The following is a 109,299-nucleotide window of genomic DNA, read 5'->3' on the forward strand; positions in this document are numbered from 1 at the left end:
CTGGTCGAGCACTGTCCAGGGCTCCTGCGAACAGGGGCGGGCCTGGGACAGGGGGACCTGGGGTGGGAGACATAGGAGAGGGGACCCCCGGGGGAGAGGGACTTGGCATCCCTTCCAGATGCAGGCCAGCAGCGGGTTCCACAGGCCCTTCGTGAAGGTGCTTTCTCTGTGGCCTGCACCCTGGGTTACCACATCAGCAGGGTCCTTGGAGCCCCAGTGCCTGCAGAAATGCCAGGGACAGCATTGACAGCGCACTGATGGACGGCACCATGTATCTACACCCCTGTAGATTGAACTGTGTCCCCCTAAAAGATGCTGGGGTCCCCCCAACCTCTGGGCATAGGGCCTTATTGAAAATAGAGTCGGGCCGGGCGCGGTGGCTCACGCTTGTAATCCCAGCACTTTGGGAGGCCGAGGCAGGCGGATCACGAGGTCAGGAGATGGAGACCACGGTGAAACCCCGTCTCTACTAAAAATACAAAAAATTAGCCGGGCGTGGTGGCGGGCGCCTGTAGTCCCAGCTACTCGGAGAGGCTGAGGCAGGAGAATGGCGTGAACCCGGGAGGCGGAGCTTGCAGTGAGCCGAGATCGCGCCACTGCACTCCAGCCTGGGTGACAGAGCGAGACTCCGTCTCAAAAAAAAAAAAAAAAAGAAAATAGAGTCTTCATAGGTGCTATCAAATCAAGGTCAGGCCATTAGGGTGGGCCCTAATCCAAGGACTGGTGCTCTGATAAAAAGAGGAAGCTTGGATTCAGAGCGCAGGGGGAGGGTGACGTGCAGGTGCAGAGGACTTGTGTGTTGACCACAGGAGCCAGCCAAGAAGCACCAGGCTGCTGCAGCCGCCCCCGGCCCCCACCCCCGCCCCATGGCACAGCCCGCCCACACCTGGGTGCTGGACTTCCTCCTGAGCTGGAGACACTTAGACTCCTGTTGTGTTCGGCACCCCAGGTTGTGGCCCCTTGATCCAGCGGCCTAGGAGACCCAGCGTCCAGACCGGGATGAGGCCACAGGCCCTGGCTTGTCCCTGATTCGAGGGGCTTGTGGAAACAGGCCACTGCCGTCCATGCAGAACACACCCCAGTCCCCACAAACCCACAGCAGGTGTACTGAGGGTTCTGAGAAAAGCACTGCATGGGTGCCACTCCCGTTTCCTGGGGCTGGCGCCACAGCCGCTCCTCTCCAGAGACTCTGGGAAGCCCACATGGCGGACTCTGCAGGGGCTGCACCGGCTCCGGGTTCAGCATGCCATCCTCCACGGGAAGAGCCCAAACCGCGGCCAAGACCAGGACTGCACGTCGGAGGGTCCGGGGGTCTTCCAGCCAGGCTTCCACCCGCCGAGGCCCGGGCTCTGAGTGGGTGCCATGTGGAGTCTCCCCTTGCCCTGCAAAAATGGATCTCCAGCCAGCCGCAGTGGCTCACGCCTGTAATCCCAGCACTTTGGGAGGCCAAGCTGGGCGGATCGCTTGACGTCAGGAGTTCAAGACCAGCCTGGCCAACGTAGCAGAACCCTGCCTCTACTAAAGATAAAAAATTAGCCAGGCATGATGGTGCGTGCCTGTAATCCCAGCTGCTTGAGAGGCTGAGGCAGGAGAATTGCTTGAACCTGGGAGACTCCTTCTCAAAAGTATCTCTACTTGTGCCCGAGAACCCACTGATAATTAGAGATGCATTCCTTAGGCTATTTTTGTCAAAATACCAAAGTGTCTTTGACATTGTGATGCCTTGGGCTGAGCGAATTTAGGCCTCTTTTTCCTAGAGTGAGTTTAGAGAGCGGAGAACCCTGGGGATATGGTTATAGAAGGAAGGGCGGCGGAGGCAGCAACACCAGAGACGGCTTTTTCAGGCCATCCATCGATGGGGCGGGGTCCTCCCAGGTGTTTTGGATCGGAGGTGGCTGACTGTAGCTGAGGGCGCCCTCCCTCCCCACGTTCCTCCTCCCTGCATCACATCCTGGGCAGTGTTAGGGGCCCCCCATGGAGGCCTCTGGGGTTTTCCAGGTGCGCTGCCAAGTAGGTGCCCCGGCTGGACCACACGGTGGAATGTCAGCCCGGTTTGCCTCTTGTTAGCAGGGGATTTGGGGCAGGTTTTCTGAATATCTCTTTTCATGTATGAAACAGGAGCAGTGGCTTCTGCCTCCTTCCCTAGGGCCTCAGGAGCCTAAAACCAGGTGGCCCCAAATTAGAGGAATCCTAAGGCACCACCCAGACACACCCAGAGGATCCTGGGAGGGTCAGGCTGCTGCGGCAGGTGTGCTGGGCCCCGGGGTAGAGGAGTTGCAGCTGGGAGGCCCCTTATTGGAGGCAGCCCCCGCCGCGCACACCTTTAGTTCTGGAAAGGCCTGGGCTGAGTCTTGCGAACCACACCCTGCTGCCGCCGCCTCGGAGTGCCCAAAATGCTGGTCGTGGCTCCTGAGATCCAGGTATAAGAATTATCCGCAGTTTCTTGGGGGCCCAGCCTGGGGCCAGGGGATCTCCATTCGCACCTGACCCCTTTCTAATGGAGAAGTTCCCTGGTCCCTGAGACCTGGACGTGCTTTCTGGGGGGCAGGGTTCATGCTCCCCATGCTGTCGCATAATGTGAAAACAAGGGCATGCTGTTGCAAGTCTGCGACGGGCCTGGACCCCGCAGGGCAGGAGCCCCAGCTCCTCCAGGGCGAGCCCTATCTGGCTTTGTGCCTCGCTGTCAGGCCCTGATGTACTCCAGGGTGGGAGGGAGACCCAGGCTTCCAGGACTCTGCCTAAGAGTGGTGGGTCCACATCCGAGCTGCTACGGCCTCTGTGGTCGGAGCGGGTGGCCCTCTGGCTCCGGCGCTGTGCACACCCCCACGCCCCAACATGAGGGGCTTCGGCCCACTTCCCTCGTGTGGCTGTAGGAGGGGACCCGGCCTCCCCACTGTCACTGGAACAGCCCCCACGGGTCTCAGGGGTGCAGACACTTGGCTCTACCTAGGGCTTTGTTAAGAAAAATGGAGCAGGGGTGTTGCTCCGTGCCTGAGGTCTTCTCCCACCATGGCAGGGTCTGCTGAGCTCTGACGGACCTGAGTTCCCCACTTTGCTGAGGTTCGTTCTGGAGTCTTCCCCTGGGCAGACCCTCCCAGACACCAGGTCACCTGAGAGGCGGCTGGGCCCGTGAGGAAAGCTGAGGCCGCACCTTCACCTGGATGCTGGCCTGTGGCTGTCAGCTCTCCTGTGGCCTCCATGAGGGGACCTGGTGGGGACATGCTTGCTCCCTCCAGAATTGTGTGCAGGGACAGAGAGTCCTGAGGAGGGGGTCTTGGGCTTCCTCTGACAGCCCTCCTGGGAGCGGCAGCAGCGGGAGGCCTGGGTTCAACCGGGAGGGGACAGGGTTCTGCCTCCTTGGCATTCGGAGCTGGCGTGGGGCTTGGGAGCGGGTCCTCGGCGTTGGGAGCTGGCTCGGGGCTTGGGAGCGGGTCCTCGGCGTTGGGAGCTGGCGCGGGGTTTGGGAACGGGTGTTCGGCGTTAGGAGTTGGCGCGGGGCTTGGGAGCGGGTGCTCAGCGGGGCTGAGAGTTTGGAGGTGGCCCAGGGTTTGGGAGCGGGGCAGGCCAAATGTGACGGGGACGGCTCCTTGTCCGGGCTCCGCTCTCTGTCCCCTGAGTCTGGGCACTGCTGGCTTGTAGGAGGTTTGTGGCTGCGGTTCAGTCAGGGAGGGAGGGCAGTTGCATCGCCTGCGGCCAGCGGGACAAGCACACAGGGACAAGCTTCTGCCCCTTTCAGAGGCCACAGTATGTTAAAACCGTTCCCATCCATAGCATGAACGTCAGTGGGCCCCCGGGGAGTCTTTCTCCTGCCTGCCCTGGACCCAGTGCCTGCCCTGGCCTTCCTGAGTCCCCAGCACAGCGGTCACAGTGCGGTGCCAAGAGGGGGCCTCAGAGCTGAGGGTGACACAGATCAGGGGGCCTCAGACCAGCCCAAGTCGGGATTCGTCCCGAGGCACCTGCCACGGAATTGGGGGCCTGGGACAGAGCAGAGCAAGGGGAGGCAGTTCCCAGCCCCAGCCCGTCCATGCCTCCCACAACATGCCGGCTCCTCTCCGTTACCCGAGGCAGCGAGGAGCCGCTCAGTGACTTGAAGGTGTTTTGCCATCCCCAGGTGAGGCATAGAGACTTAGGCATCACCTCTCTGAGGGCTGCTGTTGAGGCCACAGCCTGCCCAGACAGGGCCCAGAGCTGTCTTCAGCCTTCCTGGGCACCCGGGGTCATGCCCTTGTGACGGCTCCGTGTCACCCTCCGGTCAGCTGTGGAGGCCTGGACATGGAGAGCTGCCCCCGTCACTGCTCCTGCTGGGAGGTGGGTGGTGGGTAGGCTGCCCAAGGGGTGAGACAGGCTTGGCCAGTGGCCAGGTGGTGAACACATGGCCGGGACTGTCGGCCTCACTGGGCACCAGTCAGAGCCCACATGGCTCCAGGGGATACTGTGTCTCGAGCTTCCTTCTGGAAGGCCACAGGGAAGGGCAGGCTGGCAGGTGGCTCTGCTATTCCCTGGAGTTTGGTGCTGCCTGGTGAGGGCCTCCCAGACACAGGACCATGTCATCAGGGGTCAGAGTAGTGGGAAGGGGAGGTGGGGACTCCATTGGCCCTTGGCTAGGGCAATTGGAAATCAGCCCTGCTCCCTAGGGGGTAAGTGTCTCCCTTCAAGTGACAGCTGGTGGAGGCTCCTGTGTGTCCGGCCCAAGCTGTGGCCTTCAGGGTCAGGACAGTCACCTCCCCTGCGAGTAAGGAATCCAGAACAGAGGCTGGAAACACTCCTTAACTGACAGGGGGAGGGAGGAGGCAGGAAACAGTGACTGATCTGTCACGGCCAGCTGCCCTGGGGTTGGTTGGCGAGCAGGTGACTCTTGTTGGCCTGAGGCCCTTGGAGACTGGAGAACAGGGGATCCGATGGCCCTGATGGTGACCCCTGGGAGAACTACAGGCAGTTGGCCTAACACTCAGTATGCTCAGAAACCAATCCAGGAGTTGCTGAGGTGGCGCACACCTGTAGTCCCAGTGACACAGGAGGTCAAGGCGAGTGGACCACTTGAGCCCAGGAGATCGAGGCTGTGGTGAGCTATGACTGCACTCCAGCCTGGGCAGCAGAGGGAGATCCCACCTCTAAGAAAACGCAAGCAGCCTAGGAGTCCGAAGCCCAGTAGCCCTGTGGGTGTGGGAACAGGGTGGTCCTCTCAGAGGGAGGAGGGCCCAGTGCCAAGGTCTAGATGGCTCTGTGGGACCCTCCATGGCTAAGTGAGGCTCGGGACCAGCCTGCACCCCCAGCATGAGCTGCCTGGGGAGGAGACGGCCGACCTCCAACACAGACAGCAGGTGGCGATTCCACACTGCAGAGCATAAAACCCAGTCGAGGCTGCTAGAGATGCTCTGAGACATTTTATTTAAACTTTTTTTTTTTTTTTTTTCAAAAAAGACAGCAATAATTAATGCCAAGAACAGAAAAGAATGTTGACATGTTGCCTGGCCCACCAAGTGGGCCCTGCCCAGGCCCCCAAGCTCTGCCACCACTGGGGTGCCGTCCCCTCCCACAGCGGGGCACAGTCAGCTTTGAAAGTGACCGAGGGCCAAGGCCAGGACTCTGGGTGGAGGTGGCCCCTGCTCTGCCGGCCCCGCCTCTGCTGGGAGCAGCCACAGCCTGTGGCTGGAGTGCTGGGATTTCTTCCTAGTCATCAAACAGAAACGTACAAACCTCAAGGACCCAGACAGACAGTGGGTGGCCCGGGGCAGACCCCACGGCAGACCCCACGGCTCCTTCCCTCCTTGCCCCAATCCCCCAATGCTTGTTTTGACTGTTTTTTTAAAAAATAGAATTTTGTAAATGTTCCATAAAAATACTATTATTCCTAGTCAAACACAGATATTGCAATATGAAGAGTAACTGCTCTCTCTCTGCTCTATAAAACGTGAAAAGATTATCACACTGGATAATATAGAAAAGATGCCAGGTTCCTAAGTATCACAAAAGCCAGTACCAAATGCGCAAGGCAGAAGCGGGGCCGGGGCCGGGTCAGGCTGGGCAGGGCGGCAGCCTGGGTTCCTCCCGGCTTGACTGCAGAGTGCGACTTGCGCACCGTTGGTCCCTTCTTCCCATGAGGGGGCATCATGGCTTTGAAGAGACGGCGGCGGCTCCAGGTCCCAGTGGCCAGCCCTGCCCAAGGAGGCCGCCTGCTCGGCCAGAAGCACCGAAGAACCCAGCGACGCCGGTGGGACCAGGCGGCCCTGCTCTGGCGGCCTCGGCGGCTGGCCCGTGTTCAGGCTCGGAGGCTCGGCCCCGGCTCCCCTCCTGCGCGGGTGCAGCTCCTCCTGGTCTGGTGAGGTGGGCTCCCGAGCAGGTGCCAGGTGCGACACAGGAGCTTGGCCCTGTCCCTCGAGCGGGGACATCCGTGACCCCAGACGCAGGCGGGTGGCTGCGCTTCCCTTCAGTTCTCAGAGAGAGACAGGGCCAGAGCGGCCTGGAAGGCGGCCTCCTCGTCAATACTGTAGTCCTGGAGACACGAAGGAGAGACGCACCGGGCTAGAGGCAGACAGGAAGGAGAGGTCCCCTCTGCCCATCACCCACACAGGCGTGTCCGCCCTTCCTGCCTCCCTCCAGCAGGACACAGGAAGGACCCAGCTCCGCTGTCCCCACAGGCTCAGGGCCTGCACGGTCCTCTGGGGGGTGAGAAGGTGCCGACCTGAAGGTGTGACCGTCACCCGCTGGGTACGGAGGCACTCAGAATGGATGGCTGTGGGTTCAGCTTGGACTCTAAGCCCCGGGGTTTTCGAGGTGAGCAGGCCGGCCAAAGCTCCCTGACCTCTAACAATTTTTTTTTTTTTTTTTTTTGAGATGGAGTCTCCCTCTGTCGCCCAGGCTGGAGTGCAGTGGCGTGATCTCGGCTCACTGCAAGCTCCGCTTCCCGGGTTCACACCATTCTCCTGCCTCAGCCTCCCGATTAGCTGGGACTACAAGCGCCCACCACGACGCCCGGCTAATTTTTTTGTATTTTTAGTACAGATGGGGTTTCACCGTGTTAGCCAGGATGGTCTCGATCTTCTAACCTCATGATCCACCCGCCTCGGCCTCCCCAAGTGCTGGGATTACAGGCGTGAGCCACCGCGCCCAGCCTAACCTCTAACAATTTCTATCCTGAGGCAGGCGGAGCATGGGTCCCAGACGACTGGCAGGGGGAGTGACAGCCGTCACCAGGACTGTTAGCCAGGGCCAGGAATGAACAGGGCTGGGCAGGGAGGGGCCGCACCAGGAGTGAAGAGTTTGTGCGAGGTACATGCCTGACGCGCGGCGGGTGGGAAAAGGAGACAGGGCTGGAGTGTTCGATGTTGATGAAAGCCCTTCCAGCTCTCTCCAGAAAGCTTCCAGAAGGAAGCCTGGCTCACCCTCGAGGGGTTCTGTGGGGTGGGCAGTCAGGGACCTGCCCTGTATGGTCCATGGCCCCGAGAGGCCTGGGCACCCTCTAGTGGCCACTCAAACTCAGCTGCCATCACTCCCCACCTGCAGGCAGCCCTCACAGAACCTAGGGGTATGTGGCCACCTGAAGCGAGGCTTCTGTTCCTGGCTTCCTCTGAACCCTGCGGACCCTGAGGCTGGCGAGGGGCCAGGAGGAGGGTGGATGAGGAGGGTGGGGAGGAGGGTGCTGCCGGGATGCCTACCACAAAGGTGTCGTAGGAGAACTTGTGTCGGTGAAGCAGGTGCTGCAGGAAGTTGGCGCTCTTGTAGCTGGGGTCCCCCCAGGGCATTGCCGAGCAGATGGGGCACACCTGGAAGAGGCAGTCGGGTCAAGCCGAGCTGGGCTGTGGAGAGGCGCGGTAGCCGCAGTAGGACTGGGGGCCCTCCACTGAGCCCCGTCAGTGCTGCCTCAGCCTGGGAAGGCACCCCAGACCTGGAGGCGGGTGCCCCGGTGACAAGCGAGTTGTTCAGTGGGTGTCACCCTGAAGGACTTACGGACACTCCCCGGTTTCTGCCAGGTGCTGCTCGGGCAGCCAAGTCCCCACCCTGGGACCCAGGAGGCCTCTGTGGCCTGGGCACCCCCAGACTCGCCGGGAGCAGGCTCATGGGCCTTGCACTGTCCCCCACAGGCCTCCCCTAGTGCAGGTGTCGCTTGGGGCAGGCACTGCTCACCACGCGGTTGGGGTCGCTGCGGTGGCTTTCCACACAGTGCTTCACCAGCTCCTGCTGGTCCAGGTTGCGGGCGCCACAGTAGGGGCAGGCGAAGGTGGACCTGTTGGGGATGTTGCTGGCGGGGCGGCGGTACAGTGAGTGGCACGGCTAGGCGTCTGGGGGCCCTGCCTCCCCACTTCTCTCAAACACAGGCGTGGCCCCAGGCCTGCCCTCGGTAGGCTGCAAGAGCGTGGCAGTGGCTGGGTGTCCCCTGTGCCTCTGCACGCCGTGGCCTCCTGAGGACACACCCAGGACCCTCATCCACCCCACACAACTAGGCCAAACGGCAGAGACTCTGCAGAGACACTGCCCTGGGAGGCGCCGTCTCTCGGCCCATCCACCTGCTGGGAGGTGATATGTGGGCCTGGCCTGTGCCCTCCTCCTGCTCCCCACACCTGAGCTGTCCCTGTCCCTACCCCAGGGGGCCTGGTGGGTATGCCAGGGAGGGCAGCACAGGAGCTTTCCTGCACAGTGGCAAGGAAGGTCCACTTCCCCAGAGTGGACCCGGCCCCGGGTGACTCCCTCAGCCTCTCTGGGACGGGGCAACTGTGCTTGCTCCCAGAACGAGGAAACTGCTGAGGACAGTTCCTCTCCCCTGCCCGGCAGGGCGCCTACCTGGGGATAGGCTGGGATGTGGGCACCACAGGGACGAACTTGGGGCAGTTGGCCATCTGCTCCTGGACCTTCAGGCAGGACGAAATGTGCACTCTCATCTTTGCCAGGGTCACCTAGGAGACAGGGCAGTGAGGGCAGGGGTCACCTAGGAGACAGGGCAGGGAGGGCAGGGCAGTCCTGAGAATCTGGAAGGGCTGTCCTGGGGAGGCCGAGACCTCAGGTGTCCAGGACCAGAGAACTGTAAGCAAGCGTCTGTGTTGCCAGCAGCAGGAGGACCTGGTCTCTTCTGCTGCTAAAACAATCACAGGCACTAAGCAGCTACTACCCCATGGCCAAAAGCAAGTCACTGCAGGACGATGTGGCCAAGGGCAGAAACCTGGCTGGAGAAGGGTGGCGGGAAACAGGTAAGGAGATCTCTGGCGCCTGCGGGAGTTCAAATACTTGCTCCAGAAAAAGGAAGAGGCCAAGTGGAGGCCACTCAGAAACGCCCCAGGCTGGGGACAGATACTCCGTGCAACTGAGGGGCAAGCTGGGGATGCTTCCGTGAAGCCGAGCGCCATCCTCCACCCACAGCACACCCACTGTCCAGGGCAATAGGCCACAAGACCTCAGGTGTCTGAGGTCCTCCTGGACACAAGCTTGGCACCCAGCTCTGCCCGAGGGCTGCTGGACTCCGAGGGACGCGCCACATCCCAGCAAGGTGCCGGGAGACACAGCCGCATCTGAAGACTCAGAGTAGAGAACGAGCTGCTGTGGTATGGGGGAGGCCACTCTGCATGTGTCCCATTCTGATCCTTTCTGGCTGCCCAGGAGAGAGGAACTCTGAGCAGGGGACAGACGGGAGGTGCCCAAGCACCCGAGGCCACAGCCTGCTCAGCTGCACCACTCTGGAGTCCAGGGCAGCCCCTAGACATCTGGACCTTTGACCTCGAGGACAAACCACCGAGGGGCCATGTACTAGTGTGAGCGCTTCATAGAACTTATTAACCTGAGATGCGACAATGTAGGGAAATGCAAATGCAAAATCAATCGTAGCTGCTCAGTCCTCTGGAAGCCACTGAAAGAAAGGGGCACTGGCTGGGGCCTCTCCACCTGGACGTGGATGCCACGGAGGGCCATGGGGCGTGGGCCAGGCACCAGGACAGGATGAAGATGGGGCCAACGAGGCCCATGACAAGCTGCAGGCCCTTAGGCTGCTCTGACATGGGTGTGGCAGCGCCATCAGCCCGGCTCTGGCACTCCTGGCAGCGCCCATCAGCCCGGCTCTGGCACTCATGGCAGCACCCATCAGCCCGGCTCTGGCACTCCTGGCAGCGCCCATCAGCCCAGCTCTGGCACTCCTGGCAGCGCCCATCAGCCCAGCTCTGGCACTCCTGGCAGCACCCATCAGCCTGGCTCTGGCACTCCTGGCAGCTGGAGGGTGCTCAGCCCTTTGATGTCCTTGACTCTGCCCATGGCCCTTGTGACCTTGGAGCCCCCAGTGCTGTCCCTGGTATCAGCTGGCAGGGGAAGGCCGCACTGGGAAGGTTTCAGCTCAGCCTCCGCTCCCTACACTGGCCACAACCCACGTGGGTTTCCCTGGCCCGGGCTAGGCGGCTCTGACAGTGCTACCCTCACCGGGCTGGCCCCCCGGCCCTGTCAGCTGTCACCACAGGAAGTGAGAGATGAAGACGGGAGGCGCCGGGGCTGGCTTCCTGGTGCAGGAGCAGAGACCGCGATTACTCAACAGGAAAGAGAGACGGCCCCGGCCCCCGCCCTCTGCAGAACCCATGGGCTGAGGCTGGCCATGGAGTGACCCCTGGCTCCAGGGTGGCCCGAGCAGAAGGGTACCTTTTTGTTGCAGCCTCGACAGGGCGCTTTGTAGGACGAGAGCTGCTTCTCCACGTGGGTGGCCTTGTCCACTTTCTTGGGGTCGAAGGGCAGGCGGCAGAGTGGGCACAGCGGGGACGGCACCTGCAGGCAGGGCTGGAGGCACTCCCCACAGAACCTGCAGGGCACAGGGGCCTGAGTGCCAGCCCGCCACTCTGGTCTCCCAAACCGCAGGCCTCGCTCGGGGCCCTTCTTAGGACCCAGCATTTGTGGGGCCCACAGGGGCAGCTCCTCCTACCGCTGTCTCTGGAGATGGTCACACCTATGTCCAGGGCCCACCAGCTGGATGGGCCCCATCTGGCTAAAGGGTGGCCCCGGTCCCTGCCGACAGTAGGGCCCCTGTGGTTTTCTGGCTAGGGGCAGAACCGTCGCTATGGCTGTCCCCACGTGTGGCCCAGAGGAGCTCCCATAGGCAGGAGCCCCCCGCTCGGCCTACCAGGTTCACCCTCACATGGCGACAACACCTGGGTGGGCTGTGGGGCACAGGGACATCCCAGGGACTCTGGAAACTCTCCCAGCTCCACACTCTGGGGCATAAAACCTCAATCGTGGGAAAGGAAACGGCCAGGCCCTAGGGGCTCCAGACGCACTGGACAGGGAAGGGCCAAAGCCAGCCAAGTGGCAGCACATGCTGAGGCTGGGTGGCAGTCCCCAGGCTTGGGACAGCTTCGCAGGCAGGAGGGGGTCCTGCTCCATCTAGGCAGAGGCTCGGGTTCTGGGCACCGTTGGGGACCTGAGGCTCTCATGGGACCTGGCTCTTGGCACTGCCCCTGGGGACACCACATTGTGAGGACAGACTGAGCATCCCGCAGCCCCGTGCTCACTCCGGGCTCCAGCAGCAGGGGCTTCCTTGGGCTCACACACCCCCCTGCTGGTATCTACAACCGCCTCCCGCTCTGCAGACGCACACACCCCTTGGAGGGGTGCACCACCAGCCAGTGGGAGCGCCAGGCGAGAGAGCCCGCAGTGCAAACACAGAGAAGGAGCTTAATACCGGGGCAGCCACATCCAGCCTCGTGAGGAGCACTGTGGGGACAGCTGAGCTGCAGCGAGGAGCTGGAACTGAGGCGGAGCCCCTCAGCCGCAGGAAGGCTACAGGACGCAGGGGTTTAGCTCCCTTTCTCCCTGGCAGGACCACAGGGCTGGTACAGGAGTCCCACTGGACAGAGGGGCTCCTGAGCAGGCCCTGGGTTCACAAACAACTCAGCTGAATTCAGGGCCAGAATCCTCTGTGCTGTCAAGAGATTTCCACATCGCTCAAGAAAAGGCCATTTCGCAAGGAGGAAGGCTGAGGGCCTCAGGCAAAGGCGGCCAAGCGGGCATCTTAAGTCCCTCCTGCTGTCCCCCGGGCCCTCTTTCCTACCACTGGATTCCCACAGAGCCACCACCTGGCTGGTGGCTCCCACATGAAACTTCGTGTGAGAGAAAGTGGGACTCAGCTTGAGACCCGTCAGAAAGTGAACAGGCCTCTTCCTGCGGAGTAAAGAGGTCACTCACTTTACCCACCTCACCCGAGGTCTCACCAGGTGCCCCAGCACGTATTTCCAGGGTCATCCCTGGCACTGACCCCTGGATTCGAGCCAGGGGGGCCGCCTACTTCACCCGATCATGGGAGGAAGGCGCTGACAAGATGGTCCACGTGGGAAGGCCTCAGGGAGACCCCCATACTCAGGCACTCATGGCAGGAGAAGTGGAAACAGCTCAGGTGCCCGTTGGTAAACGGATGAAGAAACAAAGCGTGGCGTGCACACCCCTGGAAAGGGCGTTCGGCCGGGAAGAGGCGTGCAGCCCCACCACGCACCGGAAGGCCTGGAAAACAGTGCAGGGTAGACAGCAAGCATGGCCCACCCGTGTCATGGGAGTCCAGTCAGACTCAACGTCCAGCAGAGACAAACCCAGTGACCAGAAAGCAGACGAGTGGTTGCCAGGCAAGCGGGGGGCTGGGTTTCTTTCTGGAGTGGTAAGAAGCTTGTAGAATTGCATCGATTGTTGCATAATTGCAGACACACCGGAAACAAGTGGATGGTGCATCTCCCGAGTGAACCCTGAGCTGCCAGAGACTAGGCGGGGACTCAGCTGCACAGCACGGCCACGGGCTGAGGGGAAGGAAAAGGGTCCCGGGCAGAGCTTGGGAAGGAGGAAAGGTGCCCAGAGGTTGGCTGGGAGGAAGACAGCCTTGTCCTCCCCGGAAGGACTCAGGGAAGACACAAGAGGGAACCCAGCCCGACCGGCAGGGCAGCTGGGCCCGAGGAGCAGGAGGCAGAATGAGGCACCCACAGGGTGGGTGTACTATCAGCCTAGTTTCCAGTGACTGCCAGCCTGGTGTTCAGGGAGCCAGCAGCCGGGAGCAGTGCCCGCTTCCCCCACAGGAAGTTCCTGTCTGTGCCCACCCAGGGGCTGGTGCTGAGCAGCTTCTCAGCTGAAGGAAGTGGCCGAGGGCGATGGGTGTGGGGGCGTCGACAGCCTTGCAAAGGGAGGGGCGATCGCGCACTGGCCCTCACAGCAGGCACCCGGGACTGCTGATGTGTCTCCCACACCGGCCCTCCCAGCAGGCACCAGGGACTGCCGATTTCTCTCCCATACTGGCCGCTGCACAAGCGGAGAAGCTGGGCCGGCCCATGCTTCAGGGATCTGCCTGGCTGGCAGGCCAGCACCCTCAGCAAGCCCCACAGCTGTCCTGCACGGGTGGAGGCTGCTCACACAGCCCTTCCAGGCAGGTTCGTGATCATGCGTGTCCTGGCCCACACGCTTCTGGTTACAGAGGTGGCTCACTGCTCGGACTGTCTCCTGGGTGAGAACAGCTCCTGCTGGGCCCCCAAGGGGCCTCCTGCCCGAGGGCTAGAGCAAGGTGCATGCCCCCACACTGGGATACTCTTGCCATGAGAGATCTACCCTGGAGGAGGAAGCTGCTCTGGTTGGGGAACTTGTCGAGGGGACAGAATAAGACCAGCAACAAACTTCCGAAGGGAACCTGAAGAGCCTTTAAACTTTCTGTGGTCATCTGCATGCGTGCCTTAGCAACACCAACAAGAAACAAAGTTAGAAGCAGAGAGAGAACAGCCAGAAAACAAAAGCCAGCAGGAAAAGTCAGGGAGAAAAATCTCTGAAAGGCAAAGGCTCTGTGAAAAGCTCTTGCAGGACCCGCAGTGAGACTAGGATGGTTGTCAAGTTCTACCAAGAAAAGCATGGCGGAGGGGAGTTCATAGGAAAGATGCTCCACAATGCCATGTGGTTCTGGATTCTGTGTTATGGAAACTACATTTTGGGAAAAGAGGTATCTGTGCAGGTTAGGAAAGTGGAGATGCCGTGGCCAACCACGTGGTGAAGGTGTTGGCACCCAAAGCCTACGGGAGACTTTTCTAAAACAAGGCCTAAGTCAAGCCTCACAACGCTCAGTAACAGATGAGAAGGTGCAGAACGCACCTTCAAACACCCGCTACTACCTGCTCACAAGAAGGAAGTCCTGCCAGGTGCGGTGGCTCACGCCTGTCATCCCAGCACTTTGGGAGGCCGAGGCGGGCAGGTCACCGGAGGTCAGGAGTTCGAGACCAGCCTGGCCAACATGGTGAAACCCCGTGCCTACTAAAAATACAGCAATTAGCAGGGCGTGGTGGCGGGTGCCTGTAATCCCAGCTACTCTGGAGACTGAGGCAGGAGGATCACTTGAACCCAGGAGATGGAGGCTGCAGTGAGCCGAGATGGTGCCACTGCACTCCAGCCTGGGTGACGAGCAAGACTGTCTCAAAAAAAAAAAAAAGTTCCCGTTCAGAGGTTGCCCCCCACCTCAAACGTCACAGCTAAGTGAGATGGAGGAGCAGGGGCAGAGCCTTTAGCAGCCTCACAAGAGAAGTAGGCAAAGCTGTCTCAGCGTGGGCAGGCACCTGTGTTGCCTGACACAGGTAATGAAGGCAGCTCTGCATCCTGACACTGGCCCTGCCACCTCCGTGGGGGACCAGCACACACCCCCAGCAGTCCCAGCTCCCTCTGCACCAGGAGACCCTGAAGTCAGCTGCCTTTGCTTGCAAAATGTTCTAGAGCCTCCTACCAGCCTGGGTGCACCGCCCTCCACTCCACCACCTCAGCAGCTTGGATGTCTGCGGGGAAGCCCTCCTGCTCTCTCTCTCTACCCTGCCACTGCTAATTTTGCTCAAGAGCTGTATTATTCAGCACTTAGGAGAGAGGAGACACTGATCTCGGCTTCCTCCCAACGGGGCTGGCAGCTCCAGAATACTTGAGCAGAGCTCCCCGCCAGGAGAGCCACGTCCTCGAGTTTCTGTTCCTCAAACACCCTGGAGGAGCCGGCTGTGAGCCCTGGTGCAGCTGGAAACCTCAGCAGGGTGGTCAGTGTCTGCTCCTCTGTGGACCAGCCTGCCTGGCTACTCAGTGGTCGGTGTGACCCAAGTTCTCCCTCAAACAAAACATAAGAACATCAGAGTCCAAACAAGCCCCTCTAAACTTTAGGGAACTCCTTTCCTTTTTGGTTAAAACAGGCAGACAGCGGGTCCGAACAAGAGTTGATAGCAAAAACCACAAGTCATTTATTTACAACTGCCCATTCCAGCCCCACAAGCCCAAATCCACCACCTCTGGCGGAGCGGTGGCACCTGCTGCCCTCTGAGTACCCGAGTGCCCGCCGCAGCCGCCGGAGACCCCGAGCTTGGGCAGGGCCGCAGGTCGCCCCGTGAACCGAAGAAGCAGTCGGACCGGGCGCCTGCGGCTGGCACGAAGGAGGGTGGGCGGAGGATGAAAGCGCCCAGAGGGCAGAGGCGGCGCGGCGCAGGGAAACCCGGACCCCACGCGCCCCGAGGCCCCGGCGCCCCGAGTCCCCGCGCGCCCAGTCCGGGGCTGCACCGGGGCGGCCGCCGGTCTCGCGACCCCTCCCGCGGCGGGGCACGGCCCCCTCCCCGCGGTCCCCGGGCGGGCGCGCTCACGTGTGGCCGCAGCTGCCGATGGCCACGGGCCGGTGATAGACCTCCAGGCAGATGGGGCAGGTGTACTGCGCCTCCAGGCCGCTGTCGCCGCCCGCCGGCCCGGCCGGCGGCTGCCGCTGCTGAGCCGAGGCAACCAGGCTGCGGAACATCGCCATCCCGGGGCCAGGCCCGCGCCGCCCGCCGCCCGCCGCCTGCTGTCCTGGCCCGGCCCGGCCGGCTAGTCACAGCCGCTACTGCGCCGCGCTGACGTCATTGTAGGGCGCCGCCCCCAGCCGCGCTTTGCGGCCGTGACGGCGCCACTCTGACGTCATCAGGACGCGCCCTCGCGCTGTCGCCACCACAGTCTGCGACGGGACCCGGCGTGCCCATGTGTCAGGTGGGCGAGGACTACGGGGAGTCGGCGCCTGGGGAGCCGCCCCCGGCGCCGCGGCCCAGGTAAGAGCTGGCGGCCGGACCCGCCAGGTCGCCCCTCGCCTTCCCGCCGCACTCCTGCCCCGAAGGGTCCCGGCCGGGCTTTGCCGTTGCTCCGGGAAGCCCCGCGTGGAGGGCGGTACCTCGCCCCCTAGCACTCGGGGACTGCCTGTCAAGCGGTGACGAGCACCTAGCAGGGGGCTTACTCCACTGGCTCGTACCTCTCATCCTAGCAGCCACTGGGGACGGCTCTGCCGCTGATGGCGCTGTCCTTATTCGGAGAGAATTGGTTCCGTGAAGCTGTCTCTCCTCCCCGTGTCAGCCTTGGGAGACTGAAAAGCGGCCTTTATGTGCCCCCTGAGCCGGCTTTTCTAGGGTAAACATTCTCATAGAGCCTTTGTTTTTCTTGAAGTTTGGACAAAACACAAGCCTGGGTTTTTGTGTGTACCGAGGTGCCTTCTTCTGACCCAACTCAGGGTGAGAAACAGGAGCTGTCTCCCCAAAGCGCACTAGGGGTGGGGAAGATGTGATCTGTGTTCCTCTCTCCTCCTCTCTCTCATCTCCAAAGCCGTGAGCAGAAGTGTGTGAAGTGCAAGGACGCCCAGCCCGTTGTGGTGATACGAGCCGGAGATGCCTTTTGCAGGTGAGGCCTGGAGGTGGCTGAGACACTGGCAAACGTGGCCTCGCTGAGCAGACGGGATAGCCCCAACTTGTGATGCTTTATTAATTCATTTTAAAAACATGTATTTACTTTATTCCTGCTTTTGGTGTGGCCCCTGGTGCCCCTGGTGTTGAAGTGGAGGCGAAAGCGTTGCTTTCCTGCTTGGGATACAGTTTCCCATGAGCTAGCCACAGATCCGCTGATGAGGTTTCTGATGGAGCTTATGGGGACTGTTGGAAGTGGGCCCGTGGTGTCCAGATTGCGATAAGGCGTAGGAGGACCGGGCGTTTGGGGGCAGCTGGAATACGTCTAGGGGCGGATGGTCTGGGTGAAAGTTTTTAATCTCATGTGAGATGCTTGTTTCATCTGTGGCAGGATAGAGGCTTGGAAGATCTCCAGCTTTCCCCCAGGCGCTTGTCGTGTCCTTGGCTTGTAGGGGTTGTATTCTTCAATTGTTTCCACTAGATTCAGCTCCCTGCAGGGAGGAACAGGTCTCTCTCCTTTTAGTCCTCTTAATTCCCAGTGGTGGTACGTGGTTTTTTTGTTGTTGTTTGTTTTTTTGAGATGGAGTCTCGCTCTGTCACCCAGGCTGGAGTGCAACAGCTGGAGTGCTTGATCCCAGCTCACCGCAATCTCCGCCTCCTGGGTTCAAGTGATTCTCCTGCCTCAGCCTCCTGAGTAGCTGGGATTACAGGCGCCTGCCACCATGCCTGGCTAATTGTTTTTTGTATTTTTAGTAGAGACAGGGTTTCATCATGTTGGCCAGGCTGGTTTCGAACTCCTGACCTCAAGTGATCCACCTGCTTCGGCCTCCCGAAGTGCTGGGATTACAGGCATGAGCCACCACACCTGCCCAAGGCAGGTACTTCTTTAAGCACCCAGGAGCATCTGCAACTGCCAAGCACACCAGGCGGCCGGCAGAACTCACTGGCGAGAGGCTGACTGTGGCTGCACGCGAGGCCCCTGTGGCCAGAAGGGCTGCTGAGGACAGAGCTTTTGCTCTGCTGTGCTTGCTGGTCCCAAGGAACAGTGGGTAGCCAGCTCTCGGGGGAGGCCTTAGGAGTCTGCGTCGAGCTGGGCTCCTCAGGGGTCATTCACATCAGCATGTGGGAGAATCCGTGGCCTTCCCTGACACACAGGGGATAGTGTGGTTTCAGGAGCCCAGACGCAGCATGTCCACGTGGACCCACCACGCTTGAATCCCAGCTGGTGGTGTAGGGTGCGCAGGCTCTCGTGGTCCACGGTGCGGAGGTGAAGCCCAGTACCCGTGTGTCCTTGTGTGAGACTCCCCACGCCCAAAGCTGGGTCCTGGGGGTCACTTCCCATGTCCCAGCCTTGACACTTGCCAGTTATCTGCAGTTCCTCACCTGGCATCTTGCTGTTAAACACAGACTTGCTTTATTGTCTGTAAAAGAACCACAGGGGGGTCGTTCGGCCTCTTGTACGTGGTATCCATTCAACGTAGGGAGGGATTGCTGTGGACATCAAGTGTGTCTGACGGGAAGGAAGAGACGTGGAGCCCCAGGTGCTGGGTGACCCTTGCAGTGGCATTGTCCGCTCTGTACCGGGTGCTGCTCTTCACCCTGCCTGCCAGGATTGCAGGAGAGCTTTAAAATGCAGATTCCTAGGCCTCACCCCTAGACAATTTGACTTAACTGGTTTGTGCGATTCTAACATACAGCTAGGGCCAAGAAGCTCTGGACTAGTGAGCCCGAGTCAGACGGCTGGAAAGTTTCTTGTGAACAAAGACCACAGCTCGGCACAGTGGCTCACACCTGTAATCTCAGCACTCTGGGAGGCCCAGGCAGGACGATCACTTAAGGCCGGGAGTTCGAGACCAGTCTGGGCAACATAGCGAGACCTTGTCTCTGCAAAAAATACAACAATTAGCCAGGCATGGTGGCACATACCTGTGACCTGTAGTCCTATCTATCCGGGTGGCCAAGGCAGAAGGATCACGTGAATCCAGGAGTTTGAGGTTGCAGTGAGCTATAACTGTGCCACTGCACTCTAGTCTGGGTGACAGATTGAGACCCTGTCTCTTAAAAATGCAGTTCCCAGGCCTGGAAGTTCTGATTCTGTGGGGTTACGGGAGGAGCCCAGGCCACTCTGTGAGTGAGCCTCAGCCATTCCTGGCCCAGTTGAGCCCAGCACACTAAAGATGCCAGCTCTGGGGCCCCAGGATACTGAGCCCTCACTATGGCCCACCCTATTTCTGCACTTCACCTCAAAGACGTGGTGTCTGTATGTGGTGGGTCGTTTTTATGGGGTCTGGGTTGGCCTTGCCCTGTACGTGCCTAAGTCCGTCCACTCCACCAGCTGGGCCCTTCTGAGTGCCTGTGGGGAAGGGATGCCCGGGCTGTGGCCCCTCATTTGTTGGATGCGGCCTCTTTGGCTGTGCAGTTCGTACCTGGTGGGGTTGTGGGAGGGACCAGTGAGCCTCATGTTCACCCTGAGGAAGCCACCGCCAGAGGGGCCCCGCAACCCCGCCCCTTTCACCAGTTTCTGGGCACAGCCTGGATGTGAAGATGCTGCTTTTAAAGATGGAAGTCGGTAAAGGACATCGTCACTTGGCAGCGCCTCAGGACACTGCCCACCGTGCAGGTAGCAAGCGGCTCCCTCATCTCAGGTTTGTGTTGCAGGGACTGTTTCAAGACCTTCTACGTCCACAAGTTCAGAGCCATGCTGGGGAAGAACCGGCTCATCTTTCCAGGCGAGAAGGTAACGTCTGGGTCCTGGGGGTCTGACTGAGCAGACTGGTCCCTCAAGGTCCCCGCTTGTCCCTCCCACAGGCAGCCTGGCCTGCTGCAGCCCGCCAGCTCCTCCCTGGCCTTTGAGGGCAGACTGGATGTCCTGGATGTCCATGAGGTGGGGTGTCTGCCCGTGTTGGAGATGCGGTGCCCTGAGTGATGTTTTTTCTCCCCCAGGTGCTCTTGGCGTGGTCTGGGGGGCCTTCATCCAGCTCCATGGTCTCGCAGGTCCTTGAGGTGCGTGTTGACCACCCCCTGGGCCCAAGCTGCTGGGCTGAGCTTCGGGCTGGGGGCCTCCCTTCTCAGCCTGCTGAGGGGCTGTTGGCTGGGGCTAGAGAGCAGCCCACCCCACAGCCTGGACACCTGGAGGGTTCTCAGATGTGTTTACAGTAGGTGCACCAATCAGAAGCTGGGTCCACAGTGCGTGTGTGCTGCCCGCTTGACTTCTGTCCATTTGCTCAACTTGCATAGTAACACAGTGGAAAGATGCATTTTGGCGCAGCCGTGTGTGACCTGAGGGAAGATTGGGAAAGGGGAGAGGGTTTGCCAGGAGAAGGAAAAGGAGCAGCGTTTGAGGTGGAGGGGACGGCACGCGCAGGAGGCAGGGGCCGGCTCAGGCTGCACACAGGGCTCGGCTGGGCGTGGTGGGGCTGTGCCCATGGTGTGTCAAGGGCCAGCTCAGGAAGTCCAAGGCAGGTCGGGATATGCTTGGTTTCTCCGCATTCCCAGTGAGAGGTGCAGACCGGAGGAGGCTGTTTCTGTGGGGTGGGTGGTTGAGAGGAGAGGGGTCGGCTCTGCCGGGGTGAGGGGTGGGCTGTTGGTCTCAGGATGGGCGCACTGCACGGCACTGCTGAAATTAGTTTTCTGAGGTCCCCTGAACCTGCTAGGAGGGTGTTGTGAGGGAACTGGCCCAGCCCTCTGTGTAACACTGGTGCTGCCCTACCTGTGCCCAGTGGCACCCCTGCCTCTCGCAGGCTGTTGCTTTCTGCTTGTGAGAGCAAGTGCTTCCTTAGTGGTCAGAAGTGTGTGGGATGGTGGCACAGAGGCCCCGTAACCCCAGCCCCGTCTCCTGGGGCGTTGTTGGGACATCCAGGACCAGCTGGGGAGGGGCATGTTTTACCAGGGGGATGAAGACCTCCAGGCTACCCTTTAAAATAAGTCAGGCGTGCAGCCTCGCCTACTGGGCCTGCCTGGCACCTGTGTCTGAATGGCTTTGTCCAATAAACGCAATGGCAGGGGAAGGCCACTTCACCTTCCAAGACGGCGTTAAATGCGGATGAAGAATGTTCTGAGCTGGAAAAGTGTCCTGTGGCTTATGGCTGGGGGCTGAGTCCTTGCTGCTTCTCTCTCCAGGGCCTGAGCCAAGATTCTGCCAAAAGACTGCGCTTTGTGGCGGGAGTCATCTTTGTTGACGGTATGTGGGGCCATTGCTCCTCCTAATCCCTGGCCGCTTGGGGTATGCCCTGCGGATCCTCCCTCTGGTGTGGACCCTCTCTCTGGTGTGGACCCTCCCTCTGGTGTGGACCCTCCCTCTGGTGTGGACCCTCCCTCTGGTGTGGAGCCTCCCTCTGGTGTGGACCCTCCCTCTGGTGTGGAGCCTCCCTCTGGTGTGGACCCTCCCTCTGGTGTGGAGCCTCCCTCTGGTGTGGACCCTCCCTCTGGTGTGGAGCCTCCCTCTGGTGTGGACCCTCCCTCTGGTGTGGAGCCTCCCTCTGGGGGGACCCTCCCTCTGGTGTGGAGCCTCCCTGTGGTGTGGACCCTCCCTCTGGTGTGGAGCCTCCCTCTGGGGGGACCCTCCCTCTGGTGTGCATCCTCCCTCTGGTGTGGACCCTCCCTCTGGTGTGGAGCCTCCCTCTGGTGTGGAGCCTCCCTGTGGGGGGACCCTCCCTCTGGGGGGACATGTTGAGCTGCTGGTGCCGCCCGTGCACTGAGGCCCTGGTGGGGACATTTCCATGAAGGAGGCAGCGGATGTGTCCATCGTTAGGTGGCATCACTGTTGCTGGAGTCTAAGAACTTCCTTAGAAAATAGGAGGGTGGGAGCAGGAGCGGCGGCTGCCCAGTCCCTATCATGGGGTCTGGGGACAGAGAAGGGCGAGTTAAGTGCTGATGGTGAGGGGGGCCCAGGGGTCGACTCCCCGACCCTTGCTTCTGCAGAACAAACTCCTGGGGTGTTCACTGTAGTGCTGAGGTTAGCCACAAGGGAGAAAGCCCTGTCCAAAGGAAAATGGCTGACACCTCACCGCCCCGCCAGGAAGCACCGCCCTGCAGATCGAGGCCTCAAAGGGTTTCCCCAGGTGGAGGTGGCCCCGCTTCCTGCCCTGCCTGGCTCCTCTCTGAGCCTTGACTCTTTCTGCCTGGGTTTTTCAGAGGGAGCAGCCTGTGGGCAGAGCCTAGAGGAGAGATCAAAGACCCTGGCCGAAGTGAAGCCCATTCTGCAAGCAACTGGGTTCCCATGGCACGTGGTGGCCTTAGAGGAGGTGGGAGGGCTGTCCCTGGAAAGGGGTCCTGGAGGTGACCTCTGGGGGGCACCTGCCTGTGTCCCAGCCTCACTGCCGTCTCCCGCATCCTGGAAGGTGGGGCTGTCTGTGGGGGGCACCTGCCCTTGTCCCCGGCCTCACTGGCCTCTCCCTCATCCTGGAAGGTGTTCAGCCTGCCACCGTCGGTGCTTTGGTGCTCTGCCCAGGAGCCGGTGGGATCCGAGGGGGCCTACAAGGCGGCTGTGGACAGCTTCCTCCAGCAGCAGCATGTGCTGGGGGCCGGGGGTGGTCCTGGCCTGATACAAGGGGAGGAACAGCCACCCCCACCCACACGGGACCCCCAGAGCCTGGCAAGACCGCCTGCCACTGCCCAGACTGAGGCTCTTTCCCAACTGTTCTGCTCAGTGAGGACACTGACGGCCAAGGAGGAGCTTCTGCAGACCCTGCGGTGAGGCCCTGAGAGCCCCCCTTCCCCGGGCCCTGACTCCCTCAGACCCCTGAGGGCCCCCCTTCCCTGGGTCCTGACCCTCGCAGACCCCTGAGAGCCCCCCTTCCCTGGGTCCTGATCCCCCAGACCCCTGAGAGCCCCCCTTCCCCAGGTCCTGATCTCCCAGATCCCTGAGAGCCCCCCTTCCCTGGGTCCCGATCCCCCAGACCCCTGAGAGCCCCCCTTCCCCGGGTCCTGACCCACCAGACCCCTGAGAGCCCCCCTTCCCCAGGCCGACCCCCCAGACCCCTGAGAGCCCCCCTTCCCCAGGCCGACCCCCCAGACCCCTGAGAGCCCCCCTTCCCCAGGCCCTGACCCCCCAGACCTCTGTGGGCCCCCCTTCCCCAGGCCCTGACCCCCCAGACCCCTGAGAGCCCCCCTTCCCCAGGCCCTGAACCCCCCAGACCCCTGAGGGCCCCCCTTCCCCGGGTCCTGCACCCCCCAGACCCCTGAGAGCCCCCCTTCCCCAGGCCCTGCACCCCCCAGACCCCTGAGGGCCCCCCTTCCCCGGGTCCTGCACCCCCCAGACCCCTGAGAGCCCCCCTTCCCCGGGTCCTGCACCCCCCAGACCCCTGCGAGCCCCCCTTCCCCAGGTCCTGATCTCCCAGATCCCTGAGAGCCCCCCTTCCCTGGGTCCCGATCCCCCAGACCCCTGAGAGCCCCCCTTCCCCAGGTCCTGATCTCCCAGATCCCTGAGAGCCCCCCTTCCCTGGGTCCCGATCCCCCAGACCCCTGAGAGCCCCCCTTCCCCAGGTCCTGATCTCCCAGATCCCTGAGAGCCCCCCTTCCCTGGGTCCTGATCCCCCAGACCCCTGAGAGCCCCCCTTCCCCAGGTCCTGATCTCCCAGATCCCTGAGAGCCCCCCTTCCCCGGGTCCTGACCCACCAGACCCCTGAGAGCCCCTCTTCCCCAGGCCGACCCCCCAGACCCCTGAGAGCCCTCCTTCCCCAGGCCGACCCCCCAGACCCCTGAGAGCCCCCCTTCCCCAGGCCCTGACCCCCCAGACCTCTGTGGGCCCCCCTTCCCCAGGCCCTGACCCCCTAGACCCCTGAGAGCCCCCCTTCCCCGGGTCCTGCACCCCCCAGACCCCTGAGAGCCCCCCTTCCCCAGGCCCTGCACCCCCCAGACCCCTGAGGGCCCCCCTTCCCCGGGTCCTGCACCCCCCAGACCCCTGAGGGCCCCCCTTCCCCGGGTCCTGCACCCCCCAGACCCCTGAGGGCCCCCCTTCCCCGGGTCCTGCACCCCCCAGACCCCTGAGGGCCCCCCTTCCCCGGGTCCTGCACCCCCCAGACCCCTGAGGGCCCCCCTTCCCCGGGTCCTGCACCCCCCAGGCTCCTGAGATGCTCTGTGCTTTAGGACCCACTTGATCGTGCACACGGCCCGAGCCCACGGCTACTCCAAGGTCATGACTGGGGATAGCTGCACACGCTTGGCCATCAAGCTCATGACCAACCTGGCACTGGGTCGAGGGGCCTTTCTGGCCTGGGATACGGTAGGCAGGGGTCTGGGTGTTCAGGAGGCCCATCCCCACCTTCACCCCTTTGGCCACCTTCACTGGAGAGTAGCCTCTTGCGTATCAGTCCTGCGGCCTCTTGGATGGTGGTAGGGGTCTGTGACCTTCCCTACCTGGCAGGGGAGGAGGGGCGAGCACATTCGGGCCTTGACCTGGACCACACCGCCCCTGCCTCCCCCAGGGCTTCTCGGATGAGCGGCACGGGGATGTGGTGGTGGTGCGGCCCATGCGGGACCACACCCTGAAGGAGGTCGCTTTCTACAATCGCCTGTTCTCCGTCCCTTCTGTCTTCACACCAGCCGTCGACACCAAGGTGGGCCGTGTGGGCTGGGCAGCCTCTCACAGGCTCAGGTCACCAGCACAGCTTCAGTGACTCCTGCTGTGGCCCCCAGCAGTGCCGCATCCTCTGAGCCCACCCTGTGCCCTGAGGGTGTGGGGGTGACAGGAGGACCCCCAGTGGGTGCACTGCTGAAGCCAGTTCTCTGGCTGCCTTGAACAGTTGCAGCAAAGCCAGACCCATGTGGGCCAGCAGTGTGGAACCCACGGTACTTGCCCTGGGGACTCTGCCCCAGCCTGGGGCTGCCCTTTGGGGTTTCCCGTAGCCCCCAATCTGATTGTCCCTAGGCCCCTGAAAAGGCCAGCATCCACCGGCTGATGGAGGCCTTCATCATCAGGCTGCAGACCCAGTTCCCCTCCACTGTCAGCACTGTGTACAGGTGTGTGTACGGGTGTGTGCGGGGGTGTGCGTGGGTGTGTGTGGGTGCTGAGCTCACCACTCATGCTCAGGCCAGGGCTTAGGGTGGAGCCGCAGCCCGTGTGATTCACCTGCTCCTCCCACACCCCGGCCACAGGACAAGTGAGAAGCTGGTGAAGGCCCCCCGGGACGGCCCTGCTGCTGGCGACTCCAGCCCCCGCTGCCTCCTCTGCATGTGTGCCCTGGACGTCGATGCTGCTGGTCTGTTTCATGCTCTTGGGGTGATGGGGGGAGGGAGCCAGGGAGTGGGCATGGGGTCTCAGCAGCCCCAGGCTCCCTCAGCCCCTGGCTCCCTCAGCTCCTCTCTGCTTGCAGACAGTGCCACAGCTTTTGGGGCTCAGACCTCCTCATGCCTCTCCCAGAGGCAGTCGCCCACGCCCCTGACTGAGACCCGGACACCCCCGGGGCCATGCTGTTCTCCAGGGGTGGGCCAGGCCCAGGGGGCCTGCAGGAGGTGAGTCCCTGTCCCTGCCACTCATGGCCAGCTGCATGGGGGGAGGGGGATCTGCCCTTACCCACACTGCATGGCACTGAGGTGCCAAGGTGGGCATACAGCCAGCTCTGCTCCCGCAGGGAGGACCCCCAAGCCTGCATTGAGGAGCACCTGTGCTACAGCTGCCGTGTGAACATGAAGGACTTGGTGAGTACGTGCCCACCTGTCCCGGGCCAGGCTTGGGGACGCGGGAAGGCCGTCCCCTCATGGGTGGCTTGAGGGGGTGCTGGCAGGTTTCGTGGCCCCTCGACACCGGCCTCTGTTGCAGCCCTCACTGGACCCCCTGCCGCCGTACATCCTGGCCGAGGCCCAGCTCCGCACACAGAGGTACTAGGGCCCACACTGCCGTGGCGCGTGGGGCAGGTGCCTCAGGGCTGGTGCCCACTGCAGCTTTCTCTCTAGGGCCTGGGTCTTGCAGGAGATCCAGGACTGTCTGATTGAGGACAGTGACGACGAGGCGGGCCAGAGCTGAGCATGAGGACATGTATGTTTCCCGAGAAAGCAGGCGGTGGCCACCTGGTCCACCACAGTGGAGCCAGAAAGCAAGGACGGGGGACTGGCCTTTGATTGTCTATTTGTATAAATAAAACAAACATTTTTAATTAAACTCTACAGTACGCGTGGGGGACGGCAGCGCCACGCAGGCCGTGGGACAGTGTCCTTCTCTGACAGCAGCATCAGGGTTCAGGCAGGCCGGAAGCATGCATCACAGCTGGCGGCCTTGGATGGGGCAGCGGCTCCCCCGGCCTGAGGAGTGCCGCCCCCTGTGGTCACGCTGCCCAGCAGGCCGGCTCCTTCCCTCGGGCGCAGCAGCAGCTCCTACTCCTTCTCCCGAGTCCACTTGATCATGGTCTCTGGTGAGCGGTAGAGGAAGATGAGCTTGGCGTACAACTCCTCCTCCAGCTCCAGCTCCCGAGTCTCCCGCACCAGGAAGATGTCCTGGCAGAGCTTGAGGATGCGGTCCACGCATGGCAGCTCCTCGAACATAATGGAGTGCGAGATCTCGCTGAAGAATCCACGCACGAACTTGCCGATGACCAGCACGATGGACACGTACAGCCCCATGATCCTGCGGGGGAAGCTGGTGAGTCCTGGGGCCGCCCGGAGCCCCCCAAGTTGTGAGGTGCCCCCCAGCCACTCACTCACCCGTAGCCAGCCAGGAAGCCGAGGCTCGGTGGGCTGACCTTGTCGCTGAAGATGACCATGGGCAGCAGGTTGCAGTCGGTCTGGCACTCCTGCAGCTCGATGACCCACCATTCGAGGAAGCCGGTGGCTCCCGCCCCCTGCTCCCTCCGCAGCTGGATACGCACGCCAAGATAGTCAGCCTCCTCATCTGGGGCAGAGCGAGAAGATGGTTGGGGCCGTAGGTCACCCCTATCTAGCCTCCCCCAACCCCCACGCCCACACTCACTGGGCTGCAGCTGCTTCACAGGGTTGGCTTCGGGCCCGTTGGGGGCACGGATGTACTTGGGGAAGAGATTGGGGATGACCCTGCAGGAAGGTGCTGGCAGGTCAGGCCTGGCCCAGCCAACCTGGCACAGCCCTCCTGCCCACCACCCGGGCCCCTTCACTCACACAGACTGGTCCGAGGTGCCCTCGAGCAGGCTGGCCAGCTGCCGCCGTGCAGTGCTGTTGGGGGCCAGGGCCAGCATGTGCTTCTCGTTGGCATACTCCACGGTGCCTCCCTTGGCCAGGTCCCTGGGGGTGGCAACACAGCGTGACCCACTGGGGCGGGTCCATCCACCCAGGCCCTGCCCCCCGTCCAGGACCCACCTCTGGAAGTTCCAGGTGACAGGCCCTGCCCCCCGTCCAGGACCCACCTCTGGAAGTTCCAGGTGACAGGCCCTGCCCCCCGTCCAGGACCCACCTCTGGAAGTTCCAGGTGAAGCGCAGGGTGATGTCGGCTGTGCCATTGTAGAGCTCCCGCTTCATCTGGGCACGGCTTGGTGGGCTGATGCGCCACAGCGCCCCGGAGCTGCCCTCAATCTGTGCCGTGACGATGTCCTCAGGGCTGTACTGGCTGATGAACTGCATGGCCAGCTGGGTACAAGTGACACCCTCAGTGACTGCAGCCACCCCCCCCGCAGGCTGTCACAGGACAGAGGCCACTTACCGGCTGGGGGTCAAACTGCCGGGACAGCTCCTCATAGGCCTGGGCCGTGAAGGGGATGATGGACGGCTGCTGGGCGCTCATGGTGAACAGCGGCTGGGGTGGGTACGGGGACACAGGGCCACAAAGATGAGTGTGGAGGAGCAGCTGGGGGTGCTGCACCGCCTTGGCCAGAACCGCCGGGGATGGGAATGGACAGGCGGACCCACGCATGCTCACCTCATAGCCGCCGAGCTTGAGGGTGACGGTGACATCGATGGGCTGGTTGATGACCCCGACCACGGAGCGCACCAGCGACATGAAGAGCAGTGGGAACCAGATGATGGCGATGAGGAAGAGGATGATGAGGCCCCCCATGCCGTACTTGACGATCTTCTTCTTCTTCTGCCCTTTGGGCTGCGGGTATTTCTGGAGGGGAACGACACAGGTCATACGCTCAGCTCTGCCCTTCCTGTGGGTCACATGACCTCTTTCTCCAGCTCACCCAGCAGCCCACAAAAGCCCCAGCCTGACCTCAGCATGGCATAGCAGTAGTAACGGTGGGCAGACGCAGGCCAGTGGAGTAGAACTAGAGTCCAGCTGGAACCCTCCTGTTCAGGGGCCACTGATCTCAGACAAGGGAGCTGTGACCATTCACTGGGAACGGACAACCTTTTCAACACGGTGCAGGCACCGCCCCAGGCAGGAGAATGAAATGCAACTCCTACCTTATACCATGTGCCAAAATTGACCTGAAAGTGGGTCAAAGAGCTAAACTTCTTCAGAGCTAAAACTATAGAACTTTTAGAAGAAAATGGGCAAATCTTCATGAACCTGGATTTGGCAAAGGAAACGAAGTAAACCAGATATTACCAAAATAAATACTCTGTGCTACCAAAGACACCATCAAGAAAGTTTGAGACGGTCCATAGAATTGGAGAAATGTTCTGCAAATTGTATTGGTAAGGTTCTAGCAACCAGAGAATACAGAGAATTCTTCCAACTCAGTCACTTCTAGCCAATGTCATCTACAGAAAAACAATGTCATCAACAGATTAAACAACCCAACTGCTGGGCGTGGCGGCTCACGCCTGTCATCCCAGCACTTTGAGATCTGGGGTTCGAGACCAACCTGGCCAAAAATACAAAAACTAGCCAGGCCTGGTTGTGCTTACCTGTAGTCCCAGCTACTCAGGAGGTGAGGTGGGAGAACCGATTGAACCTGGGAGGCAGAGGCTGCAGTGAGCCAAGATCACGCCACTGCACTTCAGCCTGAGTGACAGAGCAAGATCCTGTCTCAATAAGCCCAACTAAAATACAGAGAAAGGATTTGAATAGACATTTCCCCAAAGAAGATACACAAATGGCCAAGCACATGAAAAGACGCTCAACGTCGGTCAACAGGGAACTGAGAAAAGCCCGTTCAGCAGGAATGGCCAGAACAAAAAAGACATGGTAACAGGTTTTTGAGGATGTGGAGAAACTGGAACCTCATGTTGCTGATGGGAACCTAAGATGGTGGAGCTGCTGTGGACAACCAGCGGCTCATGATGGAAACCAGCACTTCCAGCCCTGGCGTGCAGCCACAGAACCGGGGGCGTGGGCACACAGACGTGTACACCGGCATGCCTGGCAGCGTCACGGACAACAGCCCATCAACAGATGAGCATGTTGTGGTCCATCCATGCCACAGAATATCATTTGCCCATAAACAGGAAGGCCGTACTGCCACGTGGGTGGACCTCAGAGACACCATGCTAGTGAGGAAAGCTGGTTACAAAAGGACAAATGCTGTCTGAGCCTGTTTTCATGAAACATCCACCATACGCAAATCCCATAGAACCAGGACCTAGACAAGGAGTTACTAGGGGCCAGGGGAGGGGGAAGTGGAATGACAGCCAATGGGCACTGGGTTTCTTTTTACTTTTTTAGAGACATGGCCTCACTCTGTGGCCCAAGCTGGAGTACAGTGATGTGATCAGGCTTAATGCAGCCCTGACCTCCTGGCCTCAAGCCATCCTCCCATCTCAGCCTCCAGCAGATCGGGGAGCACAAGTGTGCACCATCACACCCAGCTAACGTTTATTTTTTTTGTAGAGAAAGTCTCACTATGTTGCCCAGGCTGGTCTTAAACTCCTGGCCTCAACTGATCCTCCTCCTTTGGCCTCCCAAAGTGCTGGGACCCTAGGCATGAGCTGCCACTGCCGGCTAATTTTTTTATTTTTACATTTGCTGCGGCAGGGTCTCACTGTGTTGCCCAGGCAGATCTTAAAGTGCTGGGATGACAGGTGTGAGCCGCTGTGCCCGGCCCGGGGTTTCTTTTTGAAGTGGTGAAAAGGCAGATGCTCAACTGTGCATCTACTAAAAACCCCTGAATTGTACTTTTAAAATGGTGAGTGGTCTGATGCATGAATTCTCTCAAAAAAGCCGTTAAACAAGAACACAGGGAACAGTGTCTGTCTGGTCTCCCCTGCACCAGGCCCTGCTCTGCTGCCAGCCTGCCTGGAACAGGACCAACTCCACTGCCCACTTCTGCCCCCGGCACTTACTCGCAGCTGCCAAGATCACTGGCCTCGTGATAGCTAGTGGGTGGGCTGGCCTCATGTGCCCATGCGCTCCGAGCCCTGGGAGGGCCTCCAGAACCACGGGTTCTCGTGGCAGCAGTGCCTCTGTCTTAGGGAGAGGGCACGTCCCTGGCCCTTGTCCAGGCCCCCGCCCCGGGCCCAGGCACCTTCTCTGTCTCTCGGCTGCATTTGATGATGAAGATGTTGGCATAGATGTCCTCCACGCACATCCAGCTGGACAGGGACAGCGTGGTGTCCGTCCACACCCAGTCCATCACTGCCCGCAGCTCCACTAGGAACGGCACTAGCCGGAACCTGCCCACAGCCAGGGTTCCCGTCAGGTGGGCGCCCTCCTGCCCGGGCCGGGACCCCCACCCCAGCAGACCTGCACTCACCCCTGGAAGAGGAAGAGGTTGAGATGATTGTACTTCTTGGTGAGGAAGTTGCCGAGGATGCGGGTGGGGTAGCCGCAGCGGATCTGGTAGGCGGACAGGGCGAAGTAGATGCATTTCACGAAGTACCACAGCTGGGCCACCACATTCTGGCTGAACATCCTGGGGCGGGATGGCCAAGTCAAGGACCCCATCAGAAACAGCCGCGCAGGGCCCCCAGCCCACACTGCCCTGCCCCTGGAGACTGAGCGCCCCCACGTGTGGGCCCACCTCTCAGTGACGGCGGGCAGGACGAAGAACATCCAGAGGTGGATGGCCAGCACCAGCGCCACCTGGAAGGCCAGCTTGCCCAGCACGGTCTTGCGCAGGTAGAGGGCACGGTCGACCACCATGGTACTGAACTGGATCAACAGCATGACCAGGAAGGCCTCAGGTACCTGGTCGTCTGAGAGGGAGGACGTGATGTCCGTGGCCGCCGAGTGCTTCTGTGGCCAGGAGAGCATAGGTCAAGGGGAGCCAGACCCGGGGGATGTGGGGGGCTGCTGAGCTCTGCGTACAGTGGGGGGGTCCCGGGCCTGGCTCACCCCAAAGGCCCAGAAGCCAAAAATGATGATGATGAAGTCGACAACATCAGCCAGGAACATGAGGGCATAGACGTCGGTGGCTGCGCGGTACTTGGTGTGCAAGATGTCGTGGAAGAAGCGCTGTAGCGGCCGGTATGTGCCCTGGGCCCTGCGGAAAGGGGTGCTCAGCCTGGTGCCAGTACCCGCCTCCCCACCCCCACTGCCCAGCTGCCCCCAGCCGCCGTCACTCACAGGGACAGGCAGAAGCCCTGCAGCCGCCGCCCGGCCGCCCTTACTCTTCCTCCAGAGCGGCTTGGCCTCTTCTCTCTCCCCGTAGGGGCCTCTTTCTCTTCCTCCCCCTCTTCTTCCTCCCTGTCCTCAGCTTCTGTAGAGGAAAAGCTGACTTCTGCCTGGGCCCCCTAGGGACTGGGCCTGGGTCATAGCTCCTGACCACCCTAAGAGGCTGGCATTCTCCCTGTTTGACAGACAAGCAGACGGAGCCCAGGAAGCTCCCAGTGTCACTGGCAAGGAGACAGCTGGGGCTGTGTCCTCTAGGGCACCTGTGAGGGGCCAGCCCAGGCCAACGGTTGCCGTACGTGTGGGGGACATCCCTGGGGGCAGCAGCCAGGGACGGCTCTGCAGGCAGAGCCGGGAGCTGTGGCTCAGAAGTGGCGCCTTCCTCGGATCCAGGTGGGCCTCGCACTGGGCTTGGCCGTCTCATCTGAGAAAGACCCTCCCTGCAGTAGCCCCACTCAGAGAACTGGGTAGGCAGGAGGTTGTCGGGCCGGGCGCTTATACCGATGGCTGCTGGTCCTTTCCGTGCTGGATCCTCCTCCTTCTTCCTTCTTCTAAAACGTAGACTGATGCGCTTCGTGTCAGGGGGCCTGATCTCCACTTGGGGTTCTGGGGTCCTGTCTGTAGGTCCGACCCTCGCTTCCACCTGAACGTGGTCCTTGGTGGTGGCCCCAAGCACCCCTGGCCCCTCCTCGGCTCCCTGCTCCTTCTCACTGCTCTTGTCATGCTCCTTGGATGGTGAGTCGTCCTCGTGGTCCCAGAGGCCATAGCACTGAGGGGTGGGAGGGTGTGGTGAGGGGGCCTTGCCTCCCCGGTGGAGACCACAGGTGCCCAGAGGGCCTGCCCAGCCCTGCACTGCCAGCCAGGCCTCACACTCACCAGCAGCTGGGAGCGGTGGAAGAAGAGGGCCATGAGCTGCACCAGGTCGTACTTGATGTAGCCGTCAGTCTTCTCCAGGCCCAGGATGCGGGGCGGGAAGTAGGGCTTGTTCTCATAGCGCCGCAGCACCACGTGGCTGTTCCAGGGGAAGAACCCAAACTGGAACAGGTACTTGACAACCACTGTGACCTGTGGGGGAGGGGGCTCAGCACGCAGGGAGGGTCACGGCATGGTGGGCCGGGCGCCCGCTCCCCCGCGGCCTCGGCCCACCTCGGTGAAGACGATGGCCGTCATCCAGAAGCGCTTGCTGGGCCGCGGGATGGACAGCATGGCCCACAGGAAGACAAGCACGGGCAGCACCAGGGAGCCGGCGGAGGCCGTGACCATGTGGTTGACGATGATGATGAAGTAGCAGAGCAGCTCCGAGTGGGCGGCCACGCACTGGTACACGGCCCACAGCAGCCGCAGGGCCCGGCCCCGCCCCTCCACAAACAGCTCTGCCTCCTCCAGCTCTGAGATGTGCAGGCGCCTGCAGGGAGACCCGCGAGTTTGGGGGAACCTAGGACTGCCCGAAGGCACAACGGCCCGATCTGCTGCCGGTCACAGACAGGCTCCTGCCCCTGTTCGGCTGCTCCCCAAGGGCCATGGTGAGGCTGGTGGTGTGCGCGTCCCGCCCCCACCTGTCCAGGAGCAGCTCGCTGGCCGTCCGCGTCCGTCGCTGGTACAGAGAGGCGCCAGCCTCGCGCTCCTCAGGGTCGGTGACTGCCTCCTCACTGCCACTGCGCGTGTGGTAGCCGGTGCTCAGGGGGCTGCCCGTGTCGTCTGTCATGCTGCTGAGTGGCTCCTCTGCGCCCAGCCCACTGGGGAGGGAAGCCGGGTCACAGAGAATCCTGCTCTATGGCCTGACCGCAGGCTGCAGGGAGGGTCAGGGTGGAAAGTGCCCACGGTCCTTTGGTGGACAAGGAAATGGCGAGGGTCGGGGATGGCTGGGCATTGCCTACTCTTCAGGGGCAGCAGCTGGGGCTCGGGTCACCCCAGCACCTACCTGGACACGGTGCTTGCTGCGTTGGGGGCCTCGGTGGGGCCTGGCAGTGTGGCCTCGGCCTGGCTTGCGTACAGCTGATCCAAGATGCCCCGGCGCACTTCGCCACCCTGCAGGGCACAGGAGGGGGCTCAGGGCTGCCTGGGCTGTGTCCAGCTCTTGTCCCCACACGGGGTTTCATGCAGAGTGGGCGTGGGACCAGGCTGTTAAGCAGGCAGGGGAGTGGTCAGGCAGAGCAGGGATGAGCGTGGTGCGTGGGAGGGCTCACCTGCAGGAGCTCCTGCGTGAGGAGGTAGCGCTCTGCCCGCAGCACGTCGCTCATGGTGCTATGGTGCCGGGTGAACTCCTGCAGCCATTGCGTCAGCCCGTCCACCAGCGCCTGCCCCAGCACCCACAGGAACTGCGCCATGCTCAACACCCTCTGCACCATGTGGCTCCGGCCTGCGGGAGGGCGGGAGGGGGCGCTGGAGGGGCAGCCTGTGGGGCCAAGAGACACCTCCCACTCCCCAGCCCCAGGGCCCACGCACCTGCCGCTGCCTCCTCGGGGCCCTCTGCTGGCTCCACCTCCTGCGTGGGGCCACCTCCTGGGCACAGGATGCTGGTCAGCGACTGGCAGTCCCGCGGCTTCCCCTCAGAGTCCCCACACCTCCCAGCTCACCTGTGGGTAGCTGTCCTGCCTGCTCCTGCCTTGCCTGCTCCTGCTCCTGCTCCCGCCGCCTCAGTACCGTCTGGGCGTTGGTCACCCACGCCTGGTACGCCATCTGTGGGTCAGCCCCCGGGTTAGGACCTGGCCTCCCGAGCCATCGGACCCAGGCAGCAAGAGGAGGAATAGCTGGGGTTGGGCAAGCCGGGCGCCAGATCCAGATCCCTGCTCTGTGTCTCCTAGGGACCTCCGTGTCCTTGACCCCTCCCGCATGGGGACCCTAAGGGGCCGTGGGTGAAGACCCCCACCCGGGCAGCCCACCCAACTCCTGGTCTAACGCCGAGAGCCAGGGCCCAAAGATGGACCCGGGACAGCCAGGCAGCCAGCACAAAGGCGTTGGGCCTGTCTCACAGGTCAGGCCACATGCAGCCACCAGAACCTGGGTGGTCAGAGCCAAGACTGTGGGGCAGGAGGCTACACATGACCCATGTCCCTGTAGCCTGGTTTTCCCATGGGACTTGGGAGGCCTGGATGGGGCTGGGTGGGCTAACTGGAGGTGGAGGAGCTGGGCTCCCAGGCCCTGGGGGCATCTGGCGCCCCCTACGCTGCCCTGGTCCAGGGCCACAAGCTCTGTGGTTGGAGTGGGGCCGTCGGGGCTCTCCCACCTCACCTGGAAGGCGCTCTGTGCCGACGGCCTAGGGTCTTCAGGGGCAGCCTCCTCTTCTTCCTCGCTGTCGGACTCAAACAGGAAGTAGTCCCCGGAATGGATGACTGTGGGCAGGCAGCGCTGAGAGCCAGCCTTCCATGCCGGGAGACTCCCAGCCAGACCCCCTCCACCTGCATGGGCCAAGGCCCGAGAGCCACCCTTCCCATGCGGAGCAGCCGGGAGCGGTGCAGGCACAGGACATAGGCCAGCGCGGTAGGACAACACAGAGGTGGGCAGGGCAGCTGAGGAGCAGAGCCAGCACGGGCTGGGGTGCGGAGTGGGCCGAATGCAGAGGACCAGGGAAAACCCAGGAGGATGTGTAAGAGTTAGAAAAACAGAACAGGCTGGGCGCGGTGGCTGACACCTGTAATCCCAGCACTGTGGGAGGCCGATGCGGGCCGATCACCTGAGGTCAGAGGTTTGAGACCAGCCTGGCCAATGTGGTGAAACCCCATTCTACTAAAAATACGAAAATTAGCTGGGCGTGGTGGTAGACACCTATAATCCCAGCTACTTGGGAGGCTGAGGCAGGAGATTCCTTTGAACCTGGGAGGTGGGGGTTGCAGTGAGCTGAGATCACGCCATTGCACTGTAGCCTGGGCGACAGGGCAAGACTCCGTCTCCAAAAACGAAAAAAAAAAAAATTGACCTGGAGTGGGGCACATGCTTGTAACCTTAGCTACTTGGGAGGCTGAGGCAGGAGGATCACTTGAACCCAGGAGGTGGAGGTTGCAGTGAGCTGAGATCATGCCACTACACTCCAGCCTGAGGTGACAGTGAGACTCCATCTCAGAAACAAAAAACATAGAACAACGCAATGCTGCTGGGCCCCAGGGGAGATCGCTGCTCAGCCACCATGTATGACCGGGGCAAGCTCCGAGACTCCCACCGTTGGAAGGGCGGGGGCATAGCCGGGAGAGGACACATTCAGCCCAGGGCTCTGCAGTGGGTGAGGCACCCTCTGACCCAGGAGGCCTGAGCACGTCCTGACGCTCGGGACCTGGGGGTGGGGGGAAGGGAGGGGAAGATAGCAGCCCAGGCAGAGGACAGGTGGGGGCACAGAGTGCCTGAGAGGGTGGCCACAGGCGGGCTAATTGGGGGTACCTGTGGCGTGGTCCAGCCAGGGCCGCCACCACTGCCTCTGTGGCGGGGAGGAGCCCCCTGGACTGTCGGGCCCTGTGGAGGGGTGGGGTGAGCGTGAGGCAGCAGTCAAGGCACCAGGAGGGGTCGGGGCTGTGAGTGCCCCCGTCTTGGGGTCAGGATGGGTGGAGACAAACACGGACACCCAAAGTGATTGGGGCCATGGGGCTCAGAGCCCATGTGTGTGGACGGACAGTCACGGGGCGGCCGTGGGGCCTGCCAGACAGAGGGTGATCATGCAGACACGACAGGTGGGCTGGGAGCCCTGTGGGGTGTCACACGGGCACAGACGCAGCACACGCCAGCAGGCACAGACATGCTGGACACGAGGCCTTGGGTGCCGGACTCCAGCTGCACTCACCTGGCTCCGGGCCGGGGTCCTTGGGGCCCAGAGTGTCCTGGGGGCGACTGCGGTCCGCCCGGCCCTGCCTGTGCTTCTCCTGCTTGGCACGGATACGCTCCATCCTGCGGTGGCGGCGGGGGGGTTATGCTGAGCACCGTGTGGAGAAGCCAGGGAGGCCCCGCCCCAGAGGCACTTACTGTCTTTTCAGCTGGGCCAGGGACTTCTCCTCTATCCTGCGGTGGAAGTCGATGCTCTTGAGGTTGGCAGCATTGTAGAGGGCGAAGCCCCTGTGGGGAGGGGGGGATGGGGTGTGAGCACCAGGCGCTCGGCCCCAGCAGCAGGGCCAGCTGCCGCTCCCCGCTCAGCCTGCTCCTCTCTGCTCACGCTGGGTGAGAGGCACCGATGGGGGAGGCATCTGCTGCCCCCACCCTCCATGCTGTCTGTGGTGAGAACAAGCCCTTCTGCTGTACAGATGCAGGGGCGTCTGGTGGCACCCAGCCCACCAGAGCTGCAAGGAAACAGGCAAAGCTGGCCCCAAGCCAGAACCCCTCCCTGGAGCATTCGTGACACCACACGGTGGCCCTCCCCCTGGTGGAGACACTTAGCCCTTAGCAGGAAAGTTGGCCGGGGATAAGACGACAGCCGCCGTCAGAACTGCAGCCTGTGGCCTCTGACAGACCCAGCACTGCGGCAGAGTGTGATGGTGCCGGGGGTCTGCTGTCCTTCATTCTCCCTCTAGATGACACGCCCATGTCACAGAGTGGCGGAGCCTGCTCTCCACGGGCCGGGGCCTGAGACAGCAAGGTGCCTCCCCTTGCCCCCTCCCAGCCCCAAGACGGCAGCTCTGGGCTGTGTCGGGGCCAGAGCTTGCCTGGAGGCCAGGAGGGCGGTGGCCTGGAGGTCGGCCCTGACGTGCAAGTAGTAATAGCTAAGGAAGACGCGGCGCTGCAGCAGCAGGAAGAAGAAGCAGACGCTGTCCCAGATGATGCCAGCCTCCTCCACGGGCAGCAGGCAGTCTTGGTCTCTGCCCATCATCTCCTTGGCTGCAAGGCAGGCACTGGCAAGGGTCAGGCCCAGGGTCCAGGAGCGGGGGGCTTCCCCCCACCCTCCCCAGCCGCCGTCCTCGCCACTCACGGTCATAGTAACCCTTGACGGTGCACACCAGGCTGAAGAGCTGGATGACCCAGCAGAAGCCAGTCTGCATCTGCTCCACGAAAACGCAGGCCAGGAGCTGGGGGAGAACGGGGTCAGCGGGGTCAGCGGGGCCCCGGGGCAGGGCGGGCGGGCGGGTGGGGCCGGGGGCAGGGCTCACCGACAGCATGTTCTTGGAGATGATGACGGTGACGTTGTACAGAATGAGGCAGTCCCACAGCACGAGGCGGGCCCGCGTGTCCCTCTGCAGCAGGGCCGTGCCGAAGAGCAGCAGGTAAAAGCAGGCCAGCAGGTAGCCCAGCCCAAAGATGCTGATGCGGGTGGCCCCCGTGACAAACACCACCACCAGCACCAGCCAGAACAGGTACCGGAAGACAGCCACCTTCAGCATGTCGAGGTAGGACCTGCCAGGCAGCAGCGTCATGGCGGGTGCCCCGGCCACCCCTCCCAGAAGGCTCCCCGTGGACGGTGGCATGGAACCCACCTGCAGTGGATGAAGTTGGGCACGGGGTTGGGCTCCCCCCGCAGCGTCTCCAGGCGGTCGGTGTTGATGCCAGCCATGCGCTGCCACTCCTCCGTGCGCTCAGCCGAGAACACCTGCCACTGCTGGGAGGCGCAGAGCAGCAGGAGGAAGTCGCCTGCAGGACGCAGGAGCTGCTGCTGTGCCACACGGGGACCCACACGAGGTGGGCACAGCGCATACAGCCCACCTCCCACCCCAGGCCTGTTGGCGTGCAGCCGCTGGGAACGGACACACGTCTGCCTAGGTGAGTGGCCAGGTGTCCCTGGGGGAGCCCCAGTGGGGGGACGTCCGCACAAGCGCTGCAGTGCACACATGCTGAGCTCTGTGTGCGTGCATGTGAGGTCAGGGCCTGCAGGCTGCCATGTGCCTGACCGCACGTCCGCCCGTGCACGCCTGTATGCACACTTGTGAGCAAACTGGGGGATGTGAATGTACTCTGAGGGTCCTCTGTCGAGGTGAGGGTGGTGGGGGGCACTCACTGATGAGGTTGGTGGAGTTGGGGGCGCGGAAGAAATCAGGCAGGTACAGCCACTTGATGAGTGCGGAGTTCATGGGGACGGCCCGGCTCCAGCGCCACGGGTAATCTGGGGATGGGGGCGTCATGTCAGGAAGGGCCTGGTCTGCCTGGGGCCTGAGACACCCGGTCCCCACCTGTTGACCAGTGGCCTCAGAGCCTGAGACTATCACCAACTCTCAGGGTCCATGGGAATCACCTCACGCACACCTGGTGTCTTGAGAACTGACAGCTCTAGAGTCCTTTGTGTTCACACACACATTCCTTAAACTATGCACCAACCCCCCGGGGGCACAGGAACCGAGCAGGAGTCCAGAGAGCACGCGGTGGGGGCTGCTGGGCCTCCCTGAGTTGTGGCCCACACGGCGTCATATTCCATGATACGACAGCACGTGTGATACGACAGCGCATGGGATACGACAGCACGTGGGATGGAACAGCTCTGAGAACAACAGCCAGAAGCCACACAGAAGCCTGCAGCCGGGAAAGGTTCAACCCGCAGCAGCCACAGCAGGGAACGCGCAGCTCAGCACGTGGGACTGGGATCCATGGGACAGCCTGGACAGACCTCAGTGTGCTCTGACGAGTGAAAGACCCAGACCCAAAGGCCACCTGCTGCGAGTCCTGCTGACGCGGCGTCCTGAGGACCACATGCTGGGGATGGGAGGGGCAGGGGCCCGCTGGGGGAGGGAGCCGTGGCACTGCTGGGCCCCCGGCCACACTTCCTGGGAGGCATGTGAGGCACGGAGGGTCAGTCCCTAAGGACTGAGGGGGTGGATGTGACTCCACGCGTCTGCAAAACCCACAGCACCATCTGCCGCAGAGGGAACCTCATGATACAAAAACAAAGTTACCCTCGATGTTGGGGAACCCAGGACATGCTGATCTCACAGGATGGCGACTGCACAGCGCAGCCTCGTAAAAGGAGGCAGAAGAAGGGGAGCTGGCCTAGGTGACGCTTGAAAGCAGGTATTTCAACAAGGAAGAGGTGGACAGGAGAAGCGGAGCTGGCCTTGATGACGTTCGAAAACAGGTATTTCAATAAGGAAGAGCTGGAGGGCCCAGAGGCGGAGGCAGCCCTGTAGCAACAGGCACCCCTAGCGCCCAGACCCTGGGCTCTGAACCTCACGCTCCTGGAACTCGATGGGGCTCCCCGGAGCAGTGGCTGTGAGCACAGGGCTGGGCCTGGGAAGCAGAAGATGAGGCAGCAGCGCCTGGGAGCAGAAAACAAGATGGGGCCGGGCGTGGCGGCTCATGCCTGTAATCCCAGGAGGGAGGCCTGTAATTTGGGAGGCCAAGGTGGGTGGAGCACGTGAGGTCAGGAGTTCAAGACCAGCCTGGCCAACACGGTGAAACCCCGTCTCTCCTAAAAATACAAAAATTAGCTGGGCATGGTGGTGCTTGCCTGTAATCCCAGCCACTAAGGAGGCTGAGACAGGAGAATTGCTTGAACAGGGGAGGTGGAGGCTGCAGTGAGCCGAGATTGTGCCACTGCACTCCAGCTTGGGTGACGGAGCAAGACTCCATCTCAAAAAAAAAAAAAAAAGAAAAAAGGGTTCTTGCTATGTTGACCAGAGTGGTTTCAAACTCCTGGCCTCAAGGGATCCTCATGCCTCAGCCTCCCGAAGTGCTGGGATCACAGGTGTGAACCACCATGCCCAGCCAAATAAGGGGAGATGATGTAACAGTGTGTGGCCTCAGGGGCCAGGACCCACTCAGCAGAGGAGAGGCCCAGGGTCTGCAGATGACAGAATTCTCTGCAAGCAGCCAGTGATAAATGGCAGCTCTCCTTGATGGGAATCCCAGCTGACAGACACACAGACACAACAGAAAGAAAGTCTGTTTCATAAAACTACAAAGCTGACCCCACACAGCCCACCAGTGCCAACAGCCTGGGTGCCACTGTTGGGCAGGTGGGACGCCCGAGCCGGCCGCATGCACAAATGTGACTCCCCATCTCAGACCGCAGGGTACTGTGTGCCTTGAGCAGACCCTCAACACCAGGACAGCCACACAAATCCAGTCTCAGGGCGTCAGCAACACTGCCGGCCTCCCTCCGGAACTGCCCAAGAGGCAGGAGAGGCGGGGGCGGCTTAGACCCAAGACGAGCCTAGAGCAAACATCAGACCAGGTCTCGTCTGAAAAACAAACGGCCACAAAGAAGGGTGCTGAGGCTGGGGCTGTTTGAATGCAGAGGACACGTTTGACGATGGCACTGCCAGGAGATGGGACCGCGAGTGTGGGGCTGTGGGCTCAGACACCCGCCCCCAGGAGATGCATGCTCAAGGCAGCCCTTGGGTGTGAGGCATCACAGCCGACCCGCATGGGGCCCAGAGAGGACGCAGCGCTCCTTGTGTGACTCACACCTTTCCTGAAGGTTTGAAACATTTCAAGACAGAATACTGGGCAAAAAAAGAAAAGAGAACAGCAGAGGCTGGAGGGGGCCAGGCCGCCCCTGAGAGACACAGCGCCGGCGATGGAGGCTGGGTAGGATGTGGAGCAGGCAGGAGGGACTGTAGGAGGCCGAGGCGAAGTCTAGGAGGGTGGACAGGAGCCCAGGGCAGGCAGGAAACACCCCCACGGGTGTCTACAAAACTACAAAGCCCATGCCCACCCAAGCCACGTGCCCCTCACCGATGCACAGGGCCGGGGGCATCCCCAGGCACAGCAGGTACTGGTACAGCAAGAACAGCGCCAGGAAGAGGCAGTAGTTGGGCCAGAGGCGGGCGATGGCCGGGCGGTGCCTGCGGGTGAGGATGGCCACCAGCCAGCAGCCGTGCAGGGTCACCATAAAGTTCATGCGCTGCCCGATCACGTTCACGGCCATCAGGAAGCAGATCTGGGGAGGGAGACGGCGGGGCATGGGGATGCACTGAGTCTGGGGGGAGGGCGGGGCGTGGGGATGCACTTGGGGGGAGGGCGGGGCGTGGGGATGCACTTGGGGAGAGGGCAGGGTGTGGGGATGCACTGAGTCTGGGGAGAGGGCGGGGCATGGGGATGCACTGAGTCTGGGGGAAGGGCGGGGCGTGGGGATGCACTTGGGGGAGGGCGGGGCGTGGGGATGCACTTGGGGGAGGGCGGGGCATGGGGATGCACTTGGGGGGGAGGGCGGGGCGTGGGGATGCGCTTGGCGGGGGAGAGGGACTTTCTCGTCCCACCCAGCAGGCCTCAGGCTTGCAGCAGCCCAGCCTGGAGGCTGTGGGCATCAAGCAAGGACAGGGCCAGCGGCACTGTCAAGAGGGCAGGAGTGGCTGGCAGTTGCCATCATGCAGGGGAAACTGAGGCTCCAGGAGGTGGGCTGTACGGTAGAGTGGATATAACTTGGCCCCCTGCCTGTTGTCAGCACCGACACACCGCAGGAGTCCAGGGGAAGCCTTGCCGGGCCCTGGGTCCCCCACCCCTGTGGCCCAGGCAGACCCAGGTGGGGCCAGGCTTGCGGTGCCTGCACCGTGCAGCCCTCCCTCCGTCCCTCCCCACGGCCAAGCCCTGCCCCAGGGGAGGCAATGACCTCGCCTCACCTCCAGCCCGAATTTGTAGAAGAAGAAGTTGATGAAGTACTTGAGACAGCCGAGCAAATCCTGGTCCAGCTGCTGGCGGGTGCCGCTGGCGAACACGGCCTGGGCAGGCAGCGGGGCCAGCTGGTGCTGCCGGCGGTAGTGCTCCTGGCGCCGGTACACCATGGCCTCGAATACCAGCAGCAGCAGGACCTGCAGGTGGTTCTGCAGAGGGCAAGGGTCAGGGGGCAGCTGGGTACTCGCCCGCCCAGCCGCCCACCAGCCCCTCACTCACCTGGATGTAGCCCAGGTTGGGGAACCCTTTCCGCACCCCAAACCAGTTGGCAGGGTCCACGGGCCCCCGGTACAGCAGAGACTGGCTGATCTCCGTGGGCAGCAAGTTGGTGCTGTTGGGGGAGGGCTGGCGAGAGGCCGGGCATCAGTGCCCCCTCCCCGGCCACAGTGCCCCCTGGCCCTGCCTGGTGCCTGCCACAGCCACAGCTCTGAGGCAGGTCCACCGCTCCCCCAGCCAGGGACATGGGGGCTGCCAGCCTTGGAGCCATCTTCACGGGAAAGGGGACCAAGTGTTTGAGAGACAGGGAGACCACAGGCAGGGACTAGGGGAGTGAAGAGAGGTCCAGGCAGAAGGAGGGATGTGCGAGAAGGTCCCAGGCAGGGATGCCTGTCTCTCCCTGCCCAGGCCTGGGGTGGGGCCCTCCCCTCCTCACTGCAGGAGACCCTGGGACTCCGCCCCTACCGGACACCCTTGTGAGCAGGGAGTGGGCCCCTGGTCCACAGATGAGGTTGAAGGATGCTGCCTCCAGGAAGCCCCCTTGGCCCCCCCAGGGAAGGGTCCGCCTCCCCCATTGCTGGCTCCACTGCACTGAAGCAGCTGCCCCGGGAGGGTGGGGCTGCGAACACAGAGTTGCCTAGAGCTTCCTCCCGCCCCAGCCCCCGGGGGCCGGTACCTCGGTGCAGTTGCTGGAATACTCCTGGGGGTTGACAACCTTGAGCTGGTACAGCATCTTACACACAATGATGACGCAGGTCCACACGGTGGACAGGCAGGAGGCCATGGGTCGGAAGCGTGGGTAGGGCAGGGCAAAGGCCCACAGCACCACCAGCAGCAGGTTCATCACTGACACCTGAGGGCAGCGGGCATGTGGGGCCGGGCTTGGGGAGGCCAGCCAGGCAGGCCAGAGTGACCCCACGCCAGACTTGAAGCTGAGTTGCCTGCCACACTCACCTCCTTCAGGGCCACCCAGACGGTGTACAGGGCCACCAGCTTGAAGACGTGAAGCTCCAGCAGCCGCCGCAGGAACACCTGCACGCGTGACAGGACGTCCGAGAAGCCGGCTGCCAGCTCCAGCAGCCGCTCGGCCACCAGGCCCCACTTGGCTGCACCTGTGATGGTGTGAGGGTCAGTGCAGGGCAGAAACGGGGATTCCCGGGTCCCCTGTGAGGAAGAGGCTCTGGAGCTCAGAGGGGGCTCTGTCAATGCCCCCCAGCTGAGACATGGCACAGCAGACTCTGCCCTCCCGACTCACCTTCAGGCACCTGTGTGGCCTGGTGGGGAGTGGCCACGCCCAGCCCCTCGTCCCTGGGCTGCTCCTCCTCCTCCTCTTGCTGCTGCTGCTCCTGTAGTAGTGGGGTCCCGCTGACTGCATCCTGCCTGGGAGAGGGACTGAAAATGTCATCTCCCAACTGGGTTCCTGCCCCTCTCATCTCCTGGGGCTGGAAGAAGCCGTCTGCACCGCTTCCGCTGCAGCTGCCAGGTCAGGTGCACAGCTGTGTCGCAACTCATGCCCACTGTCCCTGCAACCTGCACGCTACTGCCGTCCCCTGGGTATGAGCAAATGCCCATCAGGATCTGAAGGTGGAGGATGTGGCTCCTGTCCAACTCCCACCTGGCTCCCTCCCTGGCCCAGGAGGCTACACCTCTCCAGGGCCAGACAGGGAGGGCGGGGCCGCACCTGTGAGTCCAGCACGGGAGGCGCATGCCAGGCGGGGACACGTGCTCCATGTCGGTGAGCTGCATAAAGGGCCGGTGGAAGTAGTGCAGCTGCAGGATGCAGGCCAGCAGGAAGAAGCCGGGCACCAGGATGCTGGAGAAGAGCTCGGACACGCTGAACTGCTCCAGGCCCAGGTCCCCCAGCCTGCGGAGGGGCAGCATCAGCACCGGCCCAGCCTCCGGCAGAGCCCCTGCAGCCCTGGGGAAGTGCACGGGGTGTCGGTGCCCCTGCCCCACCGCCCCAGCCTGGACTCACTGCTCATCGGTGAAGCCGGTGAGGTTGCGCCAGTAGGCAGGGAAGTCCTGGAACTGGAAGGTGTAGACGGCGATAAGGACCAGCATGGTGTAGGCCACCACGAGCCACCAGAAGGCCTTGAGGAGCTTCCGCCACAGACTGTAGTAGACCTGCCGGGTGAGGTGGGGGTGGTGAGGACCAGGGCGAGGGTCCGTGCCCCAGCCCCCACCCCGGCCCGCCAGCCACCTGGAAGAGGGTGAGGCAGAGCAGGAAGAGGAACATGTAGACGATCTTGTAGACCACGAGGCGGCCGGCGAAGCTGACCACAATGAACATGCCGGCACACACGTAGATCCAGTACTTGGCGTAGACGCCCTTCACCAGCTCCCCCAGGCTCTGCAACAGCGTCTGCGTCCGCGTGGGCTCTGTGGGCCAAGCCAGGGGCAGGCGATGGCATCAGGGCGGGCAGGCAGGAGGGCACCCCTGCCTCTGGCCCACCACTCACCTGTGTCTGCTACGGTGACCTCCGTCAGCGCAGCTGGAGACTCTGCCCACTTCAGCAGCTTCTCTTTCACAAACTGGCGCAGCAGGAGCCAGAAAGTCAGGGTGTAGAGCAACTGCAACAAGCGCGGGATGTCACAGTCAGTCGGGGGGCCCAGCACCCCTCCCACAGCCAGGGGGCCCCGCATCCTCCCACAGCCGGGGGACCCAGCACCCCTCCCACAGCTGGGGGCAAGAGCCCTCAGGGAGGCAGCTGGCACCAGCCCATCCACAGCAGCCTCCCCACAGGCACCAAACACCCTCCCGCTCACACCTACCCAGAGACACACGAACACACACTCCCACATCCCCGGATGAGTGCATGGGTTCACTCGTGCTCACACGCAATCACACATGGGTTCACTAGTTCACGTGGGCACAGATCCATGCACGCACCTGCACACGTCCACATGCTGGAGTGCGTGCTCACATATGCACACAAGCTCACAGGTACACGTGTTGGCACACACAGGCTCACAAGTCCCACAAGATGAGACACACCCACTGGCCTGCAAACAGGTGACCAGACACGATGCTGGCACCTGTCTCACATAGACACACAGGCACCCTGTGAACATGTGGCCTGCACAGCTTGTCACTGAGACCCAGGGCTGTGCATGGTGCCAATGGGCAGAGCCCACACTCACACATAGTGTCGGGGCACAGGGGTGGTGCCCGTGCCAACACAAGGTTGTCTGTTTATTCACTCAGTAAACGCTCACTGAGAAACTACTCTGGGCTGGCCCTGGGTGGGCAGGAGGGGACCCCATTGTGACAGACACGGATCTGCCTTCCTGGCGCTGCCACTCCCCCGGGCAAGTGGACATTGAACAGGACGACAACCCTGATGGGTCCGTGCACCCAGGCATCCCCGGATGTGGTGGTGCACACTCACCATGGCACCAAGGTCCAGGCAGGGGTAGCGGGTGTGCTCCAGTCCCAGCTGCCGCAGGCTGACGGGGCCCAGGGTGGTGGGCAGCTCAGGGCGCAGGTCCATGGCCCACACGTAGCGCAAGCAGCACAGCGTCATCCCGTACAGTAGGATGCAGGGTGAGCACAGCATAGCCAGTTGGTGGCGGCTGCGCACCGTCCAGATGAGGCAGGCCCAGAGCAGCAGCACGAAGGTCAGCCAGCTGTGGTAAGTGATGCTCCACACCTGCGCGGCAGAGAGGGCTGCATAGCTGCCCGGCGCACCCCACCCAGGCAATGCCCCACACCTGCACGGCACAGGGGGCTGCCCAGCCACCCTTCCCCGCCGCATACCACCCCAACCCCCACAGCCGCCTACCATCATGGCGATGAGCGCGCACACATAGCTCTGGTCCATGATGAGGTGGCCCAGGCTGTGGAGTGGGGACGCCTCCCTGGGCTCAGCCTGCTTGGGCTGCACTGCAGGTGGGGACAGAGATCAGCTCTGGCAGGGTGACCTCTAGGCCCCCCACCCTGACTGTGCCCTAAAATCTGGGCCCTGGGCAAGCACACAGCAGGAGGGACAGGCCCCTGGTGGCCATGGTGGGCTATGGGCAGAACACATGGGCTCCGGCGGTTGGGCTGACACTGTCCCCGGGCGTCAGGGATCGGCTTGGCAGCACCTGCCATTCTCTGGGCCTCAGTTTCCTTGAAAGGGTGGGGCGCACAAGGTGGCCCTGACCCCCTTTCCAGCTGTGCACACCTGAAAACTCTCAGGACCCCCACCCCAGGGCCCTGGCTTCGTTTGCTTCATTCAGAAACACATTGCAAAATGGAAAATCAAGGGTTAGGGTAAAGGAAGAAAATAGCCAGAAAGAGCCCCCAGGCCCTCCCAAGGCAACATGGCCAACACAGAGTTCCCACACCAGCCCCTGCCCTGGACGAGCGGCCTCCTGGGGCCACTGGGCCACCTGGAACAGCTCCCAGAGCTAACAGCACAAGACAGCATAGCCAAGTTCTCTGGGGAGGGGTTGGGGGACGTGGAAGCCCCCCATGGGGTCTTAGGGATCAACGACGCGACCACTCAGCTGCCCGGGGGGTCTCGGGGGTCAGTCAGTGACATGGCCACTCGGCTGCCCTGGGGGTCACGGGGGTCAGTGACACCTACCCGTGGATGTTCTGGGCGCCCGAGGGGGCGGCAGGCAGAGGTGCGGCGCGAGCATGCGAGAGCGCCAGGCGGCCACCAGGGGGCAGCACCGGCCTCCCCCCAACCCAGCCGTACCTTGGACTGTGCGGTACTTACCAGGCCGCTGCCGGAGGGGGCTCTGGCCAGTCAGCTCGTGCACGATGCAGTTATCAGCCTCGGTGTCGGGTGCTGTGGGTACCACGTGCTGTGGGCAAGCAGCAGTGAGCCATGCAGGGGCTGGCCCAGCGCCCCCCACGCTGGCGCCTCCACCCGCCTGGGTGCTCACCTGGTCAGCCTCCTGATCCTGGGGCCACTGGTCCAGCTCTGCTAGCTCCAGCTCCCGAGCCTCGTCCCCGTTTGCCGCCTCCTTCCTCTGCAGAGACCAGCGTCTTGAGCCCAGCCCCATGGCCTGGCCTCAGCCCATCCCCCATGGGTGGCAGGTGCTCACCTGGCCAGAGGGGCGGTACACGCGGAGCTTACGCAGAGAGGCCATGGCATAGCACAGCAGCAGCAGGACGCCGGGGCTGGCATACAGGGGCCAGTCCAGGCTGGTGTTGAGGACCAGCGCGTGGGGGCTGGAGCAGTTGGTGGGACCCACGAAGTCCTTGAGACCCAGCACCCTGTCCAGAGAAGACCCGTCACAGCCCACCACCCCAGGGGCAGTGGGACCACAGGGGCTAGACGGGCCAGGTGGGCAGGACCAGGGCGGAAGGAAAAAGGGGCTGTGTGGCAAGCCGTTACCTAGCCCAGATGCCGGCAGGCGGGAGCAGAGCCTGTGCCAAGGGCGTCTGGTAGCAGTAGAGGCAGATGAGATGGCCGGTGCCGAAGCACCCCACCGTGGCGCACAGTCTGCTGAAGCCCCGAGTGCTGATGGGAAAGTGGCAGGCCCACCAGGTGCAGATGGCCAGGAAGACCAGCAGGTAGACACTGGAGAGGGCTGAGGGGTGGGCGATGCCTGCGGGGTGGGGCAGGGGCACACAGGGTTGTACCTGGCCGGTGCCGTGTGTCCCGCTGTCTCCACAGTCATCAGGGAACTCCAAGACCCCTCCCAGTGTGAGTGCCAGTGCCCCCCGCCTCGCTGTGTACCTGCCAGTGCAAGCAGTGTTACGGCCAGGACCCGCCCTGCCGCCACCAGCAGCCAGTGGGCTGTGACTCGGAAACGAGCGGCCAGCCGTGACCTCCGTGTAGGGGCCAGTGTTGCTGCTTCCTGCAGCCCTGCCGGGGGGCTGGCATCCACATCCCTCTCGTCATCATCCTGCCAAGGTCACGGGCAGGGGCAAGGTCAGGTGTATTGCACTGAGGCCACCTCTCCAGCTCACACCTGCCCAGCCAGGAGAGTGGGAGGTGGCCACATCCACAGCTGCTCCTCTGAGTGCCACAGGACAGCCTCCCCGAGCACAGGCCCCAGCCGTCCCTGAGGTCTGCCTGACACCTTTGTACTTCCTCACTCGAGCTCACAGGCCCTGGAAGCTTTCCTGGTAGCAGCTCCCACCGTGGCCGAAGACCCAGGGTCTGTCCTGCCAAGCCCAGGCACGTGATGACCTTGCCAGGTATAGACAGACCGCAGGCTGTCCGTATAGCACCTCATCTCCCTGAACCATGCACCCAAGGAGCAGCGGGGCCCTGTCTATACCCTGGGGGGTCTCTAGGGACCAAGGGGGCCTGAGGGACATGGCCAGGCTCCAGGGTCTCCTGTGTACCCCTGCCAGCCTTCTGGGTGGCTGTGCCTGGAAGTTAGGGTTGGTACCCCTGCCATCCCTGAGGCTCTGGGGGGACAGAGGTGGCCAGCTGCCTAGGAGAAGTGACAGGCCGGCCTGGGGTTGCGAGAGAGAGACCTGCCAGGCCTGTGTTCCCTGGTCCTGACTAAAGATTTCCCAGAACGCAGCCATTTCCCAAACACCGGGGAAAGCCAGGGTGTGGTGGAAGGACCACGGCTGTCATCAGATGCCCTGGCTCTGGCCTGGCTGCCAGCAGCCCAGTGTCCCCATCTCTGACTCGGGGGCTCTCCTGGTGGCTGAGGCGCCAGGTGCCCAGGCTGAGAGCACAGGTTGTGGGGCTGGACGATAGGGCCCATCCCAGCTCTGACAGTCTCCACACTGTGCTGTGCAAGCCGAGGCACGTCACAGCCTCTCGGAGCCTATTCCCCTTCTGTCAAATGGGATGGGAGCTTGACGGGACAGATGAGCCAGCCCAGTCCTGTCTTCACAGGCCTCCAGGGCTGCAGGGGCTGCTGGGAGGCTCCGAGGCCAGGGGAACAGGGAGATCAGGGCAGGAGAGTCCTGGACCCTGAACCCACCCCTCTCAGAGACCACACAGCAGCTGGGGTGAGGCTGGATCAGAACACAGGGCGCCATTGCTCACCCCGCCCACAGCCTGGCCCTGGCCCTGGGAAATCTTCTGAGCAGAGCTGTGAAAAATGAGCGTTTCTGGGAGTGGAACAAACAGAGGCAGCTGCTGTGGGAGAACAGGTGTGAGGCCACCGAGGGGCAGGCCCGGCCCTGACTTGGGCCCCATGTGCCGCAGCCATGCTGCAGACGCCCCTCACTTCCTTCAGTGGCCAGCGCCCCTCGGGCTGGCTGGCACACTCCATCCCATGCCTGCACACACGTGTGTGTTGCCCGTATGTGGGAGTGACGGTTGCCCGGGGGCCCCGCCAGGCCAGGTCATGGGGCTTCTAGATCCGGGTTTCGGAACAGTCTTCTGCAGGTGCCTGGTGCCCCCACCTCACTCTGAAGTCTGTCCACTCTCGCCGCCCAGGGCGCAGCTGCACACTCACGCTCCCATCACACCAAGATGAAGATGACCAGCGTCCAGCCACCCAGCCCCTTCCCAACAGCCAAACTCCAGGAAGCTCGTACCCCATGTCCCCACCAGCATGCAGGGGCTGGTGAAAGAGGAGCGGGTCTCTTGGAGGACAGGCAGCAGCACAGTCCTCACGATGGCTGGACCCCCTCCAATGCCCGGAAAAGCCACTTGACCTCCAGGTCCCCGTTTCTGCCTCTGAAATGTGGGCACCAGCCTTGCCCCATGGGGTGGGGATAGGACAGGCAAGAGGGCAGGCCGGCTCTGCAGGCTGAGCAGGTGTACCCGACCTACTGTGTGGCTTGGGAAGACCCTTTCCCTCTCGGGACTCCTCTGGAAGTTGAGGCCCATGTGCCTGGTAAGCATCAGCTGTCTGACGAGTGGCACTGGGAGGGTGAGGTGGGAGGAGGCTGGGTGCCCGGGATAGGGAGTTCGTGGGCCAGGACACCCACGTGGCCCTAAATCCTGACTGAGCCTGGGGACGGCAAATGTGGGCCCAGGCAGGGACGAGAGGGGCTGAGCAGTCAACGTCGGGCGTCGCAGGCCCCAGCTCACTCCCTGCCCGTGGGAGGCGGCCGTAGCTCAGAGATTCCCGGGGCCGGACCTCCAAGTCTCGTAGCAGCTAAAGTTCACTCTGCCTCCCACTCCGAGGACAGAGGCCCTGCTTCAGGCCCGTCGCTCCTGGGGCAGAGGCCCCTGCTGGGGCTCTGGGCTGACAGCCTGTTTGCCTGTAAGTGCATGGGGCCTGCTGGGGCCACCCCTTCCTAGCCCGTCTGCAGCGGCTCCCCAGCCAGACCCACTGCCCAGCACTGCAGGTTTCCACCACTGCATGGCCCCAAATAATCCCCCTGTGAAGAGTTTCTAAGGGCACAGACGCCATCTCGGGGCGAGGAGGTTTCCGACTAGAGGCAGAGCCCGGGTAGAAACACATCTGAATGGATGGAACTGCAGGCTGCGCTCGGGGTGGGACCTGGAACTTCCTCCCCTCTTTAACACCAGCTTACAACTAAAACGTCTACATTTGTTTTAAAAAGATTCAAATAACCCTCAAAATGGCTGAGAGCACAACTCTCGAATGACCTCCCTGACACGCGGGTGACGCAGCTGCCCTCACCAGCTCCCGTGGACGTGGGCTCTGCCGGGTGTTCCTTGCGAGGCGCCCGCAGAGGCCGAGGCAGACAGAGGAGACCACCAAGATGCCCAGGTCAGGGGCCACCAGCCGGATGGCATTGGGGATGTCCTTCAGATCCAGCCTGTGGAGAGCAGGGAGCAGCCGCGGTCAGACCAGGAGGACAGGTGCAGGTGGGAGTGTCGATGGGTCTCCAGGCGCGGGTGAGAGCGTGGATGAGTTTCCAGATGTGGGTGGGAGTGCGGATGGGTCTCCAGGTCGGGGTGGGAGCATGGATGAGTTTCCAGGTGTGGGTGGGAGCGTGGATGAGTTTCCAGGTGTGGGTGGGAGCGTGGATGGGTCTCCAGGTGCCAGTGGGAGCGTGGATGAGTTTCCAGGTGCGGGTGAGAGTGTGGATGAGTTTCCAGGTGCGGGTGGGAGCGTGGATGGGTCTCCAGGTGCGGGTGTGAGTGTGGGTGAGTCTCCAGGTCCCCCTCTGTCCATCCTGAGTCCCCCCACTTCCTGGGGCCTGAAATCCCCAAGGGAGGCTTGCTGGTTGGGGGTTGGGGGAATGGTCTTACCTTGTGACCCCTATGTGTCGCGAGAGGGTCTCCCAGCGGCTGCCTGCAGAGAAAGACAGGGGAACCCAGGTCATCCCTGGAGCGTTTCACCTGGACCATCCAGGCCAGACATAAGTCAGGCTGAGTCAACTCCCCCAGGAGACTCGGGGTCACTGCAGGGCCCTCTCCCTGACCCCCAGGATGGCTATCCCTGCCCCGCCCCTTAGTGACTCACAGCTGGGTCCCAGGAGCTCATCCAGGTGGGGCACAGTGTGCAGGCAGATCTGGAGGGCGAGATGGGCCACCAGGAAGAGCAGGCTGAGGCCCAGCAATGCCCGCAGGAGGTGGCCTGTGTGACCTGCGGCAGAGCGGGTGGGTGAGGCTGGTCCTGGGGACAGGGAGGGGCCGCAGCCCAGGCCACTCAGCCAGACAGTAGTCCCCAGCCGGGCCAGAGCCCAGAGGCCTGAGGCTCATGCCCATCATGGAGTCAGGACCCCATCAGGCCGGCCCCACTCCCCACGCCTCCCCAGGGTCACTCTTGTGACAAGGAGCCAGGCACCCTTCTGGGGGTGGCAGCAGGATGGGCCTGGGGCCCACAGGCAGGAAAAGGCCTCCCAGGTTCAGCGGGAACCACCTGGGGTTTGCTCACGCAGCCAGCAAAGACCTGTCACCGTTCAGTTGTGGAAGCAGAGGAAATAAACACAGGGAGAGGCGAGAAGCTCCACCTCACCCCAGTGGGGGCTGCAGTTGGACGGAGACCAGGGCGTGGGGAGCGCCCCTGAGCAGCCGTGGCCGGGGCGGGAGCAGGGCCATGATGGCTCTGGAGAAAAGGCAGCTGCCTCCCTGGGGCTGAGGGGCTGCAAGGAGAAGTCGCATCCCTATGCATGGTACCCAGTCCCCATGGCCACCCTGGCATTTCAGGCACCTGCTGTGCGCCAGGTTGGGCCCCAGACCGGCATCCTCTCTCTCTGTGTGTACCCGCACCTGGCAGGAAGCGGCAGCACCATCTGGTTGCCCGGCAGCCTTTTCTTGCTCCCAGCTACCTGTGGCCCCACTGGACTCAGCCCCCCAGCAGGGAGGCCTTGGGCTGCAGGGCAGGGGCTGTGCGGGTGCAGCCTGTGGCTGGGGGCACTCAGGAGCCCTGGCTTCGCCTCTGCTCTCTGCGTACATGTGGACAGCTCACCCTCCAGCAGGGGTCTGGACCAAAGTCCTTGGCCCACCAGGTTCTGAGTCCTGACAGGGCTGTGGACAGCTCCCCTCTGTACCCTGGCACCTTCTGACAGAAGCCTCCGGGCCCTCACCCTGGGGCAGCAACTCCTGCACCACCAGCCACGCCCGGCCACAAGAAAGTGCAGAATAGCTCGGGCCCTTCTCATAACTTCCTGGAGCTCAGGGACAGGCAGCGTCTGGGTCTGGGTCCAAGGTGATGAATGTCACCACCACATCTGCCCTCTCTCAGCCTCGGGGCGCAAACTCAGGGCCTGTGTCCACTCTGTTCAGTTTTTTGGGCACAATTGGTGTTAGGTGACAGACTCGGGATTGGCCTTGGACACTCAGCCCCCTCTTTCTGGAGTAAAGACTCATGACCCACGTCCAAGTCACCCTGCACATCCTTAAACCTGTGACGGCGAGGCAGCACTCAGGGATGCCCAGGACTCCCTGTCCGCACCACAAAGCAGCTGAGGCAGGTTTGGAACAGCTTCTCACACTCACGCCTTCCTAGGGTTGCCCCAGGCCCTGACCTGCTGACCCTGAAGCTATGACCTCTGACCTGTGGAGGGTGGGAGGGGTGAGCAGGAGGGAGAGTGGGGAGGAGGAACGGAAAACAGACCAGGAAGGGAGGCCGCAGCCCCGACATGAACAGGAGCCGCCACCAGGGGGCGCTGTGCAGGGCTCCCGGAGGCCAGGACCTTCCAGGGCCTCCCTGCCCGGAACCCATAGGTGCCAGGCTTCTCACTCACAACCCCTGTGCCGGGCTCATACCTGCCGTGCCAGCCCCTCTTCAGCAGAGCACAAGTCTGGCAGCAGGACGGCACCAGGCAGGGACCCCGCGTCCCCGCCTCTGTACAGCAGGGTCACCGTGGGGTGACGTGAGAACACTGACCCGGGGAATGGGCTCCTGCCACGCCTGCCTGGGAACCTGGGCTGTGAGTCCTGCTTGCTGCACCCTCTAGCCTGACGTTGAAGTAACCTCGCCAGCGGGGCCCTCCGTGGCACTGGGCACTCAGGGAGAGCACATGGCACTGCAGAAGGTGTTCTGAGTCCTACAGAGAGGGACCCACAGGGTGCCTGCCCCATAGGCACGTGGGGCTCCTCCTGGGGCTATCGAGGACCCCCGGGCACTGAGAGGACATCTGGGCCCTTGGGCAGCCAGGCTGACGGGTTCCCTGCACACACAATCCAGCAGCCTGGGAAGGAAGTGCCTGACCAGAGACCCCTGGGCAGGGAGGGGTTCACCAGGCCACCAGCTCCCGCCCACCGCCTTGCCCTGTACAGTGACAGTGCAGGATGTCCATCTCTGGCTGCACCTCGGATGTCACTGCCTCCCCGTTCTCTTCCTCCTTCCCGGTTCAGTTCTTGGGCCGGCCAGAGCGTCCTGGTCTGGACATGTAAGAACGGCCGGGCCATGATCCCTTCCCAGGGTCGAAGGAGCCGCAGCTGGGCCTGGAGGCCGCTCCTGGCCGTGTGGCATGACCGCTCCCTGCCTGGCCTGGATCAGACTAGGGAGCTGGGAGTCCGAGGGGCACCCTGGGAAGAGACGGTGCTGGAGATGGGAGGGGGCTGGAACGTGCAGAGGGACCGAGGGCCTCCTGACCTGCACGGGGCCGGGGGGGCCGTGCACACAGAGGCCGAGGGGGCACCCTGACACCGGCCCTCTTCTCTGATGCAAACAGCATGACCTCAAGGGGTCAGGTGGCTTTCTTGTTCCTCCACCTGCAGCCCCTGTCCCCGCCCACCCCCTCACTCTCCCCCTGCAGGTCCCACCCCTAAATGCAAAGCTGGGAAAGCCAGGCTGAGCCTGGGATCAGGCCACCCCCTCAGGGACCCACTGCTGCCTCTTCCGGGAGCCAATGAGACCTACTGGGGTCTCCCGCCCCCGACTCCAACTCCCTCCCGGCAGGACACACCCAGCTCACAGTGGCCTCTCCATCCTGGGAAAGGGAGTGAGAGGAGGCTCAGGCCAGGGACCCGCCCAGCTCTGGCCGGCAGCCGCCCATCAGCCTTTGTTCCTGAACCAAGTGTGTATGCCCCAGCCCATCCGCTCCCTGCTGGAGGGAGCCCGTGGGGAACGGACTGTTCTTGCCACCCCCAACCATGGCAGGGGAGGGGTTCAGCATGGTCCTTGCCCACCTAGAAGAAGGTGCAGGGGGCCGCGTGCGGTGGCTCACACCTTTGGGAGGCCGAGCCTGGTGGATCACCTCAGGTCAGGAGTTTGAGACCAGCCTGGCCAACATGGTCAAACGCTGTTTCTATTAAAAATACAAAAATTAGCCAGGCGTGGTGATGGGCACCTGTAATCTCAGCTACTCAGGAGGCTGAGGCAGGAGAATCACTTTCACTTGAACCCAGGAGGCGGAGGTTGCAGTGAGTTGAGATCGCGCCACTGCACTCCAGCCTGGGCAACAGAACAAGACTCCGTCTCAAAAAAAAAAAAAAAAAAAAAAAAAAAAGGTGCCGGGGCTCCCCTTCCAGCTTGCAGGGCTCTCAGGAGGAAACAGGAAGGGGCGGGGAGGCTCCAGGGCATTGCAGACCGGATGGCTGACAGAGCATGGACCTCCCCCAGAGCCAGAGCCCTTGGACCCCTGCACAGCCTGCCAAGGCTCAGGGGCCCCAGCACGGCAATGTCTTGATGAGTGGTCCCTAGACGCCATGCCCACACCTGCTGGACAAGGGCTGGGCCTGATCCGTGGGGAGTGTGGAGTTGCCCTGAGTCTGATCCGTGGGGTGTGCATGGGACCAGCCAAGGGACCCAGGGTGCCTCGAGGCTAAGCCATGAGGCCCACCCAGCGACTGAGCTAGGGTTGAGCTGCGGGGTGGGGCCACGAGAGGGGGCTTTTGAGACAGAGGATGGAGACTACACAAGGCTGGCAGAGCAGGGGCACCAGTGAAGCTGGAGAGGGGGGCAGGGCCTCCCTGCAGGGGGCATGGTAAGAGGTGGGGGGTAGTCTCTTTCCAGACAGCAGGGGCAGTCTTGGAGGTGGGTTATATCCTAAGGCAGGATGGGGCTTCTGAGTCCCTAAATGGCAAGCAGGTCTCTGGGAGCCGACCCCTGTGGCTCTGCCTGTAGCCCTGCCTGGAGTACCAGGGTCTGTTCCCACTGCCCCAGCCCCTGCCCCTCTCCGCTCTGCTCAGTCTGAGCTCAAGTTCCAGCCCCCCAAGGGTCCAGCTGACGCCTACAAGGGGACCAAGGCCTGGATGGCGTCGGACCAAGGCCTGGATGGCGTCAAACCTTCCACCAGGGCCACGCCAAGCCCAGCAGCTGCACAAATCATAAAGCCCCGGGCACTCGACTCGGGCAAGCCTCACACTTTCCTCTCTCCCTCCCGGAAAACTGGGCAGCGTCTCCATCTCTGAAGGGCCTCTGAGGAGGCTCAGGCAGGGACGTCCTCCCAGGTCCTCTCCAAATCTTCCCACCCCAGCTCCTCCCCTGGCGTGGCTGGGCGCCTGCCTTCCCCCACTGCTGATTAAAGGAAAGTGTTTCCAATTGCGCCCGGGGCATGAAATATTTACGGAACAAACGGCGAAACGCCAGGGGCCTGGGAACAGACAGAACCGGCTCCACAGAGCAAAGGGGAGGCCCAGGATAGGGACCGGGAGTGGGGGTGCCCACCCACCCCAGCCATGCATTCTGGAGGGGTTTGGGCCTCGGGCCCCAGCGACTTCCAGCACTCGGCCCCTCCCCAAAATGCCTCTCTGCACCCCTGAATTCTACCCATGATCCAAGATCAGTGCCTGCGCTGGGCACAGTGACTCACACCTGTAATCTCAGCACTTTGGGAGGCTAAGGCAGGAGGATCACTTGAGCCCAGGAGGTGGAGGCTGCAGTGAGACATGATCATGCCACTGCTCTCCAGCCTGGGCAACCAAGCAAGACCCCCACTCAAAAAAAAAAAAAAAAAAAGCCAAGCACGGTAGCTCACGCCTGTAGTCCCGGCTGAGGCGGGTGGATCACCTGAGGTCAGGAGCTCAAGACCAGCCTGGCCAACGTGGTAAAACCCCTGTGTCTACAAACACACAAAAATTAGCTGGGCATGATGGTGCGTGCCTGTAATCCCAGCTACTTGGGAGGCTGAGGTGGGATAATCGCTTGAACCCGGGAGGCGGAGGTTGCAGTGAGCCCAGATCGTGCCATTGCACTCCAGCCTGGGCGACAGAGCAAGACTCCGTCTCAAAAAATAAAAATAAAAAGGACCATTGCCCACCCCAAAGCACCCTGAGCTAGGAGGGAGCCTGTGGGATGCTTCCAGCCAGGTGTCGCAAGGCTGGAGGGCAACCCTCCACCTGTAGCTGGCAGAATGGTGGACCCCAAAGATGCCAGCATCGCAGTCCCCAGAATCTGTGAATGCAGGAGCTCACATGCAGAGGGGACTTCAGGCAGCAGAGGAAATGGGGGCTGCCCAACAGCTGATCTTAAACCAGGCAGCTCGGCCTGGATTAGCCGGGGAGGCAGATGGGACGCAGCCACAGGGTTACCGCAGGGGAGAGGGAGCAGGAGAGACAAGGTGTGATCCTGACCCCACCCCACCGGCTCTGGAGATGGAGGGAGGGGCCCCAAGCCCAGGAAGGTAGGAGCCTGGAGCAGCTGGAAGAAGAAGTAGATCCTCCCCGGAGTCCCCTGGAAAAACGCAGCCCGGTGGACACCTCACAGCCACGGACAGGACCCCACGCTGCCAGCCTGCTGGGTCCAGCACCTTCCAGAAGGGCGGCGCCCGAGAGCATGTCCCTGCAGTCACGCCCCCGGGTCCTGCTTGGCCTCTTCTCCACCCTCTGCTGGGGACGGTCTCTTGCTGCTACACTTGCCCTCCCTGGGGACCTTCCTTCCTTTCAGCGGCTCTTCACCCTCCAAAACCCAAAGACCAGTGGAGGGCCCAGCCCCATCCACCTTTGGCCCATGGCCTTTGGGGACAGGTCTCTGAGTGTTTGCTCCAAAACCCGCTCTCCTAAAACGTGGGCACAAAACGGACATGGCCCCCACAGTGCAGGTAGGTGACACATCACCAGACGGAGGGCTTGCCGCCACCCTCGTCACCCAGGCTGCAGGCCTGGCACGTGGCCTCCCTGCCCTCTGTTTGGAGGATGCGGGACAGCAACACAGTCCTGGCCCAGCTCAGACCCCGAGGTGATTCCCAAGGCGGGCCCCAACTCCCCCCGCACAAGTGGGTCAAGGTCAACTGAGGTCCAACCCCACAGCGGACAGCAGGAGGGCGGTCGAGGCCGCTGGAACTTCCAGGCTGCCAGAACCTCAGCAGGCGGGAAATGTGCCTGGAGCCTGCAGGGAGCGAGCATTTGGGGCCCACCCACACCCTGTGGCCTCCAAGGGACACAGGGACTCCACCCTCATGACCCCCTCGCCACCCACAGCCCCTGCAACACGGATCAGAAAAGATTGTGAGCTCAGCTTGGGGTCTACAATGAAAATAAGAAACTTTGATGGCTGGGCGTGGTGGCTCACACCTGTAATGGCAGCTACTTGGGAGGTTGAGATGCGAGGACTACTTGAACCTGGGATTCGGAGGTTGCAGTGAGCCAAGATCGCGCCACTGCACTCCAGCCTGGAAGACAGAGCGAGACTCCGTCTCAAAAAAAAAAAAAAAAAGTCCAGGCACAGTGGCTTACGCCTGTAATCCCAGCACTTTGGGAGGCCGAGGCAGGCAGATCACAAGGTCAGGAGATCGAGACCATCCTGGTTAACATGGTGAAACCCTGTCTCTACTAAAAATACAAAAAAAAAAATTAGCCGGGCTTGGTGGTGGGCACCTGTAGTCCCAGCTACTCGGGAGGTTGAGGCAGGAGAATGGTGTGAACATGGGAGGCGGAGCTTGCAGTGAGAAGAGATCACGCCACTGCACTCCAGCCTGGGCAACAGAGCGAGACTCTGTCTCAAAAAAAAAAAAAAAAAATTTATTTTGGGACCCCCTCATCTTCCACCCCTGGCTGTTAAAGGTGAGGAAAGCTGTATGAATTTTGGCCCCAAAGGAATGCCCACCCCCTCCCACCCTGAGAGCGTGGGCGGGGTCCCCTGGCCTTACCTCGGAGGCTGTGTCGGGTGGGGCCGGGGAACCAGGGCAGCAGCAGCAAGAAGAGCAGGTAGACCAGTGAGAGTCCGCTGAAGCGGAGCAGGCAGGCTGTGGGGAGACGGGCGTTAGCTGCATCACCAACAGAGGATGGTCAGCCCCCACCCCGGAGGACAGCGCACCTGTGGCCCAGCTCATCACACCCCCGAGGCCGTGTGCTCTGTGAGTGCTGCCCTGGGCCAGAGCCATGGAAGCCGCCACACGCTTCCATACGTATCTCACACACGCCACGACACGGACACCAGCCTCCCAGCGGGGCGCTGAGGTTGTGACCCATCTTCCTAACCTTCCTTTTTTTCCTTTAAAAATGCTATTCTCGGGCTGGGTGCAGTGGTTCACACCTGCCATCCCAGCACTTTGGGAGGCCAAGGTGGGCCGATCACTTGAGGTCAGGACTTTAAGACCAGCCTGACCAGGCCGGGCGTGGTGGCTCATGCCTGTAATCCCAGCACTTTGGGAGGCCGAGGCGGGCGGATCACGAGGTCAGGAGATCGAGACCACGGTGAAACCCCGTCTCTACTAAAAATACAAAAAATTAGCCGGGCGTGGTGGCGGGCGCCTGTAGTCCCAGCTACTCGGAGAGGCTGAGGCAAGAGAATGGCGTGAATCCGGGAGGCGGAGCTTGCAGTGAGCCGAGATCGTGCCACTGCACTCCAGCCTGGGTGACAGAGCAAGACTCCGTCTCAAAAAAAAAAAAAAAAAAGCGACCAGCCTGGCCAACATGGTGAAACTCTGTCTCTACTGAAAATAGAAAAATTAGCCGGGCATGGTGGCGGGCACCGGTAATCCCAGCTACTCGGGAGGCTGAGGCAGGAGAACTGCTTGAACCTGGGAGGCGGAGGTTGCACTGAGATGGTGCCACTGCACCCCAGCCTGGCCGACAGAGCGAGACTCTGTCTCAAAAGAGAAAGAAAGAAAGAAAGAAAATGCTATTCTTGGCTGGGTGCGGTGGCTCACGCCTGTAATCCCAGCAGTTTAAGAGGCTGAGGCAGAAGGATCACCTGAGGTCAGGAGTTCAAGGCCAGCCTGGCCAATATGGTGAATCCCTGTCTTGACAAAAAATACAAAAATCAGCTGGGTGTGGTGGTGGACACCTGTAGTCCCAGTATTCGGGAGGCTGCGGCAGGAGAATCGCTTGAACCTAGGAGGCGGAGGTTGCGGTGAACTGAGATTGTGCCACTGCACTCCAGCCTGGGTGACGGAGCAAGACTCCATCTCAAAAAACAATTAAACAAAAAAATGCTATGATTCCTGCACCCTGCACGTCTGGGAGCCCTTGCACAGGTATGGGGCAGTGGGACACAGCACGCCCTCAGCCCAAACGCTCTGCGTGGCTGCACTCGCTGCAGCCCCGACACCGTGTCCCATGTCTGCCCTCCTGCCTCTCCCAGAAGGTCCCGGGGCCTGGCCTCCCACCCTCAGCCTGAGAGCCTGGCCAGTGCCTGCATCAGTCCCAATCACACAGCTCCCACCCGGGGTCTCCCCTGGCACTTGCACTGATCTGATAGGGTCTGCAGTCAGGGAGGCTGTGCCTGCCACATGCTAGCCAGGCCTGCTTCCTCCTAGGAACGTGAGGTTTGTCAGGAGATGAGGGGTGGGACCTGATGTGGTCTTCTCGCAGGGGGCCTGGGGGACAACTCAGCCTTTCCGGGGCTACCAGGGAGGACACTGGGACTGGAAAGGCACCTCTTGCTGCCTCAGGGGCACCAGCAGCCCACCCTCCAGCCTCCACCCACCACCCACCCTCCAGCCGCAGGACCCTGGTCAGCAGGCTGAGGAAGGAGGCCACAGTGAGCTCGGACCCGTGTCCAAGCGAGACCCCCGGCTGCCACTCCCACCATGACCCCAAAACCCCAGCCTCGGTGTAGCCAACAGGGTCCCTCCATAGCCTGGCTCTGTGCACAGGGGAGGCCATGCGTGCCACTGTCTTCCCCGTCCTTGGGGCCACAGGAGCCCCGGGAAGTCTTCTGGAGGGAGGCCCAGCCCAGCCCAGCTCTCACCTTGAAACCCGCCTGTCCCTTAGTCCCCAGGCCCGGAGCCTCACCCTAGACCAGGGGCACGGAAAACGCAGGGCAAGTTAGAGGAGGCGCAGGGAGAGGGAGACCCCGACCTCCACGGACAGCACAGGAGACCTGGCCTTTCAGCCTGGTGGGGCCTCCAGACCCATCTCCCCATTGGCACTGTGGGGCTGATGCTTGCAGCTCAAAGGGCCAGGGGTGCACGGCAAACTCAACAAGCACAGCCCCTCCCTTCCCACCCTCAGTGACTTCACCCTTCCACCCTCCCAGAAGCAGACACGAAAGAGCCACGCGCGGCGCTGATACGGGCTCAAGGCGGCCTCGGCTTAGCACATGCATCGCGGAGTGCAAGGCTCCAGGGGGCAGCGCCCGCCCTGCTGGACAAAGCAGCCTCCCCCAACTCCCCCAGGAGCCCTCCCTGAAGTTAAGATCCCCTCTTCCTCCCATTAACGCACCAAGCATAGCCATCGGCTCCATGCTTTTAAATCTAAAGGTTTTTGACGATTATACATTTTCATTAAAAAAAAAAAAAAATCAATAAGATCTGGCCCAAGAGGCAGGAGGCAAACGCATTCACAGCAAAGGCTTCTGAAGTTCTCTCTTGTTCTCCAGAGCTGCATTTTTCAGCCAGGTGAGTTCTGCCCCAGCTCTGTCCCCAGAGAAGGTGGCACCTCCCCTCTGCACCTGTCCAGCCAGGTGGCAGCCGTCCGTGCGTCCGTCAGAGCAGAGGAGCTCACGGTCTGACCTGCCAGGAATGTCCAATGCTGAACAAGTTCAAGTGCACCAGGGTTGGGTTCAAAGCCCGTGGCAGGGCACCCTAGTGTGGTGTGGACACCAGGCAGGGCTCCTGCAGGCAGAAGCGTAGGTCCTGGGGATGAAGGTCACCAGACCCTGAGGCTGTGGGGAGGCCAGGGAGACGGTGCTGTGGGTGCAGTTTCCTTTGGGAAAACGAAGTTCTAGAGATGGGTATCGGTGACGGCTGCACAACAACGGGAACGTGCTTACTGCTGCTGACCTGTGCCCTTAAATGTGGCTAACGTGACAAACTTTAGGCTGGGTGTGGTGGCTGGGGCCTGTAATCCCAGCACTTTGGGAGGCCAAGGCAGGCGGATCACTTGAGCCCAGGAGTTCAAGACCAGACTGGGCAACAAAGAGACCCCATCTCTACAAAAAAATACAAAAATTAGCCAGGGATGATGGCGCATGCCTGTGCTCCCGGCTACTCGGGAGGCTGGGGCAGGAGGATCACTTGAGCCCAGGAGGCTGAGGCGGCAGTGAGCCATGATCACGCTGCTTCACTCCAGCCTGAGGGACAGGGTGAAATCATCTCAGGAAACAAACTATAAAATGGCAAGTTTTATGGATGTATATTTTGCCAGAATAAAAAAAATAACCAGCCCTTGAAATCTGCAAAGGATTGTCAGAAGCCCGAGCCTGAGGCTGCAAGGGGCTGGGACTGGAGATGAGGCGGGTGCAGGGGCTGAGGATGGAGATGGGGGTGGGCTGGAGCTGGAAGCCTCCCTGACCGCCCTGCCCCTGGCCGAGCCAGAGGGGCACCTTGAGGGGCAGAGCGGAGTCAAAGGCAGAGGACGATGGAGGGCGTGGGAGACACTTTGGCAGGGGTTCCCCAGGAGGCCAACATTACCCAGCAGGGCAAGTCCCCTGCCTGAGACCAGGACCCACCACGGGCCTGCTCTGGTGAGAGCAGAGAGCCCGGCCAGCAACACGTCCCCCAGAGTTTGTTCACTCACTCATTCATTCATTCATTCAATACCCAGCAGGCCCTACCCAGCAGCAGGCTTGGTCTATGGTCTGGGGACATGGTGGACAGTTGGACAGACAGCTAAGGCTTGTCCCAGGTGGCAGCCACTCACCAACAAAACAGACAAGGAAAAGGCTCACAGAGGAAGAGGGCAACTTAGCCCAAAGCCCACCCGCTGCCCCCAGAGCACACCCGCCCCCCCAGAGCACACCCGCCCCCCCAGAGCACACCCACCCCCCCCAGAGCACACCCACCCCCCAGAACACACCCACCCCCCCCGGAGCACACCCACCCCCCCAGAGAACACCCACCCACAGAGCACACCCGCCCCCCAGAGCACACCCGCCCCCCAGAGCACACCTGCCCCCCCAGAGCACACCCGCCCCCTCAGAGCACACCCACCCACAGAGCACACCCACCCCCCAGAGCACACCCACCCCCCAGAGCACACCCACCCCCCAAGCACACCCGCCCCCCCAGAGCACACCCGCCCCCCAGAGCACACCCGCCCCCCCAGAGCACACCCACCCCCCCAGAGCTCACCCGCCCCCCAGAGCACACCCACCCCTCCAGAGCACACCCATCCCCCCAGAGCTCACCCGCCCGCTCCCAGAGCACACTTGCCCCCCAGAGCACACCCACCCACAGAGCACACCCACCCCCAGAACACACCCACCCCCACAGAGCACACCCACCCCCAGAGCACACCCACCCCCAGAGCACACCCACCCACAAAGCACACCCACCCCCAGAGCACACCCACCCCCCAGAGCACACCCACCCCCCAAGCACACCCGCCCCCCCAGAGCACACCCGCCCCTCCAGAGCACACCCACCCCCCCAGAGCACACCCACCCCCAGAGCTCACCCGCCCGCTCCCAGAGCACACTTGCCCCCCCCCCAGAGTACACCTGCCACCCCCCAGAGCACACCTGCCCCCCCGCCCCCCAGCACACCCGCTCGCCCAGGAATGGGCTGAGACAGGCAGGCCCTGGCTGGTCTCCCTGGTGCCATCTTTTCTGTCAGCCTTGCCACAGACACCAAGCAGGGGCGGCCTGACGGGTGGGATGAGAAGGGCTGAGGGTTACAGCCCAGCCCACCACCCCTCCCATTATCTGGTCTTGGGGTCCTCAGAGTAGCCGGCTGGCAGGAAAGGAACGAGGAGCAGCCAACGCTCCAATGCCCCCATTTTCAGATGGGGTGGGCTGTGAGAGGGGAGGAGCTCCCGAGAGTGGTCCCAACCCAGGTCCAGGCATCCCGGGCGCAGGGCCACAGCTTTTCGAAACACTCCTTGTATCTACCTGTGTTGTCTATGTGGCCGGCAGTGCTGTTGGTCTAAGTGTGTTGATGTAGCCTCAACTGTGACTTTGTGGGCTAAAGCCAGAGGAGGAGACATCAGAGCAGGCTGCCTGGAGGAGGCGGCATTGCTTTTGGCCTTGAAGGCTGGCTCCAACTCAGGGCAAGTCAGAAGCTTCGAGGATCAGGCTCAGGCGGTGAAGGAAGAAATTTGGCCAGAGGGGAGGTGGGGCCTGAGACAATCCAAGCAGCAGGGACAGCAGCCTGCCCTGCCCTGTGGCTCCCACGTTCCCATCAGGAGCTGCCCAGGCTGGGCCTGTGACCCTGTGGGGGTCATGCCTTTTCCTGAGTCAGCTGCAATGGGATGGGGTCAGAGAGAGCTGTGGCTCCCAATCCCCAACCTGCTCGCCCCACCGGCACACGCCTGACTCTCCGTGGCCCACATCCAGGCCCTTGGGAAGCAGAGAGCCCAGCCATCACCCATCCACAGACCCTCATCCTACAGCTGAGAGAAGCGCAGTAAGGAGGGGAGAGGCTGCCCCCATGGTAGCTGCTGGGCCCCTGGGTGTCCAAGGGCTGGGCTGGCCTCTGCTTTCAGTGGGTGCTGGCCAGGAAAGCCACAAATGCCACATGGTGGTAACCAGGACCACACACCACTCAACTGGAACATTCCACACAGAGGGCTGGACACCACCCACTCCCACTGGCCCACAGGAAGACCTGCCAGGGGATGTCAGACGCCTGAGCCCTCCTGCCAGGATGCAGTTCCCGAGATGAGACCCTTGCAGCTGACCCACACCCGGGTGGGAGACAAGAACCTGCCCAACCCTTGCTCCCTGTGGTGATGGCGGAGCAGCTGTCTGCTCCAAGCCTGGCCTCCTCTAACATGGGCTGAGCCAAGCCTGACGAGGCCTGAAGGACTGTCACAGGGAGGGCTGCCGGGTGGGGTCTCACAACCTGGACACCTCATACATGCTCCCTCCAGCAGCCACACAGAGACCCAAGGCCAGGATTTTGAGCAGGGAGGCTCCGTGAAACAGCCGGTGCGGCCTGTGTGTGGCCCCACACTGCCGGGGCCACAGGCCAGTGCTGGCCGAGCGCAGGAAGTGGTGCAGAAAGACTGCGGCCAACACAGCTGGATGACTCGGGACCCGCAGGAGCTGAGGCTGCACAGCAGAGCAGGCAGAGACGAGCTGGGGGCACCGTGTGAGCCAAGGCCCTGGCACGCCGTCCTGCTCCACACCTGCACAGGAGCTGAAAGCTGGGGCTGGAGGGGTCCCAGGCCCAGCAGCTGAACCTCCCACCCGAGGACACCCGCTGTGCCCCAGGGAGAGGAGAGGCCTAACCAGAGGGTGGGCGCACCTGAGGCCATCACATCACCACCACGGCCATCACGTCACTGCCGCGGCTACCATGTCACCACCGCCCCCAGTGCAGGCACGGAGCTGGGTGATGTGTCCTGTACAATCCTGTGGCACTAGGCGAGGCCACGACTGTCACCTCCACATTGCAGATGAGGAGATGGAGCAAGCCTGGGATGCAGCAAACAGCCGACACCCCCGCCCCCACCATGTGGCTCGGGCCTAGCTGGCTGCGGGGACAGAGTAACTTTATTTAAATGCTAATCTGCCGATTAACCCGAGGTCTGGGAATGCCTCCAAACTGTCTAGTTGATGTATCATCTTTATGCAGGAACACCTATTCCCTGGCATTCACATGCAGGAAAGAAAAAAAGAAAGAGTGCCTACTCCTCATACGTTTCTTCCTAACCAAACCTGATGCTGCAGCAGGAATCTGGCCACCCCACCCGCCGCGTTCCCAGCCACCTGCACATTCCTCCCAGGGCAAGATACGAGCCCCAGATTGGGCGTTTGGGTTCAGAGCTCTACCTGTCTCGAGGCTGCCCGAGGTCATGTTTCCGTCTGTAAGTTCCTGCCAGTAAATAGCCCAGCACCAACACACTTGCTCTGTCTGCCTCCTTTGACTCTCGGCTCCTTCGTATCTGGGGTTGCTTTGCTTATACTGCCTTTTCATGCAACAGTGGCACCTACCCTCCAAGCTCCCATCTCCAAAGGGGACAGAGTACAGAAGGCACCACGAGAGGACGGGGGCCCCCAGGCCAAGAGCTGCAGAGCGACCTCACAGCAGAGCCTCGGGCGGTGGACAGGTGGGGACGGGTGGGACCAGCAGGTCTGAGGAGACAGTAGTGGTCAGGAGTCAACCTGGCCAGCAGGTCCCCACATGAGAAACCAGGGCCAGGGGGCAGGGCCGCAATTCCTGGGTTCCCAGCACAGGGCAGAGCCTCGGGGGGGCCACCCAGGAGCCAGGACAGCAGGAGAAGGAAGGACTGGGGCCTGGAGTCCAGGTGTTGCCCAGCACTTGGGTCCAGGGTCACAGGAGTGAGCAGCCGGAGGTGTCTTCAGCCATGGAAGGTATCACACACCAGGCAGGGAAGAGGGGCTCTGCAGCCGCCATCTGGGAGCCTCGAGGGTGGTCTACGCTCTCAGGGTGACTGTCCACTCCTCACGGGCACCAGGCCACAGGGAGGGTGTGCAGGACGCCCACATCCAGCCCGATGTCCACCAGGAACTCGGTCTTAGGCATGGAGGCACCTGCCCGACCTGGGTGCCTAGAAGGATCCTCAGAAGCCCCTCCACAACCTGGAGTCAGTTGTTCTGCCCGGGACTCTGGACCCACCAACGGCCGCAGTGGCTGCTGGTGGGGCCGGGTGGGCTGATGGACCGGGAAGATCTCGTGTGACAGGTCCTCAGGAATCACATCCACCTGAGTGCTGTACAAAACTGGTGGCTAGGGCCAGGCACAGTGGCTCACGCCTGTAATTCCAGCACTTTGGGAGGCCGAGGTGGGCAGATGGCTTGAGGTCAGGAGTTCAAGACCAGCCTGGCCAACATGGTGAAACCCCATCTCTACTAAAAATACAGAATTTACCTGGGTGTGGTGGCAGGCGCCTGTAATCCCAGCTACTCGGAAGGCTGAGGCAGGAGAATCGCTTGAACGAGGGAGGTGGAGCTTGCAGTGAGCCGAGATTATGTCACTGCACTCCAGCCTGGGCAATAGAGCAAGACTCCATCTCAAAAAATAATAAAAATCAAAACAAACAGACTGGGTGCAGTGGCTCATGCCTGTAATCCCAACACTTTGGGAGGCTGAGGCGGGCAGATCACGAGGTCAGGAGATCAAGACCATCCTGGCTAATACAGTGAAACCCGTCTCTACTAAAAAAACAAAAAAGTAGCCAGGCATGGTGGCGGACACCTGTGGTCCCAGCTACTCAGGAGGCTCAGGCAGGAGAATGGCGTGAACCCAAGAGGAAGACCTTGCAGTGAGCCGAGATCGCGCCACTACACTCCAGCCTGGGCGACAGAGGGAGACTCCATCTCAAAACAAACAAAAAACGGGTGGCTGGGGAGCTGCACTGGCCCTCGGTCCCTGGGGAAGGGAAGGGCTGAGGCAGGCAGAGGGCATTCCAGGTTTAGACTCCAGCTTAGACCACCTGGAGGCTGAGCCCTCAGAGTCGGGGGCTGGAAGACGCGATGCATTGAGGTTACGAGGAGTGGCCTCAAGAGGGCTGGCAGTGCAGGAGCACCAGTGCAGGCCCCGGGTAATAGTTACCCAACCTGCCTGCTTTCCCGTGTGGTTAAAAGGTTCCAATGACAGTGCCTGAGACTGTGTGGACACTGGCAGCCTGTGAGCGCAGGGGCGGGTGGGAACAGGTCTCCCAAAGGACTGATGGTGCCTAGGAGATAGGAGAGGGACAGGTGCTTGAACAAGGGCTGGGGGCAGAGACGGGAGAAAGAGCTTCTCAAAGGAAATGGAGCCATGGGCTGGACTGAGATCCACCTTCTCCAGGGCTTCCTCACCCGAGAAGGAGAGCCCACGGGTTGAAGCTTCGTCACCTGGGAAGCAGGAGAGCCCAAGGGTTGGAGTCCACAACCTGGGGGTTCCTGGCCCTGAAGGAGCCGGGCTGCGGGGTGGAGCAGGGCCAGCTGCCATGGCTGGAGGCATCACCCTCCTTGGGTCCTCCCAACAGCCTAAGGGTGGCACCATCCCATCCCACAGGCAGGCAAACTGGGCCCAGCATGGTCCAGCAAGAGACTCAAGTCACAGGCAGACTCCCCCAGCAGCCTCGGCTCCAGCAGATGCCCCAGGAGGCAGGAAGGGTCTGGGCCATTAACACAGATTTCACAGACTCCAGCCAGCCCCAAAAGGTGCCACAGAAAGGCCTGGCTGGACACCCCTCTGCCACCCTCTGTGCCTCTACTTCTCTGCCCTGACCTAACTGGCAGAGAGGATATAGGGCTAGACCAACAGGCCCTCTGGGGTTGAGGGCAGAGCAGCCGAATCCCGGGAGGAATCCCCAGGAGCCTCCTGAGCCCTGTGGTCCCACTGTCTCAAGCCCAGGTGGGTTCCTGGCAGTAGCTGCCCAGACTCTCCTCCCACAAAGACATGGCCATCAAGGAGCAACGACCCTCTCAGCCCAAGTCCCTGTGCACTGAGACCAACTGTGTGGCCCTCAGACCAGTTCCTTGGTCTGGCATTCAAGGCTCCCACCACTTTGGGTCCCCTGGTATCAGCTGACCCTGTGGGCTTCCTGCCACTCCACTCCCCAACAGACCAACATCCTGCTGCATCCCAGCCTTGGCCCCAGCAGTGCCCTGGCCTGGGGGCAACCCTGGCTTCTGTGAGCTCTGTCCCCACCCATCGTCACTCAGCCATTCCCAGGGCTCCTCCTGCTCTGATGCCAGTCATACCTGTGGCTCACAGCAGCTCATGCACAACTGCTTCTCCCCAAGCCTGTGACAGGGGCAGTACTTGGAAATGCAAGCCCACCACCCCCACTCCACAGGCACCCATGGACCCACAAGACACAGCAGATGCAGGAACAGCCTCAGCACCCACCTGCAGAGCAGGCCGAGGAGCAGGGTGTGTGGTGGAACCCTGTGGGTCATGTCTGTATGTGCCCTGCAGAATGACACCACTGGGCTCTGGCCCTGACCTCTCACAACTGCTGAGATGACCACAGACGAGCTCAGTCTCCTCTGTCTTAGTTTGTTCGTCTATAAATCAAGAACCATAACTCCCTCCTCACAGGATTGTTGCTGAGACAACAGTGCCTGACACATAGCATGAGAGAGCAAACATGCACCAAGCTCTGCGGCACTGCTGAGTGATACAAGCCACATAGAGTCAGATGCCTACCGTTCCTTTTGTGTAAAACTGAAATTCCTCATGTCTAGGATATATAAAAAGGCCCAGGAAGATCCCCAGCAAGCTGTTGTGTTTGCCCCTGCAGAAGAGGTCCTTGGTCCCTCCTACCCACGGCATTTCCTTTCTTTACAAGGGGAATGTTTTCACGTGTTGCTGGAGTTATCAACAAGTGAACTGGCCAAAAAGGAAAAGGACTGAAGGAAACAGACAGAAGCAGGGCAGGTCGCTTGGTCCAGCCTTCCTCTCATCAAAGGGAACAGAAGCTGGAAGGACGTGAGTCGTCTCAGTCCCAGAGCTCACAGCGGCAGCTACAGGGCTAGAACCTGGGCCTCCTGGCCGGGGCAGGCACCTTGCTAGGTCTTGACTTCTTTTGCTACCAGCTGAGCATTGAAAGCTCCGAAAGGGGCCGGGTGAGGGCAGGGGAGGATCAGAGTTCGCGGATGACAGCTGCCAGGCCAGGACAGCTACAGGGAGTCGGGGTCCTGGTCCAAGCCCCAGCTGCCCTCCCCCTGGCCTGATCCAACTCCTCCAAGCGTGCTCTCTGCCTTATTTGGTTTGGAAGAGAAATTCATAAACACTCCTGTGCTAGTGGCTTATGCTGGTGGGCGGGGCCGGGCAGAGGAGAAGAGGAAGAAGAGCAGACGAGGTACAGGCAGCTCCCAGCGGCCGCTGCTCTACCCTGCCCTGCAAGGGAGCCTGGTGGGCCTTACCTGCCATGACCCCAGGCAGAGCACAAAAACCAGACCCAGACCGAGAGGGGCCATGAGGGCTCAGACGGATCCCACGTTAATGGAAGAAGAAGGCTGGCAAGGTTGGCCCAGGGGACAGGGGGAAGCCAGCCTACCCCCAGACGCCCCCCGCAGCCTTCACAGCGAGGTCTACGGTGAGGTTCACACAGGCTGCATGGCCTACCACCCCAGAATGACAGCACAGGAGCCTGGGAGAGCAGACAGAAGTGGAAGCTGTGTGGGGAGGGGACCTGGGGGGCTCCCCTAATGGAGGCCGAGCCTGCCCAGTCCCACCTTCACCAGCCACCCTGGCACCCAGGCCTGCTCCACACCAATCCCCACCTGTCCCTCAAAGGCCCCGGTGGACGTGACACCTGGCCCACCCCCCACGCCTGGCCCACCCCCCACACCTGGCCCACCCCCCATGCCTGGCCCACCCCCCACGCCTGGCCCACCCCCCACGCCTGGCCCACCCTCCACGCCTGGCCCACCCTCCACGCCTGGCCCACCCTCCACGCCTGGCCCACCCTCCACGCCTGGCCCACCCTCCACGCCTGGCCCACCCTCCACGCCTCGCCCACGCGAAACACCTAGCCCAACCTCCATGCCTGGCCCACCCTCCACAAGCAGAAGTCCCACCTCCAGCGCCCACCACCCCACAAGCCCACCCCAGATCTCGTTGGCAGAGCCTCTGTGCCCTTAGTGACCCCAGCCATGGCGACAGACGGCTGAGCCACGGGCTCCACTCCCCCGGGGCGCTGGACCGTCTCAGGCTGGGATCCTGCACAGTTCTCTGTCCATCCCACTCCACCCCGAGCTGAAGACTGAGAAAGACTGAGGACGCCCCTCTTCCTGCCTCATGGACAAAGGAGAGTTGAGAGAAACTCAAGGAAAAAGCCCCGTCTACACCCTCTGTCCAACAATGAGAGAGAAAATGGATTCTACAGCCCTTCACAAAGCTCTGAAAACCTCAGAGACCTTCGAACCAACCCCTGCCATCTCACAGGAGAACCCCAGGCCCTAGGAGAGCAGGCTTTGTCCAAAGGCAACAGTGGGACGCGGCCACAGGGCACGCAGCACCCAGGGAGCCCAGGACAGGCAGGGGCCTGAGGGGAGCCACCCGCCTTCAAGGCAGCAAGAGGTAAACGGAATGTTCCTCACCAACTTGGAGCCTGGCCAGCAGCCTGGGGCACCGACGAGCTTCTGGAGCATTTAATTAGCTCGGTGCCTGGCTTTAATTAGCTCGGTGTCCGGGTTTAATTAGCTCAGTGTCCTGGAAACTCAGTTTTATGGCTCATCTGACCTACACGGGACAGGGTCCTGCAGGCCTGGTGGCTGCTCTGGGTTGGGCACCCACCGCACCTGCCGCAGCCATCTGCTCTCAGACCTGCTGGCGTGGAGAGTCAGGCCACTCTCCCAGACACACTCAGCCCGCAGCCCTTGGAGGGGTTTGCAGGGCAGGAGGGGGGTCCGTCTGTGAACAAGGTGACTGTGCAGGAACAGAGGGTCAGCAAGCACCTGCTGCACACAGCCACGTGGGTGGGACTGGGGGAATTGTCTCTGCCCAGGGAGCGGGGCAAAGCCCACAGGATCCTGCAGGCATCAGCCCTGGGATTCTCACACAAGCCAGGGGTGACTCCACCACGCCCATTTCACAGATGAGCACGCAGAGGCTGCAGAAGGGGAGGGTTCCCCACGTGACCTGCTGGTGGGTGGAACAGTGGCACCTGCACATCTGGGCCTGAGCTCTTGTGGCACTGCCCTGCCCAGGAGGGCACCAGGCTAAGTGTGACTTGTAGGACACGATGGTGCTGACCAAAGGCCCAGAGGCACGGCCCAAGGCAGAAGCAGTCTGGTCCCAAAGCTGCCGCCTTCCGGTCCCCACACCATGGCAAGGGTTGTGCTTGCGGGGCGGGGACGGGTGAGCTGGGAGGTGCCTTTGCGTTCTCCCCGATGCTGCTCAGCATCCCATCCCCATCCTCTTGGTACTTGGGGTCAGCAGTGAATGCCGCCCAGCATGGCAGGAGACCAAGCAGAGATGAGAATGCCCCACCCCAAGCATGAGACATCCCCCACATCGGGGCCTGGGTGGCCCTTCCCCCACTTCCTCCTGACCCTCCCCACTGCCCTCCCTGCCTCCCCCTCCCTCCCAGGGCCTGTCCTTCCCGACAGACGACCAGTCGCTGCCAGGGTGTGCAGGCCTCAGTGTTTTTCTGTGCTGGGCTTCCCTGCAGGGTCAGGGATCTGGGACTCATCCCTCAACAACGGAGAAGGGGACAGATTCCTGGGCACGGGTGAGGCCCGCGTTCCACACAGGGCAATCCCCTGACTCTCTGCCCAAGTGGGTTCCTCTCCAGCCCCCGCAGCCTCTCCAGAAAGGGAGGGAACCAGGACTTATCTGGGCAGCCATCTCTGGCGCAGGGACAGGTAAATAGGTGGGGGACAGTGGGTAGAGGGTTGGGTCCCAGGAAGGACGTGGGTCCCAGAATGTCTGACGGAGCCAACCCTATGCCCCCACTGTGCCCTGGGAAGGGAGCTGGGTCAGGCAGAGCCACCTCTGTGAGCAGCAAGGCCTCCCTCCTGGCCCACCCAGAGCTCAGGGGTCTGGGCAGAGCCCAGCTGAAGAAGGGGCCCCCACTGGCCTTTGCACACAGCAGGCACTCAGAGGAGCGGTGACAAAGTAAGGCCTCCAACTCAGCTCTCCTTCCTTCCTGACCACCTGAGGTCAGTGACGGGCACAGGGCACTCTCCTGCCACCCTCGGAGGGTCCAAGCAGATCGGCCCTGCCCACTGGCCCCCATCTGAGCTGCAGGCACTGCCCTCCTGGATTCCTGCTGCTCGACAACCCTGGGGACAGCAGGACCCCCTGCAGCCTCAAGGAGAGGATGTATCTGGGGAGGAGAAGGGGCTCCCAGCTGAGCGGCCAACCCTGACTGCCAAGGATAGACCCCCAGTAGTACCACGGCTTGAGCAGTTTGCCAGGTAACCCGTGGCAGCCAAGACAAGGAAGGGGCAGCCCCTCAGGTCTCCCGGCAGCCCACAAGTGCTGCGTCGGCCCTGACCCTGAGCTCTGTGCCAGGAAGCGGCTCCTGTTGTGCCACTTGTCAGATGGGGAAACTGAGGCATGGTGCGCTTACAGGGCACTGTGTGGACAGTGTGGCCTTCCACAGCTTCAGCTGCCCTGCACACAAGCCCTGACCAGCCCTGGCTGGGAAGGATAGCCACAAGGTGGCCCCTCAACCAGCACCTATGAGTGCACAGGTCCCACGGCCTCTTTCTTGGGACCCCCAGCCCCCAACACGCCTGCACCCCACCTTACACCCAGTAGCTCCAGGCTACAGGACTACGAATTGGCAGCTCCCTAAGAACCACAGCTTTCCATGAGCAGCCGTCATGGGGGTAGCCCGTCCAGAGGGTGCAACCAAAACAGTCTGGCCCTGGGGCACCTGGACAGGGTACGGGTCCAGGGGTGGAGCCACAGACACCTGGTGTTCCAGGTCATGATTCAAGCCTGCCCAGGGGCCAGCTGTTGAGCTGGCAGCCAATGTGCTCCGGAGATAGGGATGAGACGTGGGGCCGGCTCCTGACGGCTCACGGCACTTCCTGGGGCCCAGCTCACCTAGGAGGACCCTGCTCATGGCCTCAGGCTGTGAGGAGCTCCTGTGTGAACAGGGTGGCCCAAGGCAGAGGCTGGAGGCGAGCAGAACCGGCTCCAGACCGGCAGCCAAACCCCTGCTTCTTCTCTGGGACTCTGTCTCTTCATCTAAAAAGTAGCGGTGGGCCGGGTGTGGTCACTCCTGCCCGTAATCCAGCACTTTAAGAGGCTGAGGCAGAAGGTTCACTTGACCCCAGGAGTTCGAGACCAACCTGGGCAACACAGGAAGACCTCATCCCTATTTAAAACAAAACAAAACATAACAGAACGGGAAGGCACTGACATGCCTCATCACCTGAAGCTGCCAGCCAGGGTCTGGTGTGATACAAATGTGCACAGTGAAGAGCCAGGTCAGGGCAGCCCTGGGGTAACAGCCGGTAGGTGCTCCCTGACTCTCTCCGGCTGACCCAGGGAGTGGACAGCACATTCCAGAGGCGGCATGGACCACACTGATTACATCGATTAGCATGGAAGGGCCGATGTTAAGGTCTGGGTAAACAAGGTCGCTCTGTGACCTGGAGCTGGCCCCGCCCCCAGCATTCCAGACTAATTGAGAGGGTAGGATTCCTGCAGAGACGGCCAATTCCACCTGAAATGAAGGCTTTGGAAGCTAGCAGGCAGCTCTCCGGGCTCTGTGAGGCCGTCACAGCCATCCTGCCCCAGGCACACCTGTACACCTGCACACAGGGTCGGCACGCAGGGGGTCAGGTGTGGTTGGAAGCCCATGGTTCAGAGGGGTTTCAGGAGCCCACAGCCTCCTGGGGGCCAAAGTGCACAATGAGCCACAGTTAGCACCAGATGCTGAGCTGGGTCCTCAGGGAAGGCTTCCTCGGGGGGCACCGGAGCAGGACCCAGTGGCGGGAAAGATCTGGGAACATCAGATGCGAAGGTCCTGGGGGAAACCCAGAGGTCACGAAGCTGCGGACGGCGGGGCGGGGTATGAAGTGAGACGTGCCGTGAGACACGGGGTCTCGGCCACAGGAGACGGGGTCCTCTTGAAGCCCCAGCAGCAAGCACGTGGCAACGCCCTCCCGGCGCCCAGGTTCCACATAACCCATTCTCCAGAGCTGAAGTCCACACCACCAGCGTCACTGGATCCTGAGCAGGTAGATTCTCAGGCTGAGGTTCACCCAAACACAGGCCCCATGTTCTAAAGTGTCCTCCGGGAAACACGAACGTGCTCTCCAGGCAGAGATCACGCATCGACATTCCCCTGCCAGGCTGGGCGCGGAAGCTCACACCTGTAATGCCAACACTTTGGGAAGCTGAGGCGGGTGGATCATGACGTTAGGAGTTCGTGACCAGCCTGGCCAACATGACGAGACCCCATCTCTACTAAAAATACAAAAATTAGCCGGGCATGGTGGCGTGCGCCTGTAATCCCAAGACTTTGGAGGCTGAGGCGGGTGGATCACGAGGTCAGGAGTTCAAGACCATCCTGGCCAACATGATGAAACCCCATCTCTACTAAAAATATAAAAATTAGGCCGGGCGCGGTGGCTCACGCTTGTAATCCCAGCACTTTGGGAGGCCGAGGCGGGCGGATCATGAGGTCAGGAGATCGAGACCACGGTGAAACCCCGTCTCTACTAAAACTACAAAAAAGAAATTAGCCGGGTGTGTTGGCGGGCGCCTGTAGTCCCAGCTACTCGGAGAGGCTGAGGCAGGAGAATGGCGTGAACCCGGGAGGTGGAGCTTGCAGTGAGCCGAGATTGCGCCACTGCACTCCAGCCTGGGCAACAGCGAGACTCCATCTCAAAAAAAAAAATAAAATAAAATAAAAATAAAAAATAAAAAATAAAAATTAGCCGGGCATGGTGGCGCGTACCTGTAATCCCAGCTACTCTGGAGGCTGAGGCAGGAGAATCGCTTGAACCTGGGAGGCGGAGGTTGCAGTGACCTGAGATCGCACCACTGTACTCCTGCCTGGGCGACAAGAGTGAAACTCCGTCTCAAAAAAAAAAAGAAAGAAAGAAAGAAAAAAGGAATGCCCCTGCCATGGCCTGCCTTTGACCTCCGGCATCATGCCATGACCTCCCAAAACAAGGACTCCGCCGTCGGCACCAGGGGCAGACACTAGTGACCACTCCAACCATGGCCCCAGCAATTCCCCCCAGAGAGGCAGCGAGGGCTTCCGAAGAACCTGGCCACTGAAAACCTCCCGGTAGCCGCCTCTCAGGAGCAGCACTGCCTTCCAAACACAGCTACCTGGCCCCGGCAGACCCGGCTGCCCACTGTGTCCTCAGCAGTGCTGGACCCAGGACAGAAGGTGGGCTGCTGACTCAGAGCCCTCACCCTGTCATTTACCCAGCGGCACCCAGCCCCCTGGCCTGTCCAGTCTGGCCTGTCTAGACTGCCCAAGGGCCCAGGCACAGGCTGGCCTGCTCTCTAGGGACTTCCCCGGCACTCAGGGAGGAATGCAACCTGGCCACCTCCCTCGGAGGCAGGAGCGGAGTCACCAGCCACTCGGAGGCAGCCTGGAGGGGGGGGTCAAGGGCAGGTGTCTGCTCACACCCCCTTCAGAACCTTGTTCCCCCTTCCCCCCAGGCCACTGGGGCAGGGCAGGAGAGGGAGGGGAATCTCAGGGCCGGTGTCCAGGATGGTCATACATCGTGTCTATGTACTTCTGCAGGAGACTGCGATCTGGTCCTAGCTCAGCCCTCCCCTCTCTGTGCCTTGAGTTCCCAGTAAGTGAAATGGGGACAGAATTGGGCACCTGCACCAGGACCGTCTTGCCCTCCCAGTGGATGCCGCCTTAGAAGCACTGCCCAGACACGTGGCCAGGTGAGCACCTCATACAGCTGGCAAAGGGCCGGACAGCAGCTCCTGGAGCCTGGATCTCTGGTCCCTAGAGAGCCCAAGTCGTTATCTCTAATTTTTTTTTTTTTTTTTTTTTTTTTTGAGAGAGTCTCACTCTGTTGCCCAGGCTGGAGTGCAGTGGCACAATCTCAGCGCACTACAACCTCTACCTCCTGGGTTCAAGTGATTCTCATGCCTCAGCCTCCTGAGTAGCTGGGACTACAGACACCTGCCACCACGCCCGGCTAGTTTTTCTATTTTTAGTAGAGATGGGGTTTCACCACGTTGGCCAGGCTGGTCTCGAACTCCTGACCTCAGGTGACCTGCTCACCCAGGCCTCCCAAGGTGCTGGGGTTACAGGTGTGAGCACCACGCCCGGCCGCTATCTCCTTTCTGAACAGGGCGCTGAGGTTGGAGGAGGTGTGACCAGAGGCACCACGTGCAAGTCGGCGCACGGCTGTGTTCTAGGTCGGCAGCTTGGGTGCCGTGGTCACGCCTGCGGGTGGGGTGTGAGGGGTGATTCATGTGTCAGGGCTGCTGGGCCATGCTGCCCAGTTTAGTCAAACACCAATTGCAATTTGGTGTGCAGGTGTTTTTTAAATGAGATTGATTTAAATCAGCAGACGGCTCGAGGGCCTCATCCAATCAGCAGATGGCACGAGGGCCTCATCCAATCGGCAGATGGCATGACGGCCTCATCCAATCAGCTGAAGGCGAGGGAGTGGTGCCTGAGGGCCCCTGGAATTCCCAGGACTGCCACAGAGAACCCCCGCCCCAGCGCACGGCTTGGACTCAAGACTGCAACAGCGGCTCTTGACAGCCAGCTCACCCTGCGAACTTCAGACGTGCCAGCCCCACAATCGCGTGCGGTAGCTCCTTAAAATAAATATCCATTTCACAGGTAGACACACAGACATATCAATATATAACAAGCACCAGGCTGGTGTGGCCGAGGCCTGGGGACCCCGAGTTCCTCCCGCCTGTGTGGTCCCTCCTAGCACCTGGCAGAGGCCCAAAGGGGAAGCTCAGGCACACACCCACCTACCTCCAGGGCCCTGGGCCCAGCTGACTGCGCTGAACAGCCAGCCCTGCGGCCACAGGGCTAGGGCGGGTGGGACGCCGGGGGGCCCCACACATACTCTGGAAATTCAACAAACTCATGAAGCAACCAGGGGAAAAAAATCAACATTCTGGGCTCATAACCACTAGAAGGGCAGGGCACTGCTTAGCTCTCCCCCAGGATCACCAGCCCCAGAACGGGGACCCGGCCCCAGCTGCTCTCAGAGCCACAGGGACGATCGCCTCAGGCCACGAGGGCCGGGGCCACCCCAGGCTGGAACCCTGGGCCCCAACTGGCTAGAGTGGGCCTGAGTTTCCCCTTTCCATGAACTCTCAGAGAGCATTCACTTTCCTCTTCTCCACTTCCAAATGTTTTTAAAATGCAGAGAAGCACAAAGTAACACCCAAGGTCCTCACGGTCAACCTGTGAGTGCTGCAACTGCTCTGCCCGCACGCGCATATTCTACCAGGCATGGCTTTCCCATCAGCTTCTCCGATCGATCGGCTTCCCTGATTGATTGATTAGCTTCTTCCCGGATTGAGTGCGCTCTTCACTCATCTCCCCATTCCTCTCCTTCCCCAGAAGGAAACAGTCTCATGAGTCTCGGGACATCCTTCCAGGAAGGAGCCATTTCTGAGCTCTGGAATTCCATCCAGGGCCATCTGCAAGGGCATCCCTGGCCTGTGGCTGTGCTGAGACCCCGGGCCAGGCCCTGCTCATGAGGAAGGAGCTCAGGGGGGCTCTGCTGGGAGAGCTTTGAGTCACAAAAACAGCCCCCCCGCAGCCCAGAGCCTCCCAGCCCTGATCCTCCAGAGACCAGAATGACTGAGGCCGCAGGGAAGGGGACCAGCCACAAGGTTGAAGCTTCAGTCAGCTTTGGAACTCCCCCACTGCAGGCGACTGGCTGGGGTGGGAGCCGCCAGCTTCCCTGCAAACCCCTCCTCCACTCCCATCTCTCTCAGGACCCCAAGAGCCACATACCATCATACACTCGGCCACTGAGCCACACCCCCCATTTGCAGGGGGAGCCCACGTCACCCTCAGTCACCTAGGAAGGTGGAGTCACTGCTGTCCCCAGGCTCAGAGGAACCAGGGTCCCCATAGGTCACAGGGTGAGGCCACCCAGCCAGGGAGGGGCAGAGCCAGGCCAGAACAGCTCCACTGAGCCTTCTGCCTCAGGGTGACCCCACCCTGCCCTGCCCTGCCCTGCAGCCCCAACTCAGGACTACAGCCTTGAGGGATCGAGGGGACTCAAGCGAGCTCCCACCACTGCGGGGCAAAACCCACACTCCCTCCCTGACGCAACCCCCACGCCCTCGCAGACTTCCGGGGCTCCCTGACAGCACGAGACTCACGCACATGCTTCTCCTGCTCCCTCCCCCGGGTCCAGATCCCAGGTCCCTGAGATTTCCCCCAGGCCCTCCAGAGGGGACCCCGTGGACCAGACCGCTTTAGAGCAGAGGCCTGCAAACTGGGACCCACGAGCCCCCAAAGCCATGTGCCACCACAGTCGTGTCCTGGGGAGGGGGGCCCAGGGCTGCTGGCTGGTGGGGGCAGGGGCTGGGCTCCTCTTGCGCAGCCTGGCACACTGCCTGGGCCTCGCAGCCCCTCCCACCACGTCCCAGCTTAGCTCCTGGACCTTATGGCAGGGTGTCCCCATAGCTGTTCATGGCAGGCCGGCTCCAAGAAGCTCCCCAGGCCAGGAGGAGAAGCTAATTAAGTGGCCACTTAAGAGCAGAGAGTGGGTTTTTCCCCGTGGGGGGTGGGGAGGGGACTGGACGGTCCTGGCTAAAGCCTATGCATGTGCTCAGTTCCTGGAAAAAGGGGAGTGAGAAAGACGGACACACTGCCCTCTCACCCACCACATCCTGTTTTTATGGAAAACTAATCCAATTCCTAACAACAGAGCGAGCAGCCGACCTCCAGGGGTCCCGGGTGGCCCTGACAAGCGGCTTGTGGGCGGGGGCCCCCTAGTCCGTGTGGCAGGAGCTCGTCCACAGGGCAAGAGCGCTTCCCTCTCAGCCACTCCTCCCTCCTCCCTGGGGAGAGGCCAGGATGGATGCGCCCTTCCTGGCAGCGAGGGGCTGGCTGGCCATCTCCACCCCTGCAGCCTCAGCCAGGCCCTGCTCCCTTCTAGGCCTTGGCCAGTCTGGAGGGAGGGGGTGGTGCCCACAATGGGCAGGCCAGCGACACCACGAGCTGCAGGGCCCAGTCCTGGGCACAGTAGCATTGTGGCTGCAGATCCTGGGATTTGGAGCCAGAATAGCCATGGCCGGGGCCGGCTCCACCTTGGCAAAGCAAGCTGGGCCTCAGTTTCCTCATCTGTACAGTGAGGACGCCAGCCCTATTCACTGCAAAGGCCACACACTGAGATGTGCTAGGACACAGCAGCACCCGCACCCACTCTTGCTATGCAGAGTGGGGGCCCCGCACCCAAAGGGGCCAGAAGTATTTGCAGTTTGCGATTTTCTGGATTTTGGAATATTTACACATACACAGTGAGATGTCTTGGGGATGGGAATCAACACAAAATTCTATTTACTTTTCAATATATACCTCATACACATACCCTAAAGGCAGTCACATAATTTTATTTGTGTACATAGTGACGGGGATCTCACTATGTTACCCAGGCTGCTCTCGAACTCCTGGCCTCAGGTGATCCTCCCACCATGGCCTCCCACAGTACTGGGATTACAGGTGTGAGCCACCGTGCCCAGACCACACTTTCAATAATTCTGGCTTTTGACTGTGACCTGGCGCATGAAGTCAGGTCTGGAATTTTCCGCTTGTATTTGGATTTCGGACTTGGGGAGGGGGATGCCCAGGCTACAGCATCCTCGCATTTTCCTTACCAATATGAAGACAGACCTGCACAACACCTCGGCAGCAATGGAGCTGTGGGACCGGTCCCGCCTCCTCTCCTACCAACACACCTGACCGGAGCCCCCACCTCACACCCCCCGGCTCCATTCCTGAGCGTCAGGGCCAAGCCTGGGGACCTGCAGCCTCCAGTCAGCAGGCAGGAACAGAGCAGGGAGAGGACCCAAGGCCTGGCTGTTACTGCCTCCTCCTGAGGACCTGAGCCAGATCTGGGGCTGAGGCTCAAACAGAACCTGTAGCTCTGGTGGGCGGAGGGTGGTGGGAAACAGGGAGGGGCCAGGGTGGGCGGGGCCAGGACAAGCCTCCTGTCGCCTCTCCTAGCTCAGAGCTGGCCCTGCTCCTGCTCAGGTTAGAGGGAAAAGAGAGGCCGGCATGGGGCGGAGTGTGGTAAACAGATCCCCTAGGGGTTTATACCCCTTCCAATGCCACATGGCGGGGCGGTAGGGGGGCTCTGAGGCCCTCCTAACCTACTCTAACCTGGAGGCTCGGGACCCCCACGCCTCTGTCCCCGAGAGAGGAAATGAGGGACTGTTGGCGCATAGCCCGTCCCGGGGGAGGAGGACTGACGCCTCCCAGGGTGTCCTCCCTGCCCGCATGCCCCAGCCCCTCCCCACCCTCTCTCTAGGCAGAAAGTGCACAATCCGGTCTTCCCAAGCCTCGGTCTGTCAGGACAGAACCTGCCAAAGCCAGAGGAGGCCTGCGGGCAGCCCCACAGGACACCTGGCACACGGGACACATCCCCGAGACCTCTCAGCCTGATGCCTGCGCACAGCCCGCTCCCCAGTGACCAGGTCACACCTGCCCCCCAGCCGGGACCTGCCTGCATCACTTTCTAGCTGTGGACTTGGGAGCTGACTGGACCTTTAGGAGCCTGCAGTTCCTGTCTGTAGGGTGGGGGAACTGGAGCAGCTGCCTGGCCAGGCTGTAGCGAGGATGGCATGGTAAAGAATCCAGAGTCCGCCAGGACACTGAGCAGGGCGTTCTCCTCAGGGGCGGCTCCAGAACTGCAGTCCATCAGGAGAGGTGGCCGTTAGTGCCGGGGTCCCGCCATGGGCGGTGCCTGCCTGGGCCGCTGCCTTCCCTCTCGGCCTGAACACGGTCCTGGGTGGGGGTACTCTCCTGCTAGCTGCCCAGCACCTCCACCACCTGATGCCTTCGCTGCCAGTGACTCAGCCAGGCCGGCTGGCAGCCCAGCCACACCGTCACCCTGAGCATGCCCCAAGGTTCCCATGGAGCAGCTAGGTCCGGGCCAGATGTCCTCCACTGGGCCCTGCACGGCCCCGACGTAGGTGACACCAGCCACCACCAGAGTCTCCGGGCCTCACGTCCTCACCTGGGAGGCCACTGAAGTGCCCTGGGGGCTTGGGTGGGGAGCTCTAACTACAGGGATCCGGCAGGTGGCACTGGAGGGACTCCCTGCCGTCACACGCCCTGAGCGCAGGTGATTAAGAGGCTCTCGGCCCTCTCATCTGCAGGCGGGGCCTGGGCCAAGCGGCTCCACCCTCTCACATCCTGCTATGTGTTGCAAGGTCCTTCGGCCCCTGTCACATGACAGGTCGTATGGGTCCCGGAGAGCCAGAGCCGTGAGGCAGAGCAGGGCAGGCGCTAATCTCACAGGGAGATAAAAATCAACCGTGTGAAGGGCCCCACGGAGCAACCGCTACTGGCACCGGGCCCAGCCTTGTAGAAACTCTGCACCCAGTGACCCCACTTGGGAGGACCAGACCAGTTCCACTCTTAAAGACGAAGTGCTGGAGGCTCAGAGAGGCTGAGAGATTTACCCAACCACCGGCCCAATGGTGCTCAGCAGCAGAGCCAGGACTGGAAGCCGCATGTGACTATACACAGCTAAGGGTGAGGCGACAACAAGAAACCAGGCCAGGCGGGGCTCCCATCCCACCGCCTCCCTTGCTCTGCAGGCTCCAAGCACAGCAGGCAGGGAGGAGCACACAGCGTTCCTGACTGGGGGCTCGGCTCCCCACCGCTCACGCAGCTGCTGGGCTCAGGGGCCACACGCGCCCAAGCCTGAACCTCAGCAGGGCCACTCTACAAGTGCCCTGTGACAGTGTCCAGCAGAGGTCCCAAGCTAGCCATGGGGGTCCCCCTCAGCCCACAGTCAGGGCACGGCCATAGGGAGGTGCCAGGTGGGCCAAGGTTGCAGTGGTGACGTCCGGATGCACGTCCACCTGCGGCCCCAGGCCCTCCTGAGACTCTGGTCCGGATGCCCGTCCACCTGCGGCCCCAGGCCCTCCTGAGACTCTGGTCCGGATGCCCGTCCACCTGCGGCCCCAGGCCCTCCTGAGACTCTGGTCCGGATGCACGTCCACCTGCGGCCCCAGGCCCTCCTGAGACTCTGGTCCGGATGCACGTCCACCTGCGGCCCCAGGCCCTCCTGAGACTCTGGTCCGGATGCACGTCCACCTGCGGCCCCAGGCCCTCCTGAGACTCTGGTCCGGATGCCCGTCCACCTGCCCTCCTGAGACTCTGGGCATGGCTGTCAGAATGACCATCCCTGGTGCCACTGAGACCCCAGATCCAGCACTTGTGTCCAGCGCTAAAGTCCCAAGTCTGTGTCCAAGCTGGGAAGGAGGGCCCAAAATCCCAGACGTCTCACGGCAGCGAGTGGCTGGGGGTTGGGATGGCTAAGTGGGCTCCTGTGGCTTAGCCACCAGCTCGGAATATACTTTCCATGTGGACATGAGGCCCAGGTGCCAATAACCAACAGCCACGCTGGAGGTGAGGGCCCTGGGAGCCTACTGGCCCCTGCTCACGCTGCCCTGCAGGCCCCAGACCACAGGCAGGTGGCAGAGGGCATGGCTTCCTCCCTCATAAAAAGGCCTGTGCCCGGCAGGGCGCAGGGGTTCACACCTGTAATCCCAGCACTTTGGGAGGCCGAGGCAAGCGGATCATGAGGTCAATAGATCAACACCTTCCTGGACAACATGGTAAAACCCCGTCTCTACTAAAAATACAAAAATTAGCCAGGCGTGATGGCGGGTGCTTGTAATCTCAGCTACTCGGGAGGCCGAGGCAGGAGAATCGCTTGAACCTGGGAGGTGAAGGTTCCAGTGAGCTGAGATCGCACCACTGCTCTCCAGCCTGGCCAAAGAGTGAGACTCAGTAAGAAAAAAAAAAAAAAAAAAAGGCCTGTGCCCCTCCTCCCTGTTCTCTGAGGGGATGCCCGTAGCAGCCCTGGCTCAGTCTTCATGTCACCCCCTTGCAAATGTGCGAGCTCCTGAGGCCGCAGGCTGGGGTGGGCCATGGCAGGCCAGCCTCCCCTCCAAACGCCCACGGGACACGTGAGTGGAGGCACGTGGCTTCCAGCTGGCCCCAGGGGTGCCTGGAAGACTGTGTGAGCCTCTGGAATGTGAGGCGGCCTGTCTGTCCACCCAGAAGCTTCTGGCACTCCAGGGAGCTCAAGCTCGCTGTGCTCTGGAGGCAGCAATTACTCCTCCATCTGTCACCAGCGGTTCCAGCCAGCCCTCAGGTCCACGTGCCTCCTTCCTCCTGGGTCTCATTGATTCAGGCTGAGCCTCCCCCTCTGGCGCCCTAGTAACTCCTGGCCTCAAGCCCGGGCCCTCACTCAGGGGATCTGAGCAGAGGGGAGGCCTGAGACAGGACAGCCCTCCAAGAGTGGGGAGCCAACGAGGGACCCCCTGAATAGAAACCGCAGAGGAGGTCTGCCCACCCGGCATGGGGGCCAGGGAGAAGGTGGGCAGGGAGAGGGGCCTTGCCCGAGACCAGAGGTGGCCAGGGGCCGAGGGTCGGCAGGAAGCCAGGCGATGGGTGCAGCGCAGACTCTGCCTCCACGTGGCCCCTGCACGGCCCGGCCTCACTAGGGGAAGGGTAAAGACAGCGGCTGGCGCTTCCCCCCCAAAAAACCCCGGGGGCTCAAGGCCACCCCTGACGTCTCCAGACTTCTAGGGACAGGGCCTGATAGGGAAAAGGCTGACAGGTAGGTAGGGGGAGTGGACAGCAGCTACCTATTGGGGGAGAGGGATCCAGCCACCCTGCACCCGGGGTCCTCCTGGGTGGTCTTAGGAAGAGGGTCACTCGACCCCAGCCCCCCAGTGCAGGGCCCCACCGGAGCTTGCTCTGGGCACTTCTGGCCCTGCTGAAAGTCCCCTCAGGTGCCACCATCCCTGACCACCAACACCTCCCTGCAGGTCCCCCGAGTCCCTTCAGCACCGCAAGCCTCCTCCCCCCAACACTGCTGACCTTCAGAGATTGGGGCCCCTCCGGGACTCCCTCTCCTCTGGCTGGGAAGGTCTGTGCCCAGTGATAAGCTCTGGGACGCAGCTCCCAGCACAGCAGGAACCAGTCACCAGGCAGGGCTGGGTGGGCGTGGCCTGAGCCTCGAAGCGCATCATTGTCACCTCCTCCTGGCCTCTGCCTGCGCCCCCTTCCCACCCACAGGATGGCGACGCCCAGTGACTCCCTGACCAGGCTATAATAATATAAACTGGAGGTCTAGCCTGGTGATACATGACTGTAATCCCAGCTACTCAGGAGGCTGAGGCATGAGAATCGCTTGAACCCAGGAGGCGGAGTTTGCAGTGAGTCGAGATCATGCCACTGCACTCCAGCTTGGGCGACAGAGCGAGACTCTGTCTCAATAAGTAAATAAATAAAAATAATAATATAAACTGGAGAAAGACACCCATGGGTGCTGAAGAGGAAAACAGGCCCCAGCTGTGATAGCCAGGACAAATTGGGGTCAAGCAGACTCACTGCTGGGCTCCAGAGTCCCAAGCAGCGGCCCGGGCACCTCTGTACACCGCGTGGAGGAGAAACGGGTGGGCATCGCTGGCCCAGCTGCAGGTCTGAGCGGGGGTCCCAGGAAGCCTGAAACGGAAGCCGGCAATCCCGTGCTGACCCCATGAAGAAGGGCCGACCAGACAAGGACAAGGCCCAAGGGCAAAGGGACCGCTTGTCTCATGCCACAGTGGCTGGGGAGAGCACTCGTGGGGTACATGGGGCTCCCTGGAGGATTCCACAAGAAACACGGCACCCTGGATCCGGCTGTTCAGGAGCGAACGGTGCCCACACGGTCTAAGATACCTCAGCACAGTCTCTTGGGCACTGAAACCACCCAGGCATTCGGAGATGGTAATGCAAGGCCTGGGAATTAATCCCAGGAGAACCAGTGAAAGGAAGGAAAAACAGGCGCAAAGATAGTCGCTACGTGACGACAGGGCGGTGCTGGGAGGCCGGCTCACTCTGCACGGACCCAAAGGCACCCACTCAATCCAGCAGACACCCAGGGAGGCCCCGGCCTAGACAGTGAAGATGACAGAGTTCCCAGCCGTACGTGACACCCAGGACGTAAGTGAGTGAGGGGCAGGGTCTCCAGAGCATGGCAGAGGGGCCGTCCCTGACCCCGACAGGACGCAGGCCCTGGGGAGAGGCCTGGCTCCTGGAAGGTGAGCAGGAGTGCCTGGCACAGGCTAGAGCAGGAGGCAGAGGCACCCGCACGGGACACAGAGGATGCCAGGCCAGACCCAGCGACCAGGAGCCAGGCAGAACAAGGCCCAGCGCAGGCTGGATGCCGCGGCCGCCCACGCAGGCAGAGGACGTTCACTGGCAGGTGGAGCCCCTGACCAGAGCCCCACAAGAGCGTCCAGGCTTCATCTGAATGAAATGCCTGCTCTTAAAAACACATGGCGGGGGCCCGGCATGGTGGCTCACGCCTGTAATCCCAGCACTTTGGGTAGCCAAGGCGGATGGATCACCTGAGGTCAGCAGTTCGAGACCAGCCTGGCCAAAATGGTGAAACTCCGTCTCTACTAACAATACAAAAATTAGCCAGGTGTGGTGCTGGGCACCTGTAATCCCAGCTACTTGGGAGGCTAAGGCAGGAGAATCACTTGAACCAGAGAGGCGGAGGATGCAGTGAGCCAAGATCGTGCCACTGCACTCCAGCCTGGGTGACAGAGTAAGACTGTCAAAAAAAAAAAAAAAAAAAAGAAAAGAAAAGAAAAAAAGAAAAGACAAGACACGGCGAAGGGCAGGACAGGATTGGCAGCCATGGGCAGGGAGAGTGCATGCAGGAGGCTGGCTGATGGCACCAACAGGTCAAAAGACAAAAGACTCCATCGTTTAAACAGCTGGGAGACTTGAGGAGACTCCTCAGAAGAAGGCAATGCACACGCAGAGGCAAAGACCCTCGTTAGAGCCCAGGTCATGCAGATTAAAGCCACAGGAAGCATCAGCCAGAGCCGAAGCCTGGCTCCAGCACGTACAGCACAGGCCATGGGGCAGTCGGGGCCTCCGAGCCAGGCCCACAGGGTACTAGCTGGGGAGCGCAGAGATAGTTTCCTTTCAGGTTAAACACGTGCCACCTGGGACCCGAGATCCCACACCATGGTGCATAGGAGGGACGAGATGAGGCCAGGCGCAGTGGCTCACGCCTGTCATCCCAGCACTTTGGGAGGCCAAGGTGGGTGGATCATGAGGTCAGGAGATCGAGACCATCCTGGCTAACATGGTGAAACCCCGTCTCTACTAAAAATACAAGAAATTAGCCCGGCGTGGTGGCGGGCACCTGTAGTCCCAGCTACTCGGGAGGCTGAGGCATGAGAATGGCGTGAACCCGGGAGGCGGAGCTTGCAGTGAGCAGAGATCGTGCCACTGCACTCCAGCCTGGGGGAAAAAGCGAGATTCCGTCTCAAAAAAAAAAAAAGGGATGACATGCAGGGCCAGGACCTGGTGGCTCAGTTAGGGCATTGCCTGCGGCCCAGCTTCCCTTGGAGAGGCCCTGCTGGCTGCCCAGCCTTTGAGCAGCTCCTGTGTGCACATCTGGGAGGAGAGGAAGGGGAGAGGGTGTGTGCTCAGGGGAGGCGAGGCCATGGGGGGTTAGCAGGGAATGAACACAGGAGGGAACTGGGGGGCCACACACCAGGGGCAGAGCAGGGGATTTAGCAGACGGGACTGACTGCGGATGGGCCAGGGCTTGGGGACAGGACTGTGGGGCTGGACCCTGGCTCGCGGCAGGCCAGTCCAGTGCTGATACCCTCTCTGCCACCCACGGCCCCTGAGCCTGCACGTCCTCGTGTGTGCAACAGGGCTGCTGCTGCTGTCTATCCCGAGAGAGGAATGTGTGTGCTCATTCCCCGCCAGGCAGGAGATCTGAGCCCCGTTCAGTTCTTGGCAAGGACTAGAGGGAGGGAAGGGCCCACACCAGGCTGAAGCATCAGGATTTTCTTCTTCTTCTTCTTTTCTTTTTTGAGATGGAGTTTCGCTCTTGTTACCCAGGCTGGAGTGCAATGGTGTGATCTCGGCTCACTGCAACCTCCGCCTCCCGGATTCAAGTGATTCTCCTGCCTCAGCCTCCCGAGTAGCTGGGATTACAGATGTCTGTCACCACACCCGGCTGATTTTTGTATTTTCAGTAGAGACAGGGTTTTGCCATGTTGGCCAGGCTGGTCTCGTACTCCTGGCCTCGGGATCCGCCCGTCTCGGCCTCCCAAAGTGCTGGGATTACCAGCGTGAGCCACCGCGCCCGGCGGACCTGCTCTTTTAGGAAAAGCACAAAGGCGCACCCACCAAGGAGGGAGAAAGTGAAGGCAGTGGAGGCTGGGGCAGAGCCTTGCAGGCCACACGTCGCGGGGTCCTCATTGTCACTGGCCCACAGACAGGAAAGGAAAAGCAAATCCCTGTTGCGGCACGGGCAGTGGGATGGACGATGGCTTCCCTTTTCCAAACTCCCTTTCATGTTGCTTTAATGATGTGTTGTTTTAAACGGTACTTTAACCATAAACAGAAATCCAGTAAATGAGGGAGCAAGGGCCGCTTGGTGGCTGAGCTGCGTAGAGACAGACAGTGGGGGTCGCAGGCGACAGAGTGCAAACTGCAGGCCTTAGGGGGTCCAGGAGGTGAGTGAGACCAAGACCAGACCTGGGGTCCTTGAGGCCCCTCCCAAGCAGGCAGCCCCCAACCCACATCTGTCCCCTCCTTTGAGGCCCCTCCTGGGCAGGCGGCCTCCCCAAACCCGCGTCTGTCCCTCCCGCATGGCCCTCCAGGTTTGGCCACAGCCGCAGGCCTCCGGGAGCTCCTGCCGGGCTGGGAATCTGTTTAAGTCACGGTTGAGTTTCATTGTTTTCCCCGAGGCTAGAGGCTTCTAGACACACAGGAGGGAGGGTGGACAAACACACCCAGGCACTGCGGGGGTCCAGGACTCCCCTGCCTGAGGCCGCTCCCGCACGGTGTGGCTCACAGATGGGCATGGCCCGAGCCCCCTTCCTTCTTTTGGGGGTAGAGCTGTGGCATCCAGAGCCGGCCTTGTTCTTGACTCTTCCTGGGCCCATTTTAGCCACCCATCCACAGGCAAAGGAAACCACAGGGGGTGGCTGAGGCAGCTGCTGTCCCTCTTTAGCCTGAACCTAAGGAAGGAGAAGCGGCCCCAGCTATATATATACACAGAAAAATAGTGTGCAGATTGGAGCCTCGTAAACAGCCGGCAGCCAAACCCTGCCGGCCCGTCAGAGGGAGCCTGAAATACTCCCTGTAATTATGCTATTAAAACACACCCGAAAAATTGATCCACCCCACTCGGCAAAGGCTCCTGAGACAACGGCGGGGAATCGGGTGGCCACGCACGTCGGCCTAAGGGGCCCTGGCAGCACCCGGCAGGACAGCTGTCCACTGCACGCCTCAGAGCCGGCACCCGGGTCGGTCAGCGTCCCCACAGGCCCGGTGCCAGCAGCTGCCCAGATCCTCACCTGCACACAGGAAGGGTCCCTGCAACCCAGTGTCCACCATGGGGAAACATGAACGTGAGCAAAAATACGGCCCGCGGTGGGTGTGCGACCCCACACAGAAGGGCGAGAGGCTTGCCATCCCACACACTCAGGCATCCAGCAGCCACCGAGGCACAAGGCTGTGGCCCAGGGAAGGCACCTGGGGAAGCGGCTGTTCCAGCTGGGAGACAGACCCAGAGAACGGTGGCAGGTGGGGTACATGGCGTGTTCACCAGAGGCCTCCCACTGGAAACAGGGGAGGACAGAGGTTCAAAGGGTTAAAAAGGGAATTTAATCTGATTTACGACTTGACTTTTTTTTTTTTGAGACGGAGTCTCACTGCCCCCCAGACTGGAGTGCAGTGGCATGATCTTGGCTCACTGCAACCTCTACCTCTTGGGTTCAAGTGATACTCCTGTCTCAGCCTCCCCAGCTGGGAATACAGGTGCCCGCCACCATGCCCAGCTAATTTTTGTATTTTTAGCTGAGATGGGGTTTTGCCATGTTGGTCAGGCTGGTCTCAAACTCCTGACCTCAGGTGATCCACCTGCTCGGCCTCCCAAAGTGCTGAGATTACAGGTGTGAGCCACCATGCCCGGCAAGGGACCCCATTTTGGATGGCGTCAGGGGGAGCCCCATTTTCCTGGCACTTGTCACACTTTTCTTTCCCCGACTGTGCTCAGCATTGTGCTTTGTGAATAAACAGCAACGGTGCATCCAGAACCATGTAGGGCCCCCCAGCCTCCTTTCCTGGGTAGCTTGGGAGGGAGAGCAGGGAGCTCCAGCCCCACCCCAACACCCACCTCTACTGGCCCTGAACCAGAACTTGGACTTCTGGCTGCTGCCCAGAGCTCTGTCCCACAGGACCTGCGTGAGAGGATGCATGAATGAATGTGAGTGGTCAGGAATCTGCAGTGGGGTGGGCTGGCTGCAGACACCCCTGGGGACACGCTGTGTGTGCAGCATGAGGGATGCCGACAGCCCCACAGGTCCCAAGGAGCCTGTCTGCCCCACGACTGGGTGGTGAGTGGCCCCTTCCCCTCAGCTCCATGGAGGCCCGACGGACCCCCGGCCACTGCGGCATGCAGTGCAGCTGGGAAAGCACGTGTTCCGGGTCGCCTGGCCCCATGACTGTGCGAGGAATTCTGAGCCTTCCAGAGGGACGGCTGTCCCACCCCTGCCCTCACCCAGCCTGGGTGCGAGATCCAAAGCCCGAGAGACCTGAGACTTGGAAGCGGCTGTGAAGCTTTTACGGTGTCACTTACAGGGGAGGAAATCCAGACCCAGAGAAGGGGGTGAGGGCTCCGCACATTCAGAGCAAGACAGGGTCCGCTGCTGCCCAAGAGCCGCCACCAGGTTGGCCTTACCTCTGCCTGCCCACGTCCTCCCAGTGACCCTGTATCGGAGGTCCTCTTCAGGTGCCTCGGCCAGCAGGTGTGGGACTCAACCGCCAAGGAGAGGAGAAGCCTTCACCCTGGGCCTGTCCCTTCCCACCAGTGTGATCTTGGGTGTGTGAATTAACGTCCCTCACTCCAGAGTCCTAATCCAAGATACAGGCTCAAAAGCCACACCCTGAAGCCGGCAGAGGAGCTCAAAGGTCAAGGGCAGGACAGAAGGCAGATGCAGAGGATGCGGGTGGGGGTGGGGGAAGGGGGGTCCCGCCTCACAGTCACCCAGGAAACTCAGGCCTCAAGGCAGGCTAAGGCAGAGAGGGGCAGGGGCTGGCTGGGAACAGCTTGCCTTTCAGAAGAACACAGGACAGACACCCAGCAATGGTCCGTCCGTGCCAGATGTGTGTGTGGGATGCTGTGCTGGCTTCTAACCTGCTCTGTGAGCTAGCATTATCTACCACAAGGAAGGGCAAACTTGCTTTTGGAACCAGAAGAAAAAGCATATATAAACAAAGAAGCAAAAACCTGTCAGCCAGATGCAGTGGCTCATGCCTGTAACCCCAGCACTTTCGGAGGCTGAGGTGGGCAGATCGCTTAAGGTCAGGAGTTCAAGGCCAGCCTGGCCAAAGGACTGAAACCCCGTCTCTACTAAAAATACAAAAATTAGCTATCGTGCTACACACCTGTAATCTCAGCTACTCAGGAGGCTGAGGCAGGCGGATGGCTTCAGCCCTGGAGGCCGAAGTTGCAGTGAGCCAAAATCATGCCACTACACTCCAGTCTGGGTGACAGAGTGAGCCTCTGTCTTGATGGAAAAAAAAAAAAAAGTCTAATTGTCTATTTCTAAAATAGCTAAAGAGAAGACTAACATTTGGTTCAACTGAAGAGGGGATTTCTGAGGCCAGAAAGGCCAGGAATGGCTTCCTGCAAGATGCGGCTCTCACAGGACTCTGGAGACTGTGGTGGCCCCGTCTCAGGAGCGGGCTGCAGAGGGCAGATGAGGCCGTCAAGGCCCACGGTGGTTCCCCTTCATCTTTGCGCACTGAAAGCAAATGCACTGCCGAGTCAGCACAGGAGAGACACCGCCCAGGAAGCTGCCTTGGGGCCAGGATCACAGACTGTGCACCCCCACCTGCCCCCAGAGGACACTTCCTCTCTATGGGACCCTGGCAGCTGGGGCTGGAGCTCCCTGTGTCCTGGGCACCAGTGACCCACTGTGGGACGACCACCCGCTGTGACCCATCCTCAGCTCCTGCGCAGTCCCCGGCCCCTTCCCCAAACACGCACACATGTGCACACTCACACCTGCAGCCCTTGGTGCCGGAAGGCAGGCCCCCACGCTCTCCTGCTGACTCATCCAACCTCCAGGCCCAGCATGGAGACACAGTGCGCCCCTCTGCCACACAGGAGAGCTGATGCTCAGAAGGGGCCCCCAAGCCACAGAGGAAAGCAGCTCCCACCCTACTCTGCCACGGCCATGCTCTTCCCAGCACCCTCGGATGGGACAGGCCAGGGTTCAGTGCAGGTCCCGAGACCCCGGCACAGGCCTCCGAAGGGTGACTCTGCCATGCTGGGCTCGGCGGGTCTGCACTGCTGAGCAACTGTGAGCCAAGTGCCTGCTGTTCCCCAGCTTCTCGGCTGCCTCCCAGGGGTGGTGAGACTCTGATGGTGACAATGGTCTGAAAAAGGAGGAAGCATCCCTCATGCTAACTGGTGACACTTCTCAGTGACAATCAGTCTAAAGGAAGTGACGCCCAGCTTGCCGGCCGTGGGTGTGCCCCTAGGCTGTGCCACGAGGCACCCTGAAAAGCAGAAGCCATATTGTCAGCACACGTGGGTGTCCCCCAGTCAGTGACACAGTCCTGCAGCCCTGTCTAGATTTCCCGCTGATAGAACTGGAGGTGTGGTCCTGTATTATCAGAATCACAAATGCCGTTTTTTTCTTTCTTTTTTTTTTTTTTTTGAGACAGGGTCTGTCACCCAGGCTGGAGTGCAGTGATGCAATCATGGCTCACGGTAGCCTCCACCTCCTGGACTCAAACGATCATCCCACCTTGGCCTCCTGAGTAGCTGGGACTACAGGTGCACCACCACCATGCCCAGTTACTTTTCATACATTTTTCGTAGAGATGGGGATCTCTACGTTGCCCAGGCTGCTCTTGAACGGCTAGGCTCAAGCAATCCTCCCACCTTGGCCTCCTGAAGCTCTGGGATTGCAGGTGTGAGCCGTCGCGCCCAGCCCTGTCCTGACATCTCTCTAGAAGAGATGGGCCCTGATCCCCCAAGGCTCCAGCAACACTAGCTGAGACTGCTGAAGGAGGCCCCTGCTGCCTGTGGGCAGGGCAGCTCCCTGCCAGATTTTTGGGTAATGATCCTGCAATGGAGGGGGAGGGCGTGGGGGCCAGGGGCACCCCAGGATGACTCACACCCTCACCAGGCACTGTCTGGGCCAGCAAAGGCACACAGTGACTAATGCCTTCTGAAGGCCTCATTCATTTCCAAAACACCGTAGAAGTGCTTCCAGCCAAAGCTCGCCAGAGAGGGAGGGGGCACTCCAAAGAGCAAAGCCAGTGTCCCACCTCCGGCCAGGCCAGCTGAAGCTGCACATCGAGGGTCCGTCTGGAGCTGCCCACACCCCAGGGCCAGAGCCTGACTCAGGAGTCCCGGACAGCAGGCAGGCAGGGTTCTTGGCCGGCTCCACTTCCACCTCCCCCAGGCGACTGAGAGAAAACACTGAGACCCAGGCCCCATGCCCCATCCCCAGACACAGAATCAGTGTGGGGTATGGCCTGGGCTTCAGCATCTTTCACATTAAGAGACTTTATTTGGAGCCAGTTTTAGGTTGATGGGAAGTACTATACAGTCAGTCATCATTATTCTTTAAAAGTTTCATAGAAGACTGACATGTGGCCTGGGGTGAGCACCCCTGGGCTACCTCCCCATCCTCCCCAAGGAGGCCAAAAGCAAGAAGAACAGTGATCCCTCCCCCAGATCCCCCACGCGGATAGCAATCGAGGAGGCAGAACCCAGGCCCCATGACCAATGCCCAGGGGGCAGCAAACCACATGTGCCACAAAATCTGGCTCAACACCTGTTTAGGTACAGCCCATGAACTCAGGATGGCTTTTACATTCAATGGCTGGAAAAATACCAGAAGAAGATTTTGTGACATGAAAATATTTACCATCTGGTCACTTAAAGAAAAACATTGCCAACTCCGCCCAAGGAGCAGCCGCCGTCTGAGAGGGGGGCATTCCCTGCAGGGAGGACCCCCGCTCCCACTCAGACACAAGAGGAAATGGAACGATCGGTGTGAATGGGACATTTCAGAAGCTTTCCTGTTTCCCTCTCTAAGGCCTGTCAGCTCTAGACTCTGCCTCTGTGCCAGGCCGTCCTGCTTGTTTTTAAGGCACAGGAAGGAACATAGCCGGGCCCTGTTTACGGCCCATCTGACCCTGCACTGGGAGCAGGTCCCAGGCTGCCCAGTCCACACAGGGCTGACCACACTGAAGACAGTTGCTCAAAACCTCTGCTCTCCGGCCTCAATGGTTTTCATTGATTCCTGTCTAGAAAATCTTCCCCAAGTTTCACCAACTTTCTGTGCGACCGATCAAAACGCAGTCTGTCTGGGAGCCTCAGGCAGGCGGCTCTAGATCCCCAAAGCTAGCGCTGCGCAAGCTCCCACCTGGAGCAAGGGCTGTGGAAGGGCTTTTAGAATCAAAACGCCCCACCTGCCGTGTCCACGGCGGACTCCCAATGCAAACCATCCCACTTGACCGTGAGTTAGTTTCATCTGACTGCTTCCCAGCTCAGTCACACGTGGGGAGCCCCCGGGCAGAGGGCGCGGGCCATGGGTCCCGGGTAGGCCAGGGTCAGGAAAGGGGTAGGGGTGCCAGCCCGTGGAGCACCAAGCCACCCGGGTGTGCTTCGCGAAAGGGGCACCACTGCCCAGCAAGTAGGGGACACAGATGCCAGGACTGGGGACCCCTGCCCCGGCCTGACACCAGGCCACAGCCTCCGAGGGTGTCCCCTCCCCTAGACCAGGGCACAGGCCAGCCCACGCCCCTGCGAAACTGAGCCCGGTAGGGCAAGGGAGGAACCCACACTATTTTTTTTCCAAAGTGTGGGACCGCCTCAGTCCGGCAGACGGGGGTGCAGTGGTGAGCGGGGCTGGGCCCTGGGCACGGACGTTCGTTGGGCTCGGGAAGCTCCAAATTAAACAGCTCCAGGCAGGAAGCCCGCCTTCTCCCAGATTGTCAGGAAGTCCTGATGCAATTTTGCGCTTTTTTTTTTTTAAACCCGAAAGAGAAAAAGAGATTCGTGCTCCCCCAACCACCGCTCCGGCCCTTCCCACCCGGACAAACACCGCCTCCCCCGGCGGCCCCCTCTCCGCAGCACCCCGGCGGAGACGCCAGCCTCGCTATCCCCGGCGCTCGCTCGACCGCCCCCGTGGGCACGCGGTGCCGTCTCCCCCACCCGCCGCCGCCCTTCCAGCCCGGCCCTGGGACAGGAGCCCCGCCGCCGCCTGGCGCGCTCATGCTTCAGGAATGCGGGCACCCGGGTCGCGCGTCCCTGGGAATCTCCGCGCCCGCTCGCCCACAGCCCTCACCCCGGCCGGCGTCGTCCGGTGTCCAGGCCGTGGGGAGCCGAGACGCAGCCCCCTCCCGTCGCCCCCAGGCGCCCGCCCCCCACTCACCAGCCAGCAGCGCGCAGGGCAGCAGCAGCCAGTACAGGACCGCGCCGAGCACGTGCGGCTCCATGGCTGGAGGGCCCAAGGCCCGGCCCGGACCGAGCGGACGCCGCGGCGCTATGGGGCGGTGCGGGGGCCCCGGGGCCGGCGCGCCATGGCTGACCCGCGGGGACCCGCGCGCCGCCTTCTCCTCTTCCTCCTCCTCCGGCCGCGCCGCGGGTGCCGACGTCCCAGGCCCGCGCTCGCTCAGGCGTCCGCCCTGCCCCTCGGCGGAGCGCAGCGCTCAGCAAACTGAGGCCGAGCTGGGCCGGACGGCGGCTCCCGCCCTCCTCCGCCCGCGGGCCTTTATAAGCTCGGCCCCCGCCCGCCCTCCCCGGCGTGCCCGCCTCCGCGCTTCCCCGACGGCCCGGCGCGCCCAGGCACCCCCTCCGCTGTCCGGCGCGGCCCGTCCCGCCTCCGGCCTGCCCTGGTGCGTTGGAGCCTGGAGACCCCCGACCGGCGCTGGCCCGGAGCGGACCCCTCCCCTCCCCTCCCGCAGCCTTGGCCCCGCGGCTCCGAGCGTGCGCCGCGGTGGGCAGGGGCGCTTCTCGCTGGGTGGGCCGGGGCTGGGGCTGGGGCCGGGGCGCTACATAAGGGGTCCCGGGGCTTCTGGCTCCCCCAGGCAGCGCCCCACGCGCAACTGCACCCGGCGTGCCCGAGCGACTTTCGCTTTGCTCCCCGAGGCGCGAGCACGCAGCGCCCCCTGGGGACCGTGGGGAGGCTCGGAGTTCCCGCGGCGGCCGGGCCTAGTGGTCCCGGAGGGAGCACGCGGGATGCTCGGGTCCCAGCAGTGCCGCGCGATGCGCGTTGCTCTGACGGGGGCTCGGGGGCTGCTCCCAGCCAGGCCGGCCACCACGCGCGGCTTTGCCCGGGTCGCTCTGGCGTGAGACGGTGAGAGTGACAGCCACGGTCTGTGCACCTGCTGCCGCGGCGCCCTGCCACAGAGAGGCAGGGTCTGAGTCCAGGGTGTTCAGGACCCTCACCCAGGCCACGCCAGTTTGGCCTTCGTCTGCCCTTGAGGTGGGCGCAGAAAGAAAGAGGGAGAAGGGCCCCACACCGTTTAATTGGGCTCAGTCCATGGCTCCCAAACTCAGCTGCGTAAGGCAGTGAGTGCGGCTGGGGGGACTGTGGCCACTGAGCCTCAAGGCACTGGCAACTCATGAGACCCCAGCACAAGCCCACACCCTCCAGCTCAAAAAAAAAAAGATGGCGGGATAGTGGCTCAGGCCTGTAATCCCAGCACTTTGGGGGGCTGAGGCAAGGGGGTAGGAGGTGGGGGGGATCACTTGAGGTCAGGTGTTCGAGACCATCCTGGCCAACATGGTGAAACCCCATCTCTACTAAAAATACAAAAATTAGCCGAGCGTGGTGGCGGGCGCCTGTAGTCCCAGCTACTCAAGAGGCTGAGGCAGGAAAATCGCTTGAACCTGGGAGGCGGAGGTTGCCGTGAGCCGAGATCATGCCACTGCACTCCAGCCTCAGTGACAAGAGCCAAACTCCATTTAAAAAAAAAAAGCAGGAGTGGAGATTTTCATGGGAAGTCTAGTGTTTAAAGGCTGATATAGGCCGGGCGCGGTGGCTCACCCCTGTAATCCCAGCACTTTGGGAGGCCGAGGCGGGTGGATCACGAGGTCAGGAGATCGAGACCATCTTGGCTAACACAGTCAAACCCCATCTCTACCAAAAATACAAAAAAATTAGCCGGCCATGGTGGCGGGCGCCTGTAGTCCCAGCTACTCGGGAGGCTGAGGCAGGAGAATGGCATGAACGCTGAAGACAGAGCTTGTAGTGAGCCGAGATCGCCCCACTGCACTCCAGCCTGGATAACAGAATGAGACTGTCTCAAAGAAGAAAAAAAAAGGCTGATTTACTTTCTCTGCAAGTCTCGCCCTCTGGTCAGGCTTTGAAAAGTTGCTGCAGAGGTGGGGAAGTCTGGGAGCTTGTCCTACAGATGGACTTGCAAAGGTGGAGGATGTCCTAGAATTGTTAAAGTAGCAAAAAGCAGAAAAACTCTCCACCCAGAAAAGCCTGTCAAATAAATGATAGTGTGTCTCACAGTGGAGTGCTATGCAGCAGGTAAAAAAGAGAATCTGGCTACGTGTTTTGTATCCACATGAAGCTAAGATACAAAGTTACCATGCACCAGCAGTTAGAGAGAATCCTGCAATTGCTCTGTTATCCAGGAGGAACAATTGCTAAGTTACAGTGTTACAATTGGGAAAAGCAAGCAGGTACACTCAGGGCCACGCTCACCCACTTGGGGTGGGAGGGAGACCTGGTCTTCACCTATACCCTTTGGTGCTGTTTTAATATTTTGCTTCATACATTATCCACTTATTCACAAAATACAATTAGCAAAATGGAGACAAATACTCTGAAAAAGATCTCTGCTTGCCAACCAGGGAGAGGTGGGGTGGCCAAGGGCAGGGGAACCCACCTGTGCCCAGTCCACGGCCCGTTCAGGAATTTGGACCATGTTCTAACTCAACCCCTGTTGCAGAAGAGGATGCTAAGGGCCAGAGCGGGATAACCATTTGCCAAAGGAATAAGACCAGCCTTTGCACCCAGCTTTCCAGATTCCAAGTCCAAAGCCACTCCTGTCCCACTGCCCCACAGCTGGGAGCCCTTTCTCAGCTTGCTGTTGCTTTTTATTTTTGTCGCTGTTTAAAACAGTGATTTTTTATTTTATTGTATTTTCTTGAGACAAAGTCTCCCACTGTTGTCCAGGCTGGAGTGCCGTGGAGCAATCTCGGCTCACTGCACCCTCTGCCTCCAGAGTTCCAGTGATTCTCCTGCCTCAACCTCCCACGTAGCTGAGATTACAGGCGTGTGCCACCACACCTGGCCAACTTTTGTATTTTTGGTAGAGATGGGATTTCAAAATGTTGGCCAGGTCTTGAACTCCTGACCTCAAATGATCCACCTGCCTCGACCTCCCAAACTGCTGGGATTACAGGGGTGAGCCACCGCGCCCGGCCAGTGACTCAGTCTTGGGAGAGCAACAATGGTCAGGTCCCCTTGGGAGAGAGGAATAGCCAGGGCAGGGGGGGTCAGAGGGACTTTAAGCTTTATCACGCAGGTTGTAACTTTTTCCCCAGTGATATAATATAGTCATCATTAGTTGTCTATACTTAAAAATTAATTGCAGGCTGGGTGTGGCGGCTCACGCCTGTAATCCCATCACTTTGGGGGGTTAAGGCAGGAGCATGGCTTGTGGCCAGGAGTTGGAGACCAGCCTGGACAACATAGCAAGACCCCATCTATACAAAAAGTAAAAATTAGCCAGGCACGCCAGCCAGGCACGGTGGCTCATGCCTGTAATCCCAGTACTTTGGGAAGCTGAAGCGGATGGATCACAAGGTCAGGAGTTTGAGACCAGCCTGGCCAACATGTGAAACCCTGTCTCTACTAAAAATACAAAAATTAGCCAGGTGTGGCAGCAGGCACCTGTAATCCCAGCTACTCGGGAAGCTGAGGCAGGAGAATTGCTTGAACCTGGGAGGCAGAGGTTGCACTGAGCCAAGACCACGCCATTACACTCCAGCCTGGGCGACAGAGCGAGACTCCGTCTCAAAAAAAAAAAAAAAAAAAAATTTGCCAGATGCGGTGGTGCCTGCCTGTGGTTCCAGCTACTTAGGAGGCTGAGGTGGGAGGATCTCTAGAGCCCAGGAGGTGGAGGCTACGGTGAGTAGTGATGGTGCCACTGCACTCCGGCCTGGGCAACAGAGCAAGACCCTGTCTCAAAAATAATAATAATTTTGGCCAGGCACTGTGGCTCACACCTGCAACACCAGCACTTTGGGAGGCTGAGGTGGGTGGATCATTTGAGGTTAGGGGTTCAAGACCAGCCTGGCCAACATGGTGAAACCCTGTCTCTACTAAAATTACAAAAATCAGCCGGGCATGGTAGCGCATGCCTGCAGTTCCAGCTACTCAGAAGGCTGAGGCAGGAGAATCACTTGATCCCAGGAGGTGGAGATTGCAGTGAGCTGAGATCATGCCACTGCACTCCTGCCTGGGTGAAAGAGCAAGATCCTGTCTCAAAAAAAAAATAAAGTAAATAATAATTTTAAGAGGAAACAACCCCAGAGTCTGTTAACGGAGTGTAGAAACAAAATGTGGTCTGTTCATACAATCTGATATTATTTGTCCATAAAAAAAAATGAAACTCTGATGTACGCTACAACAGGGATGAACTTGTGTGTGTGTGTGTGTGTGTGTGTGTGTGTGTGTGTGTGTGTGTGTGTGTGACAGGGTCCCACTCTGTCACACAGGCTACCAGGCTAGATTGCAGTGGTGCAATCATGGCTCCCTGTAACCTGGACCTCAGACTCAAGGAAGCCTCCCACTTCAGCCTCCCAAGTAACTGGAACTACAGGCATGCACTACCACACCCAGCTAATTTTTTTTCCCATAGAGATGGGGTCTTGCTGTGTTGCCCAGGCTGGTCTCAAACTCCCAGGCTCAAGCAATCCTCCTGCCTTGGCCTCCCCAGGTGCTGGGATCACAGGTGTAAGCCACCACGCCAGCATGGGGCTGGACCTTGAGCACAGGACATGGAGGGAAGGGGGCCAGGCACAGAAGGAAGGCACCGTGTGGCTCTGTGTACTCTGAGAGCAGAGGGTAGTTACCAGGCCAGAGGGGGAAGTGGGCAGCTGTTGTTTAACAGTGGCAGAGTTTCTCTTTGGGGTGATGAAAAGATTCTGGAAATAGTAGTGTTTTTTTTTTTTTTTTTTTTTTTTTTTTGAGACGGAGTCTCGCTCTGTCGCCCAGGCTGGAGTGCAGTGGCGCAATCTCGGCTCACTGCAAGCTCCGCCTCCCGGGTTCACGCCATTCTCCTGCCTCAGCCTCTCCCAGTAGCTGGGACTACAGGCGCCCGCCACCACGCCCGGCTAATTTTTTATATTTTTAGTAGAGACGGGGTTTCACCGTGGTCTCGATCTCCTGACCTCGTGATCCACCCGCCTCGGCCTCCCACAGTGCTGAGATTACAAGCGTGAGCCACCGCGCCCGGCGTGGAAATAGTCGTGTTTATACAACATTGTAAATGAGCTTAATGCCTCCAAATTGGACACTTAAAAATGATTTAAAAGGTACATTTATATTATGTATTTTTATGATGATAGATAATTTTAAGAAATATGTACATAGTTAAAACAATTTTCAGGCTGGGTGCAGTGCCTTGTGCCTGTAATCCCAGCACTTTGGGAGGCTGAGGTGGGAGGATCACCTGATATGGCGAGTTCGAGACCAGCCTGGCCAACATGGCAAAACCTCGTCTTAAATAAAACTACAAAATTAGCTGGGCATAGTGGCGCGTGCCTGTAATCCCAGCTACTCGGGAGGCTGAGGCAGGAGAATTGCTTGAACCCAGGAGGCGGAGGTTGCAGTCAGTCGAGATCGTGCCGTTGCACTCCAGCCTCGGCAACAAGAATGAAACTCCATCTCGAAAACAAACACAAACGAGAAACAATCTTCATGCAGTGGACTCTATGCCTCCCTCGCAGCCAAGATCCCTCCCCAGAGGCAACCACAGTCTCCGTGTCTTCTGCATACTGCTTTCCTGACTCCTTGTCAGGGACTGTGACATTCGGGGACTTCTTGTTTTATTTCCCTGAGTGAATTCCCATTGGGTTCCCCAGCCTCCCTTTCCTGGAAACCAAGAACAGGAACTGATCAGCGGGGCACAAACTCCCACCTGCTCCTGCCGAGGGTCCTGGGTTCTTCTAAGGGGTGGTCCCAGCCGAGGCACCGAGCTGGGGGCTCTGCAGACCAAACAGGCAAAAGGCCGTTTCTTCACAGGCAGCAGACAAGTTCCCACTGCCCGTACATCTGATTCCCCACCCCCGCCCCCGCTCTTTTGCAGCCCAGCCGAGGGAGGAAGCCTGCGGTCACTGCTATCGCTGCCTGCCTCTGTGGGAGCCAGGCCCGGTCCTCAGGGAAGCTCTGAAGCTGGGCAGCGTGTGCCCAAGCCATGCCTCTCACTGCCTTGAGGTCTTGGACAAGCTACAGAGCCCCAGGAGCCTCGACCCCCTCCTCGCCTGTAAAGCGAGGGTCCTGCCTGCTGCTGCTCAGAGGAGGGTTGAGTGAGATGCCCGCGTGGAACACACCTGGGAAACAGCATGTGCTCTCCTGCCTTTTGGGAGGACACAAACTTCAGGTACTTCGCAGACATCGAACATACCAACTGTGATATGCCATGATATCCCACGGGGAGGAGAGGGGAGTGGAGGGGGGCAGGGGATGGGAGGAGAGGGGAGTGGAGGGGGCGTAGGGGAGGGGAGGGGAGGGGAGGGGGGCAGGGGATGGGAGGAGAGGGGAGTGGAGGGGGCGTAGGGGAGGGGAGGGGAGGGGAGGGGAGGCCTCACTATCATCCCCCATGGCTGGCCTCAGTAACCATCCTCCTCTCCCACCCACCTGCCCACTGGGAGCTGACCTGGGGGCCCCTGCCACCTGCCTGCCCGAAGCTGGCATTCGGCTCCATCCATGCTCAGGGTGCTACCTCACTGACGTCAGCAATGGACCTGCCTGGACACCTGTGGCTTGAAGTCCGGCCTGGAACCTGCCTGCTGGCCTCAGCGGCCAGCTGAGGGTTAGAAGGTTGGCATTAGGACCCTGGAACGTGGCCAGGAGCCCTGTGACAAACCCCTACCAGCAGCGAAGGGGGCACTGAGGCCCCTAAGCTGTGGCGAGGAAGCTGGGATGAAGACACCGATCTGTCCCTGGCTCTCACCATCCCCACCTCACCCGTAAAACCAGAGCCCAGCTGGATGCGCTGATGGGAAGGACACGGCCAACACTGACCTGCAGACCAAGGGCCCAGGCCGGAGCGCAGACACTGCCCTGAGTGAAGATGAACCACGCACTCTCCTGCAGCCACCCATGTGGTCTTGTGGCCCCGTGTGGTCTCATGGAGTAAGTGCAGTGCTCGGGGCTTCAGAGACAGGCACAGATGGGCTGGAACCACGATCCGCCCGGCCCTCCAAGCTCGGCCCCCAGTGGGGTCTCTGAGGAGCAGTGGTGGCTGCTTGGGCCCTGCTCGGGAGGGTACAAAATTGCTGACTGCTCCGGGCAGCAGTGGGGATGAGCTGAGCATCACCTGGGTGAAGAGAAGGAAGTCCTGGAACCAGCCTGGGCCCCAGCTCAGTACTCGCGGGCACCTCTGCCCTGCTGACTCAGCCACCCCCGCTCCTGGCCCACCCAGTGGCTGGCTTTCCTGGGGGCCTGGTCAGAGCTGAAAGAGGAGCGACCGGCCCCCTGCCGCCTGCCATGTCCTGCCCACACTTCTGGGTCCAGACCCTCCCGGCCGCTTGAGGGTGGAGCAGGTGACACGTGGTCCTCGGAGTCCTGGCTTTCAGGCAGTACCCAGGACAGAGGAGGTTTTCCCAGAGAGCCTTTCCTCCTCCAGCCGGAACACTCTGCGGCTCCCACGTACATTTGGCTCTGGTGACTCTGGCCCCATGCCGATCCCGCAGATGGAGGTCACAGTGAGGCGCAGAGCCCTGTGTGGGTGGCGTCCTCTCATGCCCTGGGGCTCTGGTTGGGAGCAACAAAGGGAGAAAGGAGGTCTAGGGGCATTCAGGCCCCAGGGGGCATGACAGGGACCTCCTGTCTTCAGTCCCCTCCTCTCGGCTCAATACAGTGGCCACACCCCCTCTTCACTGCTCAGTCCCCCCACTGCACCGACCACACAGGGCCACGGAATCCCCCAGGGCCACTGTCCTCAGTCCTGCCTCCCCTTGGAATGCTGTCCCCCACCTGGCGAATTCCTCCTCCACCTTCCAGCAGTCCCTGCCTCTGAGCCCTTCCTGACTGCCTGGAGCTCACCTCACTCCGCTTTGATCCCCTGAGGCTCCCCTAGCGTGTCCTCGGGGTGTAACCATCTGTGGCCCTGGGGCTCCCTGGAGCTATGTCTCAGGTGACTGTATCCCCAGGGCCACGAGGAGGTTCACTCCGTGCCTGACGAGTGACCATGAGGTCAGTGGCCACTGCAGATGACTGACCCGTCACCACAGCCACTGAGCCACAGCTCAGCATGTCCCCAGGCAGCGACGTCACGTGGGCCCTGGCTGAGCCCTTCCCCTGCCCACTTCTGCCCGTGCCTTCTGCTCAGAGCTTGTGTTGCCAGGGAGGCCGAGGTACTCAGGACCCACCCACACCCATGGGCGCCATCCAGAGGGGAGCACAGCTGACCCTCTGTCAATGAGAGCTGGTGCAGAAACGCTTCTCCTCCTCCCCTGCACAGCACGACGTGCGTTCCACCCGCTGCCTGGAGAACCCCCATGTGTGACTGTGTGGTCGGGTGCACGCGCCGTCCATGGGCTCCTGTCCATCCTGTGTCACTCTCCCTGCCACTCATGCCGCTCTGGGCTTGCCCACCCCAGCAGGAAGCCTCTGCCTCGGGCTCTGCATTCCGGGCATTCGGGATTGAGAGAGCCCCCATCAAGAAAGCGTGTGTTTTCAGGGCACTCCCAGCAGCAGCTGGTCTGAGGACAGCGCAGACCCCACAGCCGGGGCCCCTGGACAGAGATAAGGCCCCCCACACCGCCAGAGGGTAGCTCTCCCCATACACATGTTCGCCACATGGGCCAACCACCCTCACGTCCACTGGGAACCTCCCTCTCGGGTTCCTGTGGGCTTCCCAGCCTGACCTGCTGACCTCGGCCCCAAGCTGGCAGTTACTGGGGTGGAGCTCAGCCCGGGGAACACTCCACACCTGCAGCAGGGCCACGTCTCCCACCGACAAGCCTCGAACCCGGGGTGTAAAGCCGTGACAGTCCATGGGGGGTTTTACCTGGGAAGTCTCTTGGTCCCATTAAAGAAAGCAAGCAAGCAACCCAGGCCTCCTTATATTCCCACCGATTGCCTACGCCCCCTATATTCCCATCCATTGCCACTTGAATTGCTCCTTTACAAGGAGAGTCATTGCCCCAGGGGCGTGAGTTATATCACCTGGGGCTAGGATCATATCACCTGGGGCTTGGGTTGTATTATCTGGAGGTAAGGTTATATTTTATTTTATTTTATTGATTTTTGAGATGGAGTCTCACTCCATTGCCCAAGCTGGAGTGCAGTGGTGCTATCTTGGCTCACTGCAACCTCCACTTCCCAGGTTCAAGCAATTCTCCTGCCTCAGCCTCCTGAGTATCTGGGAGGCGCCTGCCCCCACACCTGGCTACTTTTTGTATTTTTAGTAGAGACGGGGTTTCACTATGTTGGCCAGGGTGGTCTTGAACTCCTGGCCTCAAGCAATCTACCCTCCTTGGCCTCCCAAAGTGCTGGGATTACAGGCAGGAGCCGCTGTGCCCAGCCCGCCCCCGCCTGCTTTTTTTTTTTTTTTTTTTATAGTCAGGGTCTTTCTTTGTTGCCCAGGCTGGAGTGCAGTGGCACAATCACCACTCACTGCAGCCTCAGCCTCCCGTGCTCAAGCAGTCCTCCCATCTCAGCCTCCCAACTCTCTGGGACCATAGGTGCATGCCGCCTCTCCTGGCTAATTCTTTTTTTTGAGACACAGTTTTACTCTTTCCCCCAGGCTGGAACACAGTACCATAATCTCAGCTAGTACAGCCTCTGCCTCCCGGGTTCAAGCAATCCTCCCCCTTCAGCCTCCTGAGTAGCTGGGATTACAGGTGTGCGCCGCCATGCCCAGCTATTTTTTGTATTTTTAGTAGAGACAGGTTTTTGCCATGTTGGCCACGCTGGTCTCGAACTCCTAGCATCAAGCAATCCACCTGCCTCAGCCTCCCAAACTGCTGGGATTACAGGCATGAGCCACCGTGCCTGGCCTTCTTGTTGGGATTACAGGTGTGGGCCACCATGTCTGGCCCTCTGCCGCCTTTGCTAACCATCAGTGGTTTCCTGTTTCTTTTCTTTTTTTTTAAGAGGAAGTCTTGCTCTGTCACCCAGGCTGGAGTGCAGTGGCATGATCTTGGCTCACTGCAACCTCCACCTCCCAGGTTCAAGCGATTCTCATGCCTCAGCCTCCTGAGTAGCTGGAATTACCGGCATGTGCCACTATACCTGCCTAATTTTTGTATTTTTAGTAAAGATGGGGTTTCACCATATTGGCTAGATTGGTCTCGAACTCCTGACCTCAAGGATGTGCACGCCTTGGCCTCCCAAAGTGTTGGGATTACAGGCCTGAGCCACCACACCCGGCCTGGCTTCCTGTATCTTGAGGGCTGCCTATGAGGCAGGCACACTGCAGGTGTGCCCCATGAACCCTTATGACAGCTTCCTGGGCAGACACGATGGTCTCCTAAGTGGGGCCAGGTCATGGGCCCACATCATATGTGAACGTCCCTAGAGAAGCCAGCATCTGCCCTCATCTGGGGTCCATTCACTCCCTCATCTGAACACCATGGGCCTTTGCCCAGGTCGCCCAGCTCATTCAGGCTCCTCCTCAGACACAGAAATGTTAAAACAAGAAACCTAGTCTTGCAGGGTGCAGACTATGGGCTCATGCCCATAATCCCAGCACCCTGGGAGGCTGAGGCAGGAGGATCATCTGAGGCCAGGCATTTGAGACCCGTCTGGGAAATATAGAGAGACCATGTCTCTACAAAAAAATGTTTTAAAAGTCCAGGCATGGTGGCTCATGCCGATAGTCCCAGCATTTTGGGAGGCCAAGGCAGGAGCATCTCTTGAGCCCAAGAGTTCAAGACCAACATGGGCAACATGGCCAAAATATAAAAATTTGGCCAAGTGTGGTGGCTCACACCTGTAATCCCAGCACTTTGGGAAGCCGAGGAGGACGGATCATCTGAAGTCAGGAGTTCGAGAGCAGCCTGGCCAACCTGAGGAACCCTTGTCTCCACTAGCAGAACGTGGTGGTGCACGCCTGTAATCCCAGCTTCTTTGGAGGCTGAGTTATGAGAATCGCTTGAACCTAAGAGACGTAAGTTTCAGTGAGCCAAGCCTGTGTCACTGCACTCCAGCCTGGGAGAGAGTGATCTGTCTCAAAATAAATAAACAAAATACAATTCGCTGGGCATGGTGGCTCTTGCATGTAGTCCCAGCTACTTGGGAGGCTGAGGCACGAGGACCGCTTAAGCCCAGCGCTACGAGGGTGAACTATGATTGCACTCCAGCCTGGGTGACAAACACAGTGAGACCTTCCTGGGTAAAAAATAATAATAATAAAAAGACCTGGGGTTGCCTGTCTTGAGTGTAAGACTCCATTCCCCTTAGGGGAAGACCAAGTGTTCCCTGAGGTTGAAACCCCTGAAACAGCCTTTCCCATCTGCACCTCTTCCTCACTGCCCAAACCCAGGAACCAGCCTAGCCCCCTCCTGCCAGGAACAGCCTCTCTCCCAGGCTGACAGCTGCCTGCCTGCAGCTTCAGGCCCCGGGGAAGTTAAGTTCACAGTTCTCTGGAGAGGCGTAAACCAGCCTGTTCGAGGTGCGCTGCCCCGCTGGAAGCTCACCATGACTCCCCCGGCTCCCAGCACAGTGCCTGGCACATAGTAGGTGCTCAATTCATGTTCTTGAATGAATGATCATCTTCCTCCAGCCTGAGTCCTCGAGCACTAAGCTAACCTTCATGTCTGCCAGGAGAGGAGTCCTCAGTGCAGGGCCACATCTTATTCACCCTGGACTTTTGGGGGCATCGGCTCCCCCTGGTTTGTAGTAGGGCCTTCAAAGTTGTGAAATCAAGGAACATCTACGAAGCCCCTCAAATACAGACCACCTAGGGGTGCCTGTTGGAGGCAGGGCAGATGCCCACCCTCACCTGTGGGTGCAGGGGAAGGAACCCCTGGGTGCGCGTTTGCTTTGCACATGCTGGGAAGCAGCTGGAGCTTCCTTCTGGGGTAAGCGCTGCAGCTCTAGAGGGTAAGCTGAGGGCGCCACCCACGCGTTATTTTTTGTTATTTATACAGTTACAGCATTCTGCTTAAAGTGCCTTTTTTTCTTTTTTTTTCTTTTTTTTTTTTTTGCGACGGAGTCTCGCTCTGTCGCCCAGGCTGGAGTGCAGTGGCGCAATCTCGGCTCACTGCAAGCTCCGCCTCCTGGGTTCACGCCATTCTCTTGCCTCACCCTCTCCGAGTAGCTGGGACTATAGGCACCCGCCACCACGCCCGGCTAATTTTTTGTATTTTTTTTAGTAGAGACGGGGTTTCACCGTGGTCTCGATCTCCTGACCTCACGATCCGCCCGCCTTGGCCTCCGAAAGTGCTGGGATTACAAGCGTGAGCCACCGCACCTAGCCCCTTTTTTTCTTTTGGACAGGGTCTTGCTGTGTCTCTGTCCTGGGCTGGAGCACAGCGGCACCATCATAGCTCATTGCAGTTTTTACTCCTGGACTCAAGTGATCCTCCCACCTTGACCTCCCAAAGTGCTGAGATTACAGGGATGAGCCACCATACCCAGCCATGAATAACTTTTTTTTTTTTTTTTTTTTGAGACGGAGACTTGCTCTGTTGCCCAGGCTGGAGTGCAGTGGTGTGATCTTGGCTCACTGCAAGCTCCGCCTCCCCGGTTCAAGTGATTCTCCTGCCTCAGCCTCCCGAGTAGCTGGGATTACAGGCACACGCCACCACGCCCGGCTAATTTTTGTATTTTTAGTAGAGATGGGGTTTCACCATGTTGGCCAGGATGGTCTTGAACTCCTGACCTCAGGTGATCCGCCCACCTTGGCCTCCCAAAGTGCTGGAATTACAGGCATGAGCCACTGTACCCGGCCTAATTCTACTTTAATTACTTTTAAACACTATTTGATTATTGAAAAACTTTTTAGCATACTTAGAACAAGTTGGGTGTGTCAGTCCACTTTTCAAGATGTGAATTTTATGAAATCTACATCAAAGATCAAATGGGCCAGGCGCAGTGGCTCACGCCTGTAATCCCAGCACTCTGGGAGGCCGAAGTGGGCAGATCACTTGAGGTCAAGAGTTCATGACCAGCCTGTCCAACATGGTGAAACCCTGTCTCTACTAAAAATACAAAAATTAGCCGGGCATGTTGGTGGGCGTTGCAATCCCAGCTACTTGGGAGGCTGAGGCAAGAGAATCGCTTGAACCCAGGAGGCAGAGGTTGCAGTGAGCTGAGATCATGCCATTGCACTCCAGCCTGGGCGACAAGAGCAAAACTCTGTATGAAAAAAAAAAAAGGATCATATAATTCCATGATAATGTAGCTTCCTGGAAACTTAGGTGTGCTGTAAGTGTAAAATACACACTAGATTTCAAAGATTGGTATTTAGAATTGGTGATTATACTTAGAGATTATGTCATTGATGGTGTGATAATGGTGGTCATGGTGATGATAATGAAGGTCATCATGATGGTGATGGTTGTGATAATGGTGAGATGGCATGATTGTGGTGATGATGGTGATGATGATGGTGGTGATGGTGAGGGTGGTGATGACAGTGATGGTGGTGATGATGATGGTGATGGCGATGGTGAAGGTGATGATGATGATGGTGCTGATGATGGTGATGATGATGATGGTGACAGCGATGGTGGTGATGATGGTGATGATGATGATGGTGGTGATGATGATGAGGATGATGGTGACAGTGATGGTGATGATGATGGTGACAGTGATGGTGATGATGATGGTGGTGACAGTGATGGTGATGATGATGGTGGTGATGGTGAGGATGGTGATGATGATGGTGGTGATGATGACAGTGATGGTGGTGATGATGGTGATGGCAATTTTGGTGAAGGTGGTGGTGATAATGGTGGTGGTGATGATGGTGGTGATGGTGATGATGACAGTGATGGTGGTGATGATGGTGATGGTGGTGATGGTGATGGTGATGATGATGGTGATGATGACAGTGATGGTGGTGATGGTGATGGTGGTGATGATGGTGATGATGATGAGGATGGTGACAGTGATGGTGATGATGATGGTGGTGATTGTGATGATGATGATGGTGGTGAGGATGGTGAGGATGATGATGGTGGTGATGATGACAGTGATGGTGGTGATGATGGTGATGGCAATTTTGGTGAAGGTGGTGGTGATAATGGTGGTGGTGATGATGGTGGTGATGGTGATGACAGTGATGGTGGTGATGATGATGGTGATGGTGAGGGTGGTGATGATGGTGATGGTGATGGTGGTGATGGTGATGATGGTGATGGTGATGGTGGTGATGGTGATGATGGTGATGGTGATGATGGTGATGATGGTGATGGTGATGATGGTGATGGTGGTGATGGTGGTGATGATGACAGTGATGGTGGTGATGATGGTGATGATAATGGTGGTGGTGATGATGATGGTGGTGATGACAGTGATGGTGGTGATGGTGATGGCAATGTTGGTGAAGGTGGTGGTGATAATGGTGGTGATGATGGTGGTGATGGTGATGATGACGGTGATGGTGGTGATGATGATGGTGATGGTGAGGGTGGTAATGGTGGTCCTGGTGATGATGATGTTGAAGGTGGTGATGGTGATACTGGTGATGATGAGGAAGATGACAGTGATAATTATGATGGTGATGAGAAAAACAGTGTGAAATATCTCATTAATAAATTTTGGCTGGGCATGGTGACTCACACCTGTAATCCCAGCACTTTGGGAGGCTGAGGCGGGTGGATCACCTGAGGTCAAGAGTTTGAGACGAGCCTGGCCAACATGGGGAAACCCTGTCTCTACTAAAAATACAAAAATTAGCCGGGCGTGGTGGTGGCTGCCTGTAATCCCAGCTACTCGGGAGGCTGAGGTGGGAGAATCGCTTGCACCCCGGGGCGGCCAGGCTCTTGGCAGGCACTCGTGAATACCAGCTGATCAAATGGATGGAGGCACAGACCCTGGTCTCCAGGTTTCTCCATGGTAAATGTCCACAGACAGGGGTTCTGGCGCCTTGGCCATGATGGCTGTCTCTCCTGAAGGCACTTGAGCAGGCTAAGTCCTCTTGGCATCCCACACCCATAAGCCAACAT

At 60.7% G+C, this 109,299-nt stretch overlaps 3 protein-coding genes across 8 annotated transcripts; 1 reads left to right on the forward strand and 2 right to left on the reverse strand.

Moving 5' to 3' along the window:
• Positions 1 to 5,369: 5,369 nt before the first annotated feature.
• On the reverse strand, positions 5,370 to 15,839 carry RNF166 (ring finger protein 166). Of its 3 annotated transcripts, XM_055232793.2 has the most exons (6): positions 15,579 to 15,839; positions 10,609 to 10,765; positions 8,779 to 8,891; positions 8,125 to 8,239; positions 7,656 to 7,763; positions 5,370 to 6,493 (listed from the first exon to the last, which is right to left on the reverse strand). In XM_055232793.2, exons 1-6 carry the CDS (start codon positions 15,731 to 15,733, stop codon positions 6,428 to 6,430), a joined length of 714 nt encoding a protein of 237 aa, XP_055088768.1. In that variant the 5' UTR covers positions 15,734 to 15,839; the 3' UTR covers positions 5,370 to 6,427. The 3 variants fall into 3 exon arrangements, with proteins under 3 accessions (XP_055088768.1, XP_063468625.1, XP_055088769.1); XM_063612555.1 differs by lacking the exon at positions 10,609 to 10,765 and having other exon boundaries at positions 15,579 to 15,826; XM_055232794.2 differs by lacking the exon at positions 10,609 to 10,765 and having other exon boundaries at positions 8,779 to 8,846; positions 15,620 to 15,813.
• Positions 15,840 to 15,890: 51 nt separating this feature from the next.
• Positions 15,891 to 25,731, forward strand: CTU2 (cytosolic thiouridylase subunit 2). Of its 3 annotated transcripts, none has more exons than XM_055232803.2 (15): positions 15,891 to 16,013; positions 16,558 to 16,632; positions 19,293 to 19,371; positions 19,578 to 19,637; positions 20,754 to 20,814; positions 21,768 to 21,877; positions 22,042 to 22,325; positions 23,721 to 23,856; positions 24,059 to 24,190; positions 24,502 to 24,593; positions 24,729 to 24,832; positions 24,947 to 25,085; positions 25,205 to 25,271; positions 25,393 to 25,451; positions 25,527 to 25,731. In XM_055232803.2, exons 1-15 carry the CDS (start codon positions 15,946 to 15,948, stop codon positions 25,594 to 25,596), a joined length of 1,536 nt encoding a protein of 511 aa, XP_055088778.1. In that variant the 5' UTR covers positions 15,891 to 15,945; the 3' UTR covers positions 25,597 to 25,731. The 3 variants fall into 3 exon arrangements, with proteins under 3 accessions (XP_055088778.1, XP_055088775.1, XP_055088779.1); XM_055232800.2 differs by having other exon boundaries at positions 15,901 to 16,013; positions 21,555 to 21,877; XM_055232804.2 differs by lacking the exon at positions 25,393 to 25,451 and having other exon boundaries at positions 15,901 to 16,013.
• On the reverse strand, positions 25,687 to 94,680 carry PIEZO1 (piezo type mechanosensitive ion channel component 1 (Er blood group)). Of its 2 annotated transcripts, XM_055232798.2 has the most exons (51): positions 94,364 to 94,680; positions 58,064 to 58,159; positions 51,049 to 51,171; positions 50,835 to 50,877; positions 50,260 to 50,398; positions 47,430 to 47,598; positions 47,085 to 47,298; positions 46,792 to 46,963; positions 46,630 to 46,716; positions 46,461 to 46,548; positions 45,537 to 45,637; positions 45,144 to 45,404; positions 44,214 to 44,325; positions 43,955 to 44,133; positions 43,730 to 43,878; positions 43,436 to 43,618; positions 43,010 to 43,134; positions 42,709 to 42,866; positions 42,431 to 42,607; positions 41,758 to 41,883; positions 41,487 to 41,687; positions 40,603 to 40,807; positions 37,934 to 38,038; positions 37,416 to 37,569; positions 37,092 to 37,335; positions 36,914 to 37,010; positions 36,651 to 36,822; positions 35,977 to 36,066; positions 35,798 to 35,901; positions 35,401 to 35,472; positions 34,261 to 34,361; positions 33,606 to 33,708; positions 33,475 to 33,531; positions 33,216 to 33,388; positions 32,951 to 33,057; positions 32,586 to 32,765; positions 32,176 to 32,434; positions 31,906 to 32,094; positions 31,531 to 31,798; positions 30,985 to 31,117; positions 30,754 to 30,901; positions 30,440 to 30,654; positions 30,173 to 30,331; positions 29,945 to 30,092; positions 27,454 to 27,642; positions 27,238 to 27,330; positions 26,992 to 27,164; positions 26,700 to 26,822; positions 26,536 to 26,615; positions 26,271 to 26,457; positions 25,687 to 26,193 (listed from the first exon to the last, which is right to left on the reverse strand). In XM_055232798.2, the coding sequence occupies exons 1-51, from the start codon at positions 94,425 to 94,427 to the stop codon at positions 25,944 to 25,946; spliced, it is 7,545 nt and encodes a 2,514-aa protein (XP_055088773.1). In that variant the 5' UTR covers positions 94,428 to 94,680; the 3' UTR covers positions 25,687 to 25,943. The 2 variants fall into 2 exon arrangements, with proteins under 2 accessions (XP_055088773.1, XP_063468595.1); XM_063612525.1 differs by lacking the exon at positions 35,401 to 35,472 and having other exon boundaries at positions 94,364 to 94,668.
• Between the last annotated feature and the right edge of the window lie 14,619 nt (positions 94,681 to 109,299).

The sequence above is a fragment of the Symphalangus syndactylus genome, chromosome 11, assembly GCF_028878055.3.
Source record: "Symphalangus syndactylus isolate Jambi chromosome 11, NHGRI_mSymSyn1-v2.1_pri, whole genome shotgun sequence".
Lineage (NCBI taxonomy): Eukaryota > Metazoa > Chordata > Mammalia > Primates > Hylobatidae > Symphalangus > Symphalangus syndactylus.

What these genes read in the sequence shown, in the direction of transcription:
- RNF166 (XM_055232793.2), bottom strand. Translation starts at nt 15,733, where the DNA reads ATGGCGATGTTCCGCAGCCTGGTTGCCTCGGCTCAGCAGCGGCAGCCG. An exon ending in ACATCCCAGCCTATCCCCAG is followed by an intron (nt 8,240 to 8,778) that starts GTAGGCGCCCTG and finishes CCGCCCCGCCAG; the next exon opens with CAACATCCCCAACAGGTCCA. An exon ending in TCTCCTACGACACCTTTGTG is followed by an intron (nt 6,494 to 7,655) that starts GTAGGCATCCCG and finishes TCGTGTCTCCAG; the next exon opens with GACTACAGTATTGACGAGGA.
- CTU2 (XM_055232800.2), top strand. Translation starts at nt 15,946, where the DNA reads ATGTGTCAGGTGGGCGAGGACTACGGGGAGTCGGCGCCTGGGGAGCCG. An exon ending in GCCGGAGATGCCTTTTGCAG is followed by an intron (nt 16,633 to 19,292) that starts GTGAGGCCTGGA and finishes TTTGTGTTGCAG; the next exon opens with GGACTGTTTCAAGACCTTCT. An exon ending in ACGTGGTGGCCTTAGAGGAG is followed by an intron (nt 21,878 to 22,041) that starts GTGGGAGGGCTG and finishes TCATCCTGGAAG; the next exon opens with GTGTTCAGCCTGCCACCGTC.
- PIEZO1 (XM_055232798.2), bottom strand. Translation starts at nt 94,427, where the DNA reads ATGGAGCCGCACGTGCTCGGCGCGGTCCTGTACTGGCTGCTGCTGCCC. An exon ending in CGACACATAGGGGTCACAAG is followed by an intron (nt 50,399 to 50,834) that starts GTAAGACCATTC and finishes TGCTCTCCACAG; the next exon opens with GCTGGATCTGAAGGACATCC. An exon ending in ACCGGCTTCACCGATGAGCA is followed by an intron (nt 43,619 to 43,729) that starts GTGAGTCCAGGC and finishes GCCCCTCCGCAG; the next exon opens with GCTGGGGGACCTGGGCCTGG.